The sequence below is a fragment of the Musa acuminata genome, chromosome BXJ1-5 (genome assembly GCF_036884655.1).
Source record: "Musa acuminata AAA Group cultivar baxijiao chromosome BXJ1-5, Cavendish_Baxijiao_AAA, whole genome shotgun sequence".
NCBI classification, from domain to species: Eukaryota; Viridiplantae; Streptophyta; class Magnoliopsida; order Zingiberales; family Musaceae; genus Musa; species Musa acuminata.
Genome location: NC_088331.1, coordinates 9,790,801 through 9,930,714, shown reverse-complemented (window position 1 = coordinate 9,930,714; position 139,914 = coordinate 9,790,801). Strand labels below are relative to the sequence as shown.

General features: G+C 41.6%; 15 protein-coding genes, 3 long non-coding RNA genes, 1 other non-coding gene and 1 pseudogene across 37 annotated transcripts in view; 8 read left to right on the top strand and 12 right to left on the bottom strand.

Moving 5' to 3' along the window:
* LOC103984874 (shaggy-related protein kinase eta-like) overlaps positions 1-2,462 on the top strand; it is a 6,111-nt gene extending 3,649 nt beyond the window's left edge. For 2 of the 3 annotated variants that reach the window (XM_009402441.3, XM_009402440.3), the window contains 7 exons: positions 162-218; positions 293-433; positions 1,254-1,304; positions 1,397-1,492; positions 1,566-1,649; positions 1,808-1,910; positions 1,983-2,462. In XM_009402441.3, coding sequence (XP_009400716.2) covers positions 162-218; positions 293-433; positions 1,254-1,304; positions 1,397-1,492; positions 1,566-1,649; positions 1,808-1,910; positions 1,983-2,050 — 600 coding nt within the window. In that variant the 3' untranslated portion in view covers positions 2,051-2,462. The remainder of the gene's footprint in view (positions 1-161; positions 219-292; positions 434-1,253; positions 1,305-1,396; positions 1,493-1,565; positions 1,650-1,807; positions 1,911-1,982) is intronic. The other variant, XM_018826734.2, reaches the window with a different exon arrangement.
* A 709-nt stretch (positions 2,463-3,171) lies between these two features.
* Positions 3,172-4,029, bottom strand: LOC135674977 (uncharacterized). Its single transcript, XM_065185239.1, has one exon. It carries the CDS (start codon positions 3,955-3,957, stop codon positions 3,340-3,342), a length of 618 nt encoding a protein of 205 aa, XP_065041311.1. The 5' UTR covers positions 3,958-4,029; the 3' UTR covers positions 3,172-3,339.
* Positions 4,030-7,133: 3,104 nt separating this feature from the next.
* On the bottom strand, positions 7,134-11,748 carry LOC135674976 (bifunctional UDP-glucose 4-epimerase and UDP-xylose 4-epimerase 1-like). Its single transcript, XM_065185238.1, has 9 exons — positions 11,090-11,748; positions 10,939-10,988; positions 9,814-9,949; positions 8,536-8,637; positions 8,160-8,387; positions 7,963-8,044; positions 7,790-7,872; positions 7,620-7,711; positions 7,134-7,422 (listed from the first exon to the last, which is right to left on the bottom strand). The coding sequence occupies exons 1-9, from the start codon at positions 11,291-11,293 to the stop codon at positions 7,338-7,340; spliced, it is 1,062 nt and encodes a 353-aa protein (XP_065041310.1). The 5' UTR covers positions 11,294-11,748; the 3' UTR covers positions 7,134-7,337.
* An 8,778-nt stretch (positions 11,749-20,526) lies between these two features.
* LOC135673711 (dof zinc finger protein 2-like) lies at positions 20,527-22,445 on the top strand. Its single transcript, XM_065182940.1, has 2 exons — positions 20,527-20,683; positions 21,216-22,445. Exons 1-2 carry the CDS (start codon positions 20,657-20,659, stop codon positions 22,092-22,094), a joined length of 906 nt encoding a protein of 301 aa, XP_065039012.1. The 5' UTR covers positions 20,527-20,656; the 3' UTR covers positions 22,095-22,445.
* A 4,119-nt stretch (positions 22,446-26,564) lies between these two features.
* LOC108952892 (uncharacterized) lies at positions 26,565-27,669 on the bottom strand. The gene is made up of 2 exons (XR_001978043.2): positions 27,357-27,669; positions 26,565-27,253 (listed from the first exon to the last, which is right to left on the bottom strand). It is a non-coding gene; the product is annotated as an uncharacterized LOC108952892 (long non-coding RNA).
* A 7,062-nt stretch (positions 27,670-34,731) lies between these two features.
* On the bottom strand, positions 34,732-36,779 carry LOC135673710 (UPF0496 protein 4-like). 7 transcript variants are annotated; one of them, XM_065182936.1, is made up of 4 exons: positions 36,621-36,760; positions 36,425-36,510; positions 36,163-36,269; positions 34,732-36,041 (listed from the first exon to the last, which is right to left on the bottom strand). In XM_065182936.1, exon 4 carries the CDS (start codon positions 36,012-36,014, stop codon positions 34,884-34,886), a length of 1,131 nt encoding a protein of 376 aa, XP_065039008.1. In that variant the 5' UTR covers positions 36,015-36,041; positions 36,163-36,269; positions 36,425-36,510; positions 36,621-36,760; the 3' UTR covers positions 34,732-34,883. The 7 variants fall into 7 exon arrangements, with proteins under 7 accessions (XP_065039008.1, XP_065039005.1, XP_065039007.1 ...); XM_065182933.1 differs by having other exon boundaries at positions 34,732-36,024; XM_065182935.1 differs by lacking the exon at positions 36,163-36,269 and having other exon boundaries at positions 34,732-36,024.
* A 13,192-nt stretch (positions 36,780-49,971) lies between these two features.
* Positions 49,972-50,931, bottom strand: LOC135673880 (uncharacterized). The gene has a single exon (XM_065183280.1). The coding sequence runs from the start codon at positions 50,929-50,931 to the stop codon at positions 49,972-49,974; it is 960 nt and encodes a 319-aa protein (XP_065039352.1).
* Positions 50,932-51,423: 492 nt separating this feature from the next.
* Positions 51,424-83,811, bottom strand: LOC103984867 (formin-like protein 3). 2 transcript variants are annotated; one of them, XM_009402428.3, is made up of 20 exons: positions 83,556-83,810; positions 81,293-81,522; positions 80,518-81,218; positions 80,211-80,432; positions 79,663-80,092; positions 78,249-79,590; positions 77,751-77,880; positions 74,938-75,009; positions 72,341-72,439; positions 65,628-65,669; positions 65,469-65,549; positions 65,330-65,380; positions 65,168-65,249; positions 65,002-65,096; positions 57,398-57,469; positions 57,153-57,269; positions 55,445-55,513; positions 55,293-55,359; positions 53,049-53,430; positions 51,424-51,752 (listed from the first exon to the last, which is right to left on the bottom strand). In XM_009402428.3, exons 2-19 carry the CDS (start codon positions 81,363-81,365, stop codon positions 53,291-53,293), a joined length of 3,885 nt encoding a protein of 1,294 aa, XP_009400703.2. In that variant the 5' UTR covers positions 81,366-81,522; positions 83,556-83,810; the 3' UTR covers positions 51,424-51,752; positions 53,049-53,290. The 2 variants fall into 2 exon arrangements, with proteins under 2 accessions (XP_009400703.2, XP_065039003.1); XM_065182931.1 differs by lacking the exons at positions 51,424-51,752; positions 53,049-53,430; positions 55,293-55,359; positions 55,445-55,513 and having other exon boundaries at positions 57,185-57,269; positions 57,398-57,459; positions 83,556-83,811.
* Positions 83,812-84,193: 382 nt separating this feature from the next.
* On the bottom strand, positions 84,194-87,274 carry LOC103984866 (GATA transcription factor 6). Of its 3 annotated transcripts, none has more exons than XR_671676.3 (4): positions 87,050-87,274; positions 86,510-86,857; positions 85,262-86,382; positions 84,194-85,086 (listed from the first exon to the last, which is right to left on the bottom strand). XR_671676.3 is itself a non-coding variant. In XM_009402427.3 (3 exons), exons 1-3 carry the CDS (start codon positions 87,257-87,259, stop codon positions 85,639-85,641), a joined length of 1,302 nt encoding a protein of 433 aa, XP_009400702.2. In that variant the 5' UTR covers positions 87,260-87,274; the 3' UTR covers positions 85,082-85,638. The 3 variants fall into 3 exon arrangements, 1 of the variants encoding a protein (XP_009400702.2); XR_001978192.2 differs by having other exon boundaries at positions 85,082-85,444; positions 85,532-86,382; XM_009402427.3 differs by having other exon boundaries at positions 85,082-86,382.
* Positions 87,275-91,000: 3,726 nt separating this feature from the next.
* On the bottom strand, positions 91,001-91,139 carry LOC135675279 (small nucleolar RNA snoR77). The gene has a single exon (XR_010513857.1). It is a non-coding gene; the product is annotated as a small nucleolar RNA snoR77 (small nucleolar RNA).
* A 2,284-nt stretch (positions 91,140-93,423) lies between these two features.
* LOC135673708 (elongation factor G-2, chloroplastic-like) lies at positions 93,424-98,413 on the top strand. The gene is made up of 4 exons (XM_065182928.1): positions 93,424-93,754; positions 95,018-96,432; positions 96,885-97,397; positions 97,977-98,413. Exons 1-4 carry the CDS (start codon positions 93,508-93,510, stop codon positions 98,142-98,144), a joined length of 2,343 nt encoding a protein of 780 aa, XP_065039000.1. The 5' UTR covers positions 93,424-93,507; the 3' UTR covers positions 98,145-98,413.
* A 525-nt stretch (positions 98,414-98,938) lies between these two features.
* LOC135673709 (pectinesterase-like) lies at positions 98,939-100,842 on the top strand. The gene is made up of 2 exons (XM_065182929.1): positions 98,939-99,936; positions 100,033-100,842. Exons 1-2 carry the CDS (start codon positions 99,054-99,056, stop codon positions 100,719-100,721), a joined length of 1,572 nt encoding a protein of 523 aa, XP_065039001.1. The 5' UTR covers positions 98,939-99,053; the 3' UTR covers positions 100,722-100,842.
* Positions 100,843-105,529: 4,687 nt separating this feature from the next.
* Positions 105,530-112,510, bottom strand: LOC135673707 (transcription factor MYBS3-like). 4 transcript variants are annotated; one of them, XM_065182925.1, is made up of 4 exons: positions 112,087-112,510; positions 110,283-110,491; positions 109,055-109,533; positions 105,530-106,432 (listed from the first exon to the last, which is right to left on the bottom strand). In XM_065182925.1, exons 1-3 carry the CDS (start codon positions 112,355-112,357, stop codon positions 109,087-109,089), a joined length of 927 nt encoding a protein of 308 aa, XP_065038997.1. In that variant the 5' UTR covers positions 112,358-112,510; the 3' UTR covers positions 105,530-106,432; positions 109,055-109,086. The 4 variants fall into 4 exon arrangements, with proteins under 4 accessions (XP_065038997.1, XP_065038999.1, XP_065038998.1 ...); XM_065182927.1 differs by having other exon boundaries at positions 105,530-105,885; XM_065182926.1 differs by having other exon boundaries at positions 105,530-106,029; positions 112,087-112,509.
* Positions 112,511-113,808: 1,298 nt separating this feature from the next.
* LOC135674974 (uncharacterized) lies at positions 113,809-114,906 on the top strand. The gene is made up of 2 exons (XR_010513783.1): positions 113,809-114,241; positions 114,485-114,906. It is a non-coding gene; the product is annotated as an uncharacterized LOC135674974 (long non-coding RNA).
* LOC135674975 (uncharacterized) lies at positions 114,404-115,440 on the bottom strand. The gene is made up of 2 exons (XR_010513784.1): positions 114,891-115,440; positions 114,404-114,740 (listed from the first exon to the last, which is right to left on the bottom strand). It is a non-coding gene; the product is annotated as an uncharacterized LOC135674975 (long non-coding RNA).
* Positions 115,441-118,492: 3,052 nt separating this feature from the next.
* On the top strand, positions 118,493-120,104 carry LOC135673706 (homeobox-leucine zipper protein HAT4-like; annotated as a pseudogene).
* A 414-nt stretch (positions 120,105-120,518) lies between these two features.
* LOC135674973 (uncharacterized) lies at positions 120,519-121,889 on the top strand. Its single transcript, XM_065185237.1, has one exon. The coding sequence runs from the start codon at positions 120,766-120,768 to the stop codon at positions 121,651-121,653; it is 888 nt and encodes a 295-aa protein (XP_065041309.1). The 5' UTR covers positions 120,519-120,765; the 3' UTR covers positions 121,654-121,889.
* Positions 121,890-122,901: 1,012 nt separating this feature from the next.
* Positions 122,902-127,286, bottom strand: LOC135673705 (probable trehalose-phosphate phosphatase G). Its single transcript, XM_065182922.1, has 12 exons — positions 127,153-127,286; positions 125,811-125,917; positions 125,237-125,723; positions 124,994-125,134; positions 124,798-124,869; positions 124,573-124,701; positions 124,217-124,273; positions 124,025-124,126; positions 123,818-123,895; positions 123,579-123,719; positions 123,407-123,499; positions 122,902-123,316 (listed from the first exon to the last, which is right to left on the bottom strand). Exons 3-12 carry the CDS (start codon positions 125,531-125,533, stop codon positions 123,236-123,238), a joined length of 1,191 nt encoding a protein of 396 aa, XP_065038994.1. The 5' UTR covers positions 125,534-125,723; positions 125,811-125,917; positions 127,153-127,286; the 3' UTR covers positions 122,902-123,235.
* Positions 127,287-132,893: 5,607 nt separating this feature from the next.
* On the top strand, positions 132,894-133,998 carry LOC135673704 (ethylene-responsive transcription factor ERF039-like). Its single transcript, XM_065182921.1, has one exon. It carries the CDS (start codon positions 132,909-132,911, stop codon positions 133,641-133,643), a length of 735 nt encoding a protein of 244 aa, XP_065038993.1. The 5' UTR covers positions 132,894-132,908; the 3' UTR covers positions 133,644-133,998.
* Positions 133,999-139,590: 5,592 nt separating this feature from the next.
* LOC135585973 (probable helicase CHR10) overlaps positions 139,591-139,914 on the bottom strand; it is a 14,651-nt gene continuing 14,327 nt past the window's right edge. For 3 of the 5 annotated variants that reach the window (XM_065182920.1, XM_065182918.1, XM_065182919.1), the window contains exon 17: positions 139,591-139,782. In XM_065182920.1, the coding sequence (XP_065038992.1) occupies positions 139,749-139,782 (34 nt within the window). In that variant the 3' untranslated portion in view covers positions 139,591-139,748. Of the gene's footprint in view, positions 139,794-139,914 lie in introns of all 5 variants that reach the window. The other 2 variants (XM_065182917.1, XM_065182916.1) reach the window with 1 other exon arrangement.

Genomic DNA, 139,914 nt, shown 5'->3' with positions numbered 1-139,914 from the left:
TGGGTTGACATGTTATGGGCACAGCATGGTGCTTTGCACTTGAAATGCTTGATTGCAAGAATGATTTGTTTCGAGTAGTGAGGATGTGAAACTCAGAAACACTTATGGATGTTAATTTTGATGTCGTAATACTATTGTTGTTTTGTTGACTCATTTTGCAGGTCAATCCTCACACTCATCAATTAAAACTTTGTGATTTTGGCAGCGCCAAAAAGTTGGTAGGTCACATAAAATATGATTGATCATTTGATGAATTTGTTCTCATCTTTGACATCTAATGATCCGATTTCAGGTTCCAGGAGAACCTAATATATCATACATTTGCTCACGGTATTATAGGGCACCTGAGCTTATTTTTGGGGCTACAGAGTATACCACAGCTATTGACATGTGGTCTGTTGGTTGTGTGTTAACTGAGCTTCTCATAGGACAGGTAAACAGCATGGTGTTGTTAAACTCAAATGTATTTTATGAAGCAGTCCGGCATTGGATGATTCCATAGGTTTTTTTGTCCATCTAGGTACCACACATACGATAAAGAATTTACTGAATACTATCTTTTTAAGCTATATGTGGCTTGTTCTTGAAGAAAACAAATGACTTAACTTTGTGAAACTTCAAGTTTAATAGAGTACAGAGGAAGATCCTGAGCAGCATGGGGATTTAATGGATGAATGGTGTGGATGTAGATCTGATAACATGTTGTTTGACTGTAAACATGCTGTTCAGTTGTGTCTTGTTGAACCAATTGACATCAGGTATATCCTGCCAAATAAAAAGATAGGATTTTTCTATCATATATTATTGGCATCATCAATGCTTGTTAGTTGTGTTATAATTTAGATTAAGGAACTACAAAAAAGAAAACACCCTTAGGGTGCATTTGTACTTCTTGGAAAAAGGGAAATGACAAGATCAGATATATGGAGCAATCTTCATATTAAAGGCATAAATAGGGCAATGAGAAATAGCTTCTTGGGTTGTGAAGGTAAGGATATGTATATATTGGCGGGAGCCTTGAGCAAGATGCTACCCTTTTTTAGCCATATCCCCTAAAAGGTTAAATATATCATGGTAGTAGTTAATTAGTTTTTTTTTTTTTAATTTGGGAAAACCTTTCTGACATTCTTTTCCATTATTTCATCATCCATGATAATACCTTGTAGTTCATATTATGCTTCTATAGTTTCTTTGTTTTGTATCTTTTATGTAGATACCTTCTTACTGAAAATGTATCATCATTGTTGGTGCAGCCTTTATTTCCTGGGGAAAGTGGTGTTGATCAGCTGGTGGAAATCATTAAGGTCCTGTATCCATAGATGGTGCATGTGCATCTTGCTCCAGTAACATTTTATCCACTCAATCTTAATTCTATATGATTGTTGTTGCTGTGCAGATTTTAGGCACCCCAACACGAGAAGAAATCAAGTGTATGAATCCAAATTGCACAGAATTCAAATTCCCTCAGATAAAAGCTCATCCTTGGCACAAGGTTAGTCAAGGTAACATATATTATTGGAAATCATTTAATAGATACAAATGATTAAATCATAATGCCTTTGCAGCTTTTCCACAAGTGGATACCTCCTGAAGCAGTTGATCTTGTATCGAGGCTGCTTCAGTACTCGCCTAATTTGCGTTTTACATCTGTAAGTACTCTTGAACAAAGTAATTAGTGTTTTGCACTAAGTCTAGAGTTTGAATCTGTCTAGGGCTTGTGACTTTTTCTGCATTGTTCACATTCTAATCAATGATGTTGCATTTATTTAGTCATCATTTTGCATTTTTTTTTTCATCGATGCTGCAGCTGGAGGCCTGTGCTCATCCATTCTTTGATGAGCTGAGAGACCCTAACACACGTTTGCCAAATGGAAACCCCCTTCCTCCTCTGTTCAGCTTCACAACTCAAGGTAGTGCCCTGCTTTCCTTTTCACTGGGTTCTTGGGGAAAGCTGTCAATAACTCATCCAAATATGTTTGCAGAGCTAGAAGTTGCTTCCCCTGAACTGGTACGACGCCTAATTCCTGAGCATGTGACGTGCAGTCGATGACCATAACATTAAATCTGCTGGTACTCTGAAGAACTCAAAAGTGGATCGCATGACATCTACAACATCCTTAGCATGTCTGTAGCCCTGAAGTGACTGACGATCGGACATCAATCTGATTCGTAGGAAGACAAACATATTTGAAGGAGATTTTTATTTTGCGGTAAGGCAGAAATCTGCCCACTTGTTTTTCCTATCGTTATGGAGAACCTCGAGAATTTTTTAGTACATTTCAAGGAGGCTTCAGGGTATCGCAGGAGAAGCATTAGTTTCTCAGAGATATATGTTTGTACCATGTGATGGATGATGATAAATCACTTACCAGTTGTTGTACATTCACATTATGAGGTTAATCCAAGTGTTGCCGAAATTTCATTGTATGCAGTGTTTGATGATCTAAATGTGCTTTGACACAGCTTATTGTTTGTTGTTATATTTCTCTTTTGTCGCAAAATCAGACATTATAAGGGTCTCTAAGTTAAAAAAAAAAAATATTAGGCAAAATTACACGGATAAATTTTCCTCTAAAGTTAATCATTTTATAATTTATCCTCCTACATTTAAGTTTAGCTATATTTTGCTACGATATTAGAAATTTTTAGTTAATTGTTGGCACAATGATGTCAAAACTCTAATTGACATGTAGAAAACATATATTTGAGAATGAGAAGGATATTTTAGATTTTATTAATTTAAATCTGACCCGCCGTGAAGTTTATAACGGAATCGTTAAGTTAGACCATAGTAATTATTGAGCTTTATTCTGCTAAGCGTACCGCGTGGCGCGGTGACCAAACTCCGACGGAAGGACGTGTCCGGACTTTTTGGTGCTCTTACCGTCTTCAACTCGGGCGTCGAAGTGCCCCGAAAAAAATTATATCGGTCCATAATCGTCCAAAGTTCACCAACTTACTCTGACGCGCGGTGACCAGACTCCATCCTTGCAATGGAAGGTGCCTGGAATTTAGCTACTCTTGTCGTTTATTATCGGGCGATAAAAGTGGCCCAAAACACATCATATCGGATCATAATCGTCTAAAATTCACGGTCTTATACACATCGCGGTGAACATACTCCATCTCCGTACGTTGTTACCGTAATCCAATAATTAAAAGAGCGATTCATAGATGACAGCGATTTAGTGTTTTCTTGGGCTGCAGGCAATAATACAACGGTGTTCTTCGAGACTACATGTTTTATAAAACATGCGTTTCCTGAAACATCATCATCAGAAACGTTTTTATTTTTTATTTTTTACGGAAACGTTCTTCTCCACTTAGCTGCTGCTGCCACTACTCGAGGTTGGTGTGACGGGACCGGAGTTGGGCGGGAGTCTGCTTCAGTGCATCCGTCAGCCGCAGCACCGCCATCTCGAACAGCACGTACATCGCCCCCTCGTACAAGCTCCCCATCGGCAACCTCACCGCCTGTGACAGACCACCGCCCGCCTCCTCATCGTCCGCCATGGTCTGGGCAGGGATGTAGGCCACGGCGTCGGCGCACCGGCTCGCGCCGCTCCCGGAGCCCGGGCGCGCGGTGAGAAGGACCACACGGGCGCCGGCCGACTTGGCGACGCCGCAGATGGCGTCGACGGTGGAGAAGCCGCCGGGGCCGGCGGACGCGAGGAGGAGGTCGCCGGGGGAGATGGGAGGGGTGGTGACGTCGCCGACGACGTGGGCGGGGAGGCCGAGGTGGAAGAGGCGCATGCAGAGGGCCTTCATCATCAGCCCCTCGCGGCCCACCCCGTGAACGAAGACCCTCCCGTTGGCGGCGGCGGTGGCAGAGACCTCCGCCACCAGAACGTCGAGCGCCGGTGGAAGGGGCGGACGGGGGGAGGAGAAGACGGATCGGATCTGGTCGCAGATCTGGGCCGCCATGGCGGCAGCGGAGGTGTGGCCGTCGCCGCTCATACCTTATCCTCGCAACCCCAAAAAGGACTTTTCTTTCGCCACAAACGGCGATTGTACGTTATTAATCTTCTTCCTTCGTTGAGTGATCTCCTTAGTTCTTAATGGAAATTTCAACTAATGTTATTATCCTATAAAATTTAATATCATTGTAATAATATTAGAAGCGTTTTAGATTTTAAAATTAATTTAAATTTGATAGGAGTATATCACTAATTAATCATCATTTCACATATATCTAGGGCGAAAAGAGAAAATTGAGATCACTTACCACTCGACTAGCTACGTGAACAAGGGTCTAAAGAAGACGATTATGAACTGTCCATCCTTGTACTCCACGTGGATAAAAAGTTAAGAAAAAATTATTGAAGACAATTAGAGATTACCTCTTATATAATATTTTATAAAATATTTTATCCTTTTCAATACAAAGAAAGGAAGGATTATCGTTTTTGCCTACTCGAGTTCACACTCATATACCTTGAGTTATTAATTTGGATGTCAAAAAGATTAGATCAGAAAAACTCTCGACCTCAATCTTTGTGTGTGTGGCACCTCGTGAGTTAGGTCTTTTCACCTTGGAGGCACCTCAGACCAACTTCTTCCTTCAAAATATTTTGGTCACATTAGAAAGATCGAATGTCGTAGGAACATTCGCTTGTCAACCCTCTCAATAAATGCTTGAGAGAGGTAGCTTTGCTCCCGACCCATAATACTTTCATTCAAGAGGGGAAGTAACCATTTATTTATTTATTTATATATGGACCCATCTACCTTAGGGTTGTCATTCATCCAAAAAATATAGGAGGAACCATTTCTAACGAACTTCTGCCTCCCGTCGTTAGAGACATTCGATGGTAGTGCCAACCCGATAGAATACATTGCAACCTTCCATGCCCAAATGTCATTGTATGACACTTCGAATGCCTTAATGTGTCATACCTTTCTGATCACATTAAAAGGCCTAGCATGAGAATAGTACGCCCACCTGGAGTTGCTTTCCACAAATTCTTTTGCCTAGCTCACGAGGGAGTTCGAACTTCACTATCTCGGAAATGTGCACTCGAGGCCATTAATGACGACGCTTCTTGGACTCGAGCAAGGGGAGGAGGAAACAATTGCAAACTTCCTTGCTTGGTTCACTAATGAAATCCAAAGCATGATAGATACCCATCAGTGACTCATAATATAAACATTCATGATGAAACTCAAGCTCTCTCATCTATTTTAATCATTGATAAAGAGACAATCAATGATGGCACCAATGATATTTTAAAGAGACAGCATGAAGAGTCATGTAAGTGGCCGAAGTGTAGTACCCTAAGGTCACCATGACGAAGGAGAAATGAATAACCCGAGTTACCTCGCCCAAGGTTCGAACTGACTCTCCTGAATATAATTAGAACTATAGTTTTTCTACAGATAAAAGAGAAGGGGTTCTTAAAAGACTCTCACCCATGAAGACTCTGATGGTGAAAAGAGATATGTCCAAATATTAATAGTTCCACTAAGATTACAACCATGACACTGAATATTATTGTAACTTGAAAAAGTAGATCGAAGAACTCAAACGTCAGAGACACCTTGGGTGATTCGTTTGTAAGCACCGAGAACCGTCACCTCGACCTCAGGGATTAGTGGAGAGATAGATTGATGTCATCATTGGTGAATCCACTTTATGGGGAGACAACTCTTCGAGTTGTAAAGCATAGGCCTAAGCTACCATTGTGAAGCACTTAAGGACAGAAGGTGACCTGGTGATAGCCTTCAAGGAGGAAGAGATAAAGTACATTGACACAAATAATAATGATACCTTGATAGTATCTATAAGGATAATCAATGCTCGCGTGATGTGAGTTATGATTAATACAAATAATTCTGTCAATATCATTTACTTTGATCTTTTCTAAAAATTTAAACTCTCGACTAATGATCATATCTTAATGACTTCTTCGCATACATAATTTACTAAGGACTTTGTCTTCGCTCTAAGGGCCGTGAACCTATACTAAAATAATATTAACTAAATTTATGATGGTAGATATCTCTTTAGCATATAATATAATCATAGATCAATCCATATTGAACATATAACGATATCGACCAATCGATAAAATTTTGGACGAGAATCAAACATAAAAAAGATAAGAAGTAATATAAAAGAGTAGTATTAATACTATCTTACAACAACGATATCTCCCTACTAAAAAAGCCTAATATGAGATACCATTTATGGGCTTTCGAGTGGAGTCGCCGACTAAAGCCTAATATGAGATTTCGTTAAATCCGTTTCACCTCACTGACTAAAGCATCCTTAGACAAAATCAGACATGATCGAGTTGTCAAAAACCGGACATTTCTTCTTAAAAAAAAGACAAATGCAACTTTTTTTTGGAGAAGGAGGTGTTGACATCGTAACTTAAAATCACCAAAAACATCCCGAACATTTCCCCGAGTCATGACCTGAACATCGGAAGCCCGGGCGGGCAGTGACGCCGCAGATGGCGTCGACGGTGGACAGGCCGCCGGGACCGGAGGAGGCGAGGAGGAGGTCGCCGGGGGCGATGGGCGGGGAGGCCAAGGTGGAAGAGGCGCATGCAAAGGGCCTTCATCATCAGCCCCTCGCGTCCCACCCTGTGGCCGAAGACCCGATGTTTCGCTACGACCGGGCAGATATGCTTGCTTAAAGTGAAGGTCGTAAAAGGTCCATCAACCGCTAACCGAGTCTAATTGGGTTTGGCTTCCCGATGGGTTCGATATGGGTCGAGTCATAGACAGCTCAATGAACTACTGATAACAGTGTCCCAAATCTTGGAGTCTAACAACTTTAAATAAATTGATCTTGGAGAAAGAATCCATTTTATTGTTTCTCTATTCTCGAAATACTTAATCAAAGATTACGAAAAGAAAATTAGTACGTCACTTCCACTTCACAATCCTACACCGGATGGCTTTCTATGCACGGGCTAGTGATTTAATTGGAGTCTCCCCACGTGTAAGTTCACAGAGCAGTACAAAAGGTAAAGCTGTAGTTTAGAGTGATTACTTTGGTGATTGATTAAAAAGAGAAAGCCAACTTTTTGGATAAACAATGATCAAATATTTGGCAACTCCCAATCGGCCACCGATGCAGAATGGAAAATTTGTGACTGAAATCTAACTATAATGGCTGAGATTAGGTCTGAATAATTCCAAAATATAAGTTTATTAGAGTCTTGGGAATGGCTGGTGAAGAAACAGCGAAAACTAAAGGAGCTTCAACTCAGGTTTGCTAACTGTCTTCTTACCAAAATCTAACCTGAGCTAAATATTTACATTCCACGTTATCAAGAAACAGAAGGTGGTGGGTACTTGTCAAAAGATAATCCATCGTATCTGATCGATCAAGGTCGAGGCCTGTAGCCATAAGGATTCTTGATTGCCCAATTCCATTGGTCTCTGCACATCTCCTCTATGCCATATCTCGCTCTGAAATAGGTGTAAGATACCAACACATCAGCCTTGTGGAGAAACAAAATGTTAATCTAATTCCATGACACTACGGATGTATCAACAACTATAATACTTTTTAACTATGAAAACAGATGAATTATTCAGACTAGTATTTGACAAATTAAAAGGTGAAACAACAAGAGTCACCACCAATGTATAAAAAAGGTACTTACTTCCAGCCTAGCTCTTTCTGAGCTTTCTCTGTAGAAGCATAGACGGCTGTAGCATCGCCGAGCCTCCTGGGGCATAACTTGATGGGGATTTTCTGAAATATGATGTGGAAACCAATCAATATCTTATCTGACCAGTCTATGATCATGATGAAATTAAAAGTCATCCTAACCTTGTCAACTACTTTTTCAAATGCATTGACCATTTCAAGGACAGATGTGCCACGCCCAGTTCCCAAATTGTATGCAACACAACCTGAAAAAGATAAAAGAGTCAATTTGATGCTTTGATAAAACGTTGTGGATTAAATATCGCATGATACTGCATGAGGAAGTAGATGTATACCGATGTTTTCTGCTGTAGTTACTTTGTAAAGAGCTGCTATATGACCATCAGCCAAGTCCATGACATGTATATAATCTCGAATCTGACCCGCAAAAGGAAAAAGGTTGATGTCACTGCTTTGAGAATTCCAATTTTCTTATTCTACATGGTTTACAAGCATAAAGAAATTAGTTGCACAAACACAGCAGAGTATTTACCGCACTACCATCCTTGGTTGGATAATCATAGCCATACACATTCAACACAGGTAACCTGCCAACAGCAACTTGCTGAATATAAGGCATAAGATTGTTTGGAATGCCCTTGGGATCTTCACCAATTAAACCACTTTCATGAGCACCGACGGGATTGAAGTATCTTAGAAGTATAATTCTCCATTCTGGATCAGCCTTTTGAATATCATGGGCTATGTCTTCCAGAAAAAGCTGATAAAAAAGAACAACTAAGTTAGGACCTGAACAAGTGTTTAGAAAACCTACACTAGAGTACATATTACAATAAATTTGTGGGACTTCTTATATATACACATGCATGAATTGTTTCAGAATTCGTAAACTAAAAAATGGCACTTACCTTAGTTCGACCATATGGATTCATCGCCTTTAGCTTAAAGTCTTCGACACATGGAATTTTTTCAGGTTGCCCATAGACAGTAGCAGATGAGGAAAAGACCATCTTCATTTACAAAAAAAATAACTTACAAAAGCTTAGAAGAAGCTCAAGAAACCAAGTCAATAATGTTTGCAATTCAAATGAAAAGGATAATAATTATATTGACTATTTGTATATATCTTAAAGTTTTGTGTGCCATTCTCATTTGATATGCTGTTGGCCACACTACAGGCTGATAGCATGACTTGTGCCGATATCCAACTATATGATTGCTGAATATTGTTTTATACACATGTTGAACCTATTAAACCTATACTTGCAAATTAAGGATAGAACATATTAGAACTGGGCAATCTACTATTAGGAAAGAAAATGGAGAAAAATGACCCTAGAATGATATATATGACGAATGAGAAAATGAAACTTATGCTGCCACAATAAGCCCCTAGCTAAAAAATCTTCGGATGTTCGGATGTTCACTTCATAATATTGTCATCCTTAATATTTGAATGCCCACCATATTGCACGAAGCAAAACTTCCGCCCCTTAAAAGTGAAAGGAAGATCCAGAGAACAAATCACAACTCTTTCTAATTCCTACAATAAATCATCAATAATCTCAATAGTTTGCAACATACACTGTATGATCCTATCCAAGGCTCAAATCTTTGGTACCTTGTAAGAAAAAAGATCTCTGTTTAGGGTGGTACCAAATGCTTTATGATCCTAGCCAAGACACAGATCTTTGGTATCTCATAAGAAAAGATCTTGGTGTTTGCTGTTTATGGTGATATAAGAGCAAACATGACATTTGGATTTATAAAAGATCAATGATTATGTAACTACAGTTTTAATCTCTTAGAGCTCACTTCAAATAATTAATATAGAAGGTTTTCTCATGAAAACATTGATTAAATCATTAAAATAAACTTGATTGATTTTGTCATTGCTGATTGACTTATGATTTGGAGCTTTGTGATTATTCAGATCATAATTGCCTGGTTCACTTTCTAGAAGGCAATTTGTGTATAAAATTAAACATAATTGAAAATACTAATTGGTAAATCAATGAAATTATGAAATGACCACATATGTTCAAAGTCAATAATATCTGGAAAGCATAACTCGGTGAATGCAATTCAATATGGTAGTTCCCTATATTAGCAATGGTGTGTCTTGCAGTATGTAAAATATGATTACTTCTTAGAGAAAAACTGTCAAGTAAACTGCAAGAACAAACCTTCTTACAACCATATTTACCCATAAATTCAAACAAATTTAGGGTGCCAATCAAATTGTTGTTATAGTAAAGACTGGGCTTTGCAACGCTCTCACCGACTGCCTTTAGCCCCGCAAAATGAATTACTGCATCATAACTACACATGAAAATACAAAGCATGTTATGTTGGTCTGAATGTCCCAAAAATTAAAAAACAATAAGATAGAACACTTAAATAAAAGGATATCATAGCTTTTTGTCAAATTGATATAGAGCATGTCAATCACTATTTCCACTGATAGAATCATGTGAGTAGCATCAGACAGAATTTCCACTCGAATGTGATGAGATATGGCAAGAAAGGGACTTGTAGTAGAAATTAGTTCTGATGGGTTACTGTATATGTATTTTAAAATTACTAGAATGTTTACTTTTTGAAAAATAGAGTTACATGAAGAGCTCTCTCGCTTAAGAATTTAAATTTGTGTTTATAGCTTGTGAGTGTGTGACCCACAGACATGGATGGATATCCAACGATAAATTATTTTGGTCAATGATAGAATCAACAAAGCCCCGAACATACATGAGTCTAGGATCGAATTTCACTTAGGCCTTAGTAGGGGTACAACTCGGAGAGGCTGCACAATCCCAACCTAGGCTTTCAACTTGGAAAGTTCATGCAAGACTGTTTCAGGTTGTGCTGCTGATTGATTTTCACAGTCAAGTGGCCAGGCAGAACTACTCGTGGGCCTTTGTTCCTAGGATCAAGTTAGGCGTCCTAATGATCTGTTGTAGGCAAACTGTTTTCTTTTTTATATTGGTGAATGTGTCTGATGTTTAAGCTGAGTGACATCATTCTAATCTCGAGTGAGCATGTCTGCTGTCTCTAATTTTCCAAAATCAAAATACGGTTAACAATCCGCACCTTCTTTCCTATCCTAAACCTAACGTAATATCCGGCTTTGCATGTAGGAGAAGACAATGAATATGAAGCTTTGGCATTCCGATATTTCAGAGAATCACAATTTCAGGTGTCGAATATTTTCAATGAAATTTGGCATTGACAATGCAGTAAGTATAATTTAAGCAAACGATTAGCTGACGAAAATAAAATTTTGGTCACCAGAAAGAGTGGAAAGATCTTGCCTCGACTTAGAGAAAACCTCCTCCAGGTCGTCTTTGCTCCGGATATCTCCCTGCCAGGAAAGAAAAAGAATCCAATCAGAAACACGATCCAGTAACAATTCCTGAACCCATAGTACAGGAACCGGTGAAAAGGAAAGGACAAGGGGATCACCAGATGGAAACGGAGGTTTTGGGAGAGGTGGGGGCCGGCCAGGACGCGGACGCGGTGGACAGCCTCCTCGAGGGAGTTGTCGAGGTTGTCGATGATCGAGACGAAGAATCCCTCCTTGAGAAGCTGCAGCACGGTATGGCTGCCGATGAAGCCCGCCCCACCCGTCACCAGGACGCTCCCCTTAATCTTCCCCTCCGACCCCATTGATGCAGAGAGGAACGCACACACAAAGAGAGAGAGACAGAGAGAGAGAGAGAGAGAGGGGTTTGAGAAGGCTTATGCTAAAGGAGAGAAGAAGAAGCGGGGGTGGAGAACGTTCTCGGTGAAGTCGTTAATACAGACGGGCCCCACGCACGCAGAAAAGAAGGGAGAGAAATAGAAGCGATATTAAAGGTTGAGAATAATATGGAAAAAATATCGATAACCGGGATTTGGAAGAAAGAAATCTTTAACTGCTTCGCCTATCCGACTGCAAAGTCTTTTGTGAAATAATCGCGGATGGTTTGACTGTGTGATGGACACGCACGACAGTTTTACTATGCAACTTTGGATCTTATCAGAATAATGCGATACACTATTCCAGATCATACGGATAAATAAATGTCGATCATTTCATACCAACCAGGATCCTTAGTATTCCTATTATTTACTTCACTATTGTTACCTCCTTGCCATCAGTTTCGGGCTCTCATTCTTATTGGCGATTCAGCACACCAAAGTCTTGCTCCCACAAACCAACACTAATTGATTTTGTCTATCCATGGCAAAAAAAACCAGTATCCTTTTTGATAGCTTGAGGATTTAAGATCTATGCTATTTATCTGTAAATATTAATTCAAATTTGAGGCTAACGGTTACAAGAGAATTTAATCCATATATGTAACTTCCAAGCAGTAATACGTAATCAGAAATACGTGGCCATTGCTTCCACCAAGGGAACGTGTGAAGGCACCTAATATTGTCTGATAAGTAGCGAACCAAACAATAAGCGGCTCAATAGAAAGTTTGTGGCTAAATTGAACTCTAAAGTACGTGACAAGAGTTGATTAAAGAAATTAAGAGGGAGAAATGCATGATTCTTTGCGGGCTCGATGACTTCTGCGAGAACTCTCTTCTTTGGTTGTTTCGAACGCAACGTGACATGCATGACCATATGATAGATTGTTCGTATACAATAGCACGCCTGCCGGAAAAAGAATATCCCAAAACCCCATGAATATGGAATTCGGCATTTAATTTTTCACTTTCATTTGGATGATTGTGGTAAAATGAAGGGGAAAATGACACATATCTGATGTATATTTTTTAGTTATCTGCTACAGAAGTCCTCAACCCACCAAATTGGGTTCGAAAACGTGATACTTTCCATAATTCTTAACACTTAATCTATAAATTCTTCTACATTATTACAATTTCATTCTTTCTAACAATTAACGAGTTTATATTCTCTTCTTCTACGTTGTAGCTCACTATCATATTTATCAATATCAAGAACTATCGGTTAATTATATATTTTTTATAATTAATCTGATTTAGTATCATAATATTTATATTTTCAAAAGTTACATTAGGATTCTTATACAAAGTAAAACATTAAGATCTCTATATAATATTTAAAAGATAATTTTATAAGATTAAAAATAAAATAATTATTGGAACGACAGATTAAATGTTTTACTTTTATAAATATCTTAATATAACTTTAAAAGTATAAGAATCGAAATAATAAAGATAATTAATTACAAGAAAGAATATATAATTAGCTGGAGAACTACCAAAGAATCTAGTAAATCCTGAGCCATGAGAGTGGTTGGCTCGAGCTTTTAAGAAATCATATCTTTATAATTTTCTTTTAGCTGCATTAACCTTTGGAGCGGGTATTCTAGGTAACAGGAATACGCATTAAATACAAAATCACTGACCTTGGGGAAATATATATGCACACAGATGAAATTTATTTTATAGAGACAATTCAATTTTTGGACTGTCAGATAGCGTGATTTATGAGGTTTGTTCTACTGTACTCAGGCTTAATACTGGGCGGAGCCTTCCATGTTAGACTTAGTTACGGAACACAAAAGGCAACCTTCTCCTGTGTCCTACCTATTCTACCGGTTGTTGAACATTCTATCTTTATCTGTTCATTCGTCAGTCAAAGCTGGTTAACTTTAGGCTGAAATTTGTCCTCCCTACATTTTAAAATGATACAGTATGGAAGAGGGTAACCAAATTTGTGGATTGGTAGGTCTCAATTTATAAAGGAATTACCCAAGTTCTTTAGATGTTTTGTGGTTAATAGTTGGCGGTAACAAACTTTTTTGGTCATGTTTTGTTCGATCAAACGACCGACTAATAGAACATTTTACTCGATGTATGTACCTTTCTTGGTTCCCGTGCTCTCCGTCCATCGGCGTATTCGAAGTCTCTCTCGTCTCCTAATTCTGATCGCAAATGCTTACCGGCGACTAAATTTCCCCTAAAACCTGACGCTACAGGAGGCGGAAGACAGCCTCTTCGACAAGCTTCCCTTTATCCCTGTTCCGCATCAACTTACGCAACCCTTTTGCTTCTATGCTATAGAAATAACTGAACAACGAACAAGGAGAAGAAGAAGCAAGTAATGCAATGTACGAGATGATGAAGTACCTTCTGGGTTTCCTCGGCGTCAACAGGTTCGTCTCCAAATCCGCGGCCGAGGAGGTGACTGTCGCCTCCTCGCCCTCGCCCCCCCACCCCCCCCCCCCAGTTACCGTCATCATCACTAGTAAAAACAAAGAAAAGAAGAAGGAATCAACAAGCGATTAATGGTCCCGATGAGATACATAGAAGGGAGTGATCGATTGATACGAATGCAGGCGCGGGGTCAGGATCGGGGGCCGGCGAGGAGCCTGAAGGCGGCGGCGGAGACCATGGACCTGAGCAGAGCGTGGTTTTCCACCTGAGATGATCGTGCCCTCTCCCGGACTCACCTCCCTCTCCTCCGCGATGCTTTGCCTCCCGCTTCCTCTCCTTTCGTAACCTCATACACAACTAATTTATTTGGTTCCCTAATTCTTCCAGAAGCTTCCAACCAAAAGCAACAAAAGAATCGCAACGGAGAATTAAACTGACGGAGGAAGTTCGCCGTCTCCGATTACGGACGGATTCGAGGTGACGTTGGCCACCAGGCGGGCGATGCCACGCCAGCCTACCGCGCTGTCGAAGCTCGCGAACGTCCACGCAACCGCACAAACTCGGTCACGCGCGAGGTAAGACCAGTTTTGTACGATCTCACGCGATGATGAATAAGACAGCCTTCAGCTAATAAAGGCTACGGGGCCTTCAATGTGACATGAAACAATTGCTCTGATGTTTTATCAGCATTAAATCTATAGCCAACGCAGTAGATGGTCAACGATGTCCTGCTTGCTTATCGGGATGGTCAACTCACACAGTTCATCGACGTACTGTCTTGCGCGATTGACTGTCACTAGGAATGCATAGCAGAAATTTGTACGTGAAAGTAGCCGTGAAGATTTATTATTCTAATATGAGGTAAAACAATAACACAAGTAGCTACATTGATCATTTGTGATCGTGTTAATTCGCTACAGCAATGCTGATGCCTCCATCGCAATTATTTCCACATGCACCGTACAATGAAGGAAGACTAAGCCTCATCTTGTTCGGTGGAGTTCAGCAGCTGCGACTACTCCTGGTAAAGTCTGTTGAAGTGTTCGTCGTCCTCAGAGACCGGGTCACAAGCGAAAGCATGATCCATGGCAGCTCCGGCAAAAGGATCACCGGTTTCATTCATGATGGACCAGAAAATGTTTGATTCCCATGCCCGCGTCCAGGTTTCCTTTGCATGAAGGACCTCCCATCGTAGGATCGGTGAGCATCATTATACTGTCAGAATTACAGATCGTCATGGCTGGTTTAATTCTCGGTGACTTTGGAGTGTAGATCTTGATGCTGCTGGTGGCAGCTCCCTCGAGAGCAGCACCATCTTTCTTCTCGTCATGGCTTTTTTTGGTGCTGTGGTGTTCAGTTCTCTTCTTCCTGTGGTATGCAAGGTGGTCTTCCCTCAAGTAAAACCCTTGATTTCTGAATCTGCTTGTTGGGAAAAAAATTGTTAAAGTGAAATATTTTTTTTTCTAAAATAGATTTCTCGTCAAAATACCAACTTGATATCCAAATAAAAATATCAACCAGCACAACATAAACACGGGATCATAGTCTACCTCAAACTTCTATTATTAATAATAATAATCAATAATAATGATGACAGGTTTACAATAGATCTTCTCTAGAATAACTAGAGGATCACAATAATATCAAGATAATAGATCTTGGTTCTACCATAGTATATCTTCATCACATACGATGGATCTCTTTATAAGAGAATTCTAGATCTCATAAAGAAAAGTATCTTAGATAGGGTAAACTATAGATCAATATCGTTAGGATTGTAGAGTTTGCTGTAAGGATTCTTCACATAAAATTTAGGCTAAAACTGACAACGTTTGATCACCGATCGTTAAGTAGAAACTCAGAAATCTTATTTTCTATGCTATCTCATATCTTTTAATTAATAATTTGATTTGGACTCCCCAATTGTCCAAGCCCACATAGGGCTGGACCAAACATTGCTTACACGGCTGTTTCAGTAGTTCTGTAAGCCAGGCGGCTATCAGAGACCATCGGTTAAGGAGTGAAGTCGGATGATGAGATCTTCCTCGTCGGGCTCGATCTTTCCTCGCTTAATGCCAGGCCTCAGGTAGTTCGTCCATCTCAATCTGCAGCTCTTTCCGCATCTAAGGAGACCTGCAAACAGGTATAGGATCTTGCCTCAGTTCATTTTGCAGTTCCATGTTTTCATGCAACATTCATTCTGATCCATACAGCCGAGGTTAGAGTTCCTCAAAGTATAAACAGTAGAATGCATGATGCCTTATAAGAACAAGAGAAACATAATTTAGAGGATAAGAAGCAGGGTGGGGGAGATCAGGACCAGCTCTTTGAGGAAGAGACCTCCAGTTTCCTTCTCCATGGCACTGGATATACTCGATAAGCAATGCATCTTCCTCAGCAGTCCATGGCCCTTTGTGCAACCCCACCTTGGAACAACAAGGAGCTCTTCCCATTCTTCCCTTCTGTATATGCGAGTGAGACGAGGAGCGTGTAGTTTGTGCATCTGCAGTGCATGGGTGCAGTTTACCCATGTAAATGTCGAGACTCATCAAAATAAGAGTCAAAACTTTTCCTTTTCAGGGCATGTAAAAGAGAAACAGTTTAAAATAACTGTAGATGATCAACCACGAAACTTTTGATGGGGAGACAAGTACGAGGCACTGTCTCCAGTGCTTGGCTCGTTTAATTCGATGTTGAGAAGCCGGCAAGAAATCCACGCTAGTTAAGAGGAGTAACCATCAAGAGAGAGTCCCCTTCGGTCCACCTTTTCCTTTTGACTCGATCGACTCTTCCCGAGCTGTACACTCCTTAATTTCCAATGTTTGGCAGTGCTCGTTTAATTAGATGCACCAGTGTTTTATGTCCCTCACTTAGAACAACCACAACCCTGAAGCTTAAGTTGGTATCCGATCTCGTGCACATTAATTCTATCAATTCACACATGAATAAAAAGAAGATGTTGAAAGGAGATTGATTATGATGATAATTATCTCGCGTTGAAAATGCAGAAGAAAATTTAGTGTCAGTAGGAATAAAATAGTCCACCCTGCTCTTAATTCCAGCCATTAAAAGTCCTCACACAAAAGACAAAGGGAGCCCTGTGCTTTCGTCAAGCATTTCAGTGACCACCTTGGTGATCCTCTCTTTCCCTCGACCACGCGAGATACTGACCGAAGCAGCATGTCTCAACCACAAACAACTTGTTGGACTTTTGGCAGCCACTGAAACGAAAAAGAGACAAAAAGAAAACATGGATGACAACAGTGACAGAACTCGACCAGTTCATTTCTTTGACGCACGGTAATTAGATCCAATGCAGAGGAATGATTCAGCATTGAGTCAATCACAAAAGGAGCTACTATTTAAATACGAGCTGACATAATCAGACGAGCACCTCTTCCTGCAACTTGTCATCTTCCTCAGGAGCGAAAGGAACTCATCAGCTCTAATGTCGTAGAACCGGCAACAAATACGGGCGGTCGAAGTCGTGTCTGCTGATGATGTCTGTATCTACCTAATGATAGCTGCTGCTGCTGTAGCAGTGACCCATGCATTGCATTATAGGCAGTGAGCTTGAAGGGAGACTTGTGGAAGAAGAGGGCTCCAACTCAGGCCTCCTGAGAACTAACCACCTCCCAAGGCCAGCATGCGGCAATCCAGTCCAAAAGAAGCCATACACATAGGACCAACCTCTTGAAAGAAAACAAACTACGGAAGAGAAAATTGAACTCTAATTACAGCGGAAACGAAGGTTGTTGCACTTTGCCATGATCCCACAGAATTATTTCCATATTTCTACTGTGGAATGCTCATCCTGTGACACAAATTATTACATGGCATGCACCAATGGTCAGTGGCAATATCAACATATCATGACCCGAGCCTGATGAACTAATTGGTCAATAATTCTATTAGTTCGAACCACTGATCAAAATATTTAAGTAAAAATTATCATAATACACTTATTGTCCAATGTGGGACTAAGTGGGGTGTCATACTCTCCCCCACTCAATTAAGGATGTTAAGGATCAACATAATTCAGATCAAACTTTAGTATTGTGTATGTGAGGTTTAACTCAGTGGTGGCTCCATGCTCCATCTACGAGTAGCCCTTTCCTACTCAAATACTAGGCCGGCTCTGATATCAAATGTCCTTTCTCGAGTATGATGAGTTAACTGGCTAATAATTCCATTGATCCAAACCACTGACCAAAATATTTAAACGGGAGTTATTATAGTACACTCATTGCCCACTTCCGATGTGAGACTAAGTGGGGTGTCACAGAACAAGTACACAAAACGCTTTGACGATTCATGTCGAATTGAATTCGAGAGAACTAGGAATGCATGCACAGTTCAACACCTCGAGAGCGAGGGAAGGGGCTCGATGATCTCCGTCGTTCACCTATGCATCCATCGTCTGAAGATCGGACGGTGATCCCAACTCTTTGTGAATTATTTGAAGGCAACAAGTAGTGCATGTAATATTTTTTGATTTATGAGAGAAATTTGTTTTAAAAAATAAAAATAATAATCATATAACATTTTTGTCGGAAAACTTATGGCTCAAAGAACGCACAGTATGTGGCGTATTATCACCCACATTGGTATGGCTCAATTTAGGTATGACAGTGGAAGCAAGTTGGGCTTGGATCAAATTCCATCACTTAAGCCTGCAACCAGTTTGGATCTCTCTGACCATGTCAACTAGCAGAAAGAAGAAGAAGAAGAAAAAAAAGTGTTGGCTCCACCGGCCATGTCAACTAGCAGTAGTGTGTGTTGGATACGAATCTATCGGGCTAATCTTCGAGGCATATTAGGTGAGATATGGATAGGAATCCAGATCTCACTAGCTACAACGAATGGCTGCTGCCTGAGAGGACAAAGAATGATGGGGAGCAGATTGAAGTGGTGGTGGGGAAGGATAAAGCAGCGATCAACTCCTGTTGACAATCCGCTGTCATTGTCCTTGTTTGCCTCTCCCTGTATTTGTCTGGCAATAGAATGTTTTGTATGTGATAGGAAAATTAACGGTGCTGCCAACTTGTTCGGCTGCCCAAGCACTGATGTGAGAGGAAAGGCGTGAAATGTCCCTATGCAGCAGGAGCGTGATCCGACGTCCCCTGCTTATCTCATGAAAGGATAACAACGAGGCCGATCTCTCTCTTCCCTTCCTCGAAGTCGTCTAATATATGCAAACTGACGTTTCTTCCACCTTCCTTCGCTCCTTTTATCATACGACTAACTCTGAGTAACTTTCACAATCGTTCTTTCCTGACACCACTCACGGAGGAGCATGCTCACCGGTCATCGTCATTAATGAGCCTTTGAATAATGTAAGAGGTACCTAATTCGTCGTTGGAATCGTGTCACCGTCCGCCTAAATATAAAAACTAACCATTAAATCAAGTTAAACTCTTTTAAACTCTATTAAATTTTTTCTCGTTCCTCTACTAACTTAATCATCGGAGGGGTCGAATCGAGACATCTCCTAATACTAATCATTTGTGTAGGGATCTCGACGAAGCTAAGACACGCGTCGGGGCGGCACCGAATCCTCCTCGACAAGAAGACAACTTCTTAGGACAACCTTAAATTAGCCTCCACAAAAAAGCAGTACCTCGGGATCCCACATGCCGACTGAACTAACTGTTCGGATCATCCTCACATGACTTCCATGAGTCTCTTGGACGAACTTACACTTTCAAATTAGGCCATGTTGACTCCACTGTCAATGGCATCAAAACAACAATAGTATCCATATGAAATCTCCCTTTTTTTTAATTGTAATAGTTTCTAGTTAGATAATATAAATTAGAAGGCTAGATATAGTAAGAATATAAACCAATAGATTTTGTATTCTTATGTTTAAGCTAGAATTCATTAGCGAAGAACACCATGACCTTAATAGATGATTTTGTAGAGTTAAGCAGATGTCATGACCATGACCTTAACCTAACATGAATATAGTGGAAAAGAACATGTCAATCAAGGTGAGCAAGGGTTTTAAAGAACCATAGAACATGTCGCTAAAACATGTTAAGCTTTCAAGCAATGGTGCAGTGGACAAACAGAGACGCCAAAACAATTGACATCAGACACATATAACCTCGGGTAGAGGAGGTTAATCTCGCAACCTAAAAAGAAGTCAAGCTCAAAGGACACAATGATATATACCACCTACAATCTATGACATTTTTTCCTCCTTATATTTTGATTGAAAGAGGCATTTGGACAACCTGAAAGGGAGGGGATGAGGAGAACCGGGCAGGGGGGATGGATTTAGGTCTCGTGTTCATACTCGATTTGACTTAAGGGGTGTCTCGAAACACTTCTCAAGTCTAATCCCAAACCCGATTCAATCGTATATGAATCCGATTTAAGTTGGCCTGGGGTTAGGTCTGCAGTATCCAATTGAAGTTAAAGCATCTGTAACCCTGAAGTAGAGAGAGAGAGAGAGAGAGAGAGAGAGAGAGAGAGAGAGGACGATATTTGAATTGGGTTATTCCTTTGGTTTACGTAAAAAGAAAGATAAGGTGGTGTTCAGAATAATTTTCTAATAATTAATTGGAGAACCTTAAATATTGGTCTGAGTGGTTCTCTGATGTTTAAGATGATATTTCAGATCCACATATCGAAAGTTGAGGGTTCGAAACTGACACACTATGAGCGTAGAAACAGCAATGGACAAACATATGATTACACAAACAGGAATTTTAAGCATTTAAAGTGGAAATAGGACAAATAGTTTAATATTGCGGTATAGAATCATCCACCACCACCTCTCTCACAAGATATGAGAGGCAGCCACCACATCACAATCCATTCTGGTCAGCTGCCGGCATTCCGCTCCTCAGAATAGCCTCCTCGTCTTCTTCTTCTGTGAAGCTTTGCATGGATACTCCCCGGTGGCGTCCTCAGGTAATGTTAGCCCATGAACCTTGGTAATTTGCTTGATCTGTTCTTCCTTCCTTTTCTTTTAGATCTGTATATCAATCTTTCGTGGAGAGGATCTGCTGAATTCTTCTGTGTTGACCATTTTATGTCTTCTATCCAATGCTGCATCATCTTTTCTCTCTCTCTCTCTCGTCCTTTCCTTCGGCCTTAAGCTTTTAATTATGTCAACCCCACTCCTTTTGCTCAGCGAACCACTTTGTTCATCCTTTACCTTGTCTTCTTGCTTTCTCTTTATCGGATGCCATAAAGCAGTGGCATGAAAAGCAAGGCTTTGCTTTGATATGGCCCAAAGTGTGTGCACGTAATTTCCCTTTCATCTTTTCCTGGCTTTCTCTCCCATCTATAGTCTTCTGTCCTCTGACTTGGTTTCTTCAGAGATCCGTCAATGGCTATGTGTGATCTGATGCGTGTGTGACTGCTTAAGCGCCGATCCCTCCCTCTCTGTCTCTGATTTGGTTTGTCCATATGGGGATTTGGATCTGTTGGCGCTCTCCAGGCCGAAGGGCTGGTCGATCCCCTGCTGCAGGACTTTGCTTTCTCCACCGACAAAGGCGACACCTGCACCACTACCAGGCCGCAGGCGGCGGAGAGGAGGCCAAGGCCACACAAGGAGCAGGCCCTCGGCTGCCCCCGGTGCAACTCCACCAACACCAAGTTCTGCTACTACAACAACTACAGCCTCGCCCAGCCCCGCTACTACTGCAGGACTTGCCGGAGGTATTGGACCGACGGTGGGTCTCTGAGGAATGTCCCTGTGGGCGGCGTCTCCAGAAAGAACAAGAGATCCTCTCTCTTCACCACTGCCGCCGCCGCCAACTCTTCCTCCTCTGCCTCGATGACAGCCGCGTTAGCTACTGTCTCGACTTCCAAGAAGTTGCATGCTGACCGCGTCCCTCCATCCATCTCTCTCTCCACCAGCTCCGAAGCTCCAAAGTTCCACGAGGGACACGGCCGCAACCTGGCGTTCCGCCAACATGGCCTCCCCGAGCACAGTGACTTCCCCACCTTAGAAAGCAGCAGTGGTCGTGCCGCTGTCGGTGCCCTCTCTGCCATCGAGTTACTGTTGGTGCCCAATGCAAGAGGCATCGGGCCGTTCATGCCGATGCCGATGCCATTATCGGATTACTCGACTGGATTTGGACTCAAAGAATTCAGGCCACCTACCCTTAGTTTTCCTTATGGAATCAGTGGAGGCAGTAGTGGCGGGTATGAGCGCTTGCGGGGTGTGCAGGAGAGTGATGATGGTAAGCTGCTGTTACCTTTCGAGGACTTAAAGCCAGTAGTCGATTCAAACAATGTTGCAGATAGGGGAAAAGCCGCCGGGGATCCTCCCAGGTTCTGGAATGGCAACATCGGAGGAGGAGGCTCATGGTAGAACAAAAAGTGAGAGAGAAAACCCTTCCGAGTGTACTCTAACAAGTGAATGTGTTTGCATACCCAATTTCAATTCCCGATGGAGGCACACATGCAGGAAGGATCACATGATGCATTGGTTCCTTATCCTTTTACTGTGGCTATATGAAGCCTCATTTTGTGTGGGCTTCAAATGGTTGTCTTGCAGGTTAAACATCAATAGAGGAAGAAGGAAAGAAGCATGTGATGCGCACCGTATGAATAGAAGAGAAGGGAGAAAGGAAAGAGCTGTGGCTTGCTTGTTTACATCAGGAACACAAGGAATTGGATGTTTGCATTCATGACTCACTTCAAGTATATGCTTTTTGTTCTCCCTTCCTGTCTTCTGCTCTCGGATGCCATTCACCATGCTGAAAGCATCGTCACTATACATCGGGGGAAGGCTGCGAGTCTGTCTCACCAAAAAGCTCCTCACCTAATGATTCCATGCATGATTACAGCTTTCTTTCTACACATTGGCAGACTACGTGCAACGATTCATGAAGAATTAGAAAACTCCATTAATTCTCATATATGAGTCGTGCATAGATGCAGAGATTTTTGTCCAAGAATTCATGTATCCAACTTACGACTATGCATCTTCAAATCTCAGTGTAATGAAATCGTTGATAATGAATGGGACGAGGTTGATTCCGAGGGAGAAGATAAAATTGTTGCTAGTTCTGAAAGAAATAGCACAATCAAAAGATCTCTATCCAAACACCTGCAATCAGAAGTCAACTATGTGCCATGGAATCCCATTACATCCAATCATGCCAAAAGAACAATATCCCATGCCTACTCCACCCCCATTCAAGATTCAATATCAAAAGAAGGGATTCAAATCTCTTGGTATGACCTTTTAGTTTTCACCGTGGCGTTGGCATGGATTATAAGTGATTAGGGTGTTCTGCTGCATATGAGCATAACCATCTCGTGCATTGTGCTATTTGATGTCCTTTAGGACAAAAGAACTTAGACTTCACCACAAATGAACGCTTTGATATGATTATTAATTATATGATCAAAGCCAAGCCAAAGATTTTTCGCCCTATAATAAATTAACGCTTTGATGTGATTATTAATTATATGATCATATCATAGATATTTAGATTACATGATTCTATCATAAAATATATTATAGATATGATTGAAATTTGATTGTGGTTATTGGTTAATAAAAAAATTTAATTATGATAGTATTTCTCAAGAGATGACGACGGACACTTGTTTATAAAATGATAGACCTTCTAGAAACGAAACAATTATTTATTGAGAGGTTAATCTTCTTATCTCCCCTTTGTCCCTAATCATCACTCTAATCATTACTTATAGTAGTCCTGTGAATGATAAAAAGAGAGGAGACGACGATTCTAGTTCTTCTTGCAAATCAATATTGCTATAGTTTTCGAAACCGATGACGATGTACTTACAGATCATATAAAGACTTCTGAATAGCATCGAAAGGTACACATCATATATTTGATCTATTATTATTTAATTTTTATTTTTGACATTAAAAATTTACACATAACAGTAGTATAAACCATGATTTTTATACTTATAAGATAACCAAGGAGCTTAGGATGTTTTAAAAGGGTCTAAAAAGTAATATAAAAATAAATCATGAATGAAATTAAATTTGCTAGTGAAAATTTAAAATAAATTGATAACATCCGATCGTTGAGCTAATTATAGATTGTTCTTTATACTTAGATCATATTAGCATCGCGATCTTTGTATTTAAAAAAATTATATTAGGATCTCTATAATTCTAAAAATAAAATAAATAATATAATTTACTATAATGTCATCAACTGTATTAACGAAAAACATAGCACGTGACACTAAGTGATGGGTAAAAAGATAGTTTTAATATCTCTTATATTTTCAATTATTTTACTAGTAAAAAGATAATTTTAACCTCCCACGTGTTGAAAATGGAAGAGATATTAAAATTATTTTTTACCCATCATTTCCGGATCTAACACGTGGTGTCACATGTTATGTTTTTTTTATCAATGTAGCTGACGACATTAGGATATATGAGGTTATTTGTTTTACTTTCAAAAATATAGAGATGTACATATATGACAAAGAAAAAGCACAAACTATAACACACCAAAGCTTGAAATTAGTTTGATTGATACAATGTCATTCATTAAATTTACACCTTAAAAACTCCTTTCCGTAGGTACTACCTATCGGTATGAATCTTGATAATTTAAGGTTATAAATGGTTTTCGATTGGCCATATAAGCTAGGTCATTCATATCAATTATAACATATTTAAAAAAGATAAAAATATTAAAAAATAAAATATTTATACATAAAATTATGTGATACCTAGATGAATAAGCTATGATGCATAAGGATTAAAATGTCTAGTGAATAAAAAAATAATAACAAATATCCATACTATATCACATTTTTTTAAATTTTTTTTAATCAATTCTATCTTAAATATGATATTATTTTATTTATGTATTTATATTAAATTTGTATAACACTAATATCTTTAAGTGTATATTAATCTTCATATAACATTTTCTTTATTGGACTACTGGTCTCTATCTAAAACATAATGTGTCATTTACATCATCTAGATTCATTTATTATTATTATTTTTCCCCTCTACTGCAAAACCCATGATAACCTTTTTTTCTTTTTTTTTCTATTGCACATTATTAGTTCATCTTCATGTCTGCTGTGTTGATTGTTATTTGAAGAAAAACTATTAAATATATTTGTCTTGTTATTTATATTATAATAAATAGATGTATTTGCTGAAAGTTTATTATTATAGATTTGATCATCCCAAACATGAACACAAGTACTTTTATACATGTGTGGATCGGATATGTGGCATGCATATATTATGGCAGAACATGGCTATGGAATCTTGTGTTGTTTTGTAATTAATATCTACAACGAAAGGTACAATAAATAGCCTATTATTATTATTATTATTATTATTATTATTATTGCTTATTTATATTCTCGATCATTGAGAGAGCCTTTTAGTTGTCATTGGATGCAATGAACTGCGCGGTGGAATTAAAAGGGTGCTTGCCGCACATCAACAAGAGTTGAGATGGAAAGATGTTTGTAATGCTTGCTAGAAATCCACTCATAAATCGCAACCTTCACTCTTGAATCACGGCTTGTCGTTCTCCCGCCTTGCTTCGATTTAGAGTTGGACAGACCAAACTGCTGCTATTAGCTCAACTTCCGTCAACCCGTTTGCTTAAATTCCCACCACCGAAGGACTGCATTCCAAGGCCAAGCAGCGGTCGTGGGCTCCCTTGTAATCACCAACGAGGAGAGGGAAGGCGCCGAGATCATTCACGGAACGGCGGAATGCTACCGGCACGCGGTCACGACGCTGGAGGAAGCAAGCGCGTCCTCCCGGTGAGGAACCTCGAGGAGTGCGGGTGGGTGAAGGAGGCGGACGAGAGAGATGACGGGGGTGAGGAGCAAGCGGGTCCCTCCTGCTGTGGGTGCCCATCGTCGCCGAAATAAGCATCCACGAGGGGGGAGACAAGATCCACTTCAAGTCCGCGGTGGGGATCGGCAGGTCTTTCCGGTTTCCCCGTCTCTCGGCCTTCGTCCACGAGGAGAAGCAGCAGCAGCCCGAGTGAGAGATGGATGCCTGAGACCGTCATACGATTCCATAGCAGGAATGTGTATGCTAATATGCGTTTGAGATTGGATGTCATGTGATGGTTAATATGAATTAGACGTATGATTTAGCACATGGAAGAACGTCCATTTCCTAATCTACATATCTATGCGGTTCACAACATAGGTGTCGTGGGTGACCGAGGACTAGATTCCAAGGTGGTCTTCTCGAGCCCTCGTGCTTAGCAACAAAGCATTTATCTTCCTCCCTGAGTTGAGATGGACGCGAGAGGGTGAGGGTTCCCAGGAGAAAGGTTGTCAGGTGATGTGAGTGAGAGATGGGATCCAATGCATGAACGAGAGAGGTCGACACAGTCTTATTGAGGGTGGGTTCGGTCCTCCCTCTTTTTCCTCCCCCACCCAATAAACCCTAATAACAACTCCATAGGCCTAAACCCTAGGTTGGCCATGAGCACAGGACGTATCTTTCTTTCCACTGTAGTTCCACAGTCCTCCCTTTGAGACACGATTCCCAGGAGCTACATGTCGAATACCACACATGCCCTCTCAGCTCTTACATTTGTTGGGAACCCATTGATTATAATCATACGAAAACTACAGCAGGTGTGGTGTCAGAATTAGTGCACTTGTTCTACATGCATGTTGATGCATGAAGATAGTGATTCATGGGTAACTGGTGCTGATAATGCCCAACATCTCCCACACAGAATTCCAAGACACTTAATATTAGCTAATATCAGATCGTGTGGTCTGTCAGAGAAGTCGATTGCGGGACAAAGAGGTGCTTAGAAGATCATGTACCTGAAAGAGATTTGACCACAGATCTGATAACATTATTTGCTCATCATCTTCAACCCTACATTTCAGTGTTCTTGGAAAACGAAGTATAGCATGTGAAAACTGCAACATTAGTTCATGATGCTACAAGGTCAAAATCAAGACAGAAGCATGGAGCAGTAGGGTAACATCTCCTAGTTTTCGATCAATACAGACCCATCTGAAACGTGACTCGAGAATCAGAAATGAAGGACAGAATCTATATATAAGAACGGACATATGGATCTGCAGGTTTTCAGGGGGTTAGAGAGAACGAGATATATGTATGATATATCATTTCTTTAGGCATGAGAAAGATGAAAATGAGCAGGAAAAGAAGTGGATGAGAGAGATGTGAGAAGAAGGTTGATGATGTGAGGAGGCCACAAGAGGTTATGTGATCGACAAACCTACATGTGGTAGTGAACATACAGATAGATGACTGTCGATCTTTGGAGAAGATCTACGAGAGCTTACAAGACGATCTTTGACGAGATCATCGAGGCTTAGGGTCATCTATGTTGAGGTGTGGTGGTAGATCCGGGGAAGAAAAGAGGAAGGGAGAGATGGCTTGCGGTGGTAATGATAAGATAATGATGAAACCCTTTTGGTGGTCCTGTCAGTTCAGAAGAACGGCAAAAGAAAGACAGAAGCATCATCATTACACCAATCTGCTTCTCCTCTCTCCTCCGCGGTGGATCGTCGAGAAACAACGAAGCCAAGTTAGCTAAAAGAAAGCAAAGAGCAGATCATCACAACCCAAAAAACTCTACGGTTGATTGCAGACCTAACCTGTGCATGGATCTCGGAAAACTCATGATTGCCGAAGACGGAAGCTATGATTGGGGGGAATGAAGCCTGGTCCGAGATCACCAAACGTAAAAGAAGGGAAAAGAAGATAGCAGATCTATCCATCTATCTCTCTAGTTTGGTAGATTCCTCGACCCAGACAACATTCCCCGCAAAGGAAAAGCTTCCTGCTTCTTGTTCTTTCTTCCCCTCAAGTCTCGCTGAGCGAGGGTGGTGAGCGATGATAGCTGACATGATTACCAGCGAGAGACAGAGGGAGGGGGAGAGAGAGAAAGAGAGAGAGAGTACTTGGTGTTGTTGTTGGGAAGGGGAAGATAAATAGCAAAAGGAGGAATGGGAGAGGAGGGGAGGAGTAAAGACACAATAAATTAAGCAGCAGGTGGCCCAAACCTCCAGCTGGGTTTCAGACAGCTCTCTCTCTCTCTCTCTCTCTCTCTCTCTCTATCAGATGTAATCCTTGGGATGTGGTGGTCCCTCATCTACCGTTTACTTTGATCAGAACGGTGGGTGATTGATAGGCAGCTGAGGAATGAGAGGCCCGCAGAAACCCTAGACATGGAAGAGGGTGAGGTACAACACCTTCACCTATCCATGCATGGTTTAGTATGTGCGGGCTTTGGGCCTTCAGATCTCTTCTGAAGCTTTTCATATGACCACTGGGCCTCCATCCTCAAATTATATGCATGTTAGTATGAATCCATACCAGACGCAGTCAAAATGCACTTACAGGGCTTTGGGAATCTTCACATTCATCGTCTCCAAGTCTTGCATGAGAAGGTAGGTGGTGGAGAGTTATGGATGATTGGCTTTCACACAAGTTATTGTTCGAGTACTTAGCATACGTAGCACTGCAGAAAAGAAGAAACAATGAATGTGCGTGGCTGCCATGTATGCGTCCATCCATCCATCCATCCATCCATCAACGCGCCATCACAACGCAACAACACGTAAAGGTCAGCTCCTACCTCTGCACCTACACAACATCGCGGCTATACATGTGTTGTGTGATATAGTACCACTATTATACGTAACAGTAGTAGAGAGGGGACGTCCTTCTGTCTCTGTTGGTGTGCGCGGAATCCGAAACATAGACCACTGTTCTTAGGAAACTGCTCCTCTCTATCTTTAAATGACTCTTGTCGGGTCTACGAGGAGGGAGGAGGAAAAGCTGTGGGGGAGTGGTTGAGGAGGACGAGTGTTGGTATACGAGGGCCTTAAATGGCTTCGTCACAGGGGATGCATTCGATTGGACGGGGGAGGGGAGCGGAGTGGAGTGGGTGTGTGGTGTTCCGTGTCGTGGGATTTTGGGCTCATGGAGCGGGAGACATCGTTAGCGCATACATATCGCGTCTTATGCGGCGCGATTCATGTCGAGAGAGAGAGAGAGAGAGAGAGAGAGAGAGAGGAGGTGGAGTGAGCCAAACGCGTCAAATCAGCATTTTGACTTTGTGAAACGCGCGATGGATCGGTTCAATCACGTCGGTCGGTCATGGAATGGTTAGTGTCCGGGTCGAGCGAAGGATTCGAACGTCATATTCCCGTCATCCTTCTGTCCTTCGCAATCTACTCGTTCCGGATGACACCTGCACTATAAAAATAAAAAAATTATTAATGTCTTGTGATTATGATGTGGAGTCGTCCACGATGAAAATCGTTTTCTTTTAACTTATTATCTGTATAAAAATTAAAATCGGGAGAAGCTTTCCGAGTCTGTTCCTCCGACGATTAAGTTAGGCATAAGCTTCTCTAGATTAAAATTCTCGATTTTGTATCATTTTACCCAGAGTCGAGGATGTGATTTTATACCTATGAGATAGAATATTTCATAAAGATTTCATAAGAGAGGTAGTTTGTATTCGATCCGAACTGCCCTTGAACTCCAAAAATATTCCATGAATATTTCATAAGGGTGGTAGTTTGTAATTGACTTGAGCTGCCCCTTAGACTCACGAGAATAATTATATGAATATTTCATATGAGAGGTAGTTGGTAATCGACCCGAGTTATCTTTTGGACTCCTAACCATACGAATAAGCAAGTGTCAGATCATCTAGGCCTTACGTGATGCTTGCATAACGGGTAATGATTGGCTGATTGTATATTTCATATCATTTATTCTGCTTGAAGGCATGCTTTATGGCTCTTGCGAGAGGGGTTCGAAGCTTATTTTTTAGTTCGTCTGACACGTATCCCTGACCTCTTTGTTAGCATGATGTGGCCCTAGGAGCATTAAGGATCTCGTATTACAGGTTAGGTTTTCCTAATTTAGGTATTTCAAGTACATTTGGTCTTATGCCTCTTTTGTAATGGATTTATCTTTTTCTCGACTTATATGTTTTGGGCACATTTGATCTTGTGCCTTCATCATAACGGATTTCGCTTAGCTCTGGTCATATTTTTCTTGAATCACATGCCTCAGGCACTATTCAGGCCTAGCCTTTGCCATAACAGGAGTTTTTCTCTGCTCATCCACCTCAGGCGCCATTCAACCCGAGCCTCCGTTGTAGTGGGTCTTTTAGTGTGAGTCGAGTTTTTCTCGACTCATGCGCTTTGGACGCCATTCGACTCGAGCCTCCCACTATAGCGACTCTTCTATCACGGATCGAATTTTTTTCGACTCATGGGCCTCGAGCACCATTCTGCTCGAGCCTTTGTCATAGTAGGTCTTCTAGTGTGGGTTGAGTTTTTCTCGATTGATATGCCTCTTTGGGGCGATCGAATTTTTCTCGAATCACACGCCCCGGGCACCATTTAGCCCGAGCCTCCACCGTAGCAAGTCTTTTAGCGCGGGTTGGGTTTTCCTCGACTCATGTGCCTCAGGCACCATTTGGTCCGAGTCTCCGTCGTATCGAGTCTTCTAATGCGGGTCGGGTTTTTCTCAATTCACGCTCTTTGGACGCCATTCAACCTGAGCCTCCATCATATCGAGTCTTCTAGCATGGGTTGGGTTTTTCTCAACTCATATGCCTCGAGCACCATTCAGCTTGAGCCTCTGCCATAGCGAGACTTTTAGAACGGGTCGAGTTTTTCTCGACTCATGTGCTTCAAGCGCCATTCAGCCCAATCCTTCATTGTAGCAAGCCTTCTAGCGTGGGTCACGTTTTTCTCGACTCATGTGCCTATTTGAAGTGGCCTCGAAGAAACACTTGATCACATCGTGAAGGGTGGTTCCATCGTAGGAGGGGAGAGTCTGCTTTCCTCGATCAGTATCAGTAGTGGGAGGAGAGAGAAAGAGCATATCTTCTTCACATCTTTCTTGATTGATGCCTTAGTAATGCAGGAGAGAGAGAGGGACACTTGTGTTAATCATTGGAGGAGAGAGATTATCTCTTCTTTATAAATCTCCTTTAGCTTATAGAGCGAGGCTCATTCCACTACTTAAGTCTCTATTGTTTCATAAGCTTTCTCCTTATTTCTAGCTCTAAAAACCTAGTTGATCCTTAAGTCGTCTATCGTCTGACTTTTGCGTCTCAAGTTGGGATGTCTCTCTCCTCTCGTATAAGTTCCTCCCAATCCACTAGCCATCAGTCGGTTGAGGTCCATACTCTGCCCTCTTATAGTTCGGGGGTGACAGAGGTCCTGGCCTCGTCCTAATCGAGAGGGGGTCCCGTAAACCTAAGTGTTTTTCAAGATTCTGAGTCCATAAATAGTCAAATATTTTATCTGGATCGAGTTCGAGCTGCAGGCTCCTTGTCCCAGTCAACGTCCATATAATTTGGTGCTCAGGTCTTTGTGTTTGTCCTCTGATGCCCTTGAGGTTGGACTCCATCTTCCTCTTCACCTAGTGATAATGCCATACATCGAATGATGAGGCATATCGTAAACTCAGATGGTGCTATTCAATGGTGTTTATCGAAGAATGCAAGCGCATGATACCTCAACTCATAAGTTCTTTGTAGCTTGCTTTCGACTATGCAATGGGAAAAATGGCTACTACTTAATCATTCCGGGAGAGAGGGGGCTTCAAAGTCAGTGGCACCCTCTCGAATAATAAGGGTTGGAAGGAGCGTTTCTTTTTTTGTAAGTCTAGGTCGGGATTGGGGATTCAACTTTCCCTGGTCGACACACTCCATAGATAACATTCCTCCCCTACTATTGGATGAGGAGGGGGATCAGTTACTTCGATTAAGAAATATACTCTCTTTATCCGGGGTCATCCGAAAGATGAATATGGACTGACTGATCGATATGGGTCTCAATTCAACTCCATGAGATATGACCTGAACCTTTCATCACCGCCTTCAATCTTCTATGGTCTCACAATATTAATCCTTTTATAGATATAGACGTATATTCCCTAAAGAAGTGAGGATGTGGCTCATGATGAGTTACAATATTGCATAAATAATTACTGAGGTGGGAGATTGAAAAGAAGCCATATATGAAGCAGGTGCATGATTATGCAATGGGAAAAATGGCTACTACTTAATCGTTCCGGGGGAGGGGGGCTTCAAAGTTAGTGGCACCCTCTCGAATAATAAGAGTTGGAAGGAGCGTTTCTTTTTTTATAAGTCTAGGTCGGGATTGGGGATTCAACCTTACCTAATCGACATACTCCATAGATAACATTCCTCCCTTATTATTGGATGGGGAGGGGGATCATGTACTTCGATTGAGAAATATACTCCTTATCTAGGGTCATCCGGAAGATGAATATGAACTGACTGATCAATATGGGTCTCAATTCGGCTCCATGAGATATGACATGAACCTTTCATCATCTCCTTCTTCAATCTTCTACGGTCTCTTGATATTAATCCTTTTATAGATATAGACATTTATTTCTTCAAGAAGTGAGGGTGTGGCTCAGATGAGTTACAATATTGCATAAACAATTAGTGAGGTGGGAGAATGAAAAGAAGCCATATACGAAGCAGGTGCATGGTTAATCATCAACTTGCTTATTGTGGGAAACCATTGGTAAAGGAGCCATACAGTGGTGCGTCTCTAGACAATTTTGATATGGAATAGAAAGTCCATGTTTCACGTTTGGATGATCCGAGCTCCATTGCTGAGCGGTATCACTAGGCAATGTTCTCCAGCTTACAAAAGTCAATAGTGTTTTGCAGTGGTCAGATTGACTGCATTATCGAGGTGTGATTGAGATAGGAAGAGAAAGTAGGACAGAAGGACAACAAAGAAAAGAAAGAAAGGAAGAAACTCTTTTATCCTATCAATCGATGATTAGCGATTGTCACGTTCATTTAAATTATCTTCTCATTCATTATGATAAGAAAAATAATAATAAATTTTCTTCTTTTTCTTTATGAAAAGGTAAAAATCCTAAACTCCTTTTTCTTTTTTTTATTACAAGGAAGGGTATCACAAACTTCATTCCCTCTCCTTCTTCAAAATATAAAAATACATCCTAAATAAGAAAATGAGACAAAAACTCTTTCTGTTCTTAAACTATTTGAGCCCATATTTAGGGATCTCGAATTACCAACTTGAGGGTCGAAAGGATCGGATTGAAAAACCTCCTTCGACCTTGGTCTTTATGTACGTACTACGTTGGAAGTGTAATACTTCTACTTCGAGAGCGCAACACTTCTACTTTGAGAGCTTGATACTTCTATCTCGAATCCACCTTGGAGTCATCTCAGAAGCTCAATACCTTCACTTCGGAGATACATCGAAGACATTTCGGACAATCTTACACATACGAATCCGGAGCATGTTGAGATAACCAAAATATCAACGATATTTTTTCCTAACAATAAGTATTCATAGTATCCTTTGTGACATTTTTATAGTTGCCTTTGAATTTGTTCAAATTACAAAAGAAAAAAAATTGAAAAAGAAATATGCAGACGGGAGAGTAAGGGCTGGTATTGGAATGTTAGTCCCTCTTTAAATGGGCTGCTCTTGGGCCTGTATAACTGGGCCTAACGACCCATGTTCACCTTGTACAATTGACCATCCGTCCTACAGTGATGTATTTTTCAGGAATAGTACACTGGCCTCGTATATAAATATATAAAGAAATACCGAGGGCTATGCTCTACAACACAGATATATTTAATTGACTGTCATGGGAGTGGAGATAGACCGAGCACAAATTTACAGGCATATCAAGAACAATATTTATCTCATCCTAAGCAGCTATGCATCTCTAGAACGTATCTAACACGAACACTGCTTGTTTCCCGGGCGGCTATGCTGATCTTATCATCTGATGTAAATAATGGACGAGAAGACCGAGCACATTCTTAACAGAACCACTGCAAGCTAAAAAGGTTAAAAGGCCATTCATTCACCACAGACACAAGCCTTGAAATTTCCCTACCTGCTCTTGGCATGTGTAATCGAATGAAAAAACCAAAAAACAAACCAAGGGGAAAAAATATATATACAAATTTAGCTTGCAAGGAAAAGACACCGATATATAAAATCCACTTTAGAGTTAATATAAAAATGATGACATGGTCGAATTTTGCACACCACAATTATAGTTAAATTGTAAAGAAATGCACCATATTTTTTATAATTGGAATTGACTATCGAAGTAACGATACACAAAGCCCATTATAAGACTGATGACTCTTTTGGTATGTTCGCAACATAAAATTATTTCTTCTATCGAAAGGCTAAGCTAATCGAATCAATTATATAATAACTTAAGTATCAAAAGGATATTATGAAAAATAGAAGGTCAATGCAACGAGAGTCTAATTTGTCCAATGCCAACATGAATCAATCTGGGATTAATTTGAAAAAAAATCTTCATTAGTTCCAAATCAACTTTTAATTCAAACAAGCAAAATTTGAGTTAAGAAGAATCAGATTAAATTTTCTTTACTTAGAATACTATCATAAAGTAAGTAGTGGAATACTAACATAAAGTAGTCAAGCGATGCTATTGTGTTTGACCTTTGGTCAGGGAAAGAGATTAAGACATGTTCTTTAGCAAAAGATGAAAAAGGTCTCCCAAGTTCATTCGGCATACCTGGTCAGTCGGTGCAGGCGACATATCAGCACAGATCTCTAGCGTATCCCAAATGCCAGCCTTAATATACTGAATAAAGAGAAGCTGATCAGTGAGGACATGTGCAAAATCATAAGCTTTAGAAATATAGCCCATCCAAAGTTTGAAGCTCTCCAACACAAGGAATCAACTAAACAACAAAGGCAGCAAATAACAAAACCCTTTTGACATTTAGAACATCCAAGATGCATACTCGTTCTTCCAGATAATGCTTAAATCTTATTTTTGGTAACAATCCTATTTGAGTTAAGGCAGACATAACGTTTCCAACATTATAATCGCTGATATAATGCTTCCCACAAATAATAACCATCATCACCTTCTTCCTTTTAAGCCCATTAACACCACCAAATGCTATCTATGTATGTAGTACAAATACCAGCTTGCCCCTCATTTACAGCATAACTGAAGTACAACAAAGATACATTGCATGCCCTTCTCAAGTTCATTATCAACACGAAGGAAATTGGGCCCAAAATCCAACAAGACACTGAGAATACATAGAACAACAATCTGACATCAAGACTTCAAGGCATTAACACTAATGTCTTTTGTCACCATAGACATTCTAAGATTACAAAGCAAAGCATCACGCCCCATTAAAATAATTTGGAAAAAGTGATCAGCTTGCTTCGAAAGAGAATCTAGCTCATGGCCAAGCGTCCGTACTCCAGCTGCCAGATTGGTAACACAATCTCGCAACCATTGTCGTCGGAGGTCACTACCTTTCCCCGGTGTAATGGATCCGGATCCATCTTCAAGATTAATCCCATCGCTATCCTGTGCAGGTTCTTCTTTATAACTGACGTCGCTAGTCAAATCACACAACCGCGAAGCACATAATTTAACCGTTTCTATCTCTTTGAACACTGCCACCTTCCCACTTCCAAACTGTCTCTTAAATTCCCCGTTCACAACAGCTTGCAAGTCTCCGAAAGCCTCAAACCAAAGGAACCCATCGGAAGCATGCACGTCTATAGATGGCTTTGAGCAGCCTGACATTGTCGCCGAAAAGATGCCAAAAATAAATACAGTCATAACTCTAAATCCGTACAAGGCTCTCATGAGTGCCTTCCCTTTGGAGCTCTTGACCTTTGGGAAACCAAGCGTTCCTTGAAGACTCACAATGATGGCAGGACAGTTCTCTAGTTTGGGACTCTTCGAATCAATGCGTTCGATCCATTCATGAAGATACAAGTGAGCCTTGGCGAGTTCTGATGATGAAGGACAACTGGTCGAGATGTCCACGAGATGCAGCACATACTTGAGGAGAAGTTGGCCTCGATCCAATCGGGATAGCTCGGCGATTAAAGCGATGCAAATATCAAGCAGCTTCACGCTGCTGTCCAAGTATATGTTGGTCCACTTCTCATCCCAATCGGAAACGGGTAACTGAAGCTCATTCATCAGAGTTTTTATGCTATTGTGTGTATGCGACAAGAACTCGATAGCAAGACTCATCCAAGATAGAGTAAAGACATCAGAAGCATCCTTTGGGCTGAGCTTCTTTAGGTTTTCTGCCAGGCTTTGCTCAAAAGAGAACAATAATTTACGAGTCTCCACCGATGGATTCGATCCCTTGGGGAACATAATCCGAAGGGGATTTCCAAAGGGAAAGAAAGGCCGCTGTCCATCATGTGCTCGACTCATGTTGGTTCAACTGTACCCAAATAAAATCTGTTCTTCAGAATGGCAATCAAACGAAAGCTGGAAATCAGCTTTAAATATATCCATTAAATTATATATAAATACCATTTCAAGCAAATAAACTCCTAAACCAAAACCTAAAGATGCATACCCAGCAATCTGCCATGATCTACCATCGAAAAGGGTTCGCAACAACAACAGCGACCAAAAGAAACCACGCCGCGAAAAGCACGACACGAATGACTTGCACTGGTCTATCTGCTCGTGGACGGGATTAATAGATAGATGATTCAACAAAAGCGACGAAACAGAGGAAGGCATCGAGAAACGCCCAAATCTCAAATGAACAACTTCGTCGGCGCTGGCAGAATCAAAAGAAGCCGAAAAGGAACAACAATCGATAGGATCCGTACCCTTATAAACCGGCGACCAAAAATTTCTGCTTCGGTTCTTGCAGAGAAATCTCGGATTCAACGATCTGCCCATCCATCCACGACAGCTAGGCGAGATCGTGCGGATCGACATCATCACGCACAAACTAAGGAACAACATCCGCCGAAAAGAATCGGAAGCGAAGGCTTAGAGATCGAGGAGGAAAGGGCTTCGTACCTGAGAAAGCGGGTCGCAGCGGAATCGTACGACGAAGAAGGCGATCGACCGGCCCTAATGCTCGAATGTGACGGTTACAACGCACCGGAAAATATCTTCTCCCCCATCCCGGTTTAGTACGCGCCCGAAACTTCTAGAGGTAGGTACTCGAAGCGTTGGGCGGCCTAAGCTCCGATTGTTTCATGTGGCATGACGGGATTGGCTGTTCGGCTGAAACATAAACAGGTAGAATCAAACCGTTAATAGCTTACAGGTGGAATCCTAATGTCGCATAAACTAGCATTTGTGTAAGATGAAGGCGTTGGCTGCTGGCTTCGGTTTAGCTGATTTGTGGGGTTGCGTGGGTCGTCCGCTTGTCGTGATTTATTTGGGTGACGGGCATGAAGATTCGATATTCAATTAGGTTTTGGAGTGATTTCAGGTCCGAGAGGGCTGAGGTGGGCAAAGAGTCGAGAACTTGTGGGTCCCGTCCGGCTCCTCCAATGAGACCGTTTGCCACCCTCACGTACGTGGAGCCCCAGAAGCCAAGCCGCTTAAACACGTCAGTGCAGACGAGTCAGCAGGTAGGGTGGCTAACGGTCTTCATCCTTTCGATGAGCTCGGCTAAGAATGCCGAGCCGGCGGCTCCCAAGAGACCGAGTTATGCCTCCATCGTCACCGGTTATCGAAGCCATTCTATTGTGCACAGATTTGGTTGTCGCATGGGTTTATACGTGAAGCAGGAGATATAAGTGATGTCTAGATGAATTTTATTTGAGTCGTATAGATTTCGGATTACGAATCCTATAAATATCGTGGTCGAAAAAATTTATGATATAATTTTTTTCCTATATAATAGTAAAAATATCGTCAACGAGAGATGCCTACCTTCACGTGGATAAGTGTTCAAGACAAACGGTTATAAATTATCTCATCTTTATCGTCCACATGGACAAGAGACCTAGTAGAGACTCTTGTAAGCGATTAAAAAATATCTTTTTATTAAATATTTTATCTCTTTACGACTAGATATAAAAGCTCATCTACAACATAATGAAAAGGAGGTTACATTTTTTTGACTACTTATGTTCACATTCATATATCTATGATTACTAACTTAAGCATCGAAGGGATCAAGTCGAAAAATCTCTTTCAACCTTGGTCTTCATGTAAGTGACACATTGGGAGCTTGATATTTTTACCTCAGATACACCTCAAACAACCCTAGGCATATAGGGTCAGACTATGTCGAGTTGACTAAGACGTCAATGACTTCTCTTATCATTTTGATGATAAAAGGACCTGATATTACAGGAATATCAGGTAAAAAGGATTTGCCCCTGACTTACAGTACTTTCACTCAAAAGGGATAGTAACCACCCATTTCGCACATTGGTGCCTCTACTTCAATGTGGACATTAATGCGATACTGTCGTCTATTCAATAACTTGGGCCTCTCACCCCTAATGATGACCCTGAGCCATATACTCGTCCCAACTGATGTATTCTTGAATCTCACCCAGTAATTATAAACAATAACGGGCATAATATAGGCCAATAGGCAACACCACTAGCTTAATCATAGTCACTGGCACAACCACCATTAGCACTGACAACCATCAAAGTTTCCTCACATAACGTGGTGTCGATATCCTAGGAGCTCTCGAGACCCATCGAACCACTGATCGAGGGGGCACTTTGTCCCTCAATCATAGAATTCAGTGGATCACACTACCACTCTACCCTACTTGAATTTAATTGACATATTTGATGAAGGATTCTCTACGGATCTAACTAGGTAGATGGACCGATACTTAAAGGAGATGCGATGAGAGTTCCAACAATCAAAAGGGGAAGTGTTGGTCAACCACACCTTAGATCGATCACCATTCACCTAGAAAATCTAAGAGAAATCGGTTCCAATGAAATTTTGCCTCCTATCGTTAGGGGTATTCGATGGTAGTGTCGACCTAATATAGCACATTATAATTTTTCATGCTTAAATGTCATTATATGATACTTCGGATGCTTTGATATATCATGCCTTCTTAACCATATTAAGAGGCCTAGCACAAGAATAGTATACGTACTTAAAGTCGCTTTCCATCATTTCTTTTTCCTTACCTGTAAACTTCACTTCCTCAGAAACTTATGCCTACAACCATTAGTGGCAACGCTCCTCGGATTCAAGCAAAGGGAGGAAGAAATGCTCACAGACTTCGTCGTTTGGTTTATAAGTGAGATTCAAGACATGTTAGAGTCCTATTCATTACTTATAATAGAAACTTTCATAATAGGGCTAAAACCCTCTTGCCTCTTTTGGTTGTTGATAGAGAGACCACTAGTAATTATACAAGAGGCACTTTAAAGCGTCAACTAATATATTATCGCCAAAACAATAGTCTTGAGCAAGCGTGAGAAGTCATGCAAAAGGCCAAAGCAGGAGTGGTCATAATAAGTCTCAACCCCGAGACCACCATGGCAAAGGATTTATAAACAACCTGAGTTACCTCGCACAAGGTATGAGTTGACCTCCCTAAATATGGCTAAAACTGTAGCTTTCTGTAAATAAAAGAGAATAGACTCTTGAAAGACCCTCACCCAATGAAGACCCCAATGGTGAAGAGTTTAAATATTATCGGTTTCACTAGGATTATGATAATGACATGGAGGATAGTCGCCACTTGAAAGAATAGATTGAAGAACTCATATATTAGGGACACCTCGACTGTCCATCGAAAGCATCGAGAACTCTCACCTTGATCTCAAAGGTTAGTAGAGAGATAGATTAACATTATTATTAGTGGACCTATCTCAAGGGGAGATAACTCCTTAGGTCATAAGGCTTATATCCGAGTTATCATTGAAAAGCGCTTGAGGACAGAAGACAATGAGGAGATAATCTTCAAGGAGAAAGAGACGAAGTATCTTGACCCGCATCATGATAATATCTTAATAGTTTCTGTGAGGATGATTAATGCTCAGGTGAAGAGGATCATAATTGACATAGATAACTTTATTAATATTCTCTACTTTGATGCTTTTAAAAAACATGGATTGTTAACTAACTACCTTACCCTGCTAACGTCTTTTTAACGTCTTTGCTAACAGGGTTCACTAGTGAGACTCTATCTCACCTCTCGGGATCATGAACCTATATGTTGTATTCAGAGATGAGGCTTGTTCGAAGAGAATACCGGCTAAATTCATAGTGGTAAATATCTCATTGGCATACAATATGATTATAGGTCGACCCATACTGAACAGATTAAGGATGGTAGTGTCGAGCTACCATATAGTGATAAAGTTCTTAACGAGAACCGGGATTGGAGAGCTAATAAGCAACCTAAGGGAGTCACGCTAGTGCTTCTTGACAATGGTCTCTCTACCAAAGAAGGCCCAACCTAAGGCACCACCTATAGACCCTTGAGACTCTGCTAAGTTTGTCCCACGTATTGAGTCAATGTAGGCATTGATTGAAGCACCCCTAGACTAGACCTAGTGCTTCGGAAAGCTGAAGTCAATGGCCCAACTAGATCCGAGGTAAGCTAGTGTCAAATTAGAAAGGTCCATATCGAGTTATTAAGGTCGTCTAAAACAAAATCTATCACCTTAGGACAACAAAATGAGTGGTGCCGATAATGACATGGCACATTGCAAACTTAAAGAGGTTCTATCGTTGAGACATCCTTTGGTTTTTAGTTCAGGGTGATAATGTCCCAAACGTCAAGCCTTGATATATTATGTCTTTGGCGCTAGTTATAAAAAAAAATATATATTTTCAGGGTATAGGTGTTGCAAGTTGAGAAAAGAAAGTTTCACTACTTAAAAAGACTACACCAACATGGCCGGGCCTCTACATCTAAAATAAGACCTTGACCTACCGAGATAGAGATTGGTCAAGAGGATAAGCCCGATGATGCAGTAAGGAAAAGACATAAAGACGAAGTCAAGTAGGCAGACTCGATGACTCAGTAAAAACCAACACCTCACGAGACAAGATAAGAATTGTCTCCTCCCTAAGCCTCGCGACTTGCTCGAGGAGCTCAAGTTTGTATTGCCTCATTGAACCTAGCTCTCGATGAGATGTTGTTTTGCCTCTTCTAGTTGTCTCACCAGCTCGACCACTCGAGTCTTTACCTTAATGACAAGCGTTGAGCCTTCCCTCTTCTTCTTTAGCCCCTCCACCTCCTCGTAGAGATTATCAATCATAACAAACTACTAATAAATGATGGAATCAATATCATGTACGTTGTCAAGAAGGGTCATGATGTAATAGTGATATTATAAGTCAAAGATAAAGAGGCATCTCTACAAGTGTAAAAGTGACCAATGTGTGAAAATCACAAAAAACATAAAAGAAATCAATTACAGTAGGAGGCACAAGACATATTATAGTTAAGGTGCTTGAGTTAGGAAAACCCAACCAACATAATAAAAAATCCACCACGGTGGGAAGCATAAAACAAAATATACCCAAGATATATAAATCGAAAAAATCGAACTCATATAATAAGAAACTCACCATGGCGAGAGACATAAGATAAAATATACTCGAGGCATATGAATCAAGAAAACCCGACCTGCGTAATAATAAATCAGTCATACAAGAGACATAAGATAAAATGTGTTCGAGGTGTATGAGTTGGGAAATCCCAACCCACATAATAAGGAACCTGCTAAAGCGGGAGGCATAAGATAAAATATGATTGAGTTGCATAAGTCAGAAAAACTTGACCCTAATAAGAAGAAGCATACTATAGCGGGAGGCACAAAATAAGATGTGTCCAAAGCATATATTGGAAAAACCCAACCCACATAAGAGTAAACTCATCATGATGAGAGACACAAGAGAAAGAATGTTTGAAGCAAGGAAGTAGAGCACTAACAACTCTTTTACTCGAGGTGGATAAGCCACTACCCAATATAGCCCATTAACTTGGAAGCTTGTAAGAGAGAGAGAGAGAGAGGTATGTAGACACTTGAGTAGAAACGAGCCCCTCTACTCAAGGTGGGTCCCTTGATAATATGAGTAGCAGGTCGATGATGGACTATTGCTATGTCTAAAAACATGACCCCCCTCCTCCATAATGAACAGAGGAGATTGCCTTGACACCACCTATAGCCCAAGGTGTGGAGGTCAGGAAACTGGATCCTCTCCTCTACAACAAATAGAGGATACCACCTCTGTGCTACCTCTAGCTCATAGCTTGCCTTAATAACGAACAGGGGAAGAGGGGTAGGGTGGTGATAAGGGGCTTCACAGCATCCCTGCTGTGGACCCATTGCCCGATATAGGTGTTAGTCATATGTGCCATGTAAGCCAATCACGTGAGTGATGGTATGTGTGACATGCTACATAATATTTATATTAGATATTGCATATATTGTGATATCCATAAATATGTGCAATAAGAATCAGATCGTGATGAGATCATGATAATGAGATTAATTCACATTTGAACACAAACTCTAAATAATCTCGGTCGTAGATTACTCGAAATAAACATCGAGATAATTGGACAGACTGGTGTGCTGTATACCCATATATATGATGAAGGCGGCTGGTCTCGTAGCTGCTCATGTGGAGATATTAGGGATACAACACAGGTGCTTATTAGAAAATGAGTTCACTGATTGATCTGCTCATGAAATACTAGATGGTTAATGATACCTCATTGTCAAACAATGGTTTCGTTGTCTCAATTGTGTATTTGGTTCTTAGACTTGAGATATCAAGGATATCCTGTATAAGTACTCCACTCTTTGATTCTAGATTTATAAATCTAGCATAACCGATCATCAGGAGTGATAGCCAACCTTATGAGAGCAATTGAGTGTCAATAGATGATCACCCATTCTCGGTTACATAAGAAAAATATCTTATATATTCTTACTCAAGCAAATCCCTAGTTAGGGTTATTTGAATTGAGAGAGAAAGAATTCTCTAGGAGAATCCGATTAGAACAAGACTTGAGTAGATTTTGTATGAGCCTGATAGTACCATGTCCAGTATATGATTTCTGAGATATTAGATGGATGAGGGAGTATAGATGCACAATAACTAAGGACAGACAAATATAATGGATTGGATTCTCTTGTATCGTTTGGAGACTATGGCATAGTGGCCTAGTACGTCCATAGTCGATGACTCGAGTGAATGATTACGGAGATAATAATTCACCAAGTCAGAATAAGTTCTGATAGGTATGACTCATAGTCAGCTCGATATTTAGCCTAGAGGGTCACACACATACGGTAGGTGTTGCAACTAATAGACGTTCGGATATGAGATATCTGATGGAATCCCTATCTTATTGGATATTCAGTAAACCCCTGAATTATTGAATCTTGTGGATAAGATCAAATAAGAGCCAATAAAAGATTATTGAGTAGAGATCTATTAATCTAAAAGGCTTAGGTTATTAGATGGAGATCTAGTACTAAATATAGCAGGATCTATTATGGTTAAGTTGATAAAGACCTCTATAAATAGGAGGGAACCAATGGGGCATATGTCAGACCCCGTTTTGGCTGTCACCTCCTATTCTCCTCCCTCTTTCTCCTCCTCAGCTGACAATCTCAATTTGGGGCATGTGGACGGCAAGAAGGTCCGACCCCTTCTTGATCGCATGGTGCACGTTGAGAGGAAGATCATGTAGCGATTTGATGAGCGTTTTTGTCATATCTACCATATGGATTATCACTAGAGAGAAGGACAATTGGTCTCCTTCATCCATTCTTACAGATATGAAATTTGAGAAGGTTATACGATCTTTCTAGGTAATAAATCTATCTTGACATGCGTGATTTTTCGATTTTATATTTTATTTTTGCACACCAATCATCGCATAACGACGAAACCTATTATTTTTTAAAAAATTTGAGATTTTAATTTTTCTGTTCTTTCGTCGCGCATGTGATGCTCTGTCTAGATTTCCCAACAATGGGTTCCTTGAGGATGAGAAGAGGAAGAGGAGCATCGCTTGCAACCTACTTGAGCTCCTCTCATAGCTCGCCTTGATAGTGAGTAGAGGAAGAGAGGTAGGTCGGTGACGGAGGGCTTCATAGCATCCCTACTGTGGATTTATTGTCCAATGTGGGCCCCTTGAGAATGAGCAGAAGAGGAGCCCACCCGCACGCTACTTGTAGCCTATCTTGGCTCCTCTCATAGCTCGCCTCGACGATATACGAAATAAGAGAGACAAGTCAGCGAGGGGTCTTCGTAGCATCCACATTGTAGATCTGTTGCCCAATATGAGTCCCTTGGGGATGAGCAGAGGAGGAGCTCACCTCTGCATCACCTGCAGCTCGCCTCGGCTTCTCTCATAGCATGCCTCAACGACGAGCAAAAGAAGAGGGGAAGGTCGGCAATAGACCATCGCTAGCAACACTCACACATCTTGTTTGTAGTCCTAAACAAGCTAGGAAGGTCAAGAAACATGACCCCCCATTCGATCGAGGTGGGTCCCTCGACGACATGAGGGGCAAGTCGATGATGGATCACCGTGAATAACACTCATGCTCCGCGCCTATGGTCTGATGGGGATAAAAAGAGGAATAACCTTTGTATAGGAACGAATACTAGAAGACCAAAATATGCAGCGGAATAAAATGGAAACACAATCAAACAGAACACCAAGATATACGTGGAAAACCCCTTCAATGTGAAGGGTAAAAACCACGGGGCAAATTAGAGATAATCCACTATGAGAATAATGAATATACAAATCTCAATCTCTTGCCCAAAACCCAAGCAACAACCACAAGAGAATAACTGGGATACAAGGATCACGTCACTGCCCACAATATCTAAAACCTCCCCAAGTAATCATAGCAAGAGTCTACTGTAGATTTGATCTAACCTGAGATGAGAACACTGCTAGATGATTGTGAACAGTCTCTCTGCGTTGTCCTTGTCTTCTTCCCTTTCTTTCTCTTCCTTTTCTGCCTTGATCTCCTTTTTCTCTTTGGAATCCCGTGGCCTCAAAGATCTGTCTTGTTGCTGCCTTTTTATAGCCTTAATCTGCCTCTAAAACGCAGCCACCACACCTCCCTAATCTTAATTAGGGTTAGGTTAAGAGAGGGTGTGGGCTGTGGGCTGATAAAGCCCACATGGGCTGAATATGGGCCATCAGCCCAACAACCTCCCCCTTCAGCCCATAAGGGAGGCTGTCCCATGACTCCTCAATGTGAAGCCATGCCGACCAACTGTCGGCATATCTCCTGTCTTTCTTTTGGTAAGGTCTTCGTCAACATGTCTGCTCCGTTGTCATCTGTATGAATTTTTTGAAGCTGCAACTGCTTCTCTTCAAATACATTTCGAATCCAGTGGTATCTGACATCTATATGCTTTGACTTGGAATGAAACATTGGGTTCTTACACAAATGGATGGCACTCTGGCTGTCACAATGCACCACATAATTTTCTTGTTTCAGCCCCAATTCTTGTAAGAATTCTTTCATCCATAACATTTCTTTACATACCTCTGTAGCAGCAATATATTCTGCTTCTGTGGTGGAGAGAGCAATACACCTTTGTAACCTGGATTGCCATGACACAGCTCCCCCTGCAAAAGTAAGTACATAACCTGAAGTAGACTTCCTCGTATCTATATCTCTGGCCATATCTGCATCTGTGTAACCTGTCAACACAGGTGGTCCACCTCCAAAGCTTAAACAAACCTTAGAGCTCCATCTGAGATATCTAAAAATCCACTTCACCGCTGCCCAGTTCTCTTTGCCTGGATTTGCAAGAAATCTGCTAGTAACACCCACTGCATATGCGATGTCTGGCCTCGTACATACCATTGCATACATTAAACTTCCAACTGCTGAAGCATAAGGAACCTTTTGCATTTTCTCCTTCTCCTCATCACTTGACGGACTCTGTTCTGAGCACAACTTGAAGTGACCTGCAAGAGGAGAACCAACTGGCTTAGCATTGCTCATACTGAATCTTTCCAATACCTTCTCGATGTATTTCTCCTGTGACAACCAAATCTTCTTGTTTTTCCTGTCACGAGAAATCTGCATGCCTAGTATTTGCTTTGCTGGCCCCATGTCCTTCATTGCAAAAGACTCACTCATTTCATTCTTCAACCTGTCAATTTTAGACATATCTTTCCCAAGAATAAGCATGTCATCAACATAAAGTAAGAGAATAATAAAATCCTCACCAAACCATTTGATGTACACACAATGATCTGAAGCCGTTCTTTTGTATCCATTTTCTGTCATAAATGAATCAAACTTTCTGTACCACTGTCTTGGAGCTTGCTTTAGCCCATACAAGCTCTTCTTCAACTTGCAGACAAAATTATCTTTACCTTTGACTTTGAAGCCTTCTGGTTGCTCCATATAAATTTCCTCCTCCAAATCACCATGAAGGAAAGCTGTCTTCACATCTAACTGCTCAACCTCCAAGTCCTGGCTAGCAGCAATACCAAGAGCAACACGAATAGAAGACATTTTAACAACAGGAGAAAATATCTCTTCAAAGTCAATACATTTCTTTTGACCAAAGCCTTTCACAACCAATCTAGCTTTGTACTTTGGTTGAGAACAATATTCTTGAGTCTTCAACCTAAAAACCCACTTGTTCTTCAAGGCCTTTATTCCATTTGGTAGCAACACCAAATCATAAGTGTGGTTCTTCTGAAGAGCATCCATCTCTTCCTGCATAGCAGCTAACCACTTCTCTTTCTGCTCACTCTCAACTGCTTCCTGGTAACTCTCTGGTTCACCTGCATCAGTAAGCATCACATACTCATCTGTAGAGTATCTTCTGGAAGGTTGACGTTGTCTAGAAGATCTTCTCAACTGAGGTTCTGCGGGAACTTGCTCTCCTACTTCTTCTTGCTCAACATGTCCTACAGGTAGATCAATATCAGGTTCTACACCATCTTCCTGCATATCTCCCCCATCACCCTGATATACTGGAGGAGTAACTGGGTCACAATCTGCTAATACTTCTGCAGAAGTCTTGGATGGTGCCTTCTTCTTCAAATCCTCAAAGGTTTGATCCTCAAAGAAGATCACATCTCTGCTCCTGAACACCTTCTGCTTTTCTGGATCCCAAAGCCTGTAACCAAACTGATCATGTGAGTAACCAAGAAAAATACATTCTTTAGACTTACCATCCAGCTTGGACCTCTCATTATTTGGAACATGTGCAAATGCACGACAACCAAACACTTTCAAATGCCTGTAGGAAACATCTTTCCCTGACCATACATGCTCTGCAACATCACCATCTAGGGCTGTACATGGTGATAAGTTGATCACATCAACTGTAGTCCTCAAAGCCTCATCCCAAAACCTTTTGGGTAGCTTGGCCTGTGAAAGCATACATCTGATCTTTTCCATGATGGTACGGTTTATCCTCTCTGCAATTGCATTATGCTGAGGTGTACCAGGAACTGTCATCTCATGTTGGATTCCATGTGACCTGCAATAGTCATTAAACAATCCTATATACTCACCACCATTATCTGATCTTATGCATTTCAATTTCCTTTCTGTCTCCCTTTCAACCCTGGCATGAAACTCTTTAAAGACATTAATAACCTGATCTTTGGTCTTCAAAGCATAGGCCCAAACTTTCCTAGAAAAATCATATATAAAAGTGACAAAATAAAGTGCACCACTTATACCAAGAACATCAACAGATCCACCAGGAGTTTTTGTCCTCAAAGGACCACATACATCTGTATAAACACGGTCTAAGACATGCATTTTTCTAGACAAAGCAGCACTAGCAAATGAAACTCTATGTTGTTTACCAGCTAAACAATCAATACAAGGGTTCAGATGTATACCTCTGAGATCTGGTAATACCTCTCTCTTGGAAAGAGTTTGCAGCCCCTTCTCGCTCATGTGTCCCAATCGCCTATGCCACAACTCCATACTGAAGTCTTTCTCTGTAGCATTTAACTGCTCACCATAAGCTTTAGCCTGCAACCTGTACAAAGTATGACATTTCTTTCCATTAGCTATAACAAGAGAACCCTTACTGAGTTTCCATTGCCCTCTGTGAAATCTGCTTTCATAGTCTTCATCATTTAGTCTTCCAACTGAAATTAAATTCAGTCTCAAGTCAACCACATGTCTCACATCCTTAAGTACCAACTTGCAGCCAAGGTTGGTCTTTAAATGGATATCACCCATGCCAATGATGTCTGCTGTGCCATAGTTGCCCATCTTGACAACACCAAAGTTTCCAGACCTGTATGTAGCAAAAAACTCCCTCCGAGGTGTAGCATGATAAGAAGCACCTGTGTCAATCACCCACTCAAGATCCTGACACACACAAGAAAAAATATCATCAGAAGGAGACAAAATCAAATAATCACCACCCTGCACTGTAGCTGTAGTATTATCCTTTGACTCTGTAGACTCCACTTCTTTTCCCTTTTTCTTGTTCTTCTTAGGTTGCTTACAATGATTCTTGTAATGTCCTTTCTCACCACAGTTATAGCAAACAATATCTTTTCTTGATCTTGACTTGCTCCTACCCATACGTGAACTGCTTCTGAACTTTGACCTTCCTCTGTTCTCTGAGATAAGTGACTGTGAATCATTCTGAGATGTTGCTGAACTCTTTCTTCTCAACTCCTCATTCAACAAACTGCTTGTTACTTGACTCATAGTGACAATACCATCTGGCGCAGAATTACTGAGGGAAACCACCAGTGTCTCCCAACTTTCTGGTAATGAACTGAGAAGTAACAATGCCTGCAACTCATCATCAAGAGACATTTTCATAGAGGATAACTGGTTAATAATACTCTGCATTTCATTCAAATGCTCAGCAATAGAAGCACCATCTCTATATTTTAGGTTCACAAGTTTTCTGATCAAAAAGGCTTTGTTGCCAGCTGTTTTTCTCTCATAGAGACTTTCCAATTTTTTCCAAAGAGAATATGCAGAAATTTCAGTAGAAACATGGTGAAAGACACTATCATCAAGCCACTGTCTAATAAACCCAATTGTTTCCCGATCTAACCTCTTCCACTCATCATCTATCATAGTTGTAGGTTTTGCACTATCCCCTTGCAAAGGTCCATACAAATCTTTGCAATACAAGAGATCTTCCATTCTTGGTTTCCATATCATCCAATTATTTCCATTCAAACTAATCATGCGAGAAATATTACTGGCCTCCATGTTCAAATACAAAAATTAAATCACCAAAACCCCGCTCTGATACCAGTTGATGGGGATAAAAAGAGGAATAACCTTTGTATAGGAACGAATACTAGAAGACCAAAATATGCAGCGGAATAAAATGGAAACACAATCAAACAGAACACCAAGATATACGTGGAAAACCCCTTCAATGTGAAGGGTAAAAACCACGGGGCAAATTAGAGATAATCCACTATGAGAATAATGAATATACAAATCTCAATCTCTTGCCCAAAACCCAAGCAACAACCACAAGAGAATAACTGGGATACAAGGATCACGTCACTGCCCACAATATCTAAAACCTCCCCAAGTAATCACAGCAAGAGTCTACTGTAGATTTGATCTAACCTGAGATGAGAACACTGCTAGATGATTGTGAACAGTCTCTCTGCGTTGTCCTTGTCTTCTTCCCTTTCTTTCTCTTCCTTTTCTGCCTTGATCTCCTTCTTCTCTTTGGAATCCCGTGGCCTCAAAGATCTGTCTTGTTGCTGCCTTTTTATAGCCTTAATCTGCCTCTAAAACGTAGCCACCACACCTCCCTAATCTTAATTAGGGTTAGGTTAAGAGAGGGTGTGGGCTGTGGGCTGATAAAGCCCACATGGGCTGAATATGGGCCATCAGCCCAACATGATCTTCACTGAGCTAGGAAGGTCGGGAAATCTGACCCTCCTCTTTCGCTCTTGTCAAGCCATCGAGATCGGAAACTGACCCCCATGATTACCGACCTACACACCCGAAGGTCACGTATCGAGGCCTAATGAGATAACAAAATTCATTTATTGTTGACTAATGTCAATGGAGTTGCACCTGATAGAAATCACAAATCAAGCTTCCGTAGATTACAGCTTGTTACAAAGAATCCAAACCGAGTTGATCATTCACAGTGGCAATCATGCAGCATGATAACATTCTCCTTCCTTCGAAGGAAATCATTTACAAAAAGCAATGGCTTCTCCAGTCCAAAAGCTTTGCTTTCCATCAAAAAAGCATCTCCATCTCATCGCAAAGAACCTTTAAAGCAGAAGAAAAGCCAGACGAGATAAAGCAGAACCATGCACACGTTCCTTTTCTACAGCACCAACCACCAGCATCCCAAGAGCAGCATCAGCTTCCAAACAAGCATCACTGGAAAAAGAAGAAAAAAAGGAGGAAGCAGATCAACTAGTGCAGTAGAATAAACTCATTGTTGCAACTGTTCTCTGCGTGCAAGAAAGTTACCATGGCCAGTGATCGAAGCATTCCCTGTGGATCGCCAGAAGTCCTTCAGGTCCTCGTTCTGACCGTAGCAGTCGGTGCTGCTGTTTACCCCGCTCTTGCAGACGCAGACGAAGTAGTTCTTCGGCGGTTCGTAGCCGCACACCCCGTCGCTCCGCTCGCACGCCGCGCACGCCTCCGCCAACCCGTCCACCTCGATCTCCGCCTCCCCGTACTTGAGAGCGACGCCGTAGTCCCAGGTACTCGGGTCCATGGGCGTCGGCCCCAGCGACGCCACCGACGCGTAGGCGGCGCACCCGAGGCCCTGGAGGTCGAGGTCGCCCTTGGGGCCTAGACTGGCCGGGGAGTAGACGCAGCAGGTGTTGGTGGGCGCGAAGAGCGGCAGGCCGAGGGAGGCCACGGCGGGGCACTCGAGGAGCGCGCCGCAGAGGCGGGGGCCGGAAGCGGCGTCGCAGATGAGGTTGCCGTGGCTGGCCAGGGAGGAGGTGGGGGCGGGGCAGGCGAGGAGGACGAAGACGGAGGAGTCGAGCTGGAAGGGAGCGGACCAGTCGAGGCCAATGTTGGGGGCGGAGGGGTGCATGGAGGAGCAGGTGGACATGAGGGGAGGGGCGATGGTGAGGGTGGAGGCGGAGTAGGAGATGGAGGTGATGGGGTACCTGCCGGTGTGGGTGGCCAGAACGAGCTGCTCCTTGTCGTCGTGGTCGCTGTCACCGGCGCTGTTATCGTCGTCGTTGCCGCCTGGGGTGCAGGTGACGGAGGGGTAGAAGTGGGGGGAGCCGCAGCCGTAGCCGGTGCCGAAGGGGTAAAGGACATCGATGGAGCCGCACTTGTTGGAGCAGGTGCAGCTGGTGAGGGATGGGAAGAAGACGATAACGTGGAGAAAGAGGAGGAGGAGGTTTAGGTAAGAAGGATGACGAGGATCCATGGCGAAGTCTCTTCCCTCTCTCTTTTCTGGTTTAGGCCAGCAGGCGAAAGTCGTAGATAACGCAACAAGTTGTGGAGGCCATCATGTAAAGCCTACACTGTAGTCGTCAGGGTAAATCGGGACCGTCCATCATCTGTCGTTAGAGATTGCGCCCGTCGACGTAAAGAAACGCCCCACGAGAGAAAGGCAACCCTCGTGGCATCGAACATACATACTAGGGCGAGTCCACCGCCACTCCTTGGCTTCTTCGTGTAGACATACATGCATGTAGGAAAAATAATCACGGTGGTCAGAAAAGAAATACACGTTCCTGCGCTTCAGATTACAGGAAAACAAACCTGCAACGAAGTGCAAAGAGCAGTTGCTGTCAAGCCTCCTAATCTGAGGAAATCATGATGCTGGGAATATTGCCGTAGGCTTTTTTAGAGTCAGATCACAGAGCAAACGAGGAGCTATAAAAAAACACAATGCTCATACCTTGGAAAAGCAAGATGTTGATCAAAGAACCCGAAATATTGCATTGATCAAATAAGTCTATGCATTCAATAAAAAAGAAAAAGACGGCGGCATGTTGTTGAATGCAGCTGCTACGGGGCATCAAACCCCAAACTCCTCGCACGCCCTTGACTAGACTAGAGCTGTATGATCAACTGTTTACATGTAAATCACCTAGCTATAGCCGAAGAAGGACCAGTGGGGATCGGCACGACGGCTATACAACTCCGGCATACCACTTGTATAACGATTATAACATCCGATCAGGCTCAGAAGAGACGACGTCCAGTGCATTCGACGCTTCGCTTTGCTTCACTTGAACCACTCTGCCAAACAACAAGGCAAGTCAGATAAAAAACACGGAAAGCAGATGTATTCAATTTGAAATTTCTTTGGAAACTATTCATCAGCACAAAGAGTTTCTAACTAACTGCACTGGTCAGATAATTCCATCTACGACATTCAACTATTCCACCACAAGTCAACCCTGAATAGACTAACAAAGATTTACCATTGCTTCTTTTTTTCTGCGCCCTCGAGACTATGAGACAACAAGAACTTCAAATGCAAATGTATAATTGCATCCCATCATCATATATTTCCATGGTAATGGTTCATTCAAGGCGATCCTTAAGATGCAACAAATTGCTACAGTTGACAGACTTGGGTCAAATTTTGAGTTTTTATCACAACCAGAAGTAGAACAAACAGATATGTAATATGGCATATATAAACAAAACATAATCAGCATCAATAGGTTTCAAATGCACAATAGCAAACAGTTTTGCTTATGAAAGCATTACAACATAACTACTAAATTGATTAGCAGATACACAATAATTTCATTCTGACAAACTAGCAAGCTTATATGCCTATATGTACCATGTACAAAATCACAAACAGAAACAAAATCACAAACAGAAAAGATTATCTGCAAAGCATTTTAACTGATGGCCTCTGCGAGCAGAAAATCCACAGTACTTGTGCATTCCATAATCCAGAGATTCTCTTCGTCAGATGTATTTTGCTATGTATACCGAAGGGTTGTCCTAAAATCAAGCTGTACGGTACTCTTAATGGTTACTGCATAATTCCCAATATGTTACACAAAGCAAAGAAAACAGTGAGAGGAGCTGAATATACATGTATGTTCCAGATAGTACAAGATGCATGTTTGCACTAATAAAAGATCACAAGCAACAAATTGTGAACCATGAACGAGCAGTGCACATGTCACTATGCAAGTGCAGCAACACATTTGGTTATGAACTCCATAGAAGCAAACATACAGTGTTAATGTAGAGCTAGTAATCAACAGAGAGGCAGAATTATAAGCAATCAGTTATCATTGCCAATAGAGCAATACATGACCTAAAAGGCTTCTTTTAAATGTAGCATCTTGCTAAGCCAGAAAAACCAAAAGAATGAATCCCAACCATAGGGCTGTTAATGACCCAAGGCTTCTTTTTCAGGTAGCCAAACCAGAACAACAACCCCCCTCATCCCAACACTCTAGGTCAGCTGCATGGATCCTCAGAATGCTAACCTCAATTTGGAAAACACATGCCAACATTTGTAAGTATTCTTCAGAATGCTAACCTCAACTCACAAAAAGGTCTTACCATAAATTGTGGAAGGAGCATGCACAGTACAAGATTATCAGCCTTTACAAGAGCTAAATCTTTGGCTTAAAGCATTTGACAGCCTTCATAAACATCCTCAACGGGGAACGGGCCTTGGAAGACAACAGTTCCAATTTTGTGATAAGATGAAATTGGTTAACCTTACACAACATTTCCTCTGGTTCTGTTTGCAGCAATAATCAGATGTTTTCAAGCTCAGGGAGCCCAAATGAAGTATAAACTCAGTCCCTTTTGGTAGCAGTATTTGATCTTTCTTTTGATGCCTCCTTTACTATTTTCTTTTTCTCAGCTTCAGCATTTCTTGCATTCTCTTCACGCGATTTATTGAACATATTGACAAAGACCACCAATATTGATGTGACTGCAGAAGATGAAAATTAGTGCAAAAGTCAAGAGATAAACCTTTATAAACAAGCATTGTTTAAAAGACAAACAATTGACTGTGTATCTCATCACAGGTGAGAAGTGGAAGTCATGTTTTGTCGATTGAAATAGAGCCAAATGTACCCAAAAAGATTGCTGATGCCTTGGAGAAAAGCTATTAAGATCTACAATTATAGCTATTCTTCCTCGCTACATTATGCTACTTAATGCTTCAGAAACAATGAGAACAACTATGAAATTTGCAAGGATCCCAATTAAAACAATGAGAGCAACTATGGAATTTGCAAGGATTCCACAGACAATTATGATAGCAGGAATTTGACTAGTGATTATTTCCAAGTTCACCACTTTTCTATCTGAGTGACTAAAAGCCCGAAAAGTTCACATACTAAAATAGGTGGTCAGTTAAACAAAATTGCCTTATAAATGTATAGAAAAAGTTATTTTCTAGAACTATGAGGATTTTACCATACATAAATATAGATTTAAAATACAAAATTAAGTCATTAACATAAAGAAATGCTCCTATATAGTGAATACAACAAAATAGGCAGTGGTTACTGCATCTTAGCACTCATCACCAAGGATAAAATGAAGTTATTGGCCTCCAGATATTGTCTTTACCCAGCTTAAAAGACTGCTCAGCCATAGTATATTGATGTCTCTTCGAAAGTCTTTCTCTATATCACCAAATCACTGAACAATTTTCGGTGCAAGTTGGTATTCCAAAGACTACGTAGGGATGCACTTTTTTCTTAGGAGTCAAAGTTTGATATTACTAACTTGTATACAGTTGATGCGAGGATCATTTGTCTCCATTATCGATGTTGTATATCCAAAAAGCATCTTAGTAAATGAAACAATTATTTTTCATTATGTTTTCTTACATTTACAACTAGCTGCAAATATTCTCTATGGGTTCTACATAGATAGGATTAGCAGCTATAATAAAACTATCCTAGAAATTAAATTTTACAAAAGATATGATCAACATTAATTGACATTGAAACCTTGTGAAAATAACATGTTGACATCACCTAAATCAGACTTACAATATTCTGCATCAGCCATCAGCATCACGTGAGGCCGGTTTATTCATCATCAGATTTGTGTTCAAAATCAAAACAAACTTTGCATAGATATTATCTAATTTGAAAACCAAATGAAGTCAAATTATTGTCTCACACTGCATGATGTATAGGGAGTTGCAATGGCACAAAGCAGTCACTTCAACAGTACAGCAATATATTGTCTTTCCAACAAGCAGAAAAAGCCATACTACCAGCACAACTGATAGGCCAACCAATTGCAGAACAGTTATATTTCATATTCTCATAGAAGATTTGTGAAGTAGTACGTAATATCATTAATAGAGTAACGATTAATCTGTGCCTGTGAGAGTTATACTACTTGCAGTTTAAAGAGAGAAATATTTCCATCCATCAAGTGTTCTCCATTGTTAGTTTGACATCTAGTGTCTGGGGTACCATAGGGGGACAATAAGTTGTGAAATGACCAATAATAATTAAGCTCTCAATGTACAGTAAGAATCATATTCTACAGTCCAACCATGTGTCATCACCTCATCGATCGGGGTTCAAGGGGATTAAATATTCAAAATTTTGGTGCTCAACATTATGCTGAAGAAAGAACTAGATACTACGATGTTCAGAAACATATTCATATACAGTAAAGATAACTAATTTCAATATGTAAAGCATGATCATAGTACAACAGTCTTGTTCCCATATTTATAATTATCTTAGTCAGCAATTAAAGTAATGAAAAAATGGAAAAACGAGAAGCAAAAAGAATTTGAGCAGGTCACTTATAGATAACCTTGTTCGAATGGACAACGAGCTGGATCTTCGCCAAAATACTGAGATAAAGAATCTGCATTTCTTCCCTGAAACAATATAATATTTAGGAGAATCAAAATTGAAAGAACCTACCAATTGATTACAATCAAACAATTAACAAAAATAACTCACCACTTCAGAATATAATGATGTCAGGGACCTAACATCAGCTTCAGCAGTATGAAGGAAACCTTTCAAGGCCTAAAAATGCGATAATGGGATTTTCAGAACATGTGTTCAACTTGTCACATATAATTCACAAGAATGTCTGGCAGAACAGAAGGACGAAACAAAATGGAAAAGGACAATGCAGTTCCTAGAACAGGCCACTTATGAGCCAAGTCATAACTGTTAAGAATCCTAACAATTGGTTATTTGCTTCAATAGGTAGGAAGCCCAGAAAACAAAGGGTAGAAGCACAAATGCAAAAGTCAGAAATCTGCATCATTTCAGACAGAGATCATAAACAACTTTTAAAAATTCCATGATTCAATAATCATTAGCTAGTATAAATACATTGGAACGAAGTCTCATGCACCATGTCATTATACGGTTTAGGGCTATGATATTATGAGATTATACATGTTTTTAGAAATATGGTTGCATTACACTTTTTACTTCAGTTTTAACCATTAAGTTTCATTTGTGTAGCATACACCAAACCAAAACCCTAAAATCAATCATTTATAGAATGTTAAAATAATACTAGCAGGTACCATATGAGTCAGCTCCATAATGAATGCAACAGTGCAAGCAAGAATGAAAATTTTTGGTACCCTGAAGTTTCAAATGAAGTTATTGAAGGCTCAAGGCATATACTCAAGGTATCAAGATCACTAGAGCCTGGTCACAATACAAACTATGTTACATTGACCCTCCCAAAATCCCGTATGGACAAGAGCCTTGTGGATTTAGCAGCCTTTTTCTTATGTTGCCCAGGATCTGCTTTAGATTTCTTAATTTTGTAAAGAGATCAGATTTAGAAGAAACTAATAATGAAAATTATACTAGTGTAATCCTTAATAAAAGATGGCCAATGACTGTTTTGTTGAGAATCTCCTTGAATTAATTTGCACATTGGTTCACTTTGACCAAAAATGGAGTCATAGATTCCATAGTCAATTATACCAGTACCTGTCAATGCAGTGGAATTTTCACTGGTCTGACAGCTAACCAGTGCAAAGATCGGGCAATTTGTGTTGTTTGCAATCCCGTTATCTTGCTCTTTTTGTTAGTGAAGGTAGCATATTACAGCTTGTTTGCCTTTCTAATTTTTTCTACTCTATTTGTATGTCAACTATACATGAACCTTGCAAACATATATCGTTTGGGTGGTGCACATTTTAGACAATCCCATTTAAGGATGTGACAAAGCATTATGCTTCCCAGTTCCTATATCCTCCACACACAACACACACACCCCTCTCCCCTCTCACCCCCCATCTTTTCTTTTTCTTCCTCTTCTTTGGTTGCTCTGCTTCAACCTGCCAACTCCTCTCCAGCACCACCGCTCCTCCTATGCCTCTTACACCTACTCCCCTCTCACTTTCACTTTCCTCTCTGTGCTGGTCCATCCAGTACTAACCTAAACCATTATTCAGCATACTGTACAACAATAGTCCTATGCTGGTTCGGCTGACAATTCTATCATTATCAGACAATATTTTAACCTATACATGGAGTAATTCTACTGTTTGAAATATCTACAAAATTACATTGGCCTCAAAAAACAGTGGTCTCTCCATGACCCGAATATCTGGACTAATATTTTTCACAAACTAATTAGAAAATAGAAACATAAGAAAACAGTCATGTGAGCTCTCGCTCATATATTATATACCATTCTAAAGCCCACGGAGATATCACCATCACTTTCTGATGCAGTGAGCTCTTGCTCAACCTTTTCAAGACCCTTACTCACAGCTTGCATCTCTTCTGCTACCAATTTCAATTGAATCTGGTTTTAGTTAAAAAAAAAAAAGAAGAAGAGTTACTACAAAAGAATCTAGGATCATAAACACTAAAACCATTTATTGCAAGGTCACAAAAACAAGAACTTCTTACCAAAGTGCAATATGGTCATACCTTGGAGGCTGCTTCCAAATGAATCAAGTCCTTATCAAAATCAAGCAACTCTGGCATTTTCTCTGCAAGGAGCTACATATGATATCAAAATTTTAAGTTAAGTGCCATGAATTTGCTTCTTCCTTAACAGAATTGGAATTCCTGAATATGTTAAAGAACTGGATGAAAGAAGTCAAATTTCATTTGAGTTCTACCATTGGCAGGCAAAATTAAATTAAATAACAGCAAACATCACAATCAAAATTATTGTAAGACCTGTTATTGCACAACCTATGATATGATCTTAGTAGGAAAGGTATCAAAAATGCCAGACATACCAGCTTAGTCATGTTGTAACAAGTTATTACAGATAACCACTAAGAAGTTTACCAATAACTCAAATATAATGCATTTGAAAATATATGCATTGCATGCACCTAACTGAGCAATCATTACGGTACCTGGAGAAAAAATGACCTCAGAAACTAGTGACCTAAGTGATGTAATGTTAACTACATAAAACAAAATCAAAATTATATTATTGTAAAAAAAAAACACATAATACTCAACAGAAAGTTTAGTGGTGAGCGGTGCGCAGAAATAAGGTAGGCAACGATGGCAGAAATGGGCTACGCATGTTGAGATGGCCAAATCATGAGCACTAATTGAATCAGCAGAAGTTGTCTATTTTTTTTTTTAATTAGACAGGGCTGGACCACTCGAAATGAGGATGGTCTATGTATCAGTCCATGTCCAAACCGGTAAATACCGATCTGTCACGACCTTAGCTGGAATTGCCTAAGGCGTGAGGCACCCTTGCGGCCAAAGACTCGAAGCTAGCGTGCGTTGCCAAAGTCGCGGGTCACCCGTGCGGCAAAGACGCGAACTTAGCTTGCGTGGCCTAAGTCGCGCTTCGCCCTTGCGATCTTGCTCCGCAAGGATCAGCCACTTTGTAACCTCTCGCAGGTCCCGAAGGACCTGTAAAAGAGAAAGAAAGTTAGATCGAAAGAACGAGCAACGGACAAGTCCCGAAGTCTCGCGAAAAGGGAAGCTTTACAAGCAAATCGTCGAACACCTTGTGTGCACAAGAGAAAAGAGGGAGAGGGAGGAAAACAAGGCTTTCAAGGATGAACGAACAGCTGCAAGCCCACAAACAGCCGCTCACCTGGTCCCAGGCGCAACACCAAGTTCCCGTAAAGGTCACGTGCGAACTTGCGAAAGAGTGTTCAACGCCCGGTATATAACCGAAGCCCCATCCAGCCCGATGCCACCTGGGGGGTTCCTGGGGTCTGAGATGGCTGACATTTTGCTTTAACGAGACAGTTCGCCGCGCGAACCCGTGGCACGCGAAAACGGGGCTGATTTGGGCTGTTTTGGGGCTGTTTTGCTCGGTTCGGTGAGCGGTCGCATTGCAGCGCTGCAGCTTGTTCGAACTTACATATTTACAAGCAAAATGACCCAAAACCATAAGAAAACCTGCTGTCAAGCAGCTGTACAAGCGGGTGTGAGCGACGAACGGATCGTTGAACGGAGTTGTTGCGGGTGCGCGACGACCGTTCGTGACATTCTCCCCCACTTAAACTATCGACGCCCTCGTCGACGCTTGTTGGTAGTTGTTGATGACTTCTTCTTCATGTCGCAGGGCGTCTTCAGGCTCCCAACTGGCTTCAGTTCGGGGAAGCTTTCGCCACTTCACCAAGTACTCTGTCTGCTCCGTTCCGTTGGGTAGCTTTATCTTGCGATCCGCCAGAATGGTTTCCCCTCGCTTCTCGTAGGAGGCTGTGATGGGAGGTAGCCGAGTTGGAACACTTCGAGAAGCATCTTGCGGATCCGAATGGTAGGCCTTCAGGTTGCTGGCGTGAAGAACGTTGTGAATTTTGAACCACGCCGGCAGCTGTAGCCTGTAAGAAACATTGCCTACCCTGCTGATAATTGGGAAGGGCCCTTCATACTTACGCACCAATCCTTTGTGAACTCTGTTCCTGAAGAATTGGAGGGATGCCGGTTTGAGCTTTACCAACACCAAATCGCCAACTTTGAACTCTTGCGGTCGCCTTCCCAAGTCAGCCCACTTCTTCATCTTCTTTGCCGCCTTCTCCAAGTAAGCCCGCGCAATATCTGCATTTCGATGCCACTCCTTTGCGAAATGATAGGCTGAAGGACTACTTCCAGTATACCCAATTGCCATGGTGTGCGGAGTCGACGGTTGTTGTCCTGTGATAATTTCGAAGGGGCTCTTGTTGGATGCAGAGCTCCGCTGCAAGTTGTAGGAGAATTGGGCGATGTCCAACAGCTTCACCCAATCTCGTTGATTGGCACTCACGTAGTGCCGGAGATACTGCTCCAAGAGCGAATTTATTCTTTCAGTCTGACCATCCGTCTAGGGGTGGAGGCTTGTAGAGAAGTATAACTTTGACCCCAACAATTTGAATAGCTCGGTCCAGAATCGTCCCAGGAACCGAGCATCCCGATCACTAATGATATTGTGTGGGACTCCCCAATACTTCACTACACCCTTCATCATCAGTCTAGCCGTCTCTTCAGCTGAACAATGTAGGGGGGCAGCAATGAAAGTTGCATACTTTGAAAACCGATCGACCACCACGAGTATCAATCCAAGTCCCCCTACAGGTGGCAAACTTGATATGAAGTCTAAGGAAATGCTCTCCCATGGCCTTTCTGGTACGGGCAACGGCTCCAAAAGTCCCACCGGCTTCCGCTGCTCCGCCTTGTCTTGTTGGCAAGTAAGGCATGTCCGAACATACTCCTCCACATCAATCCCCATCTTTGGCCAGTAGAAGGCCCTCTCCACGAGAGCCAACGTTCTGTGAATGCCGGGGTGTCCAGCCCAAAGGGAATCGTGACACTCTTTTAAGAGTTCACGCCTCAAATTGTCCACTCGGGGAACATAAACCCTATTCCCTTTTGTGTAAACAAGTCCCTCCTGGACCCAAAATCGTCGTGCCTTGCCTTCTTTGATGAGCTGCATCAGGATAACTGCCTGGGGATCACTATACAGTCCATCTCTGATTCGGGAAAGGAAGTTGGAGTGTAACTGACTTGCTTGGCCTCTGCCCTCCAGTTGGGCAGCATTCACGCATTCCACTTTCCGACTCAGCGCATCGGCCACGACATTCGCCTTCCCGGGCTTGTATTCCATTGCCATATCAAATTCAGCCAGGAAGTCCTGCCACCGTGCTTGCTTTGGGGAGAGCTTCTTCTGAGTTTGGAAATAACTCAGGGCGATGTTGTCTGTCCTCAGCACAAATCGCGACCCGAGAAGGTAGTGTCGCCAAACTCGTAGACAATGAATCACTGCTGTCATCTCCTTCTCATGCACTAGATACCGCCTCTCGGTCTCGTTGAGTTTGCGGCTCTCGTAGGCCACCGGATGACCTTCCTGCATGAGTACTCCTCCAATAGCGAAGTCCGAAGCATCTGTGTGGACTTCAAAGGGCTCTCCATAGTTTGGCAATTTGAGCACTGGTTCTTCTAGGACAGCAACTTTCAGGTCTTGGAATGCTATCTCACATTTGTCCGACCACTTCCAAGGCTGCTCCTTCTTCAGCAACTCCGTCAGTGGGGTTGCCCGCTTCGAATACCCGGCAATGAAGCGCCGATAGTAGTTGACGAAACCAAGGAAGGATCTCAACTCTGGCACCTTCTTTGGAGTTCACCATTCCGCAACTGCTTGCACCTTCGACTTGTCCATCCGAATGGAGCCATCACCGATTCGATGCCCCAAGAATAGGATCTCAGTTTGAGCAAAGTAGCATTTCTCCCTTTTTACGAACAACGTGTTCTCCCTGAGAACCTTGAAAATCGTCCGAAGGTGCTTGACATGCTCCTCGAGCGTTTGGCTGTAGACGACGATATCGTCCAAGTAGACGACCACGAACTTATCCAAATACTCCTTGAATAGCTGGTTCATGAGAGTACAGAATGTGGCCGGAGCGTTGGTTAAGCCAAAAGGCATCACCAAGAACTCAAACGCTCCGTATCTGGTCACACAAGTAGTCTTTGCTTCGTCGCCTTCAGCAATGCGCACCTGCCAATATCCCGACCGAAGGTCGAGTTTTGAGAAATACTTCGCCTTGCCCAATTGATCGAACAAGTCCGCAATGAGCGGGATGGGATACTTGTTCTTCACTGTTACTTTGTTGAGGGCTCGGTAGTCGACGCATAATCGGAGGCTCCCATCTTGTTTCTTCTGGAAGAGAACTGGAGCTCCGAAAGGTGCTTTTGAGCTGCGGATGAGACCACCGCTTAGCAGTTCACCTAACTGCTTTCTGAGTTCTGCCAACTCTGGTGGGGGCATGCGGTAGGGTGGTCTCGCTGGAGGCTTCACTCCTGGCTCCAGCTCGATACTGTGATCCACGCCTCTGCGTGGTGGAAGAGTCTTCGGCAACTCGGGTGGCATAACGTCTTTGAACTCCTTCAGGACGTTCACCACCACAGCAGGTTCTTGAATGGCCTCTTCGTTGAGTGGCTCTAGCTTCATAGCAGCCACGAATGTCAGTTCGCCCTTTCGCACCCCTTTCTTCAATTGTAACGCCGAAATATGTTGGGGCTCCTTGGTTCCTCTCCGAGAGACGGGAACCACGCAGGGGGCATCGCCTCCCATCATACATAGGGAGTTCAAGAACGGCATCGGCACCAACTTCGCCGCGTGCATAAATTCCATTCCAAGAATCACTTGGAAGTCGTCCAGTGGCACGGCCATCATGTTGGTGTTTCCGCTCCAAGTCCCGATTTTGATAGGAACACCCTTCGCCAACCCGAAGATTCGCCTGGCCTCCGAGTTCACCGCTTTCATTCGGCTTGGGCTCTTCTCCAAGATCAACCCAAGTCGTTGTGCTTCACGATCGGCTATGAAGTTGTGGGTAGCGCCCGTGTCCACCATTGCACGGGTCATTTGGCCATTCAGCTTGATGTCTACGTACATCAACTCACCACTTCCTGCTTTCTGTTGCTTTGTCTTGTTGTTCTCCCCCACTTGACCCCGCATAGCGTTCAACAAACGCATTGCTCCCATTCGGGGTCCTTGCGACTCTTCTTCATCGCTGCTGGATTCTGAACTGCTCGAGCTAAGAGCAACAGCTTTGCCCTTGTCCGATCGGGGAGGGTGGATGGAAGCCGTCAAAGCATTGAGTGCCTGTTTCTGTGGGCACTCCCTTACCATGTGCGGTCCTCCGCACAAGAAGCATCCTCCAGGTTTTGAGGCCTTGCCTTTAGGGTTCGGCCCTTTGTGGGAGCTCTTCTTCTTTTGTTCGCCCCCGAGCTCCTTCCCTCGAGAATGTTTTGGAGGGCGATTGCTTGAAGATTGTTTCCTTCTCGCCGGGTCTTCAGAGGAAACAAAGTCGGTGAGCCTTTCTGCAGCTGCAATTGCCCCGACCACATCGGTAACATTCCTTCGATTCAGCTCTTGTTGGGCCCATGGTTTCAAACCATCAAGGAAGCTGAACAACTTGTCCTTCTCGGACATGTCCTGTATGTCCAGCATTAGTGCAGAAAATTGCTTCACGTAGTCTCGGATGGTGGTACTTTGGCGGAGTTGTCTCAACTTCCTTCTTGCGACGAACTCTGTGTTCTCCGGTAGGAACTGAGTTCTCAACTCCCGCTTCAAGTCTTCCCATGTGTCGACTCGACACCGACCTTGTTGGATCTCCTCCCAACGAGTTCGCCACCAAAGTTTTGCATCTCCGTTCAGATACATTGTTGCTATAGAAACTTTGGTATCTTCAGAATCGGGCCTCGTAGCTCGGAAGTATTGCTCCATGTCGAACAAAAAGTTCTCGAGTTCTTTGGCATCTCTAGCCCCTCCGTATCCATGGGGCTCAGGTGCCCTCAAGTTTTGTGGCGGTGCAACGCGGGTGTTGCCTCCTCCCGCATTTAGCGTCCTTGTGAGCATAGCCACCTTTGTCGTGAGTTCCGCCACAACATCCTGTAAGTGTAGCACGGAGTCCTTGGTGTCATCAGACAGTCGGTCGACTAGGGCCTCGACCTTGTCGATCCTGGACTCCGCTTCCTCTTGCGAGCTCTCTACCCCAACAAGCCTTTGTTGGCCATGGTAGAGTTCCTCCATGCTCGCTTCCAGAACATCCAGGCGGGTTTCCGCCGTCGTGAGTCTCTCTTTATGACTCTTTTTCCCCGTTAGCGCACCAGATTGCGCTTCCTCCGCTCGCGGAGAGTTGCCAACTTCTCGCTCATCCTGTTCACTGCCGCGATCCTCGTGAGCGGCTCCAACAGCATGAGAGCGAGTGTGCACATGCAGCCCACCTGCGGCTGCTTGGGGCAAGGTTCCGGCTTGCCCCGTCTTGCTTGATTCGCCACGATGCTTTGCCATGGCGAAGTTGCGAAGTTCGTTCGCTGTTCGATCGAAGAGCTTGCCCGCTCTGATACCACAATGTCACGACCTTAGCTGGAATTGCCTAAGGCGTGAGGCACCCTTGCGGCCAAAGACTCGAAGCTAGCGTGCGTTGCCAAAGTCGCGGGTCACCCGTGCGGCAAAGACGCGAACTTAGCTTGCGTGGCCTAAGTCGCGCTTCGCCCTTGCGATCTTGCTCCGCAAGGATCAGCCACTTTGTAACCTCTCGCAGGTCCCGAAGGACCTGTAAAAGAGAAAGAAAGTTAGATCGAAAGAACGAGCAACGGACAAGTCCCGAAGTCTCGCGAAAAGGGAAGCTTTACAAGCAAATCGTCGAACACCTTGTGTGCACAAGAGAAAAGAGGGAGAGGGAGGAAAACAAGGCTTTCAAGGATGAACGAACAGCTGCAAGCCCACAAACAGCCGCTCACCTGGTCCCAGGCGCAACACCAAGTTCCCGTAAAGGTCACATGCGAACTTGCGAAAGAGTGTTCAACGCCAGGTATATAATCGAAGCCCCATCCAGCCCGGTGCCACCTGGGGGGTTCCTGGGGTCTGAGATGGCTGACATTTTGCTTTGACGAGACAGTTCGCCGCGCGAACCCGTGGCACGCGAAAACGGGGCTGATTTGGGCTGTTTTGGGGCTGTTTTGCTCGGTTCGGTGAGCGGTCGCATTGCAGCGCTGCAGCTTGTTCGAACTTACATATTTACAAGCAAAATGACCCAAAACCATAAGAAAACCTGCTGTCAAGCAGCTGTACAAGCGGGTGTGAGCGACGAACGGATCGTTGAACGGAGTTGTTGCGGGTGCGCGACGACCGTTCGTGACAGATCGGTACCGACTGGTCTGAGCAAAATTGCAATCCTTGATTGTTAAAACAAAGAGCTGATGCAAAAGGGAATTGGGCAATCTACTAAAAAAAGCTAAAAATTTTCTAGCCATAAATTGAAAATTTTCATTGACAAAATCATCTCAGATTTCAATTGCAAATCCTGGTGAAACTTGGTAGGTACATTAAAAACTTACTCCACAAGTTTGTTATAACATAGACAATCTCATAATAATGAACTCAACGAAAGGAAAAACATTAGAAATTGGATGCAAAGGCAGATATTTTCCAACAAAGTTGGGTCAAATCATTTAAAGATAAAAGGCTAATAGGCAACCATTGTAAGCAATTTAAATTTTTTGTACCAATCAGACAGATCATATTTATGTTACGTTAGTAAGAAAGACATCGAATTTTAAGTAAATACCTTGCATAAATAATGCATCAAGGTCATTTTATTATTTCTCGCACGAGTATCTGATAATTTAAGAAGGCTATCTAGCCTAAATCCCACAGCAGAGCCTGTCAAAAAAAGAAAGTAAATCTCCATTGACAGTAAAAATCATCGAGGGGGTTTAGCATTGGAACATTACCTCGAGCAGTGCCCTGATTTAATGCATTTCCTAATGTAAGAATAGTCTGCATTACTTGCCGCAACTTCAAAGACTCTTTTACCTATGATGCAGAATAATACCTCAATCCAACATAATAAAAAACAGCACTCTTAATTTCATGACTGCTAGAATTAAACCTACCTCTCTAGATGCATCATTGATTGCATTCAAGTTTGTTCGCAACTCGTTCACCTGTTGTTTATAAACAGTGTTATGCTCGTGATAGAACAAAAATATTATGCCGTGGCAGCAAATCTGGGAAGACAATAGAGAAAACAACCTGAGTGGAAAAGGTAATTCTAAAAGAGAAAACTCTTAATTTGGACTCCACTCGAGGGACCTTCATCAGCTCCAGAAAGAACTAGAAAAATTATTGATGAGCTGTACTTAGTAACCATGAAAATTGGGATAGAACATGTGTGCTTGGGTCTTTGCAAACCTGCTCACATCTCCCTAGCATTTCTTTATTGCCAGTGTAGTTCTGAGAAATTAAGAAAAATGAAAAAAAATGGAAAAAAAATGGAAGCATGAGATTAACCAGCAAACATAAAGATAACAAAATAAAAAATTACTAACTCACTTAGTCAATTCCAAAACATTGTAAAAGAACCATCTGGCAAAGTTATGAATTTATCAATGGCAAAATTAAGCTAACACAACCAACATGGCAGTAGCAGCATTAAAATCTTAAGTGAAACAAGAAACTAAAACTCAATGACATAAAGAGAAGTCGTAAAAATGGTACATGAAGTTAAGTGGTTGTGATGCCACATCTGATGGTTCTCTTTATAGCTCCAAAAGATTCTTATAGATGTCTAAGAAGTCAGAAGTTGTACTTTATTATGTATCAGGAGTGAATAGATTCATGGTTTGTTAGGACTCTAGCTAGGAGAATCCTAATTGAGAGGGACATTCATTTAAAACCTACCTAAGCCGACCCCTATTAAAGAGGTGAAGAGGCCGGCTAGGGTTAGGAGGTTGCTTCTTAGAGAAGAATTAGGAGTTGTAAAGGAATAGAAGTCTTGAGTAGAAGTCCTATTAGGAGTTTGTTAGAAGTAGGAATCTTGAGTAGGAGTCCTATTAGGAGTTAGGGTTTAGAAACCCTATAAATAGCCATGTATTCCTCCTCTTTTGATAAGCAATAAATGAATCTTTTCTGCAGCCTTTGAGCAGCAACTTGGAGGGAGGAACCCCTATAGAGTTCCAAGGAGGCCGATCCCCTAAAGAGATCAACCCCAAGTTTAGAATCTGCAAGGGTTCTAACACTTGGTATCAGAGCAGCGTTCTTGGCATCTCGCTGCCCTTCCACTGTCATCCATCAGCCCTCCACAACCGCCCAAAGCAATTCCCACAATTGCTTAAAAGATCGTCCTCGAATTCCGCCATCATCTCCACCATCGCGGATCATCCTTTGATCTCCCCGTGAATTGCAACAGGTTCTGGTTTCCTACCTTACTGCTGCTGCAATTTAGTTATCCTTATTCGAAAATCCAAAAAAAAAATTTGTTCCTATATTGCTACATAAACTTTTCGTCACAAAGTTTTCATCTCTACGACGAAAGATACATTGCAGAATTCCAGCCGCATAGCACCATATGTTTGATCTTGCTACTATGGTTTTTCTATCAAAATTTCTACGAAATTTTTATGACATCTTTGACACTTCCTAACAGCAGATTTCCCTTTGGTTTTTTTCAAAAAATTCTCAATATAAACCATTGATCTTTTACGTCTAATCTGCTATACTTGAAAATCTGCACTGTAAAATTTCAGCCGCATAGCATTGTTTGTTTGATCTTGATACAATATTTTTTCTATCCAAATCTCTATGAAATTTTTATGATAGCTTTGACACTTCCTAATAATGGATTTTCCTTTGGTTTTATCGAAAAATTCTCAATGTAAACTACTGATCTTTTATGTCCAATCTGCTACACTTGAAAATCTGTGCTGCAGAAAATTTCAATCGCATATTGTTGCCTTAACCCATCTATTTGCAATCTTTTTTTAATGAAATTTCTTATACACTTCATAAATCATCTTTACTTCAATCTAAGATTGATCTATAGAGGAATTCATCTCGAAAACTGATTTTGTGTTTCTGTAAATTTTCGTCCCAAACCGTTGAAATTTTACGATAAGAATTCTGCTATCGCAGCTTGTACCAATTTCCTTGCTATTATATTGCCGAAATTTTCTTGATTAAAATAGAGATCCTTGTTGTCATATAAACTGTGATTTTGCTGTCAATTCCCTCCTCAAATCTCTCAAGTTTTTGGTGGAAATTTCATTGAGAAACTGCTATTTCTTCGATGACAATTCTACTCTTACAAGATAGCACATACTTGCTGCAACTTCCACTGATTTCTTTCAAACCTTTGCTACCATCTACCACAGATCCAAAACTTTCATCCACAGCCCTAAAACTCCACCAAACCACACCCTCAAGCTGCACCCAAAATAGCCACAAAACAAGCCTAAACCGTAGCCTACATCCACCAATCCACCAACCCTTTCGACCATCACCTCTCTCAACCAATACATGCCTTTAACCCGACAACAAAAGAGAGATCTTAACATCACAGATTTGGTGGCATATACTATGACATCTGAGGAGGTAATCAATGCTAAATTCGAAGCTTTCGAGGCGCGAATGGAGGATAAGATTCGGGCGCTCTTTACCGAACTCAGATTGGGCCGACCACTAAGCCCGAAGAAATCACATCAAGAAGAGAGCTTTACCCAATCACACCAAGCCCGAAGATATGACTTCCAAGAGAGGGGAAGCTCTATGACCAACCCCAACTATTCATGCATGAGAGTGGACTTCCCTAGATGGGAAGAAGGAGACCCGATTGGTTGGATCTCGCGCGCGGAGCGATATTTTCGGTACCACAAAACCGCGGATGCATCTATGGTGAAAATTGCAGCTATACATCTTGAAGGGGATGTTATACAGTGGTTTGACTGGTTTGAACATACTTATGGAGTCCTTTCATGGCGATAATTCAAAGAAGGACTGCTGATCCGCTTCAAACCAACCGATTACGAGAATATTGACGGACAACTAGCAAAGATTCAACAAACCTCCACCATTCGGGAGTACCAAATCAGGTTTGAAAGGTTATCTAATCAAACTCATGATTGGTCTCAAAAACAACTATTGAGGACCTTCATTGAGGGCTTGAAGCCGGAGATTCAAGGAGAAGTTAAAGCGCGACAACCGTATACGCTTATGGCAGCCATCTCTTTCGCACGACATCAAGAAGAGCAATTGAACCATGAAGCTCGGAGGACTAGGGTCGCTCCTCAACCAACAATATTGAAGCCCTCAGCCCCCCCTACTGTCGACCAAGTCCCTACACCAAAGAGGTTAACAAGAGAAGAGCTTCGAGAGCGATATGCGAAGGGGTTATGTTGGCATTGCGACGAGCCATGGAGCCGTGAGCATCGCTGTAGTAAAGGGAGACTTCTTATGATTGAACCAATAGAAGAAAAGGTCATTGAACATCCAGAAGAGAGCCTTGAACATGAAGAAGAAGATGCAGAAGAAGAGCCACAACCGACCGAAGTTACGGTACATGCACTAGCCGGCTACTCAAACCCGCAAACGATGAAAGTTGAAGGTCTTCTCAAACAGCAACCGATCATTATTCTTAACGACACGGGCAGTACTAATAACTTTCTAAACAGTAAGATTGCTGTCCAGATGGCCTTACCTATCGAGAATTGCAGCAGGTTTGACGTTAAGGTCACCAATGGATGGATTTTGAAGTATGATCGTAGGCGCCCGCAAGTGAAACTATTGCTGATCACGAGGCCTTACCAAGAGATAATTGCATATTTCTTCCTTCTCCCTCTTGATGATAATGAGGTCATGCTCAAAATTAAATGGTTGACGACATTATGTGATATTTCTTGGAATTTTATGCAACTAATTATGAAATTTTACAGTAAGGAGAAACAAGTGATACTGAACGGGAAACATGGGGGCGACATAACGACGATTTGCACACAACAAATGGAGAAGGTTTTGCATAAAGCATGCAGCGGCTTTTTGGCACAACTTGAGTAGCAAACTAAGGGAGAGCCAATAGAATTTGAAGATCCAAACCTACTTCCTTTGCTTGCTGAATTTTCAGATATATTTGACGAACCGCACAACCTACCTCTTTCCCGTCGGTATGATCATTATTTAACGATTCTTTCAGGCAAACCTCCAGCAAATACTCGGCCATATCAGTATCTACATCTCCAGAAGGATGAAATAGAAAGGATTATAAAAGAGATGCTCGAAACAGGAGTTATTCGGTCAAGTTGCAACCTCTACTCTTCACCAGTGCTACTTATACGTAAGAAGGACGAAACATGGCAAATATGCGTTGATTATCGAGCTCTCAATGGCATAACCATCAAGGATAAATACCCTATTCCAGTAGTAGATGAATTGCTAGATGAAAGGGAGCACAAATCTTCACAAAGCTGGACCTTTGATCCGGGTATCATCAAATACGAGTGTACGAAGAAGTCATATCGAAAACCGCCTTTCGAATACACAACAGCCACTACGAATTTTTGCTTTCATCAACAAAAGGTGGAATATCTTGGGCATATCATATCAGAGAAAGGTGTGACGGTGAACCCCTTCAAAATTGGAGAAATGCAAAACTGGCCTACCCCAAGGAACATAAAATTGCTACATGGCTTTCTGGGTTTAACAGGCTACTACCGTAAGTTCGTGAAAAACTATAGAAAGATCAGTACACCACTCACTTCTTTAATGAAAAATGATACCTTCCAATGGTCGGACAAAGCCTCCGCTGCCTTCGACAAACTTAAGGCAGCCATGACGACGATGCGGGTGCTAGCGCTACTAGATTTCAACCGACCCTTCATCATTGAGGCCGATGCATCTGGAGACAGAATGGGAGATGTTCTCATGCAAGATGGTCGACCACTCACATACATTAGCAAGGCATTGTCTCCCCCCTATCAAAACATATTAACATATGATAAGGAGATGCTCACCATTGTGCACGCAGCAACGAGGTGGAGATCGTACTTGATCAAGCGATGCTTTCAAATCAAGACTGACCATAAAAGCCTAAAATATCTCTTGGAGCAGAAGATATCTTCCCCCGAGCAACAAAAATGGGTAACAAAGGTTCTTGGATATGATTATGAAATAACTTACAAAAAGAGGAAAGAGAATGTTGTTGCAGATGCGCTTTTACGACTACCTAAGATCATAAAAAAATTGGAGGAAGCACCAAGCTCCGTGGCTTATTACAATTGGGACTCAAAAGAATTACACTATAAGGGACGCATTGTGCTTATGATAAATTCTACTTGCATCTTCACGAGCAGATTTTGGACAAGATTATTCCATATGCAGGGTACTAAATTGAAAAGGAGTACGGTATATCACCCACAAACCGATGGTCAGACGGAAGTTGTAAATAGGTGCTTGGAGACAGCCCAAAGCCACCCACCAAATATGACTACCCAATGAGAACTTCAGACCCAGCCAAGTGTCATTATTGATCGATGGATCGTAACTCGACGACGACGACCCACTACTGAAGTGCTAATACAATGGGCGAACCTACTAACAGAAGATGCCACTTGGGAGAACTATTACGACTTGAAGATCAAATTCCAAAAATTCATGAATCGTCAGCCTCGAGGACAAGGCTGATTTGAAGAGAGCGGGTCTGTTAGGACTCTAGCTAGGAGAGTCCTAATTGAGAGGGACATTCATGTAAAACATACCTAAGTCGACCCCTATTAAAGATGTGAAGAGGTCGGCTAGGGTTAGGAGGTTGTTTCTTAGAGAAGAATTAGGAGTTGTAAAGGAATAAGAGTCTTGAGTAGAAGTCCTATTAGGAGTTTGTTAGAAGTAGGAATCTTGAGTATGAGTCATATTAGGAGTTAGGGTTTAGAAACCCTATAAATAGCCATATATTCCTCCTCTTTTGATAAGCAATAGATGAATCTTTTTTGCAGCCTTTGAGCAGTAACTTGGAGGGAGGAACCCCTATAGAGTTCCAAGGAGGTCGATCCCCTAAAGAGATCAACCCCAAGTTTAGAATCTGCAAGGGTTCTAACACGGTTCCACTCAATTCAGGGAACAAGCTACATAATTGGCTATTATCACTTTGACAGGCTAGCTCAATGCCAATAAATTATGGCTGCAAACTTCCATAGCATTCAAAAGCTTGATGAGTTCTATCAATTGAAGGTATGCCACCCTTGATATCCATCAGAAACATATAACGAGGCATAAACAGGGCAATCTGGTTTAGTGCTCTAGGAACAAACTTCTGATCGTGCATAAGGATATAACTAACAAACCAATCAGCAATCTGAATATGTAAAAAACCCGTGGAGCAGCAAATTTCCTTTATTAAATGAACCACTATGGAAGTGGCAACTCATTGGTTACAGGAGCCTAGAAGATGTCTCAAACATTGGTTACAACTTCGTGATAACCGATTATTGAGTTCTCTCATTCGGTAAACCTTAAGAAAAATCATATTAAAATGATAACTAGCACAACAACTCATACACATTCTCTGAACTTTATGGCTTCCAGTAAATTTTACAGCACGGGAAGTTGATCTACTGTGTCAGACGAAACTTATTTTGATGATTTAATTAGACCTAGATATAGCTTGTCATTGTGATATAAAAGAGTGATTGCATGCATAAGCAAAATGTGATAGGAAGTGTTTTATAGCTACATAATGGAAATCAATCTACCACCCAAGTAAAGCACACCCCTTTTCTTTATTGATAAAGATAAGCAATCTAAGCCCTTGATGGATAAGATATTAGATAAACTAGGCTTTGGATAAGATTGTAGGAATCCTTATCTGTGAACATGACTCTGTTCTGGAAAAGGAAATAAGGTTAAAAAATCACATTAGAAAAATGAGAGACCACAAGCAAATAATTTTCTTAAAGTTGCACTCCTTTTCATAATTAAACCTCAAAAATCCTAAAAAATACTTTAGCTAATTAAACATATCAGCAGAAATGAAAATACAGTCAGATGCAAAGAAAAGGTACAGTTACTTGTAAAAATCTTCAAATTAAGCAAGACAATTATCCTCGAGCTCACAGCTCCCATAATTAAATTTGAGGCTTTACCTTTAACATTTCCATTTCTTCTTTTGTAGGACAAAATTTGATGAGATTCTCCACTTGGTCAATTTCCAAAACTGAGGTATCCAGAGCTAAAACTGCATGCTGGAGATAAAGAAGTTTAAGGAATTATGCACTAGAATTGATAGTTAATCATGCAACTAAGACCGAAAAAACAATTAACTTATATGTTTCCAGAGAACCCGACTTGTGGTTTGGTGAACTCTATGAGCTTCCACTTGAGGTAGGAAAAACCAATATCCATGTTTCAACTTGAAAACATTATAAAACACATGATTTATTAGAGTATGGACATAGGTGCCAGCAGAAACCTACATGTGGTGGAGTGAGCTAGCGGTGATCCACATAGTATGCATGTGAACCACATGTATCTCCTTAAACTTTTGCCATATACGGGAAGCCAGTGAGCAAGCCCTAATCAAGCTATACTTGATAAAGCAAGAAAATGATGACTGTAAGTTCTAAATTCTCAAAAAGGTCAATCCATCTTACACATACAACTTCTACACTGAAGATGACGATAATAAGCTTGTCCTACTTAATAACTTCCAGTCTACATTACCTTGCTACTAATTTACAAACCTCATCCAAAGCATAAAACACCACCAGCAAGTTATCAAGGAGCACATGAACCCTTATGGGATCATCCTGAGGTCATTGTACAACTCAGAAGCAAAAACATATTTCATAATGCCAAAAAGCCTATGTTCAGAACCAGTTGAACGAAAATGAGTGGCCAAATAAAACTGATACTACCCAGCTTCCTCAAATAATGAACTGTCACCATTACAATGAATATATTTTCAGGAAGTAACCAAAATTTTTGCGCCAATTAGCCATCTAGCATAATGAATACATCAATTTCCTTAAATTGATGACAGCATAACTAAAACTTCAACACCAAGTAGTAGATAGACGACCTCCAAAGTAAAATAAACAAAGATATCATGAATCTTAACCATTATCTCCTATCAACATATACTGATGTCATAACAAATGAATACATGGTTGCTGTAACCTACATAGCCAATAATGTGATAATAAAATTAAGAAGATTCTGGATGCTGAAAACTAATTAGGCAAATGCAACATGGCCATAATGATGAACAATAATCTAAACTCTTCGATGTCCTGAGCTGCTCTTGTACTCTGCACCAGCTATGAAGAGTGTGATGTATGACTGGTTAGAATTAAAATTATATTGGACACAGTGATATCACTAATCTTCACAGTTGAACACATCTAATTAATCCACATATCCAGTTATATGACACAACCTTCTAAGGGTAAATTGAATTGCACACAATTTCAGACATTTCTGTCTTCTTAGCATCTCTCTAACTAAATATAATTAATTATATAGTTTCATGTTCTATGACTAGCTAAACCCCACATTTTCTGACACTAGGTTTCCCCAGCTTATCTCCACCCTATGTGGCCGTCTACATGCAGTTAACACTGTTGTACTCCATCGGCATAGATGAATAGATTGACACAAAACAGGCAAAGGAGCCAACCTATGATACATGAAGACAAAATTTTATATCAAGTTTCTCAGTATTTTCTAAAAATGAGAACAAAAAAATACGTATCATTTTTTCAGCCAAATTACATACCACAAATGATAAGATTAGTGTGAACTAACTGTATATCCAGGTTCCAGTTCTCAAGAACATCCGCAGAAATCGAGATTTTTCAGGGCCAAGTAACTCCCACCCGAAGAATTGGTCAACAGCAATTCCTGAGCAAACTTAAAATCATCCCCAGAAGTCATATTTATCCTGCTGATGTTGAATGATTTGATAAAACTTAGCCTATTCATCAATCCCAGGCCAATCCTAAGCCAATTTTCACCAGAAATGTTTAATTTCTGTTTACCAAGATCTTAGACTTATCATGGCAATTCATGCCAATACTTGTACAATAATCCAGATCTGTCAAGGTGCAGACCAAAGAAAGCCATAACCAGCCAGTTCTTATTCAATAATCCGGTTCAACCAACCTACTTTAATTTCGATCCCAGATCCAATCTTGATCTTCAAAACCCTACTTAAAACAAATACATTAGATTGCGTCTGTTGTCTGATCCAATCCTCCAACTCATACAGTGAGCATGAATATTTGGATTATTTCCTATGATGTCTTTAAGATCTACTAAGAACCAAAGTTGATTTTTAAATTTTCATGCCAAGGGGAGTCAATACTGAAAAAAAATTAAATTTTACAGAATTAGTCCTTATCCTGAATTATGAATGGAAACTCAGAACAAAGCATTTCAGGAACTATATATGAAAGGAGAGGAAATGGAAATGATATAGTGAGGTTACCCCCTAGATATCAAAATTGGACTGAATGTACATTTATAAACATGAAGTCATACCACTAAAGAAAGCCAAACAAACATTGAACTTGCAAAAACTTAATTTATCGTAATAAATGAAACAAGACATGAAGAAATATAAAAGATCAGAGAAATTGTAATGTTATAGACTAACAATAAAATAGGTAAACAGTCACTCAAAGGCATATTACTAAAAAAAAAATACATATTACTAGATAAACAAGGAAAAAAAAGAACTCACAATCATATCAGGAAGCGGCATCTTGATTTTTGTAAGCATAATCTCACAATTATTTGCTCTACGCATGTCGATCTAGTAACAAAAGAGAGAGAAAAAAAAGATCCATCATCAAAGTTGTAACAAAAAATATGTTGTGGATTTAAGTGCCACCTCTATGCTATGTATGCAAACCATTGACTACTTACAGGAGATTCAAAAGGCATGAGATATGCCACATGGTTACATGTCATTATGTAAAATTTGATTAGTTGCAATGCAGATACTCTGCATTAACCATGCACGAGTGTTTATCATAATAGTATCATGAAGAACTGAGTAAAAGTGGAAAATGTAGCACCCTACTCTAGTAATACTCGTAAAAATGTGATATCAATAACATTTCCCTGTTAATTCATCTATTTTTGTAAAATAGCTGACAGTTTTTTTTAATGCAAAATGTCAACTGTACGAAAATGTCCATCAAAGAGAGCTAAGTGCCAAAGAAAGAACTGAAGATCAAAGGGAGCTATATAAAAGCAAGAAATCATTTTCTAAGTGTTATTAGGCAGTGCCATCAATTTTTGAAAATTTATCCATAGTCATGTCTCTTTTAGCAACAAACTTCCTTTTAACATAACAACAGTGTTAACCTACAAAAACCAATATAACATAGAAGATATCTTTAAAAAAAACAGAAGTTTCTTTTTGATAAGGGTAATTGAATACATTTAAACAAAGATTAAGATACAAGGCCACAATTCAGAATCAGAAAAGAAAATTTACAATTTGGGGGTGATGAAATGGTCAAAAAGATTAAGTAACTCAATGGAATTACAGAATTTACAATCATACTTATATAGACTAATTAGAAAATATTAAGATAATACAATTACTCAGTATATTGTAGAAGAAGCTAAAGACCTAGGCCTAATAACCATCATCTAAGCACATAGAGGAGTCATAAATACATGCATACACAGTATGCATAAACAAAGCACATATTTGTAAGTTGTAGTTGCATGTACCTCCTAATAAGGTTACCAATAGTTTTTGCAGGCTTCTAGAATTCCAGTCATCCTCTGCCTCTTCCAGTGGGGATAAGGCCTTTTTCAAGCCCCTTATCCTCAACAATGGTTATACATCAAAAGCTATCTAAAGTTGTCCAATTGCTATAGTCCACCTTGCCTAATAAAACAGTGTGCAACGAGAATGGTCTTGTAGCAATTTGAGAGAATTGTAGCCCCATTTGCAGTAGATATTCTCCTTGAAAATAGATGTATCAAATATATGGGCATTAGGCTTACACTTGGATACAGCTTAGCACAATTGTTTATTGGACAGTATACCTGGTATTGAACCAAATTATGCAAACATGCCTGTTGACCATACTCGTTGATCATCAGGCTAGTAAATACCAGTTTGTACCAACTGATGCAGTCGGTTTTAAAATCCTTGCTTGAGACACTTATTAGTGTACTTGACATTTTCACACTAATTGGAACTTCATATCTCTAGAATATATCCATATTCCATCCTAATTAAATTTTAATGACAGCCTTTTGTTGTATAGTTCCTGAACTTCTATCAACATCCCTGTTCTTCATCAGTTTGTTTAGTATTCAACAGTATGACACTAAGAATACTCAAACTTTAACCACATATTCTAGTTCCGTTCAGTTTCACTTTGTTGCAACTTCAAGTTTTACTGCCATTTTATAGATCAGGTGTTTAAGTAATAGAACATGTGATGTCCCAACCACAAATAGAACATGTCCCGACCACATAAAACTAAATTGTTCACATCAGGTATCCACCCAAGCGATGTTAGCATCAGATTATTCATTTTGACATCTGCATCAACATATTAAGTGCATGTTGACATAATTTTTTTTTTTTTTGCATATTTGTTTTACATTTTTAAATTTAGAACTCACACACGGATACATATATATTGATCTATTGGCACACATGTTTATGTAGTACATATTTGCATCAGTATATGTATTCACATATGCAAACATATAAAAATTTGCACGAGTACATGCATAAAGTAACGAAAATCCTACAACTAGATGAAGCTCATGCCCTATGGTTTATCTGCTGCTTTATGACCATGTGAGTTCTTTTCTAAATCCCTATGCAATATAAAGCCCCTATATTGTGTACATGCTTTTATACCCATAAATTTCAATGAGAAATACAAATAATGTTCTTTTTGTCAAAAGGAAAAACACAAAATTCAAGTGTGATCAGTTTCCACAAAATGAAAAGTTGGGTATAAGATTAATAGTCCAAAAAAACAAAAAAAAAACATTGTGGTTGAGAATTATTATAGAAAAAATATTTAAATGATTACATGTGATTCTGTTTTTGTTGCAGGGAATGCAATTTTGGCTCTGCACATGCCCAAATAATCCAAATGCAAATTTATACTTTCTATTGTGAACCATACACAATCATACATGTACATTCATCATGATTTTGGACGGCATGAACTGACAGACCTCATAAAACAACATAACCATAAAAAAAAATTTGTAGCTAAAACACAAAAATAGACACAACAGCCATGCTTTACACAGTTTTTAGCAATTTAAACAAATTTTCTAGGAAATATAATTTAAAATTAATATATTTGCAAATGGATCAAACAGCATTTCGTTCCTAAATTAATTCTTTAACCACGATGACTTCAATGATAGAGCAGCATGAAATAAAAATATGGAGAATGAAGTTGAAAGCAGTATTTAAAGCATTGTCTTCCATTGACATGTAGTGCCTTTCTTTAAGATCAAATAACTGTGAAATACCAAGGAAAAAAAAAAGTCAAGTACCAGGTGAACTATTTCAGGCTTGGTGGTGCTAGTACCACGTCGAGCTCCACTTTTATCCCGGCCACTCTCATGAGAAGCAGTTGTGGTTGAGAAAAGACTTTCTAGTTCAGAGAGATCTATCTCGGGAGCCCTATCAAGAAGGTTAAGAATACATGAGATTTCAAACTTGAGAAGAATCAGTTTGTTTACAGGGCAGATGATAAAGCAGCTCAACATATGCAAGTGAACCAAAATAATATCTATCTTTCAGGCCTTAATAATTAACTCATCAGAAGAATTTTGTGTTAGTCAAGATTCATCCCACCAAGACACTAAAGTTACAGTAAGTACAGAACCCTTACCACTGCAAACATATATAAAACCTAGAGTACATTTATATGGTTGGAACAAATATGTTGAATAAGGTTAAAACAACATTCAGGCCTTTGGATTATTGTCGTGGCCACCAGGCTTTTTAATAAATCATGGACTGTAATAGATTTTTTATCTGGCAGATACCTGGATTGATTTTCTTGCTTCTGAGAATCAGCCCAGAGACTTCCTTGCATTGCTCGTGTAACCTTCACCCAATGCAATGGCTTTAATGGAGTTTTCTTTGGTGGAATAGACTGCAAAGATCCACGACCCTTCCCTGAACTAGAAGCAATCAATCTACCTCTTCCTGATGCTGGAGCAGGGGGTGCTAATGTATTTAGATCTTTTAGTCCAGGAGGTTGTGGTGGCGCTGGCACTCCATGGCTTCCCCCTTGTAAGGGTGGTGGAAGCGGCACAAGTCCAGGAGGCTTCAGTGCTTGAGGAGGTGGTGGTGGAGGCATACCTTTGCTGCCAAACGACGGAGGAGGAGGTGGGCCTGGAGCATTTCCCCTTCCATTTTTCAATGGTGGAGGAGGTGGTTGTGGGACAGCATGAACAGTACCATGATCAATGTGACTTAAACTCGATGAAGGAGGCGGAGGTGGAGGCGGAGGTGGTGGGCTCCTATTAGATGCAGCAGTCACAGGAAATGAGGGAGGAGGGGAAAGGAAAGAACCCTTATTTGATTTAGTGCTAGGAGGTGGGGGTGGGGGTGGGGGTGGAGGTTGAGGAGGATTAGGAGGTGCATGACTTTTACCAGGTGTGGAGAAGGGACGTGGTGGAGGAGGCGGAGGAAGAGCGTTACCGGACATGGTGGAGAAAGGTGGTGGAGGAGAAGGTACTGAAGGACTCCTACTAGTTATGGTGGAAGGAAGCGGAGGAGGAGGTGGTGGTGGAGGACCTCTACCAGATATGGTGGAGGGAGGAGGAAGGGGAGACGGTGGTGGCGGTGGCGGTGGCGGCGGACCTCTGGTAGATGCTGCAAAGGGAGGCAGGTACGGAGCTGGTGGTTGTGGTGGCGGAGGAACTTTCCTAGATGTGGCATACAGAAGAGGAGGAGGAGGTGGTGGTGGTGGTGGTGGTGTTGGTGCAAGAGGAACTTTACTAGATGTGGTGGACAGAGGAGGTGGTGGTGGCGGTGGTGCTGGTGCTGGAGGACATCTAATGGATATGGTGGACCGAGGTGGAGGTGGTGGTGGGGGTTGTGGTGGAAGTGGCAGAGATTGACCATTTTTTCCTGTAGTAGAGATTGGTGCTGGCGGCAGTGGCGGAGGTGATGGTGGCAAAATAGAAACTTCAGATGAGGACGACAGTGGTGAGGGTTGTTGAGATTTGACCGTTGGTGAAGAGGGAGGGGGAGGGAGAGGTGGAGCAGCTTCTGGAACAAAATTAGGTGTTCCCAATCCTCCAAAAGTACCTTCAGAAGATGGAGGAAGGGAAGGTGGTGTAAGTACAGCATCAGTGGAGATATTTGACTGTGGTGAACCTGTTACACATTTTATAAGCATAATTTCTTATACTTTATCAGAAAGTACAAATATGTGAAAGATAAGGTCACCTGTTGAATCAGAATCTTGAGTAGCAGAATCAGCAAGTATGTTTTCCACATCCATACTGATACTTGAATGATGCTGAACTTTTTCACTGTCCACTGAAACAACAGAATCTGAAGTTACAGAATCTTTTTCCTCATCAGATTCTAAGGGCGACATTAGAGGTATCTGCAGCCCCACCTTACTTTGAAGCCTTGAAATCTCCTTGGCATCAGTTAAAATTAGCTTTTCGAGTTTTTCTTGCAATGCATTTGCTGATATTTGTTTGAGCAGCCAAAAGGCATCATCATCATTTCTCTCAAACCATTCAACACCACTGAAAAGTTCTTGCACCTTTTCAAAAGCTTCAATGGGCAATCCACCTTTCACTTCTCCATTTAAAATTGCAGTTGGAGCTCTAGGAGGAGAGATGTTCTCAGTTTCACCAAAAAGCACCTGATGTTGCACATATCAAGTACGAACAGGTGAACTAACAGTATCTATAGTTTCACGAGACAAAATAATATTGATTGTTGGAAATGCAGCTCTACTTGGTGAAATAGCCCACGTTTACCTCTGCTCGGAAACCCTTTGGAAACCGGTCCTTCGAATCCCAGAGTATATCCACATCATCAGAGTTCAGCATGAGAATGTTAGATCGAATGAAGGCAGTGTTGAACATGATACGGAACATCATTACTTCCCTATCTGGATCTAAATCAAGATGAACACATTCCAAAACAACATCTCCCTGAACTAAGCACTGTATATCAATTTTTATGACATCACAATCCTCCTGCAAAAACATGCAATCTCAACATGTTGCCATATAGAAATTCAAACTAATCGTGGCACATAAGTAAGCAACAAATATAACATACCTGCTGATAGTGCCGTAAAGATTTCTTCTTAGACATCGTGAAGAGTGTATTGCTCGAAAGATCATCCTTTTTATGAATATTATGTCCAAAAATACAGATTAGTGGCCTGCATCCGTTCTCTGAATCAAAGCTTGGAATGCCTCGAAGAATAAGGCAATCCAATGAAAGAGCCCGTTCCATGGGGGGCCATTCTGGTGTGATATTTCTTCTAGAAACATACTGCAAATAGCGTAGTTGAGATGGGAGTGGGTTCAATGGTGATAAAAGCTGTAAAAAACCTCTAGGGGCCTCCCGATGTACAATATCTAGAGTTTTTTGTTCAGTGCCATGCAATTTTCTAAAAGTCAAGAAACAAGCTAAAAGAAATGCTAACAATGGCCAACCCCCTCTTTCGCAATGGAGCAGTATAATGTTTTGGTTGTTCCGAAGAGACAACCAACTCTCTGAGACACGAAGGAAGTGATGAACAAGAGACAATGGAAGAAGTGGACAGCCTTCAAACTGTCGTGGATAATCAATTATGGTGACATCATACTTGCACAAAATTTCGGCGAACTGACTTCGTTTTTCTCCCTCTCTAAAATTGAACGCAAGGAAGGAAGAATCAGCATGCTCTTCATGAAGCTCAGTAACAATTTCATGCAAATAGATATGATATAGTCCATCTGGTACAACCTCAGTTGAGAAGCATGAATCAAAAACTGCACATGGTAACAATATCTTACATAAATATTTGAGAACATATATAAAATCAAAAGGTAAATTAGATACTTACCATAAACTCTGTCCACAAATTCTAGCAAACCATCAGGTGGCCTTTTGTAAAAGAACCTGCTAAAAAGGGACATCTTACAGAAGATATCGCTTCGACACCAAATGAGAGAAACTCAGATTGCAGGGTTTAAAGATTTTGTTATGCCAAAAATCTGTCCATTTTCCGGGTTATTCTGGACTCCAAACACCAATCACAAGCAAGCATTGTAGTAAGCATCGTCAATTTGATCCCTGGAGATAATAAGCAACCATAAACTATAAATAAAGATTTAAATGCTCCAAACTTGACGAAGTTTATTACTTTGTACATGGTTCAATGGTGGAAAATAGTTGGAACGTTATGGCTTGTTGTTGTTCTTATTGTTTTAGATAATAAGAAATATATGTAAAATGTGTCAAATGGAGTCAGAATAACTGAGACAGTGTAAGATTTTTGAAGTTGGTGTAAGATTCAAGAAGTCAACTTTTGCAATCTTATTAGGATGAAAAAGCTTCCAAGCGATTGGCAAGCAACATTGGACATAATATGGATAACATAAAGAGAAGATCTAGTAAGAGCATGATGAATTTTGATCCTAGTGTTCCAAAAACACATGTAGTATTTCATACAGTTACAGAGCAAAGATGGCCATGATCATTTCACCACACAAACAAAAACCTTGAAACAAGAATGCTACACAAAAGTTAAGTTAATTAAGCAGCTCCAGACTCGCATTTATTTGAGGGCAGTATCAATAACACAATGAACATCCATTCATTATAACTCTGTTATGGTTTCTATAATAGCTTTTTAATGTCTTGTTCTACGTCTCTTTCTCCTGTTAATCATCGTTGACTTGCTTTGATTAATTGGTACATATAGGGGTGTTGTTTTTAACATGCCCATACCACCCTAAATGCTGTTATTCAAAATCCACGTATTTCATATTCTATCTTTTCTAATAATTCAACAGATCCATCTTGCCATCTTCATCTCAACAAAACCATAATTTTGAGCACCACATGCCTTGCTTTGACAGTACATTATTGTCATTCAGATTATGACCCAGCAAAATCCAAGGTACATAATGCTAGGAAACCTATATTGTTAACACCCCAAATAGCTTCCCGTTTATCCATGGCATGCCATCTATAATGTTTCCTTTAAGTGGCAAACAAGTTTTCGTAAATGACTCTTACTTCATTATTACAGTGTTAGGAAAAGCTATCCCAGCAAGAATAGTTCTTCTGTAACAGGGCAAACACCCTAATTGATTGACAGGAAGACCAGGCATAACATTAGATGTCACTAGTCTAGAAGATTTACCTATGCTGCTCATAAAAAGGATCAAGAAAGAACTATAATGCAGGTTATAACAACAAGATGCTGAGAGTGTAGCTCAAGATGCAGCCATGAAGCAAGAATTTCTCTCATGATCACAAAAAGAAACAATTTCTTGAACAAAAAGAAGTGAACCCGCCAATATCACTGCATTCAACACTGATATAGAAAACTGCCTAACCAAGTAGCAGGAAAACCAGAAACTCACAACAGACATCACCCGGATATGAGGTTGCCTATGTCACCCTCAAAATAGAGGCAACAAAGAACACTCGCGCGTTACAGAAACTCAAAATGCAATCATGGAGCCAGAAATTTCTTCCATGATCGACAAAAAGGGAAAAAGTTATTGAACAAAAAGTAAACAACATCTTGAACCCGCCAATAGCTGTAAACAAAAGCAACAAGTTCCATTCCTATAACTATGCCCTAATCTTGATAATCCGCTCTTTCGTTGCCCTAGAGCCCTACAGCAGGAAACAATCTGCATTCCGCAGGCACGGGATGCTAGCTCTATAAACTAATTATCATCGAAAATGCCGATACAGTCAACAGGGCAAAAGCAATGCCCTTACCAAGTGACCGTGAGACATGACACTAACGTTAGGGATCACTGCTCTAGGAGATTACCTATGTGACGACCTAAAGAAGAGAACATTCATGCGTGGTTACAGAAACAAAATCCTCAGCTCAAAAACGCAATCGTAGAGCGGGACACCTATTTCGCGATCGACAAATAAAGGAACAAGTCCTTGAGCAAAAAAGAATCAATTTCTTTAACCCGCCATCAGCTCCAAAGAACAGCGCATTCAAGCCCAAGGATGGATGGCTTCGGCGTTCAAGAACCACCCAAATCTGGTCGTGTACGCCGACGGGACCCTCTCCAAGAACCGACAACAGCCAATCTGAACAATTACCGGTGGAAGAAGGGATCGATGCTTACCCTACACACAAAACCCCCCCAGCAGGTGGATCGACGAGATGGGGACGAAGAAGAAGGGCGTGGAGGCGGAGGGTTTGAATTCGAACTGTGGTGGGAAGCGAATTCGAACTGGCTGAAGAGCCTCCCTACCGCCGCTGCCGATGGTGTGTTCGCTCGCGTGAATCCCAACTGTTGAATGCCCAAAAAAGAGAAAGCGAGACCTGCCTTGTAAAAGGGTGGGTGTGTGTGTGGGTGTGGTCGTACGGTACACCGCCTGTAATCGGTTAAACTGAGCACAATTAGAATTCAGAACAAGAAATACCAGCCGATCACAAACCGGCCATCAGACGCATCACACCTTGAATGGACGGCTAACATCTTCCTCCGCTTTACGTTGATGAAACGTAGGCCGTCCGAAACCCCGTCGGATTTGAGCCACGACAATATTCGCACCTGGTGATCAGCCGTGGATGGATGACCGCTAAAATTCGTGCTGCCATCATTCAACATCGCGGGAAGTAATACTGGGGAATATGTCAAAACATTCCTGTATATATATATATATATATATATATATATATGTGTGTGTGTGTGTGTGTGTGTGTGTGTGTGTGTGATAATAAAATTGAAATTGATTTCACATAAAATATTGCCTAATAAGAGGACGCAATTGAAACATTATTTATTGTAAAAAGATATAACCGTTGTTAGTAAGTTGAATCACATCTTAATTGTTTGGAGGTGGCTGAGAGTGAGATGGAGTGGGCTTTCCATCTCCATCCAACCCAACCAACATGGCATGTGGAATGTTGCGATCTAACGCAACTCACTTCACGCAATCACTGTCATCCAACCAAGCAAACGGAAATGGATTCCACGCCAAGTCCATGAGCAGAGCTGCTCCATCATCACAGCCCTACTCGTTGTACGCGGTGCCACTGATGCGAGATCCCACCACCACCATCCTCTCTCGAGGCTTCTCGGCAAAGCAGCTCCGACAACATAATCACACCCCTAAAACAAGCCTTCTTTGGTTTCTCTCCTCGTCGCCTCTGTGTACGCTCAAACACGCCTCCCTAAAAAGTCCACTGTCACTTGATGATTGCATCGAGTAGGGAATGCAAATGACTTCAGCGATATAATGTCGACTAGTAGACAAAGAGATGGAAAGATCCTTGAATCAGTCTGTGTTGTTTGAGATGCATCATCATCACATGGTGTGCAGGAAGCTTCCATGTCCAAACGAAGCTTTTCAGGTGGAGGATGGCGAGACCCCACTCGTCGCTTGCCTTGCACGCCATGGCACATGACTCGCTCGGTCCTGCGCCGACTGCAAGCAGCGCGTCATCCACTCTTTCCGGTGATCACAGCTATGCGTGCGCGTTGAGCAGTTCGTTAGTTTACCCCTCGGAGGACGAACGGGTAAAAGAAGAAGACCGTCTGGTTTGATCTTTGAATACATCGTTTGACGTCGACGTTGCCCCCACGGCGTTGCGTTAGGTTGGGATTGGATGGAGGTGAGTGATGCCAAACGAAAACATCCAGACTTCAGCTGAGAAAAGAGATCAACCCACGTAGAACATTTAATGTGCACAAGAACAACAAAGAAACAGTCCTGAGAACCCAAACAAAAGAAGAAACGGGGACAGAAGAGGAGCTAGAAACGAGAAATATCAGATGCTCAGAAACTAAAACCAGCACACTAAGGTTGATGCCGATCCATCTACCTCTCTATGATCAATATGGTGGCACACAACACTTTCCTCTTTGGGCAGAAAAGAGCAGTCTGGTCAATCATCTTCATGTTCATGATAACCCACTAAAATTTTGTTCTGTCTCTACTCCCCCCATTCACTTTGTCTCGGTGAAAGCACAGAGGTGAATAATGGAAAGGTGCCTCTCCCTATAACCTAACAAGTGAAGCGAGAACCAGTTATAAAGCTGAAGCTAGCAAAAGCTAAAGGAAGCATAGGACCCAAGAGAAGCTAAACCGCTACCTAAAAGAGAAGAACAAAATCCAATCTGTTACAGAGAGACTGCGACTAAAAGGGAGTCCGACATGTACACTCGAACCGGATGCTGGGCCGGACGGGCGCCACCGGGCTCAGAAGGAGGCGACGGGGGGCGCGACAAGCTCCGCCTCCTTCTTCCGGCGCATCTCCAGCACCTTGCGGTGGCTGTTAGAGTGCATGTGGCTGACGAAGGTGGGGCTGCAGGCCGGGCGGTACTCTGGGAGGAGACGGCCGGATTTGAAGCGGACGCCGCAGGCGTTGCAGAGGGTCTTGGCGCCGAGCGGGCCGGCCCGCCACTGCGGCGTCTTCTGGACACCGCAGTGGCTGCACCGCCGTTCGCCGGAGGCGGTGGAGGAAGATGGTGGCGGCGCTTTGGGCTTGCGGCCGCGTTTCTTCGGGTTCTGCTTCTTGGGCGGCGTCGGGTGGTCGCAAAGGAGGAAGCTTTGGTCGACGGCGAGAGCGGAGGGGTCGTATATGAGGAAAGGGGAGGAGGAAGACGTGGAGGAGCATGAGGAGGCGGAGGTAGTGGTGGAGGACGAGGAGGAGTCCGAGAAGGGGAGCGGGCCGGACATGGACCAGGCGGCAGCGGCACTGCGGAAGCGCTTGCTCCGCTTGGCCTTGACCGGAACCGCCGCTTCGGTGGAGAGAGCGCAAACGGTAGGACCCGAAGAGGGGCCTTGACCTTGCGGCACGGCGCCGCGGGCTTGGCGGTTCTCACTTTGGGCGTCGCTCGGCGGTGGTGAAAGGGATGCAACGCCGGAACACGGTGGTGGGAACTCCGGGATGGAGTCGTCGATGATGAGGGAAACCCACTCCAGTTCTTCAGCATCATGCGCCTGAAGGCAGCAAAGCGAAACCCCTCAGGATGCATAAAAAACCACTCTTTTCGACATAAAAAATCGCAACTTTAGCCTTGTTTTGCTGTCATTCCAAAGAACAACAACAACAAAGAAGAAGACTCACCGGCAGACAGATATCCGAAAGAGGAGGCGGTGGTGGAAGCTCGAAGGTTAGACCCGAAGAGGAGGAGGAAGGAGAAGAAGAGCGCTCTGTCTCATTATGCGTTGCTTCCGCGTCGGTTCCAAATTCTCTCCCAGCTTCGTCCTCCTCCGCTTCCATCTCGTTCTCCGCGAACTCACCCAGGTTAAGGAGGTCGTCGACAGAGAACCCCTCACCTACCAGGTTCCCTCTTTCAAGAAACCAACCCGCCTCCTCGCTCAAAACCCCCTGGTTCTGCTTCTGCTGCCCCGTGTACAGAAGCTCCGGCCTCGAAGTGGCCCTCAGCGCTTCCATGCCGGTTTCTTTCTCCACCTGCAACGCGACCAAACCTCTTAAACCTCCGCAATTAACACCGAAAATACGACCAAAGCAAGAAACCAAGGTTTTTACTCCAGAACGAAACGTAGGAGCAGAAGAAAAGAAGAAAAGTTCCATCTTTCCTCTCATTCCCCCCATCCCCACAAAGATGAGATTTTTAACATATTTGCTGGCGTTACATCCTACCTGAGGGCAGTGGGAGCAAGCCGAGGTTGGTACAGGCGCAAGACGCGAAGGGCGCGGTGGCGAAGGGCTGAAGAAGAGTGACGCAACAGCAGAAGAGGAGAAGGAGGAAGAAGAAGAGGAGGAAATGAGCGTTCGGTGGGGCATTGAATGGCTGCCTAAGTCCGTGTGCGTAACAAATGCCCTGTTACACACCCCCACCCCCACCCCCATTTACCTTTCCTCCCACTTTCCTTTTCCCTTAATTTAATGCCAAACTCAAAATCTCAGGACGCGCTTCCCATTGCCTCCACCCATTTTGTTTCAGAAAACAAAGCTTCGGGACATGTCTTATGGTCCCCTTTCGATAAATAAAGGTCGCCGGCAAAAACGTTTCCGAGATTTCTCGAAAGCAAATCCCAATTTCTGAAACAATTCTGGGCTTATTCTTCGAAACACAAAAAACACTATCCCCATCCGATGCATACACCCCCCATGTTCGCATATCTTTCGAGTGACACCACCACATGGCCTTTTGCCACGGGGGAATGAATGCGGCCAACCATAATTCCCTGCTTTAAATAACATAGAATTCGTCAAGATTGACGCAACCCTGATCCTGTAGATCGAATCGCCTGCCCGTGTTTCCAATTATATCCTTGTGAGCGAGCAAAAGAGAGCAGCGGCAGCCTTTTGTCGCTGCTGGACTGATTCCATTCGTACCCGTATCGTAATTACACTGCCATGACGAGGCTATAGTGGTAATAACACCAGAAAAATTAATCTCTTTAATTGATTTCCATCACGCACTTACGAAGGGCGCGGCGAGGATTCCGCGCCATTTGACGATGTTGCCCCTTTATTCGTTCCGCAGACGACAAGCGACGCGGTGGTCCTGCACGCCTCGGTGCGGTCGCCGGGCGAGGCGCTTTCGGCGAGGATATGCAGGACATTCTCCGTCAATCCTAAGGGTACGAAGGGGAATATACTGCCCGGGGTGTTTGGTTCGGCGAGTCAAACGGGTCGCTTTCCGAGCCGGCGGCCGGTCCGACACGTCAACCTTCCACGCGTCGGCTTATTAGTGGACGAGATTCGGTCCGGCTGATGCCCGACCCTTTGGAGCCACGCGGCGGTGTTCGAAATTTAAACGCAAGCGGAGCGTGATGGAATCATGTCGCTATGTTCGAGTTAATTTATTTTATCGAATTAATTAATTGTCTTTTTTTGTTTTTGGATTTGAAGAAAATTTACGATCCGTGATTGTTGATGATGACTCACGTACTCGAGCCAGAGGAAAGCCGCGTGTCCTTGGAGATACGAGCCAAAAGCGCCAGCGCCGGCAATCACGGCCGGCAACCGCCCAAATCGGCGCGCAAGGGACGTTCACGTGATTGACGGTGGAAATCAAATTCGACGCCCGACTGATGCGAAAACAAAATACGGGTATAATAGTAAAAGAGCATGGCCGAGAGTCACATGCGCCGCACGCCCCCAACCACCACATGGCCGCCCCCTAATGCATGAGAGGATTTTGATTGTTGACGATAAAGTCTTACCATTTATCTTCTAAAAAATGAATTGTTTATTACTAAGAAAAATCATAATTATTTTTATCATCAAAATAATATTTTTTTAAAAAATATTTTTTAATGATTTTAATTTAATTATTTATCTTTAGTATTTCGATCCTTATATTTTTAAAAATTATATTAAGATCATATACTTATGAAATTAAAACAGTTAATCTCGTTTCTCCTCATGAAAATATCATACGATTTATCAATGAGTATGTATTGACTATATCTCGTTTTGATTTATCATTGTGTACGTATGATGTTTTCGTTAGCAGAATTGATGATGTGAGGAAAAGAAAAATAGAATTTAAATATATCATTTTTATAAATATAGAAATCTATTTTTTAAAGATATAAACAACGAGATGCTAATGTACGAGTGATAATTTATAATTAATCTATAGATTTCAATCGATAATTGTTGGCCACGAAGGTTATTCGCAGGTAATTATGTTCGCATGACAATATATAAGTATGTGTTTTAGTCCAACATTTACAGCTAAAAAGTGATTCGGCTTTTCTCCACCTTTATCTCGACCACATGAATTGGGATGGAGCTGTCATCGCACACACAACACAAACACTCGACATCTCACCACATAGCTTTACTCGCGTCGCAGCGGGTGGGAGAGGGTGGAAAGTGGTCTCTATTCCAATGAGGTTAATCATTGACGTGGTCTCCACCCATCGGCATCATACGAACGGTGTAGACCATGTCAAGATGGATACCTCGCTCTATAGCTAGAAATCATGCAAATTTCAAGAAATAAAAATAAAACGGATAGGGTTGACAAGATGTTACCACATAAAAATGATCATGTAATTTGATAGGATGATGTGACCTCATGCAATGCCAAGGACTTACCTTTCTTTAGTGGAAGACAAATTAATAGCAACGACTCTCTCTCTATGTGCACTACCATTATGTGGAGAGTGGATTGGTCCACACCGAGATGATAAAAGAAAGGGTGCTTGGTCTAGTGGCATACAACAAATATGGATAGTTTAATTCACAAAATTAATTATCCGTTATTACATTAGTCCTTTGTGTCTCCTTCTCTGATTAATTAGATGGACACAAAATTAAATATGGATAGTTTGATTGGGATGTCCTGTTTGTAAACATAAAAATATTATCACTTTTAATAACATCATACCAATATCGAAATCGAAAAATATAGATCAAATATAAGATATTAGGTACCTTCGGATGTCATGACAGAATATGATCTCCTAATATCTATAAAAAACAACAAACAGTAAATTAATTTTTTTTTTATTTTCTTAATCTTTCATAGAATTATAATTATTGATGAAATAAATAGGATACGAGAGAATATAACTTTAGTCTATGATAAATTATTATTATTATTATTATTATACTAATATAGGATAATCGAAAATTAGAATTTATTGATGGGAATTGCTTCTGCTATGAGGTCGGAAGGGAGACCGCATGGAACGGAGATTGACTTTTCAAACAACGTCAACGTCCGGACGTCAACCAACTCCGAATTGGACTATTATTATTATCATAATAAGGTCAAAACAAGCTTTGGATTCACAACGAATTCCCGCACGACACTAAAACTAACACTCTTATCTCAGTATAACTCTCCGAATCATGTGTTATATTTGCATCAGAACGCCGATATAAATCCATCCATCCACCCGTCTTCTCCTCTCTCTCTCTCTCTCTCTGGTGCAACTAAGATTGCAGCAAGAGGAGTCGTCCGTGGCAAGAGGAGGACACTCGATGAGGTTTCGTTTGCAGATGCCGCACCTCGGCGACCACGGGAGGAAGGAGAAGACGGCTGCCCAGGGGACACCCCCCAAGGGGTGCGTGGCGGTCGAGGTGGGGCGGGAGGGTGATAGCGCCGCTGATCACCACCTTCCTCACCTTGAAGGTTGAAGTGTACCTCGAAGTTTTGGATCAGTTCTTTAAATTCCCAGCGTTTTTTGGGGGTTTAGATTTGAATTAACTCGTGATGATGACGAAAAGTAGTGAATGTATGATAAGTACACTCTCTGAATCCGAATCGAAATTGATGGTTTTATCTGCTATCATACCTTCCTGTATAAATCCATCGATCCTAATGTTTACATATTAGTGTTCCTAATGTTTCTCTTGATTTCCACTAATAATTATTTGCGTCATGTAATTTTATGCTTCTCGTATATTTCTTCTTTGCTAAATGTTAATGAATTTGCTGTGAAAAATATTTACATCTATTCCACTGCAAAAGACGCAATTAAAAACCAAACATACATATATTACGAACAGAAAAACATAAAAATAACTCACAAAGGTATCGACCACTAAGGTTTCATGCTTCGATTCCTTGTCATCTTTAGGTCAGAGAGAGAGAAAGAGAGAGAGAGGGAGAGAGAGAAAGAGAGGAGTGTGCTAAGGCCTACTAGATCAGCATCAGGGAGCGGAGCTCTCAGCCGATCTGAAGGAGCCATAGCTTTGATCGATTTGTTATCCGAGCAAAGCAACACCGCCGATGCCATCGTTGGTTGGACAATCGGGGCTGCCTGACTCTTTGCTCGACGCAACCACAAAAACATCACACACCAAATGCAACTCAATACTGTAGCAGAGGAGGAGAACAGAGGAGGAAGCAGTTCTAACTATCGCCGCCGGCGAAAGCAAATCTTTTGCTGGATGCAGGTCGAAGATTGCAACCCTACTCCCTTCTATAGAGCCTTCCAACGTACCAAAAAGACTAATATACCCTCCCTCATCCAAGTAATCTAAAATCGTTTAATTTAGTTATATGATTAATAATAATGATGATAATAATATAGCTGGTGTGTTGCATACAACCACGTAGCTACAAAGAGGGAATTAGATCCATATACGTGAACATGGAGATCATAGAACTGTGCATCTTGCCTGGGTATCATCCGTCTTTGTCCGGATCCATCTGCAAAGCGCATGCAATGGGGTTAAGGGGAGGACATGGCGGAGGCCAGGCCATCGACGAGGGCCGAAGCATTGCTCGTCAGCTGCGCCACCTTCACGATATGGGCCCTCGCCGTTCACGGCGTACCCGGTCACGCAGGTGTCGTCATCCGTGAGCGCCGCTCTGACCCAGGTTTGTATGTTGCTGATCCGAAACCTCTTGCTCTTGCCCCCCAAGCGCCCCATCGTCGTGAGGGCTCTTGGAGCTCGCTCACCGAGTCGCCGAGCGTCTCCATGCCGAGGAGCCGTGCTACTGATGGCGGACATCCTGGTTATCATGGTCGACGTGGACCGGGCGCTGGCGAGGCTCACGGACAGGGCAACGTTGGCCAGATGCATGGGGCTGGTGTGCTGGCATAGGCCGAAAGGGAGCTGAAGCAGAGCTTGGGGTGTTCGGTGGCGCTGCGAGAGGTTCTGATGATCTCCATGGCATGGCTTCAGACCGAAGCTAAGGAGCATAAGAGCGAACAGGCCGGCAAAGAAACACAGGTACAAGTGGCCTTGTTTCCACGACTCTCCATCGCAGGAACTGGCAGCAAGGGGATCGGAAGAAGTGCCTTCTTATAGCAGACAAGAGTGGTGCCACTTGAATTGACATCCATGAAAAGGTCGAGAAAAAGCCAGGTGAAAACTGACGAGGATATCTTCTCGTGGTGTAGCAGAACTCGAAGGGTAAACACAGCTGCAATGGTGCTCATCACGGTAAGGACAAATCGATGAGAAGTGGCGTGTTCTCGAGTGCAGGGCTCCGATTATGCGAAGAATCCGTAGCCACAGTGATGGTCCCTCCCAGGCGTTCACCCGTGACGAGTGGGACGCTGCGTGATTAGACTCTGCGCTCGAAGCCCTTCGATGGAGGAGAAGGTGAGTTCGACTACAGACAGTAAAGTACGTTCCCCAGGCAAAATTTTTTCTGCGGTGCATGCGATAAGATATAAGATGGCAGAAGGAGATGATATCATGCGATCTAATATAGTACTCATGATCATTATTATGATTCTATCTAGAGCAGGACTGCTGCTATCCACCTCTTGCTTATCCTCCCCTTTGCTCCCAGGATTCAAGTGGGAAGAAGTATTTTCCTTTTTTTGCTGCTTATTTCATCTGTTTGCAGCCTCTCAACGAAACAACAAATGGCATCTCTACTGGTAATGAGATGAGTCCATACTTTTAAGAGATACAGATATTTGTCACGGATAATGGATATTTATGAAGTGAGATGAACTCGGACTTGCTATGACACTGTATGTCTGGTCCCAAACCAGTGATAACTTAGTGTCCATCCACGTCGGCATTGGATGCAGCCATCGTATTATGCATTCCATTTTACATATTACTTGTTCTTGTGATGTACTAAGGCAGCGTGTTCAAATCAATTCGAACCTTTCAGATTGAATCCATTTAATATATATATATATATATATATATAAAGGTGAGGGCGGGAGGGTAAAGAGCACCATAACACGCCACAGCTTTAGGCCACAAGTTTTGATGGGATCAGTCTGTGGTCATTTCACATATAAGAATGGAGCCCAACCCATTCCCACTTCTCTTACCCACATATTCCAAGGATAGGAAGCCCGTCAACGTGGCAGCTTCCCAGCCCTAGGAAGCACCAAATTCTAGCTTCCACCCTTGCACCAATTCGAAACATCGAGCCACGAATCACGGACCCAATCCTTCGGTCGTACCAAATTAAGACCCAATCTGGGCACCCAATCTGTCAAATTGGATCGATCCAGACCAACGAATCTTGAGATTTCATCGAAAGTTAGGGGTTAAATGTGACAATTTAATGACAAAATCCCCCAATTTAAATTCGGCTGTCATCCGGCTAAGAATTCTTCGGCTACGAAGTGTGCATAAATTAGTAAGAGGGTGAGGTTTACATCGAGAGAGAGAGACAGAGAGAGGAAGAGGAGAGCGAGTAAACTACGGGCATGGCGGGGGAAACCATGCGGATAACGGCCTCGGCCACTTGCGGCGGCCTCCACGGGCCCCGTCGGCGCCTCCTCCCCATCGCTCCCCGTCGTGGCCTCCTTGGGCCCAACTACTTCTTCACCGCGGGCCTTCGCCACGCCGCCGCCTCCGACCTCTTCGGTAGCCTGCGCCTCAGGTCGAGTCCGGCGGCCCCTGCGTTGCAGGAGAAGTGCCGGAGGATTCCTGTGGTGTCCATGGCCGGTGATGGTGCGTTCCTCCCCGTCTCTCCTCTTTCGCTCTTAGCTTGTGTGGCTTACTGTACCTTTCCTGTCTTCAATCTGTAGATTGTTATGAGTCTTGGAGGCAGTGTTTGTGATAGCGCTAGATGCATTGAGCCTGTTTGATTAAATGTTTGAGAAGCTACTATTTCTTTACTTTGTTGCTGACAAAGTAAATTCTTGAATCTAGTTAGTGAGGTTATCCTTTGTGAAATCCTTGAATATTTAGTTTCCTTGCTTATCATTCCATTTTTGTGGCTTATCTTTAAACTCAACAAGTTTACATAGACACACAGGGCAAGGCTGGGATATCGTATCATGGGGGCTAATATATGTGTATGTGTTAATTTGGTGACAATTTGAGAAATCATTAAATACTAACTTAAAAATTCAGATAGAAATAGTACCCATTTTATTTCCAGTAGTATAAAATGGATTACTTGGATGTAGAGTGGAGACGAGAGAAATGTACAATTCTCACAAGTAAAAAAGGATTTTTCTTTATTTAAGGGAATGATTTATTACTATACAACAATAGAAAAAAGAAAGAAGGGCTCAATTAAGAGGATTATTGTGTGGGTTGAATGCGAGTCCAGATACGTGTGCTAAAGGAATCCTCTTAAAAACTTCCTCATGCTATGTGTTGCTTTCACCTCACTTGTGAACCCACAGGTTACCAAGTTTGTAGGAGGTCCACATTGCATGGCAAGTTTCACTTGGGGAACTTTTGACACAACACTTAGGTAGTTTCTATGTGGAATCAGACTTCCATTTAAGGCCAAATGGGCAGGGTACTTGTGGTACCATGTAAATTACTAAGCCAAGGAGGGCAACGGTCATCCTTGGCCTTAATGTGGGCTCGTCCATAGATGCATAGGGCTATTGCTGTAACCTTGTATCCAAATGTGTGGATCTCTATTTGTAAATAGAAACATTATGTTTTTTTCATAGCCCCAAACGAAAATCATGAGATGCATTATCATTATTTTTTAACGTAATTTGGAAAATGACATCGCAGAAGATTCTTCACATGAAAATTGATAAAAAAATCAAGATGCTTTGTGTGACACTTTTGCCATGATTTTTTGCACTCTTCCTTACAATATTTTTCCCCTTAGTTCTTGCTTCTCAGTGTAACCAATTTGGCTTGTGCTTCAATCCATAAATTGGCCTCACGATGAATATCAGGGGACATAGTTTGAAAGCAATTTAACTGAGATGCAAGTAACACTTGTTTATTTATCACTTACAGAAACGAAGCGGCAAGTGCCATTGAAGGACTACCGCAATATTGGAATCATGGCACACATAGATGCTGGAAAAACTACAACCACAGAGCGCGTTCTATACTACACTGGGAGAAATTACAAGATTGGTGAGGTACATGAGGGCACAGCAACAATGGACTGGATGGAGCAGGAACAAGAGAGGGGAATCACTATAACCTCAGCAGCAACCACCACCTTTTGGAACAATCACAGGATCAATATTATTGACACTCCTGGTCATGTGGATTTTACACTTGAAGTTGAGAGAGCTCTTAGAGTATTAGATGGAGCTATATGTTTGTTTGACAGTGTTGCTGGTGTGGAACCGCAATCTGAGACTGTTTGGAGACAAGCTGACAAATATGGGGTCCCCAGAATATGTTTTGTCAACAAGATGGATCGTCTTGGAGCTAACTTTTTCCGAACAAGGGATATGATAGTTACAAACTTAGGCGCAAGACCTTTAGTCATTCAGTTGCCTGTCGGTGCAGAAGACAAATTTCAAGGAGTTGTAGATCTGCTGAAAATGAAAGCTATTATCTGGTCAGGCGAGGAACTTGGTGCAAAATTTGTCTATGAGGACATACCTGCTGATCTCCAAGAAATTGCTCAAGAGTACAGAAACCAGTTGATAGAGACTATCGTTGAATTAGATGATGAAGTAATGGAAAAGTATCTAGAAGGAATCGAGCCAGATGAGCAGACAATGAAGCAGTTAATTAGGAAAGGCACCATATCAGGCAGTTTTGTCCCAGTTTTATGTGGATCAGCATTTAAAAACAAAGGTGTTCAGCCATTGCTTGATGCTGTTGTGGACTATCTTCCTTCACCTCTTGACTTGCCACCGATGAAAGGTTCTGATTCTGATAACCCAGAGGTGACCATTGAAAGGTCTCCTAGTGATGATGAGCCATTTGCTGGACTGGCTTTCAAGATCATGAGTGATCCATTTGTAGGATCTCTTACATTCGTGAGAGTGTATTCTGGGAAGTTGTCTGCAGGTTCTTATGTCCTCAATGCAAATAAAGGAAAGAAAGAGAGAATAGGAAGACTTCTAGAGATGCATGCTAACAGTAGGGAGGATATCAAGGTAGCTTTGACTGGTGATATTGTCGCTCTTGCAGGACTGAAAGATACAATCACAGGTGAAACACTCTGTGATCCAGAGAAGCCCATAGTTCTTGAAAGAATGGACTTTCCAGATCCTGTCATTAAGGTTGCAATAGAACCCAAGACCAAGGCAGATGTTGACAAAATGGCAATTGGTTTAATTAAGCTTGCCCAAGAGGATCCATCTTTCCACTTCTCAAGAGATGAAGAAACAAACCAAACTGTTATTGAAGGAATGGGTGAGCTGCATCTTGAGATCATTGTCGACCGCTTGAAGAGGGAATTCAAGGTACGTCTGGCATATATGTTGGGTCTTTAGGTCCTCATAAGTAGGTTTTGGTATGTTTCAGAACTTACAAACAGTCTCTGCTTTGGCTGTGTTTTTCATGGTTCTTTGGAATTTTTTGCGTATATTAGCGAATATGAACTGCAAGAGATCAAATATTCCTTGTTTTATATGCGTTATCACATTTTAAGGTGATGCAAGTGATATAGTGTCAACTAAGTTCTGTGATATGTTACTTGAGTTGAGAACTGAAGTTCCAGTTTGTTGGTCCATGCATATTTTGAATGTTGCCTGTGATTTCTATAAAAAATATTTCCGCACAAGTCATTCATGGAATTTATTTTTGAATTTGTTGTTTGGTTGTACATCTTTGTCTGTGCTTTCTGTTCGTGGATATGCTATTCCTTATTTTGATGGTCCCTTGTTACTTATTTCATATGTGACTTGGTGAACAGGTTGAAGCAAATGTAGGCGCACCACAGGTGAACTATAGAGAAAGCATCTCAAAAATATCAGAAGTTCAGTACATCCACAAGAAGCAGTCTGGTGGACAAGGGCAATTTGCAGACATCACAGTCAGATTTGAGCCACTGGAGCCTGGCAGTGGGTATGAGTTCAAGAGTGAAATTAAGGGAGGAGCAGTGCCAAAAGAATACATTCCTGGAGTCATGAAAGGGCTGGAAGAATGCATAAGCAATGGTGTGTTAGCTGGCTACCCAGTTGTTGATGTCAGAGCGGCATTAGTTGATGGCTCCTATCATGAAGTTGATTCCAGTGTTCTAGCATTTCAACTGGCAGCCAGGGGTGCTTTCCGTGATGGCATGAGAAAAGCAGGTCCAAAATTGCTTGAACCTATCATGAAAGTGGAAGTAGTCACCCCAGAAGAACACTTGGGCGATGTTATTGGTGATCTAAACTCGAGAAGAGGCCAGATCAATAGCTTTGGTGATAAGCCAGGTGGTCTTAAGGTATGTGAAAAAATGAACCCTCCATGACATTTGCACTCTTTTTTTTTATTTTTATGAATGACATAACAGAAACTAAAAAATTGCCTAGCTCACATACCTGGGCTCGATGAATATTTCAACGTAAAATCTCTTCTAGTTGAAGAAGGGAACCAACAGCTAGGCCAAAGCCCTTGTTGATTGGTTAAATTTGTACTTTTTATTGGTTTTCTAGAACTTGCAATATATTGTTGAACACTCAGGTCAGTTTGAGGACCCATGGAGTGGGTCAAAATTTTCAACTAAACTGACCTGCAAGTTATATTCTTGCTTGTCAAATTAATTATTTTGTAGCATGTTCGAGTAGGTTTCATATACTGCAGACCTGAGCGATCTCTTCACCGTCATGACTTGTTTTGTTAATTTATTCTTCAACTTTACAGAAGTCATTAGTTGTCCTTTTTCTTCTTTCGTACATTGGTTCTTTGTTTATTGTTTTTGTCCCATGACATTCTATGGATCTACAACTGGGGTGGTTGCTTACAGATGCTCCTTAAACATACACTTACCATGGTTTTCTTTGCTGATGCCTTGAAATTGCAGGTAGTCGATGCTTTGGTACCACTCGCCGAAATGTTCCAATATGTTAGCACCCTTCGTGGGATGACAAAAGGACGCGCATCTTACACAATGCAGCTTGCACAGTTTGATGTTGTCCCACAGCACATCCAGAATCAACTCTCTGCCAAACAGGAAGCTGTCTCGGCTTAGGACGAGGCCACAAATCTTGAAATTCTTTTTGATCCTCATGTTTGGAGTCAGACATAGCAGTTTGTAATTTTCATATTTATTGAAAATATAAAGGGCTGTGTTCCTGTCGACAGTAGGTAATTTCTTATTTTTGCCAGGTCTTCCTGCTTTTTCAACAATTTTAGTGAAGCAAGATCTGAGTTAATTATGTTTCCAATATTCATATCCAAAGTAACAATACATAATTGGTGTGATGACTGCCATCACATGAAAGTTTATGTGGTTGTTCACATGTCTTTCTTTGTCTATGCTCCTTCTATCTTCTTGCTGGAGTAATATCACATAGAGCTTATATGATGAGTGTGAAGATAGCATGATGCATATGCACCCCATGTGATTGAATTTTGTAGTTGAAGGAGCAGCCGTTTTCATTTGTCTTGAAGGTGGGTTTACAACTTCCAGATGGGCAACCACAATAAATTAGGAAACAATAAAAAGAGTGAACCCTCAAATTTCATCTGCCAGATTGAAATGAAGTGTGTCTCAGATTGGAAGAAACCTCAAATTTTACCTGCAAGAGTAGGAATTCAAACATCTGTCAGTAACACATTACTTGTCTTCATGTGATTCAACTCCCAATGGTTTCCAAGCTGCCTATATCTCAATATTTAATCATCACCCAAAGTGTTCTAAGTTTCCATCCCCATTTGCTGCTCCCTTATCTTCACTTGTCCGTAAATTAAATCTCACCCAACCCTTAGCTTGATTGCAATTGCTCAATCTTTGCTTGATTGCTCATCATCGATTGCCCTTCTCACCCAAGCCATGCCAACCCTGCAAGAATCCTTCGCTTAAAAGCCCCCACACGCGCATCGACCCCACGCCCTCCCTCCTTCCCCAAACCCCACCGCAAACACCACACCATCAGACATGCAAAGTCTACCTCCTTTCCTCTTCTTCTTCTTCCTCCTCCTCCTCCTCTCCTCCTTTCTGTCCCCCTCCCTCTCCTCGCATGTGTCCGACGACATCGAGTTCTGGTGCAGCAACACGCCGCACCCGGAGCCGTGCCGATACTACCTCGCCCGCAACCCTTACCTCGGCGCCCCCAAGGACAAGGCCCAGTTCTATAAGCTCTCCCTCCGGCTCGCCCTCGACCTCACCCTCCGCGCTCAGAGCCATCTCAAGCGCCGCGGTCCCGTCTGCCGCCGCTCCCCCGAGAAGACCGCCTGGCTCGACTGCTGGAAGCTCTACGCCAACACCGTCCTCCAGCTCAACCGCACCCTCGCCCCCCCGCCCGGTGCCGGCTGCACCGCCTTCGACTCCCAGACGTGGCTCAGCGCCGCGCTCACCAACATACAGACCTGCCCCAAGGGATTCCGCGAGACCCGCACCTCCTCGGAGCTCATCGGCCCGGTCGTGCGGTACAACGTCTCCGACCTCGTCAGCAACTGTCTCGCCATCAACAAGCCCGCCGCCGCCGATGCATACCGCGGAAGGTTCTCCAGCTGGACGACGTTCGGTAACCGGAGGCTCCTGCAGCTCTCGGCGGCCGCGGACCTCGTGGTGGCCAAGGACGGCTCAGGCAACTTCCGAACCATTAAGGAAGCTCTCGATGCTGCGTCGAAGCGGATGCAGGGCAGGAGGGGCTCCAAGTTCGTGATACGCATCAAGGCTGGTGTGTACAACGAGTACCTGCAGGTAGTCAGCAGCTTGAGCAATCTCGTCATGGTCGGCGACGGCATCGGGAAGACGATTATTACCGGAAGCAGGAGCGTTGCCAATGGCTACACCACCCTTAGCTGTGCAACCTTCAGTAAGAGACTACACATCCTCGGTTAACGGGCACGCAAGCGTGCATGCATGCATGCATTACCGATGAGTTACGTCAACCTTTCCATCCTCATTGCAGGTGTGTTTGGTGATGGATTCGTAGCGAGCGGGATCACGTTCAGGAACACATTCGGTCCGGGGTCGCAAGCGGTGGCGCTGCTGTCGGCGTCGGATCGCTCCGTCTTCTACCGGTGCAGCATCGAGGGATACCAGGACACGCTGTTCGTGTACACCCAAAGGCAGTTCTACAGGGAGTGCGACATATATGGCACCATCGATTTCATCTTCGGCAACGCGGCGGCGGTGCTCCAGCGCTGCAACATCTACGCGAGGCGGCCCCGCCACGGCGAGTCCAACGTCATCACGGCCCAGGGCCGCAGCGACCCCAACCAGAACACCGGGATCGTGATCCAGTCCTCCAACATCAAGCCGGCGACGGAGCTCCTGCCGGTGCGGCGGACGGTGAGGTCGTACCTCGGGAGGCCGTGGATGCAGTACTCCCGCACGCTCTACCTACAGAACTACATCGACAGCATCATCGACCACGCCGGGTGGCTGCCGTTCCGGGGCAGCTTCGCCCTCAGCACCTTGTACTACGCCGAGTTCGAGAACACCGGGCCGGGGGCGAGGATGTCGAGGCGGGTAAAGTGGCCAGGCTACCACGTCATCCGGCGGGCGTCGATCGTGCGCCCCTTCACGGTGGGGCGGTTCATAGCCGGCGGTTCATGGATTCCGTCCACCGGCGTGCCCTTCAACCCGAGCTTGTGACTCCGTAGCTCGCATTCTTACTAGAATAGCTTTGTCTGCATTCACCATCGCAACGTTTTTACTGCGTCTCATTGTAAACCACAAGCAATAAGCAGAATGGAATGTCGCCATGAAGCGTATGACTCGTAGATCTTGTTTGCTGTTCTGGAATCTAACCATGTCGAAGTCGGTCGCCAAACGCAGTGAGATGTGGCGTACAAGGGATCGGTGGTTGCCGCTTCGACATCGGAGTGAGTGATCCAAAAGGTAGGAATCGGAAGAGTGTGTGACTAAAATAGTGGCAACCCGGGCCGGCCGATGCTGGAGCGGCGGGTCTACGGCTTGCGCAGCTGCCGATTTGCGTCGGAGGGACAGCTGAGATCGCCATGGCCAGCTGTTGCCAAAAGGGAAAGCAATAACACGAGAGCTACACTGCTTATTCGATCGGTCAAACGCCGTTGGAATCAACACACGTGGTAAGTCACACGGCAACCAGACCCAACTTGTTGACTTCCTCTCGATTGCACTATCGTTCAGCAAGCTATCCATCGTCCCTGGCCATGATTTGATAGGGGTTCGCATGGTTAATGACAAGAAGCATTAATCTTAGATGATGTGGTCCAACTTTTCAAGCACCCGGTGCTGATCCTCTATTCATTTTAGGTATGATGTTGACGATATGCTCCCAACCGTCTTTCTAATATAATTAAACAAAAAAATGTGTTTACTAGCCAACTCTCCTCCCAAAAATTAGCTATAAAAATCAATCCCCGAAACCAGTTCGAGGGACGGACACAAAAAAAAAAAAACACTCTATTAAGCTTTATTAAATCTTTTTTATTTTCTTTACCTACTTAAGTGTCGGAAGAGTCGAGTCGATAAACCAATTGTTCAAGACCATCGTGCCTAAGAATTTTCACGGGGTAATGTGAAACATCACCATATAAGGGCAAGTACCACATGGAGACAACTTTGAACATCCTTTGATAGGCAAATCACACCTCAAAGAAACTATGAGTCAATCGTCATGAGCCACTAAAGCTTTAGAAGTTCGCTTATTATCTCAATCACATGACCAATTCGCTCCTAAGGAATTCGCTTGGGCTTCCCGGATAAGTTCGTATTTTTGGGACTGAACCAGATCGTATGACTTATTGGTCAATGGCGTAAGGAAGTAACAAAAAAGAAGTCGTTGCTCCATGCAAACGATGCTCTCACCTCAACCACGAGGATTTGTAAAGGAATTCCACCACCACCGGTGTCTTTTTGTTATTATTAGCAACAAGCGAATCTAAAAGAATGATGAGTTGTTGTAAGCATTCTTACTATAACTATTTGTTAGAGCGAGGGTAATAGACATAGATGTTGTTTAAAATCGTAGATGAGGGGCAGAGGTAGTTGACATAGATAAATCTGTACAAAAGGTTTTGTTCACACTTTGCACAACATTTAGAAGATTTATAAAAGGCTTGACAATTTCATTTTGGTTGGCTTTTATGGTTGTTTTAATTCTGTAAATGCAAATTATATGTAGTCATTTATGGAGGTAAAATTATCTAAAAATAAACTATTCAAGTAATTATTTTGAGGATTTTTTTTGCTTCGTAGAGTAGTGTGGAACATTAACCAACATATTATCTAAGAGCTACTCAGGTAACATATGGTTGGATAGGCCTTTGAGATAATATCTAGGGCTAGTTCGCTACTTTGTCTCACAACAATATCATGTAGGTAGTTACGGAGACTTTTAGTTGTAATGGATCACCTTGGCTCTTAATCACGATCGTTCAGAACTTACGAAATCTATATTAGTAATTTGCATAACCTATCAATTATTTATTGAAATGCCTACTTATGGGATCTCGGGTTAAAATATTTCCTTTAATCTGTCTTAATTTTTGTAGGTCCTTAAGGACCATAAGAGGTTTCGGGAAGACTGACTCTTTACGGATTGATACACAATGGTGCCATATGACTTAGGCAAATTTAACTAAGTCTATGATATATGGTATCAAAGCGGGCCAAGTACATATAGGGACACTTGACATGTAAACATGAGGAACCTAGCGGGGCTTCGTTGAGGGCAGCCTACACATGCAACTATTTAAGGAAAATGAGCATAGAGATATAAGGAAAAGAGTCACTCAAAGGAGCAAGCATCTAGGGACATTTAGATGAATGACAAACCTTTTGTGTGAGGGGCATCATGAGAATAAGAGAGTTAGAAAGAACGTGCAACATACAAAGTTTGAGATCGTTGAGTTCAAGCTATAGCTTAATATTAACAACTAAACTTGACAATGCTCAAGGCATGTGGGGTGCTTGACAAAGGATAAAATCGTGTAAGAAGGGATAAGTTGTTTGATGAGTAAAAGAGTTGTGCAAAGCTTATAAAGGTGGGGGGAATTACTAACTTGAAGAATTCGATACTCATGTAAAAGCTTGTGTGCGGACAATGGATTATTTGTGGTCATCCTAGTAACAAGCGAAGTGTGCAGTAAGTTCAACATTTTCTAGTTGTTAGGCCTTAGGGATATAATAGTTGTATTAGCGAAGAGTTGTAATCTAACAAGTATGTTTATGATAGTAAAATAGTGTATAATTTGTTCATAAAGATAAAATAGTCCAAGAGGATGGTGGGTTGTGAAACTTTCATAAGAAAATATATAAAGAGAAAAATTATTCTAACGGGATAGATATCCAAAAGGGATAAGTGTTGATTCTTTAGAAAAAAATCATATACAATGGATCACACATATCGAGGGAAGGTACATCAAAATGATAGTTCCATAAGTTCAATGGATCGAGCGAGTGACGATGAGTCATCGCATAATCTCGCACAAGATAATGCGTTGGTGAATGCATTGCGACATCAAGTGGGGGAGCGATCCGAGGCAACACCAAATGAAAGGTTAACTCATAGAATGGTGGGTGCGAGAGCCACCATCAACTCAATGTAAACCGAGTAACGAAGCAACCTAGGTAAAACTTGATGAAGTGCAAGTTCTACCAATGAGTCCCATAGGTACTTAGCATACGAGGGATGTGTATCACTAAGAAGAATTCTGAGTGTAAGTACCAATGAGTCCCATGGGGGGAGACTTTCTCATATAGAAATATGATCAGAACGTTTGAAGAGTTAGATTGCTCTAAAATTTATATTCGCTTGAAAATGTCTAACAAGCTAGAGGACAAGGCTGAATGAGTGAACGTTGCTATCAATGACACAAAGGAGAACAAAAATTAACATGGGTCCTACAACATGATGACAAAGGTCATACATAGGAGTTGTAATCTATTTTTTAATCGACCAAGGGAGTTGTAGTTTTTTTTTTTAGAACACAAAGGTGTTAAAGTAAGTGGTTGAAAAAGGCGAGGAAACGATGACCCCCCCCCAAAAGGACTTAATTATCCAAAACCAAGTGTCGATTACGATGAAGGTGGACTCAAAAGATCTACTAATCGTGAAGAAAGTGATACAAATGTGAGGTGATGGATAGTAGGGCCATGAGTATAATAACACCATGGTATAACAAATGTGAGACTTTTATGGCGTCATCAATCCCTTACTTTCACAAAGGAAGAGCTCATAATTATAAAAAAAGGTCGAAGAGGTAAAGAATGCAAAAGTAAACTTGAAGTATGAAACAAGATTGAAGAGTATAGGTAAAAAACTTTGTAATACGGATGTCGACTAACTTCTCATCAAGATAGCTGAAAGTGAGGTTCGAATTAATACACGATAAAATAAGCAAGACACTGTACTATACCTATTTCACTCAGTTAAGGTAAAATTTTTCAATTTTCGAGCTAAACTTCTTGCACTCAGAATTTCAATAGTAATGAGAAAATGAATTACGATAGAGTATAAATATTTTGAATGTTTTAGAAATATAAAAGAATAAGTTAAAAATAGCAACCACCACAATGTATAAAATACAACCTCTAGAAGACAAAAGATGTCAAATAATCTCTTCCTTCTCTACTCTTCAAAGAACGAGTGAAACTGACTATCTCATTTTTCTTATTTATCTAATAAAAAAGTTCTATACATATTCAAAAACCTTTTGAAAAAAATTAATAAAAGATAATTTTTGTTAAATCATCACTAATGATGATCAATTCTATTTAGAATAGATTTTCAATTTTATTTTTCAATAAAATATCAATCAAAAACCAAAGTGATACAAAGAATCGATAATTAAGTAAAATAAAAAATCGATGAACAAATTTCACGAAAGAAATACCTTAAAAAAGAACTTTAAAACCCACAAGACAATGCTAGTTAAAACTTCAACAAATATCCATCCAATTTAAACAACATGAGATATTTAAAAGACTAGCTCACAATATGAAAAAACATTTTTATCCGAGAGATCTACATAAACTAACAAAGATCAACACAACTCGATCGACCCCACATTATTATCAAACTCATTAGGGAGTTGAAATAATATTAATGAATCAAAATTTAACTACTCAATAATAACAATCGAGAGCCAAGAGACATATTATAATTGAAGTAAAAGATTAAAGATTTAACAAAAATAAAAAGACAAAGCATCCATAAAAATCATGACAAGAACATCAAAAGAATAAATAAGAAAGTTTATCGTATATAAGAGTACCTACAAATCTTTTTAATTTAATCTGCAACCTTCTCATCTTTTTTCTCGTTAGCTATACTATTGCCATAGTCTAGAGAATCCCCGACAACCATCCTTGAATTAAACAGTAACATTGATTTGGAGCTTAACACCTGCTTCTCTTGCAAATTCAAATGCTATAAAAGCAACAATATCATCTGACCCAGAAAATAAGGCATAGAATTCGGCTAAATACCAATAACATGTTGATCAAGATTCTTGATAATTCAAGTGTCCGAATACAAGGTCCCGCCAGATGTAAATAGGCATGAAAAATAACACAGTACCAGTCGTCACTAGCCAATAAATTTGGACCTTAATGCTAGAGACAAGTTATATCTGTCTTCAGCAAATAATGCATACAAAAAAATAATGCAAAGGTGCAAGTACATGTATGAAATCCATCACAGATCACCAATCCAGACCATCCAGTTTGCTGGCATGTTGTAAAAGAATATTGTACATATTTTTGTTGATCTTCCATGTAGCCGACTGACTGATGGATATCCCATTGAAGAAAATTATTTAAGTACTTGAAGCTGCACATTATTTATGGACTCAAAAAATGAATGGCTTGTGGTTCGCAGAAGCAGAAAGATGGTTAGAAATGCATAGATCCAAATGTGTTCTGGTGGAAACAAGTCCTTTCGGAGGACATGGTTGCATTGGCAGCAGCACAGCATCTTAATTAGGTCAAGACAGCAGAGAGACATGCTCAGCACATATATCACAAGAAATCAGACTAAAATAATAAGTACTTTATAAACTATAATAATCCCTATAGAAAAAGCAAATTAAATCTCTCTCCCATGGGCATTGGATCAATTACACTGACAAGTCATGGAATTTGTTTGAGACCACAAGTTTCATGCAAAGTCAACAATATCAGCTTAGTTGGAGTGCATAAAGCGTCCGTTCATATCCATATAATACCTTGGGTCTACATTATTATTCCATTTACAATAAACTATGTCTGTCAATTCTAATAGGAATCAGGATGCAAATAACCAAGTAAAATCACAGACCATAGAATTGTCTTCTGCGTCTATTAAATTTTGGGCCCAGAATTTTCAATAAGAAAGCTACCTGTAAGACTTGCAAAACAAAGAAAATAAGTGTAAATCTGTTCAAGAGTCGGTTGCAATTTAGAAAGTACAAATGAAACAAAACCAAACAGTGGCAGCCAACTTCGACATTAAGGTGTGGTCCGTGAAACCAAAATTTGGCAACAAGAAGTTAGCAGCTTTAGTCATTCGGTTTTCCCAAGTTTTGTATAGTCACTTGGACCCCCCAAGTTTGGTTCAGAACCAAACCAATCTGGAAAGTGCAATTGAGCTTCTATTTCTACTGTTTACTTTCAGCCACTTTGGGCAGCAGGAATTGGCCATTCAAAGTGAATTAGGCCTGCAACCAAGAGTCAATGGTCTGAATGCAGTTTAGAAGTGCTGCAGCTGATGATTGATCAGCAATCACCTGCTGGTAGTCCATCAATGGATAATCACCAAATGTACTGATGACAAAGAAGCCTTACTCATTAATTGCCACAAACTATCTAGTAAGAAGTCAACTCTTTGAATAAGAAATCATGACATGTGATTTAGGATTGAAGGGATTTAGACTATTTAGTCACCCAGTCATTTATGTTTTACTTGGCAAATTTCTATATAACATATAGTTTGAAATTTGTGTTAATCATCATGCCTTCTCCACCTACTTTGTAGTATCTAATCACTTATGAACCATTTTACTCAAAGTTCAAAATTTTTCTAGAGATTGAGCTGGAGTCTTCACAGAGATAAACCAGGAGTTGATCAATACCAGGCCACATGGAGTTTATGACAGAAAAACTTAGTGAACCTTGAATATAATATAAACTTTAGCATTATATCTACAAAATATTATACAACAACAACAAAGTCATAAGTCCCAACAATGTAGGGTCGACTACATGGATCTTTTGTCGTTATTGAGATCTATAAAAAGCCATATATTTAGTTAAGTTTAGAGTACTTAAATCTTTATTTATAGTTTCTACTAAAGTTTTTTTAGGTCTTCCTCTATCTCTTCTCATATCATTAACATTAATTATTTCACCTCTTCTGACTATCGTATTTGGAAGTCTCCTCAGCACATGTTTATATCATCTTAAACGATTTCTCACATCTTATCCTCTATCTAAGTGATACCTAATTGTTCACAAATAAAAGTATTTCTTTTTCTATCTATCCTAGTAACTCCACACATCTATCTCAACATTTTCATCTCGATAGCACAAACTTTTTGTATATGTTTTTTCTTAGTTACCCAACACTCAAATCCATAAATCATTATTGGTTTCACAACTATCTTATAAACTTTTCCTTTTAATCTCAAAAGTATCCGATAATCACACAAGACTTCTGATGCCCTTGATCATACCAGACTCTTAACGCCCCTATCTACAGAATATTATAAGTATAAATATTTTAGTTAACATCGTTCATGCCATCCTTTAGTTGATCGAATATGACAAATATGAACTTGATTTTTTAGATTATTTTAGTGATGCATTTAGATTTTTTTAATTATAGCCTACAATTGTAGGCCTGCTGATTTCATCTTATAGCCAATTGATATATGTTCATTTTCAGGTCAAGGACACCATGAGCTAGTAAACCTCTTCGTATACTGGTGATCGACCAACCAAAAATCTCCTTATACATTGCTCATTATCCATTGATCAATAGGTTGCAGCCATTAACAATGAGCCAGCCAATGATGTTTTGGTGTTTTCTCACAACTTGCTAAGTCTATCTAAGTAGCTAACTCTGGCTGCAACTGCAGCTTGTGGATTCCTATCATCCACTATGGATCAACAATAACACTGTGTGACAATCCATCGATTACTGACAATCACCAATAAGTGAAAGCGAAAAAAATATCTCCAACATCCCTCAAAGAACTTACAACAATGGTGAAAGAGAGAAAAGGAAAATCAGACTTAATTTACAGTATCAATTTTTAATGATCAACCAAATGAAATATGTTGTCTCTGCAATCACTATTGCAGTAAGCCAAGTAAGGGTTAACTAATCATTCTTGGAAGTGCCACTTTAAAGAAGTAGCATTTTGAATTCAACATCTGAAAAGCAATCAAACAAACACTAAAGCTATAAGTTAGGAGCTATATGTTCGGTAGTAAGATCAACCATGTAGTAAAAAGAATTATTACGTCATCAGATAACTTTGGGCAATTCAGTGCATTTGGCACGCATTTCTATAGTAATTAATAATAGAAAAGCTCTAGATAATGTAATGAATCTCTAACACTTTAACTAAGTTCATGTTCAAATATTAAAAGTAAGGTTACAGTTCAAAAAGGTCAACAGGGTTGAAGCACATATGCACTACCTTGCAAATTTTTAAAATGAACAGCTTGTTAGAAAAGATTGACTTTCTCCAAACTCCAAACATATAGATGCAACTAACAACACTTCAACAAAAGGATAGACCACAAAGGCATCTGAATATTTTAAGTTCTAAGATAAAAGTGTGTAAGTTCTTAGTTGCTACCATGATGAATTAACAGAACTAGCCAATCGATAATGTATTAAAAAATAATTACTGAATATGAATATAAGCTGTAGTATAAGGATATTGCCCAAGAATGCATTTACATTCATGATTATTTATTAACAGGAAGGCAAGGATAATTAACACAGGGCAAACCTTCACTTGCTGACCCTGTCCAAATACTTGGGTCATGTGTGAGCCCTTGTGGATGGATTAGCATGGAAGGCAGATTGCCGCTTTGATCCTCCAAGTAAATCCAATGTAGATGATTTTTCTCCAGCAGACTCTCCTATACTCAGTTTTGACATACCAACAAGCTCATCAACATTTATGGCAGTCTTTGAATGCACTGGTGTTGGCTTAATAATTACATGTGCCTGCTGCTCTGAGGTATCTGATCTGTTTCCTGACCAATTGGGGAAAGAATATTGTAGAAATGGTGAAAAATAAGCTGGAAGTATCACAGGATAGCTGCACTGAGAAGCTTCTGGTTGTGATACAACTGCTTCAATTATTGAGTCATTAGAGTCCATTGATTCGTATTCCTCATTCAGAGTTGGTGGTATCGGAGGAGGCTTGTTATTTTGTGCATCTGATTCTTGGAAACTCATCAGAAATGGTTGAGGTTCAAGGGGCTGAGGAAAAAAGAATGATGGATCATGCATAATGTAAAAAATGAATAAAAAGGCAAATAATATGTGTGATTTAAATGGATCCTCCCACTTCCATAGAAAAGTATACTTTTGAGGGATTTTATCTGAAAGCACACTAGAAAACTGCATCTGTTGACTGGAAAACGAAACCTAATAATTCAACCATGTTTCACAGTCTACCATTAAACAGCTTCTTGGAAGATTATCTGTTTCTATGGCCCATATGCTTTGAAGACTTGTTTTAGAAGAACTCAAATGACAGCTCTACTTATAAAAATTCACAATTTTCTTGTTTCACATTTTAAAATCGTCAAACTACAACCAACCATTTGCATAGCTCAAATTTCAAGAATTCAGAAAGGACATTGCTATTTCTGTCTTAAATTGTTTTTAACTATATATATTAGGTAATTTCCCTTCCTATCTCCAGAAATTCTTTCATTTTTGTCAAACTGTATGGAGGAAAGACAATAACATATGGATCCATATCATCTATAGTATGACCAGGCCAGAGCAATAATCATAACATGGAATACATACAGACTGACAACTTTAAGGAGTCGTCAGTACTTATTGAATGAAAAATATGCCAAAATCCAACTGAGCAAATATGATGTCGTAAATTGAATATTTGAAACACAGTCATAGCACATATGTCGACAAGGAAGCTACCATGACTCAAATGCAAATATATACTAGTTAGAGTAACAGAGAGAGAGAGAGAGAGTAACCTCATCAGGTTCCATATCAAAGAGGCTTGATCTTCTCTTTCTTCTTGTCATGTTGGCTTTACGAATAAAATACTTTTGTGCATGGCTAGCCACTTGAGTAGGCGTCCTGGAAACCACGTAGTTACGAGATATGCCTCGCCAGTCGCCTTTTCCGAGCTTTTGCAAGCCAAGTAAAAACCTTCTATGCTCTTCTTCAGTCCACGGATTACCTACCAATATCATCAATAAAAAGTCCATAAAGCCATTATAATTTAACCATATATAGAAATGACACAGCTGGTTACAATGAACACTGATTGGGAAAATCAAAATGAATGCAACACTAAGAAAAACTTTAACGTCTTTAAAACTAGTAAAAGCAAGAAATCTTTTATACATGAACATGTTTGGAAATGTTGTTCTACACCATTTAAATAATGCCTCTTTATCTGTCTCAATTTTCTCTTTATTTTTCAATAATATTTCGTAATTTCATATCAATATAAATTAGTGGAAGTGACATCCACTGAGGACTTGCCAAGGACTACCTGTGGTAGCCACAGCTCACTGGCTATATTGTGAAGTGCCAATATTGTTAAGGGTGGGGCAATAAAGTGACTTCCTATTGGAATGGATTGCATTGGCATGATGATGGTGGAATGACACTTTTGCCTACTCGATGTAGTTAACTAGTCCAACATGAGCACCTTCTTTTTCTTTCCCTCCTTTTGTTTTGTATGAATACGTAGAAAATGTGGTGGTTTGCTCACCTCCTTGTCTTCATTGTTTCCTAGTATACAGATACCTTTTCCAGCTATGTTTTTCATTTTTAGGATTACCAAACCAATCTATTGCCTTCTCCAGATTGGCATGATTTTTTTTGTCAAACCCTAATTAGTTAGTAACTACTTTGACATGCTCTTTAAAGAAATGAGCTCCATTTCTTTGTTTATTTCCAAAGACAGACGTAATCTTCCAATTTGTTTGCTGTCAAATTTTCAGCAAGTTGGCTCTTTGTATTTGACTCAAAAAAGTTGTATGGATCCCTGAACGGGCAGGTACACCCTTATGTTTGAGCGCAAAAAAGGACCATGAAGATGATAATCCATTTAGTTAAAGTATTTATTAGCATTAGTATTTGTAGGAAAATAGCAACTACAAAGTTTTACAAGTAAGATAATTTGTTCTCACAAAAAAATATAACAGCATAATTGTTTATCCTCTGACAGATTTCTTTCTAGAATCCAGATAAAGCATTTGCTCTGGTATAATTAAAGGCACCAAATGCAAATCCAGAAGATGATCATCCCACCTAACGCCTGCCACAAATGAAAAAAGCACACAGTCCACCAGAAGTTCTCTTTGTCATTTTTCGGCTAGTAAAAACTTCTCGATGCTGCTCTAGGGAACGAATGGATTATTCTGCTACCATCACTTCCTAAAAAGAATAAATGTTCCCCAAGGACACTATAAACTAGTGGCAGAGATCACATTCATGACAACTCCTAGATGAAGAGACAACGTGCATTGGACCAAGAAATTCAAGAGAGAATAGTCAGAATGCCCACAAGATTACAGAACATATGGATCCTATAAAACATAGGCACATGTTAATTTCAGAAAGCAGAGATGGACCATGTGACACATTCCATTCGATAAAAACAGTCGTTTATGGTTGTAGCGTCCAAGAGATGATAGAGTAAGAAACAAAGCTATCGTAGTATGACAGCACATCTCGTTCGGCCTAAGAAGACACATCTTTTACAGTTTTACCATATCAAAGAACAACGAGAGCAGGCGGGACGAGATATCAAGAAAGACTCACCCTTCTTCCGCTCGCGGCAGCTCGCGGAAGACCCCTTGACGAAATCCTCCGACGCGTATCCGTCCGCGGATGCGCCACCGCCGCCAGGCTCCGGACCGTCGGCGGGCGACGCGCCGCCGCTGGATCCAGCGAGAAGGGAGAGGTTCCCCATGCTGGCGCTCTTCCGGATGGATCCGTCGGTGAGCCGCACGCCGAAGAGCTTCACCCCGCGGTTGGGGCACGTCCGGGAGTTGTGGCCATCGTGGCTGCAGTGGAAGCATCGCCTCGTCATCTTCCCGCCGCCTCCCACAACTCCTCCTGCGCCTCCGGACCTCGATCACCAAATAGCAAACACTTTGGATTAGCGTTTTGAGGCCAAAGAAGAGGAACAGATTCGTATTGGGAGATCGCGCAGAGCGGGGGGAGATGAAGAAGCGGAGAGGGGACAAATAAAAGTTCGGAAATGGGATAAAGGGCATAATTGCTTTGCTACCCTCTCTCCAACTTACCAACTCAGTTACCTGCGTTTTGGTCGGGTCACAGTGGGCTCCGCTGTGCGACACCAATCACAAGGCGGAAAGAAGATGGGATGCAGTTGTGTGCCTCAAAGAAGTCGAAGAGAATGCATTGTCCACGCAGGTAATATTCTTTCGACTGTTATTTCATACCCAATTTATTACCAGTTTGGTTATTGGGGAATGCAAGTCAATGCATGTAGAAAGATAAAGACGGTAAAAAAGACGGGTTAAATCCGACCGTTGGAATATTATGAGATAAGATGAGAAGCATAAGATATGATTGTTTATGTAAAAGAGGGAAATAAGGAAAATTATCTTGCCATATCAGAGATACAAATGAGTTAAATACAATATAGTATGTGGAATTTTCCATTAGATGGGATGTTTTGTCTGTGGACATCTACTGGGTTAGATATAAATACACAATAAAATATGGTATAATGACATAATGTTGAAGCTAGCAGTGATTATTATAAGGCAGATGTGTATAGAAAGATAACATTTTCTGGCTTCCAGGCATTATGTTATAAGTATTCAAAGTTGAACAATGGCCAATGTATTTTCTAGATTTTCCTTTCCTCAATGGTAAATGAAGTACATTATAATATGATTATAAAGCTGATAAGATCATATTTAATTCTGTATTAATTGGAGAATTAGATGTTCAAGATCTAGTAAAGAGTATTTTTTATCATCTTATGGATGATTCTTGATGTTGATCCTAAAGGGACAAAACCAATTTGGGAAGACTACAAGTGAAATAATGTGACCACTCTCTTATTTAATCTTCACTAATCACCCATTAGGATTAATATAACATGTCTTGTCTGGTCTATCAATATGTTTATTATTAGTCCAATTTTAATATTAATAACTAATACTTGATTTTTGTACTACCAATTATATATTTATTATAACAATACTATATTATTTTATTTCATTGTTTTTTATATGATGTTATTATATTTTATTATAATAATATTTTTTATGCAAGCTAATGTATTAGTACAAAGCATTTGATATAATTACAATGATGTTTTATGATATCAATATTGTATATCTCACATCATCTTCAACCTTGTTGTTGTGCTCTTTCCAGTATGAAACACACCCACTCATGTACTGCGTCTCCCCTCTGTCGTGATCGAGAGAGAGAGAGAGAGAGAGAGAGAGAGAGAGAAGCAGCCGATATTAATCCAATGAACACTATAAATATCTGTTAGCTTAGTGTGGATTAAAGCATACCAAGCAATTATATGAGTCAATGGACGCAAGGTTTATGCAAAAAGGATGTTCACAGAAAAAGATGCCAGCAATGGATAAGATTAGACTTGGCTGATGCAGGATGGCGAAAGAAAAGACTGTAGCATCGGGTCTCAATCACAGCACTGGGTACGTTTTCCCGTCTTCAACTACCACCAAATCATTACTCATCTACAGATGTCAGGCATCTGCCATGACGGACGATCTGAATCTGCCACATCAAGTCAAGTTCACACGCCTGTGGAGGCACAGCAACAGGGCAAGCCATCAGTGTCAGATTGCCAAGTTCCTGCAGATGGATGTGAACTCCCTTTGTCTGCAAAAATGACAAAGGCATCTCACAACAGGTCGACCTTGTCAGTATCATCTATTGTTCTGAAGAAGCTCGAGTTACAGTTAAGTTGGATTCTTTCCTTGCTCATTGCTGATCAAATTTAGATGCTTTTCATACGGTAGATCGACTTTGGATGATGAATAGCAGTGTTGGAGTGGCCCATAAGTTGGTGAAAGAATGAGACGCTTTTTTGGATGTGTATAAATATTTCTACGAGAGGAAATGATCGGAGCAAATAATTCAAATCTCGTTGGGTTCATAGAATTCTTATAAGCAATATTTACATGACAGAGCATGTTTGCAGGCTGCAGGTGAAGAAGAAAGGAGGCTGTGGTGCGATGTTGATACTGGAACTGGGCATCTGGGTCATCCCCCTCACCCTCATTTTTGCGCCGTGCAGGCGACTCGTTCATCTGGTTGCAGAGCTTCAACGTGTTGGCGAGTCCATGATGCGCCCGCGAGCGGCGTCGCCGGCCATTTGGAGTCGCATGGAGAGGCTTAACTCGGTGGCCTTGATAATCTAGGGCTGCAGCGCTCAAGAACGGAAAGCCTCATCATCCCTGTCAGGTGGGGATATCTTTTGTGAGGTGAGTATCTCGTGTTGTGTGTATGTGGAAGAGTTCTGTGTATGCTGTGAGAGATGTATGGCCATGAATGGTTTTGATGTAGATCTTTTTCTTGGAATCAAGTAATTTTGGAAAGAAGAATACCTGTAGTTCTCTTCCATACTAGTTAAGAGTCCAGCACTCAAGAACACACCAAGGCAACTACTCCATGGAGCAAAATTTTCCTTCAATCTTAGGAGGAAGAGGAGATTGTTGGATCTCAAATGAAGGAAGAACAATTGTAGGAAGAAGTAGCTGCTTTATCAGATCTTTCTTAAGCTTTTTGTCACCCGGAATCCTTGTAGTGAAGGATGCTCAAAAACACTGGCAAAAACTCTCTCTGCAAGAAGGTTTGGGGTCACAGATTCCCCATGGTTACTGTTTGTAGCTCTTGTAGCTCCAGGGTGACTTATTCGTTGGATTATCTAGATTCACATAGTTAGATGCCATCTAATAATGGAAAATTCTTTCATTTATGTTGATGTCTCTGTCATGAGCGAAGTTTCAGACTCGTGTAATAGGAAAAGCAGAATACGGCTGCAGCACTTTGCCAGGTTCTGGATATCTTATCTGTCAAAGCAATGGAGAAGAAGAAAGCTTGGAGCAGAAAACCTTCCTTTCAAATAGGTATCCAAGGAGCCATCCAAAATCTTGACCTCCAACACTTCATCAAGAAAATTGTGATCCTAAATTCTCTTATATGACCTAATGAGAAATATATAACTGAAAGAATAGAAGACAAGAAGAATTATTTAAGAAGCTTTATTGAAGATAAGAAGCTTTAACTTAAATACATTAACACATTCCTTTCCTATTTATAGGGATTAGAAGAGGATTTTCGATTTTCCTCAACAGAGTAAATCAACAGTAGAGAAATTTTCTCGTATAGTTGGGGAAATCTTGAAAAAGCTATAGCAATACTATAGTAGAGGAATAAGCTACAGTAGAAAAGAAAGCTGTAATAAAAGTACAACAGAGAAGGAAGTTACAACAGAGAAAAAAGACTACAGCAAAGGAGAAAAGGTGGGGCAGTGCTAGTGAGCGTAGCACTAGAGACGTCAAGTACAAAGCTTTTTCTTTTGCCGTCGGAGATGAGAAGCAACAAATGAGTCTACAGCGAGAAGAGAACTTGCTCTAGGCAAGTGACTCTGATACTATAATGGAAAGAATAGAAGACAAGAAGAATTATTGAAGATAAGAAGTTTTAGCTCGAATACATATCCCAATCTTATTTATAGGGATTATGAGAGAATTTTTCTCAACAAAATAAAGGATTTTTCTTAACAAAATAAATAGTAGAGAGATTTCCTCGTACAAATCTTTTCTTCTATTTTTGCTTAGTATCGATCATTCAAAGACCATTCCATGGCACAACAAGATTCTGTCTCAACAGCTGCACATGGCTTCTTGTTCTTGTTCCAATCACTCTCTGCTCTCATAGTTGTGGGTCTGATGAAGCATGATTGAAGGCAGATAACCGAATAGCCAGCAATAATAGCTGCACCGCTGTTGAGTGTCCGCAATCTTATCGCCTTGCTAACACGCCAAGCAAAGTGCATCATCATGTTACTTGGTGAATCCCACGACCCAAAGGGCATTGGCAGCCATGTACCGGAAGAACCCCACTTGAAAGCACCCTGTGAACAAGGTAGTCCCACGGCAAAACCTTTTGACAGTGATCAAAAAAGAGATGATTGGAACAAGAACATGAGGTCTGCCAGCTATTTAAGACTTGCAAGCATCATCGAGATTGCTTGCTTGCTTGCAGGGGCCGAGTAACCAGCAAAGAGAAGAGCACCTCACGATGCTGATACTGGAACTGGGAATCTGGATCGTTCCCCTCACCCTCGTTCTCGCGCCGTGCAGACGATTAGTGCTGCTGGTTGCAAGGATTACACAGATTCATCAGTGCGTCGCGCGTTCACGGTCTAGGCCGCCGGCCTTCTGGAGCCGCTTGGCGAGGCTTCACTCTGCGACTTCCACACTGTAATGCCGCCTGCAACTTCCAAGCACGTCAGGTAGGAACACACGTCTCCGCCAGTCTGCTTCGCTTTGCTCCATGTGAAGTGGCAAAGAGTGTTCTTGACGTTGTGAGAAGAATAGTTTGATGCTCAGTACACCGCTTTCCTCCATTTTACACAACAATGTCGAAGTAAACACCCTTGTACTTCTCATCGATCCTTGTCATGAAGATACTGCCATGTTTTATGCTGCATTCTTTCCCTGCAAATGTTGCTTCTGCATATCCAAAAGAGAGAGCGTAGGGAGAAACACAAGTCTTCGAGGATTACTCATGTTCTTCATCGTGAGTTATAAGTAGCAAGGTAAAAGCATTATTAGCTTTCATCCCTCCTAAATCTTCCTTGTACAAGAATATGGTCTATTCCCACTGATAAGGGCAAAAATGAGTTACTTTCCGTAACACCCACCATTATTTTTCTCCCCTTTAGGGAGATCAGCAAATTAGATGAAGCATGTCAGTGCTGAAGCATATATGAATTTTGCAGAAATTATTTCTAATTTTGTTTGCTCACATGATTTTTTTGGGCTCAATATTGGCCCATTTAAAGCCCAAAATAATTACTATGCAGTTGCAAATGTCGACTTTACCCGTCACGTGAAAAACACGTGTCATGGACGTCGTAAGATCCTCTCTCAGAAACCACCCCCTAATATTTGGCGTAATTTCGATTGTGCCATCAAAGATTCTTTTGAGGAACGGGGTCACGTGAGAGACGCATGCGCATGAAGCCAATTCCCCTCAGCCGTTCGATTTCGTCATCATCTTTCCCTCTTCCATTCTGATGGTGGAGAAAATAGAAAAGATACAAGACAAGTGGCAGAGGTAGAAATCGATCGTGGGAGGCACAATGAATCATCATGTCGACGCCCAACACATTTCCGGAATTAAATCTCACTTGCTCCAAAAATTGGATTCATTTTTATTATCTTGGGTTTTATTATTGGGAAAAAGTGGGATGTGAAGGAAAACACCCAATTAGAAGACGAGCCGAAATGATTGCGGCTGAGCCGGTGTCGCGGGGTGGGCCGACCACAACGCACGCACGGCCGAACCGGGTCGGCCCGGAACCCCCGCACTCCTGCCGCGTCCCTTCCCCCACCACGTGCCCAGGCCCATCATTGGCTGCTCCGCTGGACCCCACCCCACCCCCGTTCTGAGGTCGAACGGGAAAGCTTGCGATGACTAAATATGATGGCTTTGATTTGTAATCATGTCGCTGCCAAGGTTTGTGGTAGGACTCGATCATGATCGATGATGATTGGTATGATTGTGCTGGTGCAATGTTGGAGAGATGAACGGGGCACCGAGTGGTGTGGGGTTTTGCTGTTCCCGTCTCATCCACAGACTCTGATGATTGCGAAGCTAAAAGGGCATGATAAGACGCAGACTTGGAGAGTGTGTTCCATCATGAGAGTCTTCAGAGCTCATCCTGACACCACACAAACACTTTGCCTGCACTAGTAAATATTATCTACGTACTTGAGTTATCAGTACGTACCGGTGCATGCCAGGGAGCAGATGTATGGAGGGAGGAGGAAGAATGAAACGGTCAATGGTCAACCGGAGAAGAGCCCCTGGTTTCCGGAACTCAGTGGCGCGTGGAAATGTCGAACGGAAGCAGCGTCGAAACCAGCTTTTGGGGAGCAAAAGCAAATTGTGAACATGAAGAACAGGAGGATTTGGTAGTAGCGTTAATGATTGCGATGATTAGGGAGGTAAGGCACAGACTGCTATTTAATACCCGTTCCATACTCCGGAGAAGACAAGAGAAGAGGCCACTGCTTTTATCCAACCTTCTCTTTGTTCTCCATTTCCATCTGTTCCAGTCATCTGAAAGGAAGTCGGAGAAAGAGGGTCGAAGTGAAGGAAGCAAACAAAGACGAGGGAGAGAAGACGAGAGGAACCTAAGGAGGGATCAGGTGGTCAAGGATGTTGTTGGAGAAGGAGGATCTGGCGCTAAGCCTCAGCTTGAGCTCTTCCGCGAATCGCTTTGATCGTCTCGGCCTTGTGCCTTCTTCTTCTTCTTCCCCTTCGCGGTCGCTGCCGTCTTCTTGTCAGCAATGGAGCCGTCTCCTCCTCGCCCGTTCAGGTACTGTTTCCACCATACTGCTCATTGTTTGGTTGGCAGGTCCGAGGAACGACAACGTGATGTATGCTGAACACTGCAGAACGTGGCGGAGCAGGAGAGGCGCGACGTGGGTTGAGAACGATCGACGTGAACCAGCCGCCACCTGCGGGGGCTGCAGCAGGGAGGCCGGACAGCGAGGAGGCGGATGCGTCGTCTCCCAACAGCGGCGTCTCCAGTGTGGGAGGCAAGCGACCAGCGGAGCGCGAAGCAGAGCACGATGCTGAGCCATCCTGCTCCCAGGGGGCCAGCGACGAGGAGGAAGGCGACGGCGACGGCTCCCGAAAGAAGCTCCGCCTCTCCAAGGACCAGTCGGCAGTCCTCGAGGAAAGCTTCAAGGAGCACACCACCCTCAGCCCTGTACGCTTCTCTCTCCCTGGCCCTTAACAGAGCAGTAGCGGCGTATGTTCCATGAATGACCCTGATGTCTCTTTGGTGAGCAGAAGCAAAAGCTGGCGTTGGCCAAGCAGCTCAACCTGCGGCCAAGGCAGGTGGAAGTCTGGTTCCAAAACAGAAGGGCAAGGTACGCTCATCGTGCAATGGCAGGGACGCTTCAGGACGACACTGAACAACATTGACGGGTTTGACCTGGTACAGGACAAAGCTGAAGCAGACGGAGATGGACTGCGAGTTCCTCAAGAGGTGCTGCGAGAACCTCACGGAGGAGAACCGACGGCTGCAGAAGGAAGTCCAGGAGCTGAGAGCGCTGAAGCTGTCGCCCCAGCTCTACATGCAGATGACACCGCCCACCACGCTCACCATGTGCCCTTCCTGCGAGCGCGTCTCCAAACCCTCCTTCTCCACAACCTCGACGACGAACCCACCACCATCAGAGGCCGCTGCACCGCGGTCGCTTCGTCCCCCGTTTCTCGATGCTCCTCCGCAGCGATAGCTGTTGCCCTTTCGTGTGGTGGGGATACTGTTTGGGTACTGTGATGCGTCACCTACGTAATGTAAACAGCACTACGATTGCACAGGAATGAGGTGGGTGGGGTTGACAAGGGCTCGATGGGTGACTGCAAATGGAGACTACCAGCAGCTACTTGTTTTGTGACAAACTCAGATCAAACTTAGTTGAATCAACAAAATTACTCTTCTGCTCTGTTCTACCAACATGTTATTCGCTGTTCTATATTATATGATCAACAGATGAACTTCAATATTTCTTCTATTTCTCTGAACATTCAAATCTATTTCCTTTAAATTTATACAAAGGATTTGGCAATGGACAAAGCAAATAATGGACTACATTTCTCAACATATTCTGTAGAAGTCAAGTGCATTGTTGTGTTGCCTTAGATTTCACTTCGGCAGAACTGACGACCATCATGATTCCAGTGAGGTAGGGACAGGGCGAGAGCTTGGTTTCCGGTCACCTTTTAACTGCACCGTGCACATGCCGGTGCATTTGTTGCAGACCTAATGGAAGGCATCGGATTCAGCATCATTCCATGTATCAATCTCAAGCCAACAACCATTTGATGCTGCTTCAACCTTCTACCCACGATAAGTCCACATAAATTTAATGGAAATCTTGGAGCTGATCAATGCGGATGTGAAGGGCATCAATTTATCATCACTCAGATCAGATGATGACCAGTCAGATGAGAAAGAGACCTTTCTGTCATGTCGTCAAAGCTTTTCCTGGAAAAGATAAAGCTAAGGACACAACCACCAACCGCATGACAAACAGCAACACCACCTCCTACCACCTCCCAAACACCGACTAATAACACTCCTCTCTCTCTCTCTCTTTCGCTCTCTCTCTCTCTCTCTCTGAGATTTCGATCGCCGTCATTTTTGGCCGTCATAGCCGTAACTGTCGCCGTCAAATGGCGACGGGGTGGCTGAAGTCCCTGCACTGCAAGTCTAAAGCGGTGGAAGACGTGTACCCACTGGCGCCGTCAGCATCATCTTCTTCGTCTACTAAGAAGCCGCTGCTCTCTTCCGTCGTCTGCGGTAATACCTATCACGCCGTGGAGAACGTCGTCTTCCTTTTACTTAAACACCCGTCCTTCCGATCCACCACCTCCTCCGTCCCCAAGAGGCCCCGGCAAAGAACGAGGCCAAAGTCCAGGCACATACCAAGGCCAGCACGCCCGTGCGCTTCGCCGGCGTCGGCGTCGATGTCGGATGGGCTCGTAGGACCCGTCCATGCGGATCCCTTCCGGACTCTGGTGGAGCTGCCGATGGGCCACTCCTCGCGGCGGGTGGTGGAGATCATCTTCAGCTCGACCTGGTCCTCCTCCGAGGGAGGCGGAGGCGGCGCCGTCGCAGCGGAGATCGAGATGCTGTTCCGGGTCCACAACCCGGCCCGGACAGTGGCGCGGTTCGAGGAGCACCGGGCGACGGTCCGCGCCCGGGCCGCCCGCTCCAACGACGCGCGCAGCGCTGCCGACGGGAACGAGATGATGCGGTTCCAGTGCGGGGGTGCCGGGGGCTTGGTCTACGACGCCGGGGTGGCGCGCAGCGTAGTGTGGTCGGCGGGGATGAAGGTGGAGGGGGTCCGGACCTTCGCGGGCAGCGGCGGCGCTCACGCGAGCGGAGGCGGCGGGGCCGGGCGGAAGTCGATGCTGGTGTGCCGCGTCATCGCGGGCCGGGTCAGGAGCGAGTCGGACCACGAGGCGGAGGCCGAGTCGGTGAGCTTGGGGAACGGGGAGCTCGTGGTATTCGATCCCGGGGCGGTGCTCCCCTGCTTCCTAATCATCTACAACCTATAAGTCTCCCTCGTCAGTCCTCTCGCTCGTGGCACGCTCTGACTAGGCGTGCCAGCAGCTACCGTTAGACCGTGTTTCGTGGTGTACAATTTTCTCTTTTTTATTTTCTTTTTATGTTTTGTCTGTTTGTTCTGAAGTGTGCGTTGAGTGTGACTCGTATAATTGTCTCGTGTTGTGAGTGACTTGTCGTGTACTTCTTGTTGCTATATTTGTTCGGTGTGAAGCAGAACATTTGAACCTGAGTGAGCAAATGGCAGGAACACTGTTCTCGTCTTCCACAGGGGAGCAAAGGAATCCACCACAAAAGGAGGATCTCGTCTTGTTAGGGACAGTGTAGTTTCTAACTGACATCCGTTATTCAGACTGCAACAGTCGTTGTCTCAGGACTAATTACATATTATTTGTGTTATTAGACCTTCTCATCATCCTAATTCTTAGGTTTAAAAATTTTATAATTATAAAAATCAAATATATAATTTTATTTATCCTAACACAATCAAATTTTCTAACAAAAACATGAAAAAATATATATATATAATTTTAATATCTCAGTTGATCATTATGGACGTTGTCGATGGTGATAGATAACATCGTCGAAGGCCACATGTGGTTGCTATGGATGAGAAGATGTGACGAGAGATGAAGGTTGTTTTGCATTTGTGTTGACACCGACGTAATTATCGAGTGATCTTTTCGTTATTTTATATCTACATCGGCGTCGACGTAGTTACCGAGTAATAAAAGGGCCACTAAACATTTGCATAGATGTCGACGTAGATATAGAGCGATGAAAAAACTGCTCATTGTGTTGGTGTCGACATAATTGATGTGAGCGGTACTACTATGCATTTGCATCAAAGTTGACATAGATGCAGAGTAACTCTTATTTCTCATCATCACTTTTCTAATCCATAATAGTCATTCGTGACCCTTAACGACATCATCGTATGTAACCACTAATTAAAATATTAAAATTATTTTTTATCTATTATTTTTATATTTTTGTTGGTAAAAGTAACGATATTAGGATAAACAATCCTAGTTATTTCACTTTTATAACTATTAGGATAAACAAAATAGATTCTAATATAAATTTTTTAAATCTAAAAATTAAGATACTAAGGAGGTCTAATTACAAAGATAATCTTTTAAGTAGCCTCTCATTAGACTTGGTGCCGGTATTAGGTTATAAGCATCAAGATACTTAAAATTGCATTGCTCACTAATACTTTAGACCAACCTACTTTAAAGTTGATCGTAAATATAATTTGCAATGTATTTCAGATGGACCTGATTCAAAGCTGATTACAATGATGATAACGTACCATTACAATGAATTGACAAACAAATGAGAAGGCAAAACAAGATTGCGATGAATAAAATGGCAATTGCATTGAAGGTCGGATAACCAGACCCATTTTTGGAAGAACAGGCAGACTGCAAAATGAAATAACATGACACTTGAACTCAGAAAAATAAATAAATAAATGCAACGATAAAAAAAAAATCGATCGGCTATTGCTTATGCGATCGTACGGACCACTGTCGGCTACTTGTTTACTCCTTGACAATGCATATATAATATTTATATTGCAGTCATGTAATCTTCGGTTTGTAATGCAACGGACTTCTTCCATCTCACAAGGGATTTGAGAAATTCTAGTACCTGCAAGAGTGCAACATGTTGTATCAGCAAACCACCAAGTAAAATGAAAATAAATGACGTTAATAATAGAGACTTGAAACTATTGCAAACCTCGGATGGGTCACTCAGAGAGTAGAAAGCCTTGGTTTCTTTTGGCACGGTTGATACCAGGATACCGAATCCACAGTTACTCTCTCGCAAGACCTGAGATTATTCAAACTATTACAAAATATATTACAAGAGTTGGCATACTTTCGTCTAAACAAGTTTCTACCCAATATACCTTAAATGCATCCTCATCAGTACGGTCATCTCCCACATAAATTGGGAGCACATCATCACGATGGCTAAGCCCAAGTGATTCAAGCAGAAACTCAACAGCTTTGCCCTTGTTCCAGTCAATTATGGGACGGACCTCTAGAACCTGTACCATGAACGCAAACAGCACAAGAGAGCCCAGCTTAAACAGAGAACGGTATACTTCAGTTAATGACTTAGCATACCAATAGGTTTAAGGCTTACCTTCCGCCCATGGGTAACTCGCAAACGTGGAAAGTCGTTTATGAAACCAAACACACGCTTTCCGACTTCTTCCCACATCTGAAATATAAATCACAAAAAAAATTCTTTTTGGTTAGATATTGTAACCACACCCGTACAAAGAACTATCATGTTATCCCAAAAATAATAATTATGGTGGTGCTCAACACTTTTAATTTAAATTTAGACCTTCTCATCAACATTGCGGTAATGTACAGAGACACAAAACTTGTTGTTCTCAACTTTGGCACCTACGATGTCTTTAGTGATATCGATGAGGGAGTCAAACACCTGCCATCAGAAAAAAAAAAAAAAAATCATTCAGGAGTATGTCGGATGACGTGACTACTAGTAATCAAAGATGACAAACAGGGCGCCTACCTCATCGATCATCGGAAGAAACTCGCTAGCAGGCTGGAAAAGATGTACCTCTTTGCCCTGTTACCACACCGCGTATCAGCAAGGTAATGGCACAAAAAATAACGAGCTACAATTTGTTTCCTCAACTCACTAATTTTAGATACATCATTATCATTTGGTTGACATCAAAAACAAGATTTCAAATATGAACATGATTCCAAGATCTCAAAGAACATTTCTTGTTTGTTCATACCCAGCGAGGCAATAAAAATTCCTACTTCTTAAATTACTCGGTTAAGTAGAAAACTGATTCACAAAAGCACGAAAACAAAGTATCACAAGAAAGACAAATGTTATAAACTAGAGTTTCTTCCTACCTGCTCGTCAGTTGTCCTGATACAGTCTGGATGGTCATCAACAGACTGGGATTCTCTGATTGGGCCCATTATATCCATCCCATGACTGCCAGCATAATACAGTTCTGATAGCCTCACAAATTCGTTCACCTGAATAACATGTGTTTTTTTCAAGTACCGATCAGTATATGCATATACAATTATCTTAAACGTTCACATTAAAAATACACTAATGAAAAGACATACCTTGCCACGAGACCTTCCACTAATAATTGCAGTTGGAAAGTACTTAGCAACATCTTTTACGGCAGCTCGCATCTGAAACAAATTTAATAATTAAATCGAGAAAAATTGAACCCTAAACAGCGGGCAAGAAATTTACTGTTTACCATTACTTGTTTAGTGTAGTAAACAAGTTATTGCAAATGCTAAATCAACTTACAGCACTAGACATAAATGCATGGTCGGGGTTGTCCACGATAGGTGAAAGCGTTCCGTCGTAGTCCAAAAACAAGGCGATCTTCTTGTATTTAGCATAAGCGGTGATTTGGTGAAACGCTGTTAAAGCGGATGGATGGTTCATCTGAAGAAAGTGCAAGCAAATATGAAGTTATTAATGTTCTTAGTAAACACTAGACGATCCAAACTTCAATAATTTCGATAAAAAAGAGCAACAGAAACTGACCATCCAGGTGCGGTATGCAGCATCGGTTTCATCCGATTGAGACTCAGATATGAAATCTTTGTTTAGCTTTTTGCGAGGAGGTGATGAGGCTTTCATGGCATCCAGCCAACTATTGGCACGGACATCATCAAGTTTACCAACTTTTCTTCTGGGAATCTGTAGATACAAACCGGAAGACGAGTATGGTGCTGCTGCTGGGGAAAATGGAGTCATATTAGAGGGCAAGCCCAGTCTTGACTTGCTCAACAGTACAGGATCAGCAAGAACAGGGGAACTATGGTTTGACTTCAAATCCATAGATTCCAGGTCAATAAAATTATCTTCAGAAGTAGTATGATATCTGACAACCAGCTCCCAAGTGATTAATCAGCCTCTGCTGCCCTCTATACAATTATCCGACCCTTTTGTCGATGAAAAACCACCTCTTCAATGTTTTCTTGTCACTTGAATTGTGCATGCAGTCCATCAAGCAGATGCCACCTGACAACTGAGAAATAATAAATCATCAGGTAAGGGAAAAAGAAGCAAAAACATAATACATCATACACTAACAATAAACATATATATTATTTACCTCCTCATTGCAAGAACAATACAGCATTTACTCGAGTCAGTCAAACATTATTTGTACGTTGTGCAGAAGAATCACCTGTCTACCAATTCAACCAGCCGAACCTATGGCTGCAAAATTTGGGAAAGAGACCAAATTATGTAATGACCTCAAAGATAAATAATACAATGGAAATTTCTTGCGGGAAAAATGTATCGTGATGTTAGTGACAAAACAGTGACAAAGGTTTCATAATGTCAAGAAAACCAAATTGAAACCAATCACTGAATAATGACATTGCAACAGAAACTAGTGTCACAATGGTAACAAAGCTGAGTTCTACCATATCAAGAAAAGCAAATATGGTCCAATCGCAGAATAAAATGTAACAAACACCATGAAAAGGGATGGAACTCAACTTTCATCATGCATCATATCTGACACCTAAATGATGTCAAATTGGAAGCACCCACATTCCCATAAGGCTTTTGTATTTGTATGTGGGACTCCTTTGGTACTGACACTTTCTTACTCTTGTGTGCAATTGGCGAAGCTCGAACACTGAAACAACCATTTCCGCCCTGAATCAACACTCACGAAACAACCATATCATGTTTTTGCGTTTTTCTAGACACAATTTGGTTTTATATGCTAACTTGATTTAAACGGGTGATTAAATCTTGTTGATAATGTTGATGTTCTATAACTTTGCTTTTAGGTTAATTAAAATTACTCCACTTATATTAGGATAATAATATTTAAAGTTCTCTTAAGAACGAACAAAACATGGATGTCTTGCGACCACAAGAATAAACAGACCTAACAAATTTGGTATAGGATGAGGACCATATCACTCGTACTGGTTTTGGTGCATTTATATTTACTTTTCTATGATCAATTTGCTCCTTAGCGGAGAAGGAAAATGGACTCCCTCTCATTGCGAAAGGACAAAGGCATAAACAATGGGCATCTGGAGAAACGCAGCAGAAGGTGCGCGAATAGATGGTGGTTTTCGGGGCAGCGCCCAGATTTCTTGTGTGTTCGGCGATTTCTTCATGTGCTGCAAAGGCTACACGAACGATGGCAAATCGAATCCAAGAAAACAAAACTATGAAAAGCAATCCGCCATGATATCTAAAAACATGATGAAAATTGACCAAGAAATGGAAAATGCAACGATTAGCCATCAGATCTTCCGTCAAGAACATGATCAACACCGATAAGTAAAGGAACGATAAGCACACTAAATCTCCCTTCCCTTATTGACCTTTTCCTTACCGCAAGACAAGGAAAATGATCACAGAGAACAGATAAACCCGTCGTGCAACAGGAAAATAAGACAGAGCAGGAAAAGGTGCATTCTTACTTCCAGAGAGATCAAACCAAACGCGATCGGCCTCGAAGAACGACACCCCAAAGACGAGAAGGCAGAGGTTGTTGTGACTGGAGAGAGAGAGCGAAGGGAGAGAAGAGACGAGAAGAGATCGGCGGCACTCGGAGGGGTCGTTTATATAGAGTTCCTCACTGCATAGGAATATGATACGGAGAAGGGGGTCTCATGTACCATAAATTTTGATCTCGACCGTCCATCTGATTTTGAACAAAATACGGACGGTCGAGATTAGACATTGCGGTACGTTGAACGGTTTTGATGGGACCTACGCAGATTTGCTTCGTGCTTGCGGAGACGGAGGGTGACGTGCTCCCCAAGCCAGCGGGCGGTTTCGGAAAATTATGTCATTATTATTACCACGTTGAACACCCCGTGATAATAAGTGTATCCCGAGCTCCACCCACCCCGAAAGGGACCCGTCTTCTTCACCGACGCTGTCTTTGCCATCCTTTCCTGACATCTGGCTGTCCATCGAGGAGCACGGCTCAGCATTTCAATTCACGTTGGTTCGTCGTGTTACAGCGGGTCCCACTCGTCAAGTGAGCTCAGAACCGTGAACGCTGGCTGAGACAGTACGGGTTTGGTGGTCCTGCGGTCTGGGTGAGAAAGTGGGTGTATCCAGAAGGGTGGTCGTCGTCCACCGCACGGCCCGCGCACGCTGACCTCCGCGTGTAGCTGGGTCCCACATAAAGTTTATTCCGCATCCAATCAACTTCGTGGGTACGTTTCCGAGGGAGCCAGCTAACCGAGCAGTCTTTACGCCAAACGGCCCATCTTTGACCGGCTATCTCACGTGCGGACGGCGACCAATCAGACCGAGGCCCGTCGTCCAGCTGTCGCCGCGGTCAATCCCCGGAAAAGTCATGCGGCTTAATCAATTCGCGTTGTAATTAAAGCGCTCCTCTCTAAAGTTGGACAGCACATTAGACTCACAAAGCTGGTTAACAATGTCAACGGACAGCAGCAACGTGGAAGTTTCGCATAGTAATTTATCCTCCATATATAAATGATTAGGTAGAGACCGATTGATCTATCGATTTGTGTGCATATTATACTTACGCAAGTCAAGCATAATTGTGAAATAGAATCCTAAAATGACGGGAGTCAAATACTCGGCAAAGGCTACAACGGTGGCATTGTCGTCAGCTCGTGACGTAGTAATGGTACCGCGCCAAGAAATGTGCAATCGTGAACGGCGCCGGCGGGAGTTTCTTGCACGACATAAACGTCGGTGCCGCCCCACATGGAAGTTTTCTGAGAATTAAAGATGGAAATAAGATTGTGAGATAACGAGGCACAACCTAACAATGTTTTGCTGGTAGAAGTAAGCAACGTGATGTTTACCTTTAGAACCACTCCATGAATCGGCAGAGAGCTCGAGGTTTCTTCTAAGGAAATAGGAGCGCCATCCGTTGGATTACAGCGACAGGACGAAGCGGTGGTGGATCCACCTTGGATCCCACGTGGGCGGCTTGTCGCGGACCGGGTCACGACAACGAGAGGGCGGCGCGTCTCTGTCTCGTACTCCACCTACGTGGCGCCGGGTTGGAGGCCCGGGCGCCTTCCCTTCCTTTCTGCTCCCGCCCACCAAAAACCCGACAACGACCGCCGAGCGCGCGCAGTGGTTTCCTTCGGAGGGCGGCGATCGACGTGGCGGTGACGCCGCCACCACCGACGTCTTGCGTTTTGAGTCGGAGCCAAGTCAAAAGGCGACCAACAACGTCAACTGGTTTCGCTGGGAAGACGAAACCGGTGAAGGAGCTCATAATGTGTATGTAGAAATGCCTCCGAGAAACTTTTTTGTAGCACTGTCAACATATTCCATACATGTCGGGATGTTTTGGCTACACATTGATAATTACATGCATATTTAGCGTGTTTGGTGATCTAATTGCTAAGCTCTCACGGTCATGGCCGACTAACATGGGGGGAGTTATACAGAACATGGAAACAGATAGCAAGTGCATATGTTTAGGTCAGTGTCTGAATCAATCAGGTAATATATAGTTCAATAGACTGATGGTTACACATGATAAGACATTAGCAATGAACATTAAGACATTTCTGGGCCTGCACAGCAGGATGATTGTCATGGATTTGGACTCCAACTCAAATACTTTGTGAGGAGGCACCAAGTTAGATGCATAAGGAACTTATCACTCTTCAATAGAGCTTGTCCAGTCCACTCACATGCATAGCAATCTTTACATTTGTTTCTGGCCTGCTTGTCGGCCACATTGCATTGAGAATTCTGGGCAAGACATGGCCTGTTGGCAATTTCATGATAACATATGCCATGTAAATTGCTTGTAAGACTCTGCTCTCTCAGCTTCTTGAAACAAAAGAGATCCATGATTTTCCTGATCCAAATCTCAGCATCTAAGGTTCTGAAATCGATACAACAACAATCACCTGCAAATGTCTTCCTGAAACATGTCATTGTCATTTCCCATTGCTTATCATAGCATTCAAGCACCTCAAACAATGCAGCCAAGTCAGTATGTCCTCTCTTTTTCTTCTACAGAAATGGTTACATCCTAGCATATCATTGTCCCTCACTACATTTGTCCAAATCTAACTTGCAATAGCAGAGTTATACTGGTCTTAATTGCTACTGCCATGTGGTTAATATGAAAGACTGGAAATGAGAAGGGCTATTGTGCACACTCTTAGTCATAATGGGATATATATATATATATATATATATATATATATATATATCATAATATCAGGGATCAGCACCAACTGAAACCAGAGGTGATAATATTTGCTGCATTTGAAGAAATAGCATGATGCAAAAGGATACAGAGTACTTTGTATATTAGCTGAAACCAAGAACATGAACAAGTTCCACAAAGAGGAAAAGCCCACAGCAACTTATACATGATGAAAGTACTTAATGCATTGCTGTTACCCACTCCTTAAAGCATCTAATATGCATAACAAAAGACATCCATAACAATTGATGAAAGTAATCTATGAATTTTGCTTGGATGAACTCCCTCAGTGCCTAAATTGATACACCCAAACAAGAACAAGAACAACTATATACATACATCAGAAGCAAATGAAGAATTAGTTGATTTGTTATTGCTGAATTTATTTCATGGAATAAACTTCAGAGTTAGTGCCTCAGCGATAGATAGTTTTGCATATTCTTACAGTTCAATATAATTGGTTGCTTGCATCTTTCTGCTGGAATTTTTTTGTTGGACATGTATGGTTAATCATTAATAATTATTTCTGTGTTCCTTATGAGCATGTTGCATCTGCACGTTCTCTAAGTAACTTCCACAAACAAAGCTTTCATGATTATTTCTTCAATGTCTTTCTTTTATATCTCCTCACACTCACAATATTAATTGATTATTTTTATGTCATTAGCATATCTGTTGGTCACGCAAATTTACTTGCAAGGGGATGATGAGTATACTATAATTAGTATATGTTTAAGCATTGTATGTCATATAGTTGTGGATAAATGGTATTAGTGCTGAGGTAATATTGATTACGGTGAGCGATTAGAATAAGAAAAAGTTACTTATATATGGGGTTTGAGGTACATTACTTGAAAGTCACTTCTAGACAGGATCTCATGTGTATCGTCCTAAAGTTTGATTATGGAATATGTTGATCTTTGATTAGGCTCTTAAGTGAAAGAGATTCTATTATCTCCAAATTTTGTCTCTCATTGAAAATGAATAGAGATTTGACTGACTTGTAAAATATTGATGAATATACTATCACTAATTTGGGCTAAGTCATTTTGAATGAGTGATTTAGGATCAATAAAGTAACTTTTATTTAGATTAAGTCGTTTTCTCTAGTAATACCTTCTAGTGATTTCATCAAAGGCTTAAAACAAACACTTGTTTCTATGCTATGATCTTTTTACACAGTTTGCGCACACTTGTTTAGAAGTATGATAGAAGCTATATGCAAAAAAAGAAAAAAACTCTGTTGAAATTATTAAGCTTGAACTAATTGCTTTTTTTTATTCTTTTTTTCTTTTGGTGTGAGGAATGGAAGTTGACTTCTGTTATTGTACAAGATTGATAAATGCTGATTGACTTGTATTAAGTAATTATATATGTATGTATGTATGTATGTATTTGTTCATCACAGTGTATGTTGGACTAATCTCATCTTTTTTGCCTTATGTTCTCTAAAACTGCTAATAAAACACAATCTTGCATCACAGAGACGAGATTCTGAGGAGCATCAAAGATTCAAGAGAGCATGATGACCTCTGTTTGGAGCATAAACTTGATCTGACAGAGGCACTTTGAGGTCTCCAGTTTGCTCTGAAAGCAGTACTTAAATCATGTCATATACTCAAAGAACACAAAGATATATTAGGAGATAAAAGGTATTGGAATAAGAAACTTCCACTACCATAAAATATTGTGCTTCATCACATGATGCAACTATTTAATCCTCTTCCTTGGTAAAGAAGCCCAAAATTTTCTCATTGATGGTAGGGAGAGGAGAGAAGTCATTCTCTAACATAAATTCACCAACTCCTCACACTAGCTTTAGACTAATAAATCTCATTGTCAATCTTAACAAGTCATTCATTAAATAAGTAAACATGTGGGCTCTTTTTAATGTTGGAAGAGTAGTTAGTAGGAAGAGTATTTGATACAAGTCAAACATATGGTGATGCCAGCAAAAGAATACATGTTTATATGCATCACTTGTCCTCTATTGCTATTGTTGGATTATCATATGACATATATAATTGCGTGTTGGGACATCACCATCAGATCTTAGACTGATTGGTCAGTGCATATTTCCATTGCTTAAAATGAAATATGTGCTAGAAAGATGAGAAGATCACTGTGGCACGATGATGAAGGATCCTGGACAATAGTACTCTGTAGAGCCCAAATGACAATAACTGCTTGCTCACCTTCCCTTGTTGTTTAGCTTCTTACTGTAATGTGATTGAGTTATTTATGGTCCTAAATTGATGTGGAATCTTCAATGTGGTCTCACATTGTCTCTTCTCTCCTGCTCATTGCTGTGTTCAGGACAATTAATGGTTCATCAGATGAGACAACTTCATAATTCAATAATTCCCTCATTTAATGTTTTTTGATGTAGAGAGGTTTCTCGTGTGGCTTCTTCCCATAATTCATGTGCCAATTTGACATGTTTATATATGTTTATGTCAATGGGTGTCTCTCCATGTGCCAGTATCACATACAGTCAACAAGTAATGATGCTATGGAAGCTAGAGAGATTAGGGTTTGAGAGACAGCCTCATGGCCACTTGAAGTGTTGGTTCACTAGAAATTAGAGGATAATTGTTCCCAATCATGCAAGTTGGTGCTGCTAAACCTCAATTGGTGGAAATTAGAGTTGATGATGTTGAGCTTACTAGTTATTGGCATCCATGTCTCACTACTGAAGGATGATAGATTGGAAACATGCATCATTAGATGATATATGTTTCTGTATTGATCTTACATGGAAATCCAAAGAGGGTCAAAATGGCACATGGAACACATCAAGTTCACATGAACTCCTCCTTTGGTTTTTCTTGGCCTCTCTAATGGAACAAAGCAGAGAGTAAATGTGGAGTCAATGGTAGTAGGTCACTCATCCACCTCTCTCTCTCTCTCTCTCTCTCTAGTATTGTGGGGTTTTTGGCTCATCACATCACTATTTATGCGACCACTTTGCATTGCCCCTCGCCTCCACAAGGACCTTTGGAGTCTCCATCCATGAAAGAGCTACTCAGGCAAGAATGTGAAGCTATCACCTTCTCTTCCTCTTTCTCCACCATTACCTCCTGCTCCTCCTCTTCCTCCTTGTCCTCCATGGCCTCGTCCTGTTGTCCCAGTGCCTCACCAGAATTACTCGGCCACAGTTCAAGGAACATGAAGAAGAACAAGAAGACGGCCTCTAAGGGTGGATCCAAGAGACAGGCTGAGGCTGCTCCTTGTGGTGTTGGTGGTGGAGGAGGAGGAGGTAAGAAGCGAAGCAAGGATGGGAAGCATCCCGTCTACCGCGGCGTCCGGATGCGGAATTGGGGCAAGTGGGTGTCGGAGATCCGAGAGCCCAGGAAGAAGTCGAGGATATGGCTAGGGACGTTCCCCACCGCCGAGATGGCGGCACGAGCCCACGACGTGGCGGCGCTGACCATCAAGGGCCAGTCTGCCCACCTCAACTTCCCGGAGCTGGCAGCCGTGCTACCGCGGCCGGCCACGGCGGCCCCCAAGGACATCCAGGCTGCGGCGGCGCTGGCCGCCGCATGCCCGGGCCAGGCCGAGCAGCCGGTCTCCCACTCCCTCACGACGCCGTCGAGCGACGGCGAAGACGTGCTCTTTGACCTGCCGGATCTCTTCCTCGACCTCAGAGACGCATTCTGCCACTCTTCTCCTCCTTCCTCATGGCTGCCTTCTACCGAGGAAGACGGCGTCGTGTTCCGGGTGGAGGAGCCATTCCTGTGGGAGTAGTATAATTAGAACCCATGGTCTGCAACAGCCATGCATGCACGCACGTATCCGTTCTTCTACATCTAATCGCGGGAGCGACGGATCATCATCAGCTCCCTCCTCAACTGGAACCGGAAATGGAGGTCAAATCTTTTGCCTCTAATGGCGTGGTTACTCATGCTCGAACCAACAACAACAACAGCAGCTCCACTTCTCCCATACTCGATAACGAGGCTAAAAGAAGCTTGTTCAGTACACATGTAACTACTGTAGCTGACAAGTGTGTTTGTGATAGCATGTCTGAGGTATGTGTGTGTGTATTGTGACTCGCCACAGACTGACTCCCTTTTGCTGAATTGGAGACCCATTTACCTTCGATCATGTGCTTACTCCGAGTTAACAAAGTGACAAAAGCAAAGCAGGGCACTAATTCTCCTCATTCAAGGAAAACTCTTATCAGGAGAATCCAGGTTTATATCTTAATAAAAGTCCTCCAAATGGAGAAGGATGATGATGAAGGATTCCTCAAACCTAAAGTTAAAAGGCCAAGGGAGGAGAAGGTGGTAGAACTTGAAATGGTCTCAAGAAATCAGTGATGCTGACATCAAAATCACCTCGACAACTCTCTCTCTCTCTCTCTTTCTCTCTCTCAATCATTTTGGCTTTAGTTCAATCATTCTTTCAGCAGCAAGGTGAAAACCTCCAATGAGGCAGTAACTGCTCTTCATCCCCAAAGGGCACTTGCAGTACACCTGGAGTACCACAACAACAGCCTACCATTTGGACTGCTGCCACAAATAGAGAGGAGTTCCTGCCTCATCCTTCCTTCCTCTATCTAACCCCACAACCACCGTATGGAGGTCACGAGACAGAAAGCAACAGCGATGGAGCAATCCGCTGCCACTGACATCGCAACTCCTCGTTTGCAACCTTGCAAACGTGATCCAGATGACAAGATGGATCAAATGGTGCGAGAAGGCTCTGCAGCGACTTCTCGTGTGTTGTAAATGAGTTCAACTCCCATGCGTGACAAATATCACAGGAATGGCGTGCAAGAAAGGAGAGGAAGAGATATATGAGAGAGCTGCACCTGTTTTCCGAACGAACCATGATGAGTGATGCATAGCGACAGATGATGACAAAAGCTGGAGACGCATTATTGTGATGGAACGCTGAAAGGGGAACTGCACCAGAAGTCTACCTACATGGCCGCAACATTACGCAGTTCAGTAGCCTATTGCTAACAGAAGCAATTAAGGGCCGAAACACGGAGTTCATGGAGGAGCATAGCGTCTCAGATACCTTTGGAACAATGAGGCGGCCTCTGCAGTGGCATTGCAACAGTGAATTCCTATTGGCACAGGAAGGAACCATAAAAATTATTCACACACTTTATAATTTATTGTGAAAAACAAATATCTGAATAGACAAAGTATCGGACATATTATGTGTGTCGTACTAGAGTTTTGACCTCAAGTAATAAAGATTACAATACTCCATTGCACATCATGGGAAAAGAATTGATTTGACAGACTAGATAGAACCTTCTGCTATTGAATTAGACATATATTTTTAATTATTAATCTAGGCTGCACATATTAATGAGTCATTTATTCTATTAGGTCGGATGCACCTAACATGAGCTTGTAGCCTACAAATGCTATTATGCAAAATAATTATATTGGATCATCGTCCTTGAGGTTAGACTATGTACATTGATCATCCACGCCGGGAGATTTTAATCCAAACAAATTTTTTTCATAGGACAATGATGAAGACAAGATTCAATCCCAAGATCTTAAGCTAGTAGATATTTTCTAAATTTATAATCTATTGTCCATTCTGAATTATTTTATGTTCTATTCTGCCTTATGGATCTCACAAAGGGCTCCTTAGTCACTGCCAACAGTAGTACTGTGTACAATGTTTGTACTGTTTGATATAACAGTTTGTATGGTAAAAGGCAAGTTTTTGTTCCCAAAATTGTTGTAGTACTGCAATGTTTGTGGCAATGAGCAGACAATGAGACAAAAGACGAAAACTTTTTTGATTGACTTAGACCTAACAATTGTCCCTAAGAAAGCTGGACAAGTCGAGCACAAGCAAGCCACAAAGTCACACATTGAACGTTTTGATTCTTTTATTGTGCAGGAAGGAATGGAAGAACAGTTTACAGTCAGAAACAGTTGCTAATATTTATTTCTAGCTTCTTAAAGATCATTAAATTTCATATTTATATGCATCACTTCTACATTGCTAGATAAGAAATAAGAGTAATTTTGGTAAGGATTTCAATTAGGTCAATAGAAATCTCGAAAACTTAAGTTGTCACAAAAATGACCTAATACATATCAAATGCAAACATATTAATTAACATTAGACGAAATAACAAACAAAATAGAAAAAATACATATATATGATTTTAACTCAATCTACTCCAAATACCATGATAAAAGTTTTATTTAGATTACTAAAAATCTAAAAGCTTAAATCGTTAAGAAAAAACTTTACACAATGTATAAACTCTTAAGAAAGTCTTTTGCTTAGATTTTGATTTCATGAGATTGTCAACAAGCTAAAGAATGGTACTACGCATGAGCGATATATATTGATCCTACAATGGATTGATACAGATAGTATATCTCTATCATGATGATATATTCGGTATAACCCAATAAATATTATATCGATAACTAATCAATATATCGATATAGATCGGTAAAATGAATCATTGTAACCAGTGGATTATTTTTATGTTTTTATTTATGATGAAGGTGTTGAATTGTCCTACTAAATTACAAGGGAAAAGGTGATGGAACACTCACAGAGTGGGGGCGCCTCGCCATTCAAAGGACGGCAGAGGACCGGTGAAGGATGATTTGTCCACCAACGCATAGACGAGACTGCAAGAATAAAGCTAATGTTGAGAAGAAAAGAAAGACCAGTGAGTAAAAGCTAATCACGGAAATGCCGGTGACTTCTCAGGAAAAACCATTAGAGTGTTCCTGTCAAAGTACATACTGAAAAGACAGAAAAAGTCCTACATAAAGTGAACCAGTAGATGTAAATTGACATAATGAATCAGTATCAAGCAACATAAAAGACTGCATTCCTCGAATCAATCAAGCAACAAAGATAATAAAAAAAGAATTAACAGATACAAGTCAACAGATTTCCATGAACAAATTTTCTTTTCCACTTATCAAAATAGATCAAATGGTAAATATTATCAAGAACAATTCTTCCCAAACTACAACTTTCTTGTTTATTATTTATTTAATATCCTAACGATCTCATCACTTGTCATGTGGGTAGGAACGACGCTACACTGTGCTGCTAGACTAACCATGTCAAGGTAAACGAGAACAGGGCAGCACTTTAACTAAACTGGCGTATCGAAAACAACAAAAGGTGCTGTAAGAGAGAAGTGGAAGAATCCGACCAAACAGTGAGGAAAAAAAGGGAAATGCAAACAGGGCGAGATTCCGCGGAGGGTGTAAGAACACCCACAAGCGCAAGCTCTGCAAGCAGCAGTCATCATTGTCGTCATTCACGATTTATGATTCGACATGCTGCAGTCGAGCTTCACATGTTCATTCCTTTGCACGGTGCACAAAGTTTATTGGAAGGTCAATATGTGTGATCGTGTTCTTACCAGCAACCATCTTCTTTCTTTTTCTCTGTCATATCTTCTTTGAGAGATAAGAAGGATCAACTTACTTCAACCATACCTGACAAGCCGCTAAACAGTACATGCTGCCGGATGCATGAACAGTCCGTAGGCCGACGGGATCTGATCATGCGATGTTGCTTGTTTGTTCTCCAAGTCATGTGTGTCAACAGTAGTAAGCATAGACTGTCACCATACGCAAGAGAGCGGTTGTTGGTGGTCCTTTGTTTGGAGGAGGACAGTGCAGCTTCAATGGTCCAACCCGGGGGACAAAAATGAGGCCTTTGGTGTGACCACGTTATTGTCTTGTTCCTATGGATTCCAATCGCTTTTACTGACATCAAAGGGGAGGTAGAATGTGAGCTTTGTCTCGTGGTTAGAACCAGGACGACGGCCATTAATCTGGCCCCAAAAAAGATGATGGCTTTTGTGTCACAGCTTCGTCCCAAAAGATCCCTCCTGATGACAAACATCGAGCCCATCATGTTAAAGCACAATGATCGAATCTTAAGACCTTAACCTTATTATCAATGATCAAGATCCTTACCAACTAAATTATATGATATAAAAAGTTTCGGGATCTCAATCTTTGATAAATAGATGTGATCAAACTGATATTTTAGATGTACAAAAATTAATTTATTAGATGATCGTGGATTCTTTTCGGAATGCTCCAAGAAAAGAATGGAGACAGGTATGGAACATCTCTACCTGTTGTGATGGCCACAGCTGCACTCATCTTTTATTCTCCAAGCATGAAGACATGCATGCTGGTGTTCCTTCATATTTTTTTCGTCGGGACGACGTTATCAGCACCCACCTGACTGCTGCCATATTGCTGACTGTGATAAGGCAATCATCATTACTAGTACTCTAAAAAATTGTCTTGCGACATCACCCTACAAGACCATACAAACAATGCGCCAAAAAAGTAGTGTTAGGTGACATCTTAATTCCAGCATATTAACCATGAACAGCTATATATATAGCACAAAAGAATTATTCTGTTTCACATAAATTCTAAACAATTCACATGCAGAACATGCTACCAAAGAATGCATCATTTTCCAATGCTGTGCTTTTACTTATCTTATTCAAGATCACTTGAACCACCATAGCGGTGTAACCAGAAAGGATCATCATCCTATCAGCTGAAAGAGATAATCCATGAGTACACAAGAAATGCTAATGTATTGATGCAACAGTAAAAAAGCATGTAAAATAATTGAACCTGTGCCATAATTTCAGTCATGAAACAAATGCAATGCTGCAGACCAGAAGAATCCACAGTGAGCAACCTGAAAATATCTTTCAAGTTACTACAAATTGGCTTCAGATTTATTTAGCACAACCTAGTGCAAGGCAAATACTGGCCCTCGTGCAGATTTCTCCACACCCCAGAATAGAACAAGCAGAATTCAATACCTTGCTGTGGAGTGGCACAACCTCTGCCCATGAAATCCCAAGATATGCTACCAAAACTAAGCTTCAAGGCACCGGCATGGTTTTGCAGCAACATAACCTACCTGCATCTGTCACATTGGACTTGGTTTCCATTTGCAACACAAACAACAAAAACCAGGATCATGTGTAGAGATTGGTTCCACATCATTAGGCCCAAACTGGCACCACAAGTTGGGCAGTTAAGCTGATGGCTTTCAGGTGGTCCTCCAAATAGACTGATGACAGAACAAATGGTTTTTCCATTCATGCTACATCCACAAAGAGAAACTACATTTAAACAATGTGTTAGTCCCATTAATGTTGTTGCTGTTGCAAACATGTTATGAAATTACGAGCACTAAAACACAACTGTAAATGATCAGTTGAGCTTTACCTGTTGCAGTTCCAAAATAGAGAGTATGTGTTTTTCCAACTTTGTTTGTAGAGTTCAACTTCATCTGTTGGTTCCAAAATTTACCAAGGCATGGTAAAACTGTAAGTTCTCTCACAATATAAGAACTACAATGAACACAATCAGACACATGAATAGCCTAAGTATGACATTTGCAACCTTACATCACATAGGAATTGACAGCACCGGCAGAACCATAGCTAATACATAATAGTAGCAAAACAAACACCTTGATGCCTCATTTTCGAGTCAGCCAAAATTGTATCGTATGAGTTGAAACATGAATCATCAAGTACCAATATTACAGACACCTTCAAGAATATGTTGTCAAGGAGTTGCTAACATTAATGCTGATCCACCAAGGTAATGCACACATACCAAGAAACAATACAGTTGCCAACAGCTCTGCAAATGTGAAAGTTGCAAGTACTAAACAGAACAAATTCTAACACCTCACAAAGAGAGTTTCAGCATCTATTTTTATCAGTTCCATGTCCATCAACATAAATCTTAATATAGGTAGTTGTTCATGGCGCAAAGCTTCTTCTATATAAAACACATCATAAATAATTTACATAGCAGAACTTGAAAATATCAGCTCTTATTGCTCTCTGGATGGATGCCGATAATAGTACCTGCATATGAACTTATCAGGATGATGGAAAAGAAGCAAAGGGTAAGTTCATGGAATCAATAAGCAGATATCAGATGAAAGTGGAAGAAATGCATAATATCAATTAGCAAATGGCATTAATTGAAGTTATAGT

What these genes read in the sequence shown, in the direction of transcription:
- LOC135674976 (XM_065185238.1), bottom strand. Translation starts at nt 11,293, where the DNA reads ATGGGGTCGGAGGGGAAGATTAAGGGGAGCGTCCTGGTGACGGGTGGG. An exon ending in GTAAATATGGTTGTAAGAAG is followed by an intron (nt 8,638 to 9,813) that starts GTTTGTTCTTGC and finishes TTGTAAATGAAG; the next exon opens with ATGGTCTTTTCCTCATCTGC. An exon ending in CAGAAAGAGCTAGGCTGGAA is followed by an intron (nt 7,423 to 7,619) that starts GTAAGTACCTTT and finishes CACCTATTTCAG; the next exon opens with AGCGAGATATGGCATAGAGG.
- LOC135673705 (XM_065182922.1), bottom strand. Translation starts at nt 125,533, where the DNA reads ATGGATTTGAAGTCAAACCATAGTTCCCCTGTTCTTGCTGATCCTGTA. An exon ending in TTCTTCCGATGATCGATGAG is followed by an intron (nt 124,127 to 124,216) that starts GTAGGCGCCCTG and finishes TTCTGATGGCAG; the next exon opens with GTGTTTGACTCCCTCATCGA. An exon ending in CTCTGAGTGACCCATCCGAG is followed by an intron (nt 123,317 to 123,406) that starts GTTTGCAATAGT and finishes GCACTCTTGCAG; the next exon opens with GTACTAGAATTTCTCAAATC.
- LOC103984866 (XM_009402427.3), bottom strand. Translation starts at nt 87,259, where the DNA reads ATGGGGGTGGGGGTGGGGGTGTGTAACAGGGCATTTGTTACGCACACG. An exon ending in CTTGCTCCCACTGCCCTCAG is followed by an intron (nt 86,858 to 87,049) that starts GTAGGATGTAAC and finishes GTCGCGTTGCAG; the next exon opens with GTGGAGAAAGAAACCGGCAT. An exon ending in TTTCGGATATCTGTCTGCCG is followed by an intron (nt 86,383 to 86,509) that starts GTGAGTCTTCTT and finishes TGCTGCCTTCAG; the next exon opens with GCGCATGATGCTGAAGAACT.
- LOC135673708 (XM_065182928.1), top strand. Translation starts at nt 93,508, where the DNA reads ATGGCGGGGGAAACCATGCGGATAACGGCCTCGGCCACTTGCGGCGGC. An exon ending in GGTGTCCATGGCCGGTGATG is followed by an intron (nt 93,755 to 95,017) that starts GTGCGTTCCTCC and finishes TATCACTTACAG; the next exon opens with AAACGAAGCGGCAAGTGCCA. An exon ending in ATAAGCCAGGTGGTCTTAAG is followed by an intron (nt 97,398 to 97,976) that starts GTATGTGAAAAA and finishes TTGAAATTGCAG; the next exon opens with GTAGTCGATGCTTTGGTACC.
- LOC135674977 (XM_065185239.1), bottom strand. Translation starts at nt 3,957, where the DNA reads ATGAGCGGCGACGGCCACACCTCCGCTGCCGCCATGGCGGCCCAGATC.
- LOC135673709 (XM_065182929.1), top strand. Translation starts at nt 99,054, where the DNA reads ATGCAAAGTCTACCTCCTTTCCTCTTCTTCTTCTTCCTCCTCCTCCTC. An exon ending in CCTTAGCTGTGCAACCTTCA is followed by an intron (nt 99,937 to 100,032) that starts GTAAGAGACTAC and finishes TCCTCATTGCAG; the next exon opens with GTGTGTTTGGTGATGGATTC.
- LOC135673710 (XM_065182932.1), bottom strand. Translation starts at nt 36,014, where the DNA reads ATGAGTCGAGCACATGATGGACAGCGGCCTTTCTTTCCCTTTGGAAAT.
- LOC103984867 (XM_009402428.3), bottom strand. Translation starts at nt 81,365, where the DNA reads ATGTCCCTTTTTAGCAGGTTCTTTTACAAAAGGCCACCTGATGGTTTG. An exon ending in ATTTGGAAGCAGCCTCCAAG is followed by an intron (nt 57,270 to 57,397) that starts GTATGACCATAT and finishes AACTAAAACCAG; the next exon opens with ATTCAATTGAAATTGGTAGC. An exon ending in CATCATTATATTCTGAAGTG is followed by an intron (nt 55,360 to 55,444) that starts GTGAGTTATTTT and finishes ATATTGTTTCAG; the next exon opens with GGAAGAAATGCAGATTCTTT.
- LOC135673704 (XM_065182921.1), top strand. Translation starts at nt 132,909, where the DNA reads ATGAAAGAGCTACTCAGGCAAGAATGTGAAGCTATCACCTTCTCTTCC.
- LOC135673880 (XM_065183280.1), bottom strand. Translation starts at nt 50,931, where the DNA reads ATGGATCCTCGTCATCCTTCTTACCTAAACCTCCTCCTCCTCTTTCTC.
- LOC135673707 (XM_065182925.1), bottom strand. Translation starts at nt 112,357, where the DNA reads ATGACGAGGCGATGCTTCCACTGCAGCCACGATGGCCACAACTCCCGG. An exon ending in CTGCCGCGAGCGGAAGAAGG is followed by an intron (nt 110,492 to 112,086) that starts GTGAGTCTTTCT and finishes TGATATTGGTAG; the next exon opens with GTAATCCGTGGACTGAAGAA. An exon ending in TTGATATGGAACCTGATGAG is followed by an intron (nt 109,534 to 110,282) that starts GTTACTCTCTCT and finishes TTTTTTCCTCAG; the next exon opens with CCCCTTGAACCTCAACCATT.
- LOC135674973 (XM_065185237.1), top strand. Translation starts at nt 120,766, where the DNA reads ATGGCGACGGGGTGGCTGAAGTCCCTGCACTGCAAGTCTAAAGCGGTG.
- LOC135673711 (XM_065182940.1), top strand. Translation starts at nt 20,657, where the DNA reads ATGGATACTCCCCGGTGGCGTCCTCAG. An exon ending in CTCCCCGGTGGCGTCCTCAG is followed by an intron (nt 20,684 to 21,215) that starts GTAATGTTAGCC and finishes GGCGCTCTCCAG; the next exon opens with GCCGAAGGGCTGGTCGATCC.